Source organism: Enhydra lutris, unplaced genomic scaffold (assembly GCF_002288905.1).
Source record: "Enhydra lutris kenyoni isolate GAN:26980312 unplaced genomic scaffold, ASM228890v2 scaffoldscaffold25, whole genome shotgun sequence".
Lineage (NCBI taxonomy): Eukaryota > Metazoa > Chordata > Mammalia > Carnivora > Mustelidae > Enhydra > Enhydra lutris.
In genome coordinates this window covers 12,829,372-12,956,987 of record NW_019154109.1, presented here as the reverse complement: position 1 = coordinate 12,956,987, position 127,616 = coordinate 12,829,372, and the positions used below count along the sequence as shown (strand labels likewise).

The 127,616-nt window shown below is 38.5% G+C and overlaps 1 protein-coding gene and 2 pseudogenes across 1 annotated transcript; 2 read left to right on the top strand and 1 right to left on the bottom strand.

Annotated features, from left to right (window-relative positions):
• Positions 1-12,601: 12,601 nt before the first annotated feature.
• LOC111150974 lies at positions 12,602-18,602 on the top strand (annotated as a pseudogene).
• A 62,361-nt stretch (positions 18,603-80,963) lies between these two features.
• On the top strand, positions 80,964-84,315 carry LOC111151027 (regulator of G protein signaling 2). The gene is made up of 5 exons (XM_022508733.1): positions 80,964-81,130; positions 82,163-82,264; positions 82,367-82,428; positions 82,997-83,163; positions 83,456-84,315. Exons 1-5 carry the CDS (start codon positions 81,021-81,023, stop codon positions 83,648-83,650), a joined length of 636 nt encoding a protein of 211 aa, XP_022364441.1. The 5' UTR covers positions 80,964-81,020; the 3' UTR covers positions 83,651-84,315.
• A 12,014-nt stretch (positions 84,316-96,329) lies between these two features.
• Positions 96,330-100,453, bottom strand: LOC111150973 (annotated as a pseudogene).
• Positions 100,454-127,616: the final 27,163 nt, after the last annotated feature.

The window sequence follows — 127,616 nt, the reverse complement described above, 5'->3', positions numbered from 1 at the left end:
TAAGTAATTTATTCAAGCCACACAGACATAAGTAGAAAAATCCGAACTCAGTTTTATCCTTTATGCTAAATTTAGGAACCCACATCTTGTACCAAATAGACAAAAATTATTACCTACTTCTTAATGTCATTCTGTTAGGAAAACCATTCCTTATCAGTAACAAATCTCCATTCAAGTATTTGTATCCCCCAAGAAAGCACTCTGAAATAGGCACCTTAAGTAAGAAGTAGATGATGTTGAATTTGCTTCACGGCTTTAATGAAGTAATATAAATTTCCAGGGGGAAAAACTAAATCATGTGAATAGAAAACATAACGAACCAGAACTCCAATAAATAATGATAAATAGTAGACAAGGATTTCTAAATATTTTATAAATAGTTGACAACGATTTCTAAATATCAGAGCTAGTGATAATTCTGAAAAACAACCAGGCAGTTTAAGAGTACAACATGAAGTAAAAGAATCATTGTCGACTAAATCACTGTGAGAGAGAAAAGTGTTTTTTTAAACAACTTCTTAATAGGACGTGGAATTGGTGAAATCATTTGCATGTGAATCATAAGTAAAGAAAATAAAGACAAAGAGATTATAAAGTACTTTGAGCACAGTACTATCTGTTCTTGGTTTACTGCTTCTGACAACTCTTACAAATAAAAAGAGCATGAAATGTTTGAGGAACTGTAAATAGTTTGGGTTCCAATAAGAACTCCCAAACCTAATATATCCAAAAGCAAATTCTTGATCTTCCTCCAAAGTCTATCCCTCCTCAGTTTTCCTCATTTCAGGAAGCATCATTGCCTCTTCCAAGTTCTGCACATTTCCCTGTTACATTTCACGAACCTGAAATTTCTGCCCCCTTCCTTTTGACTTTAAACAAATATTGCCTCTCAATATCCAGTTCAAATCCTACCATGTTTTCCCAAAGTCCTCCATGATCACCCCAGGTTAGAACCTCTCTTTCACTTGAATGTTCATAGCAACCATTGTCAATGCAAGGCATGAATCACAAAAATTTAGGCCAAACCCTGGAATCCTCCTGAACCTGCTTTTTCTGTCACATCCCCCATGTAATGCATCAGTCAATCCCAGCTTCTTTCCTTCGAAATGTATCATGAAGTCTGTCACTACTCATTACCTTCACTACTTTGAGCTACTCCAAGCCACTGCCATATTGTGCCTGGACTATTGCAATAGGCTCCTAATTGGCCTTCCAGCTTCTACCTCGCCGTTCTCACCACTTTCCCCAACACACACACAAACACACGCACAGGCGAGAGTGTTCATTTGAAAATGTGCTGTGTTACATCCCTCATCAAAGTTCTCCAGTGATCTCAGTTGCACTTGAGGAAAAAATTCAAAATCCTTGGCATGGACTACAAGGCCCACCAGCAGCCATCACCACACCTATCTAATCTTCGTCTAGTTTTGTTGTAAGCATAAAAGTGCCCCCCAAATATAGTCTTTAAAAAAAAAAAGGATTATCAGTGGATAAAAGTTACTTCACGGAGTTGTTGTGGTTATATTATTCTCAGTAACACATGTATCCGATAAACTGACAGGCTTACTATAGGCCTTCAATAAATGTTCACAAACATGTTTTTTTCATATTGTTGTAAATTTGTTTTATTTTATGCAAATGGGAAAATATGGCTGCCTAGAGTGTGAGCATTTAATACTGTTATCTGAGAGATATGAAACACAATAATTGTTACTTTACAAATTGAAACAGAGACAACTATAGGTCTATTAGTTTACATTGTTTAAAATAATAATCTACCTCTGGGATTCTGCAAAAAAAGAAAATAACCTCATAAAAACTCAGTTTATTATGATCTTGATCACATGATAGACTAAGTCTTCTCTCCCATATCATACCCACATAATGTCAAAGTGCTTGATGAACCGCTTTTCAGGATAATTTTATCAGTAAGATACATTTATGTAGATGGTATTTATTTTAGTACCTCATATTTCCTGGAACTTAATTATTTAGAAAGAAATGAGTAGATCCTATGTCAATAAGTGCAGACCAGCATTTTTTGCTATTAAATGTATTAAGAATATTTGAGCATTTCCTGACTACAATCCAAATGAAATGCAGTCAAGTAGCACACAGAGACCCCATTATCAAGACTTTCTGGTCACCAACAGGATGACTAGTATAATGAGACACAGTAATTATTTGCTCTCCAGCAGTTGGGATTAATTAGCTTTGATGGGTACATCTTGCTAATATGTTAGAAGACAGTAAATATTGAGGCCTGTTATTTTTCCCAGGGTAAGAAAACCATGGTCTCTAATGACTTACTTCATTGGTAACTTTCTCTACAATCTGCCAAAGAGTTGGTATATCCAGGTTAATCTCTTTACCAAATAAATTTCTGTGAATTTCATGTTACCAGACCCATCATTAAGGTCAGGTGAGTCTGCTAAGTTTTCAGAGCCTTCTGTCTTAGAAAAGCTGACATCTCTTTCTCTCTTTCTCTCTCTCTCTCTCTCTCACACACACACACACACCGAAGTTTATAACTTAACAACGTATATAACCGAACCTATGGAGATACAAAGAAATCCCAGCTATTATATGTACATTCTTTCTTTCTACTTAAGAATATCTTTTTAGGGGTACCCGAATGACTCAGGGGGTTAAAGCCTCTGCCTTCGGCTCAAGTCATGATCCCAGTGTCTGGGATCAAGCCCCACATTGGGCTTTCTGCTTGCTTCCCTCTCTCTCTCTTTGCCTGCCTCTCTGCCTACTTGTGATCTCTGTCTGTCAAATAAATAAATAAAATCTTTTTTAAAAAAAGAATATCTTTTTAAAACATGTTCAGTTTTTTTTAACAACCAAATTCCTTTTTGTGTATCCATGCATAATTGCACCAGACCCAGTATTAGATTTGAAAAATTTGAACTGAATGTGAAGAGTTTTCAATCATGGCCATCTAGAAGAAATCGTCACTCAAGCAGTTATTTCTCAACCTCTTTTCTGTTTTCATCCCCCTAAGCAGACTTTTCAGACATCTTTGTTTTGCCAGTTGCCCCCTCTTCATGAAATGTTGATAAATCACACATATCTGGTTATATCTGGTTATGTACCATTGCTCTTTATAAGACCAGAAACCATGATAATTTCTGAGATTTTTTGATCCTCCAAGAACCAATTTTTACCCCTTGAGGGCAATATCACCCCTGGTGAGAATGCACCCACCAGAGTCTTATTGTATTTCCTCCTCACCATATTCTCATATTCCATATTTCATATTCTCATTTGGACACATGAACTCCTCTTTATCTTATGTTTCCCATAAAAACTGGTGAAATACTAGTAGACTTAACCCCCAAGTCTAGGTTCACTCCCTAAAGGAGGTAGTCAAGATGATGCATATGATACAAACATACTTTATCCCTTTCTCCACCCCCGCCCCATGTAACACATGCTGACTCAGGCTTAAACAACCTCAAGGCAATCTTGAAGGAAGAAAGAAATCTCAAAAGAGCCACGTGCAAATTGTGCTTTGCAAAAAGACAGAGTGGCTTGAATCTAGTCTACTTACTTTAATGAAACTTTGGTGTCCACATAAATTAATTAGAAATCAATTTGTTATCTCCTGCCCACTCATTTGTTTAACAAGTATTTGTTACTTCCAACAAAAACCCCTATGAAGACAATAAAAAGTACCTATTGATCAAAAAAAGAGAAGTTTGCTAAACTTACTTCAGCAAGCAAGAACACCACATTTGCAGTCTTAAGATCTTCAAAGGCAGAAAATTAGGGAAGGATATTTATAGGATTATAGATTATATCTGTTATAAGGTTATAAGATGCATGCTGAATGATTTTAAGGTAGTTCTTGAAAAGCAGAGAACCAGTGGGGATTGGGAAGAGTTAATGACAATTTTGGATTGGTGGTCCCAGTGAAGTTGAGGTCTTAAAATGAATAAGGTAAGCAAGCTATTTTTCAAAACAGTCCTGAGGAGCAACCTATCCATTCTTATATGTCAACTGTTTTAAGTAGTTTGTGGTCCTAGCTTCCTAGAGCAAAGCAAAAAATATACATTTTTGTTTGGTCCCAGTATCACATAACACCGGAACTGAGAATTATTTCATTTCTTACCTCTTGCAGTACGTCAAATGTTAATGTAGGCACTAAAGATATAGCTGTGAACAAGACAAGTTCCCTGCCTTCAAGAAGCTTCTACTCTAGCCAAAAAAAAAAAAAAAGCTTTGAATATGAAATCACATGGAATGAATCTTTTGAAGAAGTGTAAGTTGCTAGGGAAGTAAATATCAGAGCAAATTCATTAATGAGGACATTATAAGAAAATGTCATCTTATAAATTGCCTTGAAGGGTCTCTAAAATATGACAAGAAGGATCTTTGAGAATGTCCACTGGCTTTTCAGTGTCTGCCCTTGACCATGAAAGACAGGAGGGAATAGTTTATCTTTCCACTGTGGCTTTGGAATCTATAGGTCACTATAGATCACTATAATCTGAAGATTAAATTATTTCATTTGGGGATGCCTGGGTGGCTCAGTGGGTTAAAGCCTCTGCCTTCGGCTCAGGTCATGATCCCAGGGTCTTGGGATCGAGTCCCGCATTGGGCTCTCTGCTCAGCAGGGAACCTGCTTCCTCCTCTCTCTCTGCCTGCCTCTCTGCCTACTTGTGATCTCTGTCTGTCAAATAAATAAATAAACTAAAAAAAAATTATTTCATTTGATTTTTGCTCCAGCTACTTTAAAGCTCCAGCAGGGAGCTGCAACAGTCTTCACAAAATTCTAAGGAAGACCCTGCCTCACCTTCTGATTTGGGGAAGGCATGCATAAGACAAGGAATAGAAGCTTGATCAATCCTATAATCTAAAAACTATTAGTTGTAGTTAACCCAAATTGTCTGCGATTAAAATCTATAGAAACTTATAGTTTTTAGACTTCATAAATGTTGCATATTAGCAGGTCCGAATATCAGGAATGCATGTTTAAGAATCATACCCAAGCGGTTTTCTTGATAGAAGTCTTTGGAGTCCAGAGGGCTTAATTCCTATACTGTCCACACAGGAAAGCAAATCTTACTGGCAGTTGCAATCTAGAATCACTGAAGCACTAAAAGTTAAATAAATCTACTCAAGAAACTCAAATCCAGGAAATAAAACAATTTAATTTCATGAAATTATTGCTTTGGCTCTATTTGGCTCTGCTTTGACAGATACTCTGGGCAGGTCATCCATGAGCCAACAACTCCCACCACATTCTACCCTCTTCAATCTGGCAGGCCCACTTGTGCCCTTCTTCCTCCCCCACTAAAATTGGCTTCATCTCCATCATACCCATTTTGGAAATAGCCCTCACACAAGACCCACCAGGCAAGCCTGCATTAATCGGTCTCCAAATGTTCTGGCCCACCATTTACTAATACTGTGACCCTAAGCCACTCAAAATCTTGAGGTTGACTTTCCTCGCCTATAAAATGGGGCTACTAATAATATCTCCCTTGTAGAGCTGTTCTGAGGCTTAAGTAAGATAATGCATGAAAAGGGGTTGTTAGCACAGTAATCAAAAAACGGATAACTATGGGACGCCTGGGTGGCTCAGTTGGTTAAGCAGCTGCCTTCGGCTCAAGTCATGATCCCAGCGTCCTGGGATCGAGTCCCACATTGGGCTCCTTGCTCATCAGGGAGCCTGCTTCTCCCTCTGCCTCTGCCTGCCATTCTGTCTGCCTGTGCTTGCTCTCTCTCCCTCTCTCTCTCTCTGACAAATAAATAAATAAAATCTTTAAAAAAAAAAAACGGATAACTATGAATTTTAGCTGTGACTATTATTCATGCCTTCAACATGGGTCTCCAATTTTGTCTTTCCTTGAATGTTGCTGAATCCAAAAAAATCTTGACCCTCATTACTTCACACCCCACATCTTATTATTTTAATAGCTTTCCTGCCGGTTTTCTTTCCATTGAATTTTTTCTTTTTATTCATCTCAGACATTGGTAATTAATCATCCCCTCTTCTCAACTGCTCATCCCATCAAGCTTCTAGCTTGTACACATTCTTGTGCCTCACTTTCAAGGTTTTCTGTAACTTGACTCTACTAAACCAACCTAGACTGATTCTTAACTCACAGTGAGTGTTTTCTTTTGGTAATTTTTAGTTGTAACCAATGGTTAGAGAAAGACAAAGCCTATAGACCTTCTTTCTCAAGCCTTGACACTCCCAGTACCTCAAAATGAAAGCAAGATTGAGAGTTGGTTCTACTACTTAGGCAAATAGGCATTTGACCCTGAAACAGCCCTATCACCTGCTTTGCAAGCTCATGAAGGCCCATCTCTGTATTCTTTCTGGTGTTCCAATAGTGTCCTGTATGGAAAATTTCCCTGAAGCAGATTCTGTGCTATTCTATTTCTTCCCCAGCCTTACTCAGTTATAAATGACATTAAACATTGTATAAGTTTGTGTATAATGTGTTGATCTAGTACATTTATATATTGCAAAATTATTACCACCATAGCACTAACACCTCCACCACATTCCCTAAATACCATTTTTGTGAGTGTGGTGAGGACGTTTAAGATTGATTCTCTCAGCCACTTTCAAGTATATAATACAGTATGATTAATTATCATCGCCATCCTATACATTAGACTTTCCCAACTTATTCATCTTATAGCTGGAAGTTTTTACCCTTCAACCAACATCTCCCCATCTCCTCACCCTCTACTCTATTTTAATGGCAAGATTCAATTAACCTTCTGGTCTGAGTCAGGCAACAATATCCTCTGCTGAACAACTGATACAGGACAGGTTCAGAATCGTAAGCCTACAGGGACTCTCCAAAGCATGTGCTCTCCTGGACTCACTAGATCCTCATGCCTTCTTTATATACTGGCTGCCATGACTCTACAAAATTTTGAGGCTGATACATCCTCATTTTGTGGACTAAAAGATAATCTCTAATATCCATTATACTAATTAATAAAGCAACTGATATTAATTGAAATAAAGATAGTGAATTTCTCTGCCTGCCTGGGGCTCTAAATTTGGGGCCGCTGCATTGTATCTTTCATATACTGACAAACCACTTCTGGAGTATATATTTCTAAGATACCTCAAACGTTAACTAATGGACCTTAGGGTATAGACTAAATTTACACCTTCTATGCTGAAGTATTTAACAATAAGTTGCAGAACATCTAATATACCTTTCCTTGTTCCCTAACACACACATTCATCTAGAGCAGGGTTTCTCAACCTTGGCACCTTTGACATTTTGGCCCAGATAATTCTCTGTCGTGAGGGATGTGCATTATACAATGTTCAACACATACCCACGAAATGCTAGGAGCACCCTCCTCCAGCTGGGGTAAGCAAAAATGTCTACAAACATTATCAGATATCCTGGAGACAGAAAACCACCCTGACTTGAGCACTTCTGCTCGAATCGGGGCTTACTCCTAAAGGACATCCCCAGACACCAGGCTATTTTTCTTTTTTTACTTTTGCTTACATGAACCCCCAGGCTTAGAAGTTACCTACTCCACTCTCCTACTCACTCCTCTAAGACAACAAACGCCTCAAAAAAACACATGAAGCTCTCAGAAGTTATTTGTTTGGTCTGGTGATACAGTTTCTACATCACTGTAGTCCCCACAGCTGTAGTTATCTTATAGTTCCTGACTCTTTCTGCTAACCTCATTTATGTTACCTGCCTGGCCCTATAAGAATTTGTTATGACACCTATACCTTAATATTAACTATAAATCATTCTTCCATGAAATTTCCCACTCACTATGTCCATAGCTAACCTCTTTCTTCTTTAGAGAAGTTTTACACTCTGAAGAAAAAAAAAAATTCAACACATGCTGGTACCAAAATTTCCTGCAACTTAACTGGCTCCTGTTAACAGAATTAAACTATTAAACCACGATATACAAAAGTCATTTATTCTTTAAAATAGTCACAAAAATCACAAGTTGGTAGGTTGGCTAAAAGGTTGTTTCTAGGTTAAAACGGAGTATAAGCAGTCCTGTAATTTTTAGTGGATCCACAACATCCATAGAAGACAGAGTTCTTATTAAAAATTAATGTGAGGGGTGCCTGGGTGGCTCAGTGGGTTAAAGCCTCTGCGTTCAGCTCAGGTCATGATCTCGGGTCCTGGGATCGAGCCCTGCATTGGGCTCTCTGCTCAGCAGAGAGCCTGCTTCCCCCTCTCTCTACCTGCCTCTCTGCCTACTTGTGATCTCTCTCTCTGTCAAATAAATAAATAAAATAAACTTTAAAAATCTTTTAAAAAATTCATGTGAGAGGGTCCATTTACACAGCAATCTATGAAGCTATTTGTATTAGGTGAAGGGTACATGTAATTTGTGAACTCCTAGGTTAAAAAAAAAAAACTTTCTTGTTTCTAAAAATAACCCTTATCATATTACATCAAGAACATCATAAAAGCAAATGTTGACAAAATACAATGTTAGGGGAACCATGGCTATTCTCAGCAAAGCTTAATAAACACAGCAGGAGTTTCAACAAATTAATGATTTACAAAGCACTGTGAAGATGCAGTGATATATCTGTGATATATATATATATTATAAATATAGGTTAAATCATGAAGTCAGTTTATAATATGTAAGGAAGGTTTTACAGTTTTTCGTAAAATACAAAGGAGATAAAAATTTGGCAACATCATAAGGGAGTATCTTTTTTTAACAGTGCAAAGAAATATTCCCAAACTGAGATAATGTGTTACGATCTTTGTGAATTACCTACTTTTTGTAAATATAAGTGATGTCCATTGATTATCTCACCCCTCTCCTTTTCCAATGGAAGTCATTCTACATCTGCCCTCTTTTATTCCTCTATCAAACATTTTCCAATGTTACAGCACAGCCAGACATCCTACTCCAAGAAAACCTCCTCTTAGATAATATCGCATTTGCTGACCTCACAACCACCCTTGCAAGTAGCTTTGTTTGGCTTATTGATGGGAAAAGAAAAATCTCACAGAATTTAAGAATATCGTTTAACTTTTTAAGTAGGAAATGTAGAACCTAAACTCAGGCATACCTGACTTCAAATGGATGGTCTTTAAGCTACTCATGCTGCTCATTAGTTTTCTCATTCTTAAAGGTATAGAGGTCAGTAGCGTACATCTAGTTCAGTTATCTGTTTATAAGCACCCTAAAGAGTTCTTTGTGTGAAATTTCTTGGCATTTTATGAGATAAACTGAACTTTATTTTTTTATTTATTTGTATTTAAATTCAATTAATATATAATGTATTATTGGTTTCAAAGATAGAGGTCAGTGATTCATCAGTTTTATATAATATCCATTCCATCACGACCCCTCCTTATGTCCATCACCCAGTTGCCCCATCCCTTACACTCCCTCCCCTCCAGCAAACCTGTTTGTTTCCTATGCTTAAGAGCAAGATAACCAGAACTTCGCCAATCAGTGTTAAATATATTACTCTACTGTCTCATATCACATTTATGGAATCTTGCAAGGCAAATCTTTGTACTATCACTGTGCGGTTGAGGACATCGAGGCTTACGGGTACTGTATGAATCCTAACGTCACACAGCTGGGAGGGGGTAGACTGGAATTCAGATGCAGAACTGTCTAATCCTGAACTGTATACTCAACCACCTTGTGGTACAGCTGAAGAGGGAATGTTTCTCTGCAAAGAAACTTTGTAAAATGTCAGCTGCATGCTTCACATGCTAACCAAGACTTGTTCCCTTCCTCTGTTTACGTGGCATTCTTCTGGATGAGGCAATGACTCTTTGTGCCAAAGGAAAGAGCGATTTAGTCAGTTCCCTATAAAGGGAGGAAGGCTAATGTTTTTCTATGGAGAAGAATACAACTTCTAGATTAAGGATCAACATGAAAACAAATTATCAATGAGCGAATATTTCCTATGCATTAAATGTTTTCCAGGTACAGTGTTCAGGGGGTGCTGTTGGTTAATTCTATCTAAATGGGCTTACATTTTAATGAGCTTATCAAATTTGTCAATTTCTACATTATGTACAATTGACATATCTAATTAAGTTCTACGATTTATTTAGTTACCACTTTAAATGAATGTAAACTAATTTTAGCTATATAAAATTAAATTACATGGAACTTAATTTCCCTTAAGTCTAACTTCACATAAATTCAAGGATATTAAAGGTCTTTAAAAATGCTTCAAGTGGAAATTTGAACTTCTAGTGGGAATGTTATAATTCACATACCGAAATGTGCCTTGTCATGGACAGATGAAACCTATGATTTCTTTCCACTATACTATGTTGAGATTGCCAGGAAAGTGAAAGAGAAAGGATTTTGCTAATCTGTCTCCATTTCTTGGAGGTACAATGTCTCCACTACCTTGTTCCCACTGAAGGCAATGACAGGCACTTACAAACATGTAATTCTATAATGTTATGAAGCTAACTGGCCTTTCGGAGCTAAACTCACAATTCAATTTTCTTGGCACCATACTAAAACCAGCTGAATCATCTGGTCTTCAAAGCAAGAAAGGGTTTACTCTGCCGGTCTAAGACCTAGAGGAATCATTTTGTAGTAATTTTTCAGGTTTTCTAATTTATTTTTTAATTTTATTTAAGATTTTATTTATTCACTTCAGAGAGAGCATGAGCAAGGGGAGGAGCAGAGGGAGAGGGCAAGAGGACTCCCCGTTGAGCACAGAGCCCAATGAGGGACTCAATCCCATGACCCTGAGATCATGACCTGAGATGAAATCAAGAGTTGGATGCTTAACCCACTGAGCCTCCCAGGTGTCCCTCAGGGGTATTTTTGTTTTTTTGGTTTATTTAAGCCTAATTAAATGTTGTTTTAAAGTTTACACCAAGAAATTTATTTTGCCATGGAAATTTACCCCCTGGATACTTAGTCAAGTTTTTTTTTTTCCCTAAATATTTATAAAGCAGTATGCTGAAAGTCACATATCAGAGATCTATTACAATATAACTTTTAATAGACAAGCGAGTGCATTTTAGCCAAAATCCACATACTTGGCATGGGATGACTACATCTACTATTTTCAGTTAAATACTTCCTCTACCTGGAGAGATGCCTGTCCTGGAAGGCATTTCAAACCATGAAGTGCTAATATCTTTTTTTTTTAAATAGAGTGAGTGGGTGACAATCCTTTAAAACCCTTGCCAGGAAGAAGAGAAATGCTAAATATAGATTGAGAAAATCCATTTTTTGGGGGAGATTAAAGCAGACTTGTATAAACACCTGAAGTCATAGCAACACTCCACCACAAACCAGTCAATCATTACATTTTCAAAATCCTGTAATTCCTGTTTCATCATATGCTTTTGTAATCACTGTGCCCTTTTCCAACCATTCACCAAGTCCCCAAATTGTTGCTCTTTACATAAATTGATAAAGCTTAGAAAAATTGATTCACTAACTAAAAGGGGGAATCGTGGAATACACACAAAACAGGGTTAAAAAAAAAAATGGGCACCTGGGTGGCTCAGTCAGTTAGGTGTCTGCCTTCATGGTTCCAGGGTCCTGGGATGGAGCCCCACCTGGGTTTCTCTACTCAGTGGGGAGTCTGCTTCTCCCTCCCCCTCTGCCTGCTGCTCCCTCTGCCTGCCACTCCCCCTGCTTGGGCCTGGAGCTCTCTCTCTCTGTCAAATAAAATACATAAAAAATAAATAAAATCTTTTAAAAAATTGGGAGTATTCTTGTGAAAAAGAAAACAGCAGTATGCTCACTTAAGTTTCAAAACACTAACTAAATTCCAGTGTCATATAAGATGAATTAATAGAACACTCAGTGATCCTCTGTAATATTACTTCATCTTTCTCATGCACAAACACATCTGATCTTTATAGTCATTCCTTGAGGAGATGGTTATTATTATAACCTCCATTTTATAAATGGGTAAACAATAACTCAGAAAGCTGAAGTGTCTCCTGGAAATCCAACTCAGGCCTCAGACTAGGTGTGTGTTTTCTAAGACATACAACCCCTTTTACAAAAAATGAAGATTAATCATTACTTAAGAATGAGGATTAAGGTCACATTGCACTTTGGGAAACCCACATGCTATTCTGTGTGTAGTGACTTTTCCACGGTTCTATAAAACTTGACCATTTCCACAGTCCTTCATATGCCGGTATAATAGTAACAAAAAAGTTAGTTTGGTTATAATGAACTTTATTAAAAATGCATTCCTCACAAACTTCTATCTCAACAGTAAAGAAGTTACCTTCATATGTAGAAATTTTTAGTTGCAGAGTAATAGTCATTGTCCAAGGAAGAAATCCAAAGGATTTGACTTCAGTTTCTTAGCAAAAGTGTTTTTTTGCTATATGCAATGTTTTTGCATTTGTAAACAATTCTACTTCCCCCCTCACCAGGTATATTTTAGCAATACTGATAACTTAAATCTGAATCTATCAATAAGCATAAAATGGAATTCTACCTGCATTTTTATTTTATGAATCTGATATAATGGAATTTAGGCCTCACACTGAGATTTCTAGAGCACCTTGGACCTAAAATTTACATTTTAGTTAACACTAACTAGATAGGGTTGCAGTAGAATCCAGTATGGCTGACTACTTGCTTTATATTGAAGATGGATCTGATGGATCTACTGTCTTTCACACCTTCAACTGTGGGTTTGACTAAGCTACAAATTAGTAGCTGAACTGTCCCCTAGTGAAAAATTAAATACTGAAAGTACACATCCATTGCTCCTTCTTAACCTTCTCTGTAGTAATTACCTGCCGTATATTCCCACCCACTCATATGCACGCACACCCATAAACACATGCAGACACACACAGCACAGCTTGATTAATTGCCTAACTTAACTATTTTAAACATTTTAAAAGTCCAGTGATTTTCTCTTTAACTCTCTAAACAAGCTCTTCTCCGCTTATCCACATTCACGGTCACCTTCTAAACCCACATCTCTCCTTCTGTGTATTGTCCTTAACTCCAAGCCCACAGACCCAGTTTTCAGGTGGACCTTGGCAATTTGAATGTTCCCAGAAGCAGATCAAGTGCTTCACATCTTCAAACTCCTCCTCTTCCCAGATTGGCTCTTCCTCCTGCACCTGTCTCCTGATATGGGCCCCGTTCCCTCTGTCTGAAACTTCAGAATTTTAAATTATCTCCCCACCCCCTTCACCATCCAATCAGTTTCTTCCAATCATTGCTTCCATTTCCACGGTACCCCCTACATTCACTTCCTCAGTGTCCCCACCCCCCTTTCCTAGTCTAGCCCTCATCACCTCTCGCCTGGCCTCACCAAATTTCCTACTATCCATCCTGTCAGGAGCACCAGCCTCTTCTCCATCCCCTTATCCCTCACAGAGTCACAGTTAACTTTCCCAAAATTAAGATCTGGCCCTTTCATGCCTCCCCAAATCTGTGCATCTCCCAACATCCAAAAAATAAGAATCAAGTATCTGGTTTGGGTATTCAAGAGCTCTCTCTGTGTGGCCCCAACACAATTTTTCAGTTTTTCCCCCAGGCCTCCTGCTTTTTCTTGGTCTCTCCTGTAAACTAATCATTATTTTGATTCCAATCACACATTTTCTAAGGTCTGAGACTACTTCTTCTATTTTCTCAGTTATCATCATTGATTGCTTCTGTCCTTAACTTCCATTTTGAAATCTTAGCTACTCTAATATCCTCTAACTAGAAACTCTTCTCAGCTGCCTGAGTCAGAATGATTGCCTTCCTCCTCTTGTTTTCATTACACTTTGTTTGCATCTCTGCCACGGTACCTATTACTTATCACTTTAAATTAGATTAGGTTTTATTCAATCCAATAAACATTTATCGAGGGTCTTCCCTGTACCAGCCAGTACTAAGAAAAATAAAATGAGTCAGACAGCATCTCTCCTCAAAAATTCACAATCTAAACCATCAACTAAGCAGGAAATTTTGTGTCACAAGAAAGATACAAACAAGGTACTGTGAAGGCTTCAATGAAGTAAATCTTTGTCTTCCTTTCCCAGAAAAGGCAAGAACCACCTTTCTTTCTCCTCTTCTCTTTCTTCTTTTCTCTCTCTCTCTCCTCTCCCTCTCTCACACAATAACACACAATATACACACATACCATTGTGTGTGTCAGACAGACAATATTTACTGAATGCAATTTTTTAAAGTAATTCAATAGATCGATCAAAATAGAAGGACTGCATGTTATGGGCTGAATTGTGTCTTCTCAAAATTCATGTGTTGAACTCACGACCCCTAAAACCTCAGCATGTAACTGTATTTGGAGATAGGGCCTTTAAAGTGATGACTAAATTAAAATGAGACTATTAGGGTGGGTCGGGAGCCAATCTAACTTGTGTCCCTATGAGAGGAAATCTGGATATACAAAGAGACAACAGGGATGTGTGCTCACAGCAGAAAGATGGGGATATCTGCAAGCCGAGGAGAGAAGCTTCAGAAGAAACCAAGCTTGCTGACACCTAGTTCTTGGACTTCTAGCCATCAGAAGTGTGAGAATCAAATTTCTTTTACATAAGCCAGCCAGTTTCTGGTATTTGGTTATGAAAGTCCAGGAAATTAATATCCTGTGTAGGCAAAGAATAGCGGGGGGAAGGGGGGAAGCCGACACAGAGAAAACTAACTAGAAAATAAGCACATCACTGAAAAAATAAACTACATAATTTGTAGGGTCTGTACATTATAAAAGCAAAAATAATAGTCTAATTGGGTGAGGTTCACATAACCAAAGAGAATTATGACACCCTGTAAACTGAAGCGTGGCCTTAATTAAGGATTCTCAGTTGTTTTGCCACAATTTATTCCTTATTATTTATCTACCTTCTTAGAGGTATTTGTTGCTAATTGTGTTTGCTTGTTTGCTTGGCCCATCAAACAAAATGTGTATTATTTTCCCATGTATTAAAGAAAATGTGTGGGCAGGGAGTGTATACCTAAGTATATTTTTTCATCAAAGTACAATTAGCTTGACATTTCAATTAACCTGTGTGGTCACATTGCAGGTAAGCACATGATTCTAGCAGGTTTTTTAAAACACTGGAAGCAGCTTGAATAACGTTCCTTTTTGCAGCTTTTTTGGGTTGTTAATAGTTTGGATCTCTATATGCAGCTTGATTAATCAAATCACTAAAATCCATACTCTTCAATGTCTGGCATAATGTTTCACTAATGCAGATCTGAATTTGGGCTTTCTTTGAGAGAACAGTCCCAATAAATCTTTCTAAATGACTTTATACCAAAATAATCATGAAAAAAATGTTTAATGTTCTGATTTGTTAAAATATATATGCATAGCATTCTTATTTCTTACCAAAAGTAAATACAGTGGACCCTTGACCAGCACAGGTTTGAACAGCATGGGTCCATTTCTATGCACATCAATTTTAATAAATATGATACAGTACTGTGAATTTATTGTCCTTATGGGTTTCTTAATAATATTTTCTTTTCTTTAACTTAATTTATTGTAAGAATACAGTATATAATGCATATAAGATACAAAATATGTATCGACCATTTCTGTTATCAGTAAGGCTAGGTCGACAGTAGACTACTAGCAATGGCTACTGGGGAGTCAAAAGTTATACATGGATTTTTGACCATGTGGCATCAGGGGAGCAGATATCTCTTACTTCTGTTTTGCTCAAGGGTCAACTGTAAATACAAATCCACTGCTTACTGGCACAGCCTATGCTGTGATGAACACCATAGAAAGAATGTTGAGCCACTTTTATTTATCTGTAGTGAACAAAATACAAACTCTTGTATAACAAATTAGTTGTAAGTGAAACTAAACATAACTTACCAATTAGTGATACAATTATAATATAAGATTTCATTTGACCAACTGACTAGGCCTAAGCACTTATAGTCTAGGATTGTTAAAAATAATGACATACACCCACTCATATGAAGTTTGAAAGAAACCAGACTTCACTGGTACCATGTTCTCACTAGAACACCAGGATGGATGTTTGTAACAACTCTACCATTGTCAAAAATTCTCAGTTGACTTTGTATAATTCATTAGTTGAGGAAAAACATTATTAAAGGAAAATAAATAAAATTTCTAGACCACTAAATGGACATTTTCTGTTCATTCACTCTCTTGATTATAATAGTTATATAAAATCAACTGATGTGATTGATCACATCAATGTGACCAGTTGATTTGGTCACAAATCAATCTATTGTAAACATTAAAATAGTGCAAATAAAATTGTGTGAATGGTTAAAGCAGTCGGTTCAAATGATGATCCTTGTGGTGAAGAGACCAACTAATAGTGAAAACATTTATGAGACACTAATTTCTCCATTTCTAAATGAAGCTGGTCAGGGCTACTCCAAGGATCTATCTATGGGTTGTTCTTTGTACGGAGGGACAAAGCCAATAGGGCGAGTGGGGACTGAGAGCCAGCCTAAGTCATCTGCCGGAGCCATGTACCTATAGGGCTCCGGAAGCCCAGTGGAGGCACCTTGGACTAACTCACACAATGGGGCCCTTTATGCCCTCATAGCCCCGAGCCTGTCACTTTCATCAACTCAATGATGCTAAAGTTTCCACATAGTCTTAAATCCTTTCCAATAAATATTTAAATAGAACATGACTCATGAACCAATTAAACCTTTCAAACATGATTTGAACTTAAAACAATTGTGGAACTTAAACAATTGTAAATAGTCTTAAAATTGTGTGTGAATTTTTTCACAAAAGATACTATATTCTAAATATTTTTGAAACTTTAAAGGGCCGCCATTTAATTCAGTACACTAACAGAAGAAAAAGGCAGTTTGTAACCTCTACCCTATATTTTTTTAACATTTTGCCACAAACGGATCTTCTCAACAATTGAAGCAAGTAAAATGACGGAGTATCAAATCACTGAACCCCACCTTCCTTCCATGTTCTCTCCAAGAAGCTAACCATGAGTGAAACTGTTAGGACCACGGGAATAAACCACACACCCAGCTGAATATTAAGACAATAGAGAAGTAAGTCCTCATGAAAAAATCAAATAGAGATATTTCTTTTTAGTCATTCCTTATTTCAAAATTCTTTTTTAAAATTTCAAACAAGTTAAAAAAAATTTCAAACAAGTTAATAATCTAAAAATGTTTGCAACTGTTTCTTGGATAGTGAGGTATTTTGTGGGAGGTGGGGGGGAAGGTGGAGGTCGCCATTGAAACTGCTCCCTTCCACTTGTTCAAGAGGTATGTATTTTCTTTATTTTTTTCTTTCTTTCTTTTTTTTAATTAAAAAAATTGGGGGGGGGAGGGAGAGAAGAGGCATGTATTTTCTGAGCATTTTTTATATGCTTTGATCAGGTAAAGATTAAGAGCATGTAAGGATTAAGATTAAACATGGAAAGATTAAGTGAGCTTAACCCTTTAGCAACATCCTTATTCTGTTGGAAACTAAAATTCTTGTTATATGTCAAAAATCTCACAAGACTAGCTGAATAACATTTTGTTTCTTTTTATTCATCTGCCCCACTGAGTTTTGCTGACAAGTTGAGTCTTCGAATTATTTTTCCTCAGAGGATGTCTTTTCATAAGTGTTGCCTATTATCCTTTTATTTCTTCAATTTGCTCTTAGGCTTTCTAGTCAAAACACATTCATTTCACTAGCATTATCATTAATTCTTCAAGGAGCTTTAAATACTCTTGTATACTTCAACCAGGGAGATGTGGTCATTGTGGGTACATGTGTATGTATTTTAGTTTGTAAAGACCAGTGCCAGGAATAACGTGCAAATTGCGGACTACATGTCAGTAGCTGAGAACTCAGTCAATCACATTATATTGATTAAGCATGAAATAAATCAAAAATAGAACAAATCCTGCTAGTGGGGAAATATTTTGAGTTTCTCTAAGGCACTCCAGCAATGGGCCACTTTTGCTCAGGTTTGGTATCTCTTAGGTGGGAAAATGCAGCCCCCTGGCAAACTGGCTGATAGGGCATCAGATAAACTTCAAGGATTGGATTAAACCTTTCTACCATCAACTGAGTGACTGTGCGGATCGTGTGGTCATAATGAGCACAAGGCACATTGCATTTCCTGGAAATAAATGGGAACAGAAAGTATAGTCTTCACATACTGGCTATCCAGGTGGATTTAAATGAGTAACAGCTGCTGAACTTCATGAGAAGGATCCAGTAGCAAATGTGAAACTAGCTATTTATGGCATACTGCTAAAAAACCTTCACAGAACTATGATGCAGAGATTGCATCTTTTTCCAGATGAGGACATACCGGGAGATATTCATAAGAATTTAGTGGAAGAGCTTCCTCAACCAAGAAAACGACCCACATGTCTAGATGAGTACACACAGGAAGAAATAGAGGCTTTCCCAAGAGTATGGTCTCAACCTGAGGAGTATTGACTCTAGGAGAATGAAAATTTCAGGAAAGAGCCATGTGGTGACTGAAGCTTCTTCCTAATGAGTCTCTCCCAAGCTATGGGCAGAGAAGACAGCCACTGCATTTTACAAGGAACTTGTCATGGACACTGAAAGCTTGTGGAGAAAGGTCAGGAGGTGATAGTCCTTCAATAGGAAATTGCAATAAAATACATTATTTTATAGGATTATTTTATTATGTAGTCTAATTTGAATGTTGTAAGTGATGATAAGAATAAAATTGCTAACTTGTTTAGAAAAAATGAGTCATCTGAGATAAAATGCTTGCATTCATATACTTTTAGCCAAAAAAAGTCTAATTCCTTTTTAATAAAAGCCACAGTTCTAATAAATTCAAGTACATATTCAAAAGATGATGTTCCTTAAATAGTAATGATGCAACTGACACTTGTTTGATGTTTATTATAACAATTAGCTTAATTGCTGTGCTTTAATTCATTGATAATGTCAGGTCCTTCTGAGATAGGTAAAACTATTTTGCTAATAACTTGGATGGTGTTTTATAATTAAATTAGTGCTTTCAAAGTCTTCTCATTTTTTTAGCTCTAATGTTAAATAATACCTTCCCGAAATTCTTTTTAGGTTTCTATGACTGCTGTAAATCTTAGATAGATGATAGATAGATAGATAGATAGATAGATAGATAGATAGAAGGTAGATAGAGTTCTCCAGAAAAAAACCAATAGGGTGTGTATAAATAAACAGAAAGAGACAGTGATTTATCTTAAGGCTCATGTGATTGTAGACACTGGCAGGTCCAAAGTCACATCAACACATGGAGATTCTGGGAAGAGTTAATATTAAAGCTTGAATCCAAAGATAGTCTACTGACAGAATTTCCTCTTCCTTAGGCAATGTCAGTCTTTTTTTCTTACAGTCTTCAGTTGTTTGGATGAAGCCCACCATTATGGAAGGTAATCTGCTTTACTCACAGTCTACTGATTTAAATATTTATCTTGTCTAAATGATACCTTCACAGGAATATCTACAGTGTTTGATCAAACATCTGAGTACCATGACCTAGTCAAGTTGATACAGAAAATTATCAAAGATCTATAGATAATTGCTAGAGCACGAGAGAGAGAGAGAGAGAGAGAGAGAGAGAGATGTCATCACAGATAGATAAAGATGATGATGATGATGATGATGATTTTCCTGCTTAGCTCTAGGGATTGCTTTTTTACTAAAGGTGTTTTATGTGCCTCTGTCACCTCTCATTCTCCTCTGCTTTGATATCCCATTTCTAACCTTCTGAGGGATGGATTAAAAAGAGAAGGGTAGTTCTGAGTGTAAAATGGAAGGAAAATGCCTTTAAGTGACAGCTGGAGTGTTCATCTATAATTAAGAGTATATGTGCAAAATAAAAGAGTACATGTGGATTTTGTATTACTGTTTTTGGTTATCCAGAAGTCCTTCTTATTTGACTTTACATGTCTCTTTATTTTGGTGATTGAGTTTGCCAGTTATGCGAAAGGTAACAACATCAGTGAGACTTCTGTAAAAAGGTATTATTTACCCATTTTTAACATAGAAAACATATAGAAAATATACTGTAATGATTTGACTTGTAACTATAACCACCATTTGTCTTCAGAAAATATAAAACTGATATCTTACAAATTTCTAGTCACAGATATTATTCATGTTCACTGACCTCATTTGCCTTCTGTTCTTTCTAGAACATGATTTTCCTTTTATTTCCTTCACTTACTAGTCAAGGTAATCTGAGATAAACAGAACGAATCAAACATTAAGACATAAAATCGGTTTTAATGCCTTACAATAGCCAGAAGAAAGAAGTTAAATAGTTTCATATCTTTTAAAAATCTAATAATAGTGCCCTTTTCAGAAAAGCACATTTGATTTCTTGATGAGTCAGATTTATGCTGTTTTAAGAATTTAAAGGAACATTTGACCTAGAGTACATAATATCGTGTAACCACATCACAGCTCAACTTTCTTATACTTTTTGTTAATCTTACATAAAATCTGATAATTCAAAAATAAGAAGAATTTTAATCAGTTAATTGAAGGCACTTATATTGATGAGGGACAGAAGCAGAAAAATGTTCACCTTTAGCCCAGAAGGCTGACCTATAGCCTGCATAGTTCCAATAAGGATCAAACATGTGCTGGTTGCCGTATTCTCACAGGGTCTCCTGACTGCCTGCCCATCTCACCAATAATTAATATAGAACTGAATGTTAAGCACCAGAGAAATCTTGTGAAAGTAGCTTCATGAGTAGAAATTCGAAGAAGACATTTATGATCTGATATTCCCTGCACATCCTCTCCTCCTTGAACATTTAGCATATAACCACCAGCTTTGTATGACAAAAGTTCAGCTCTTTCTGCCTACAGGTTCTGTCCCTGTGCTACTTAAATAAACTAAGTTGCTCCCTACAACTTCTCAAGAATTCTTTCTTGGCCATTGTGCTCAGTGATCCCACATCCATATTAACATTTGTTACAATTTCCAATCAAATATTTAGGAGACAGTTAATATTTTTATTTATTCTCTTTAAAAAACCAACTTCTCGAGTTTCTTTCAATTATCCAATGCAATATATATCATAATCAAGATGGAAACCAGTCATCATCATTTCAGCTTCCTGGAATTCATTTTAATTAATCTTTGAATACATTAAGCCAAAATGTTGAGACAGTTAATAGGTAAAGTAACATAACAATAAAAATGTTTAACTAGGGATGCCTGGGTGGCCCAGTTGGTTAAGTCACTGCTTTTGGCTAAGGTCACGATCCCAGGGTCCTGGGATCGAGTCCCACATCAGGCTCCTTGCTCGGCAGAGAATCTGCTTCTCTCTCCACCTCTGCCTGATGCTCTGCCTGCTTGTGGGCTCACTCACCCTCTCTCTCTATGACAAATAATAAATAAATAAATAAATAATCCTTTTAAAAAAATGTTTAAATACCATCACTAACTCCAAATCAATAACCAAAAAAAAAAAAAAAAATCCAAATTATCTATAAATGGAGTTGCTTGTGATTAATATCTGGAAATATCACTCATAATTAATGTCTGGCTTATCTTCTCAGTTTTTATCACTCCTGTAAGGTCACAGGCAAAAAGCCAATGCAGACCTCCTCAATTCATCAATACCAAAATCTCTTTATTATGGACCAAAAGTCATCTGTCTCATTTTTGGTATTTGTCCACCTTTAAATTGTCTCATTCATTATCCATTATAAATTGATCAAGTCCAATTTCAAAGTCTTCACTTACCTAAATGTTCCATTGATTTTTTTTTCCCTGCTATACATGTGACTTAAAAACACGTTTATTTAATACCAAATCTTTTTCTGTTTCTCGTGTTGGAAAGTACCAAATAAGTAAATGGAAAATCATTAACAGTAGGAGAACGCTTGCCAAAATCAGTGAACATGAATTACAATGGCACTCCAATTTAAAAATAGACTGAATTTTAATTATCCTTGAAGGCAAATGAAATAACCATGACATTTAAAATGATGTCTCAAATAAGGTATCTTTCTTCAGGATATAAGAAGTAACAGAACACTATCTGAAAATATTTCCCAGAGCTTAGTCAGGCAACTTTATAAACACTCAAAATCAGAGTTCCTGCCTTGGACATTACAAGGTCCAGAAGCAGAACCTGTCAGAATAGGATCTAGATCTTGCGTACTGCTCCTGTCACTCTCTCCACGTGGCTGACGGCAGAAATTTGGATCTCACCAATAGGTGTCGCAAAGGTCAGCTCTCAACAAAGCTGGATAAATGCACCTTCTTTATAAGGTAGGTTCAAACAGAAGTGCTCCATGACAAAACAGACCTCGTGCCAAATGTGGTAAGGTCTTTGTTTTAATATCACAGACACTGCTGGGGTGCCTGGGTGACTCAGTCGTTTAAGCCTCCAACTCTTGATTTCATCTAAGGTCATGATTTCAGGGTCATGAGATCGAGCCCCGTGTCAGGCTCTACACCAAGCATGGAGCCTACTTAAGTTTCACTCTCTCCCTCTCCCTGTCACCCTCCCTGTCACCCTCCCCACTCACACACTCTCTCTCAACACACACACTCACACACACACATATGCACGTGCACGCGCTACTCTCAGGTTTGAGTGTTTTGACTAGAATTGTGTACTTCCAGTGTCAGCTACTTTCCAGTCAGCACCAGCACTTCCCTTCAATCTCCAGACCCTCAGGCTGAACCTCATGCACTAGTCACATCCACTCTGGTCAAGATGAATTCACTCTCAGGATCCTCAATGCTCTTTCCTACCAGCAAACTATAATGAAGTTTGCATAAGTCAATTAAAAATGTGTAATACTTCTGAATTGCAGAAGGAAGGCATTGGTGTGGGTCCTTTTCCTCAGAGGAAATGTCTTTACTTCTGTGTAAATTTATGGTGACAGATAAATTCATTATGGAGGGTTTCTCCCAATGACTCCTGGCAGTAACTAAATGCCACAGTTTAACAGAAGTCAGAAAAGTGAAGTAAAATCCACCCCCTATATTCTGGGAAGATATCCTGGCACAGCTAAAATGTCTCTTTTCTTTTCTTTTTTTTTTTTTAAATATTTTATTTATTTGACAGAGAGAGAAAGAGCGCACGCATGAGCCAGAGGAAGAAGGAGAAGCAGACTCCCCGCTGAGCAGGGAGCCCAATCTGGGGCTTGATCTAGGACCCTATCTTCATGACCTGAGCTGAAAGCAGATGCTTTACTGACTGAGCTACCCAGGTGCCCTAAAATGTCTTTTTGCAAAGACAATATATATAAAATGCTTGCACGTAACTATTTACTGTGGAAAGGTAGCTTTCATGTTTAATGAAAGGTAGCTGTTGCTATTAGAAACACAATCACATAGTGTACAGATTCTGCTGGGCAGATTTTTAATCAGGTACAGAAATAACCACATGGGATAGCAACCAGCATGTATTTCCATTTCCCTGGCTGTCCACACACTCATGTAAAAATCAGACCTATCAGTACAACACAAACTTTTGTAATAGTCCAAATCAAGCTTTTTATTTTTCCCCATCTCAAAATTTTCCTTTTGCAAGTAAGTACCCATCATGTGTTGACTAACAATATGAAATGATAACAGTGCATATTTTCACCAGTAACTAGAATTGTCCTGCCTGTATAAATTCTTGGAAAAGGAAAAAAAAAAAAAGACAAAGCTCATAAAGGTAGAATAAATTGAAATCAAAGGCTTATCCCCTGGATAAATACCTCAGTTGTGTATATACCCTAATCCGTTCACTGACAAGTAAAATAGAAAACCATATAGTCGCTTTTATCATAGAATCTAGAGTTGGACCCTAACTCCTTCTCATTCATCCAAAGAGAATAGAAGATAAGAGACGCTCAAAAATGGAATGTACTTCGTCAGTTCAAGTCAGCCTGATCCTAGCATTCCAAGTTCTGGTCCCTCCTGTAGGTATTTAGGAAAGCTGATGACAAGGACACATATTCAAAGTCTTGTTTCCCCAAACATATAATATTAAAAATAATTACATTTCTGCAACCCTTACTGTGTGCCAGAGGCCGCTCTAAGCACAGAGTGAGAGACAGAGAGGGAGAGACTCTATGTGTATGTGTGTTTGTGTGTGAATGAGTATGTGTCATATAATCTTTACAACAATCCTCTGAGAAAGATACTATAATTATCCTTATTTTACAGGATATTTTACAGGGAAGATTAAGACCCAAGGGTATATACTGCTTGGAAGTGGCAGAGCGGGCATTTAAACTCGGGTCATCCGAGCTCTGGGGTCTGTGCTGTTAACGGCTACACTCTACTGACTACCAGAGGGAACATTTCCCCCAGCCAGACACACGTCAGAGGTCCCACGTCAAATCATTTCCCTGAAGTACCACCAAAGGAAGTGTGGCTGTGTCCTATTTCTTCATGCGATTCTATGGCCTCAGGATTTTTCAGCCTTACAGTCTGTAGTTCGTACTGGCAGAGCTCCTGTGTCACTCTGAGAAGCTCAAAGATTGAACTGGTCACTTAATTAGGCAAAAGCACAAGTTTAACTTCCTGTTCCCTTGGAAACACTGCACTGAGCACCAAGAACTTACAAAGGTAGAACAAGAATGGTCATTGTACTCAGATACTGCTGTGGACTGAATTGTATCCTCACAAATTCGTATGTTGAAGCCCTAATCCCTGATGTGATTTTAGGAGATGGGATCTTTGAGAGTGATTAGGTTTAGATGAGGTTGTAACTGTGGGGCCCTCATGATGGCATGAATGCCTTGGGAAAAGAGATACCCAAGAGTCCGTCTCTCTCTCTCTCTCCCTCTTATGTGTGAGAACACAGTGAGAAAGTGGCCATCTGCAACCCAAGGACAGAACACTTACCAGACACCAACAATGCTGGCACCTTGATCTTCAACTTCCAGTTCTCTAGAACTATGAGAAAATAAATATCTGTTTTTAAAGCCACCCAGTCCATGGTATTGCCTTATGGTAGCCCGAGCTAAGACAGACACAGACAATGTTGAATGACAAAGACAGGACAGACCCTTAAATCTGTGTCTTCATAGAAGAGATTCAGACAGGAGCAAGAAACCATACGTAGAGATTTAGAAACATTTAGAAATATTTATGTATTTTAATAGAGAAGGTAAATAGGGAAGGATGGATGTTTGCCATTATGGCAGATAATGACCATCCTTATTACTACTGAGACCCCTTACTGAATATTGAACATAATATTTTCTCATTTTGTCCTCAAAACAACTCCATGCCAAACTGAAATTTAGGCAGACTAGGTAATTTTCCCAGGGCACATAGCAGTAACCTAAAGACAAAGACTAGACGCTAGCTCTGACTACAAAACTCTGGCCCTGCCTTGATCATAGAGAAGGTCATGGATAGGTGTGGGTGTTTCTGGAAAAGCATCCAGAGCAGCTGAAATCTAAGAGAGAAGAAAGCCAGCAAACAATGCCTAGATTCAAGGCTTTCAAAAAGCACAGTAAGATGCCTCTTTTTCAGTCCCAAGACAAAGGAAAATAGCAGCTTCTGCTTTGTAAAGCAATTCTCCCTTTTAAATCAATCTAGGATGATACAGTATAGCATCAACCAAAGTTGCATGTGGAAAGGACTCTCATCCCAAAATGTTCTGAAAGGAACTTCGATCAAAGGTAATCGTGTGCTTGCTACTGGATATTTACCCCAAAGATACAGATGTAGTGAAAAGAAGGGCCATCTGTACCCCAATGTGCATAGCAGCAATGGCCACCGTCCCCAATCTGTGGAAAGAACCAAGATGCCCATCAACAGATGAATGGATAAAGAAGATGTGGTCCATATATACAATGGAGTATTATGTCTCCATCAGAAAGGATGAATACCCAACTTTTATATCGACATGGTTGGGACTGGAAGAGATTATACTGAGTGAAATAAGTCAAGCAGAGAGAGTCAGTTATCATATGATTCCACTTACTTGTGGAGCGTAAGGAATAACACAGAGGACATTGGGAGATGGAGAAGAGAAGTGAGTTAAAGGAAATCATACGGGAGATGAACCATGAGAGACTATGGACTCTGAGAAACAAAGAGTTTTGGAGGCGGTGGGCAGGGGTGGGTGAGCCTGGTGGTGGGTATTATGGAGGGCACGTATTGCATGGAGCACTGGGTATGGTGCATAAACAATGAATTTTGAAACACTGAAAAAAAATTAAATTAAATTAAAAAAATGATAATCATGTGCTTGGTTATTCATTCTCAGGACACATTCCCTTTCAGGTAAGTGTGAAAACTAGTGACCATTTGGTCCTTAAAATTTAGTAACAGTGTATTTTACCAAGATTTGGAGTTTAAAATCTAAAGTACACTATTCTCCTTTCATTCAGAAAACCTGCGTTCTTAGTCGAGGGCTGAAAAGTTTGGAAGCTCCTCTTGAGCCACTATGGTGTATGGCTGTGCTTTTTTCTGAAGCTCCCTGCTCATTTGAGCATTTTGTTCTCAGAAACAGCCCAGTAGTTAAGAAAAATTGTCCCACCAATCAGTAAAGGCATTCTTTTCAACCATCTGGTAGGCTTTTAAAATGGATGATTTTTTTTTTCACTTTTTTCCCCAGCCAAACGATTTCAACACAGTCTTCTACCAGATGTCTTCTGTTTCTGAACAAATGATGATAGAAAGCAATTTCTGTCTCTCCACAAAGGTATAAATAGTGAATAATCTTGGCTCCATTTAAAGTGTAATGCAACAAACTTGGTGCCCTAAGCTCTAAGACACTAGACAATTTTCTCTCAATTTTCTCATGGATATTTTCTACTTCCCAAGATTATTCTAAAGAACAAGGGAAACGATACATTCAGAGATAAACAGATAATAAATGTTGGCTCTATTTGTTTTGTTATAAGAATAGAGTTTACCTTGGGAATTTTAAATAATTCATAAATATGAGTAGAATTCAATCCTATAATCAAATATGCCATAAGACAATGTTCAGCTGATTAGCATTTAAAGATATGCATAATGCTTGTGGCCCTGTATGCTAACTCAGCAAACTCAAATTTATATTAATAAGTGTACTTTTTACATTTATACACAAATTACTTTTATGTGTCAAATGACTTATATCCCTCCTCTTTCCAAAAGAACTTAAAATAGATTATGAGAAAAGATATAACAGAGGAAAGTAGAAAATTTCCAGAGGACTAAAAAAGAAGATGCAACATTTTTACTACAAGAAAACACATTGATGCCACTAAAATTCAAATTTAGTTTTGTATAACCTCATAATAAGGTCCAATAATGATAGATAGAATAGTAAATTACGTGTCTACATTATGTCAATTGCCTAGAAAGAAAAATGTCAACCCTTTAAAGAACTTTTCCCGGCACTAAATTCAAACCAAGAGTTTATAGGTTAAGGGAAGAGAATTGGTGCATTATAAAAACAAACAAACAAACAAAAAATCATATTCTTAGAGGCCCTTTGAATAATCTTAAAAACATAAATCAGAAACTATGTTTTTAAGTTTTTTATATGTAATATTTATACAAGTATTACATAATATGTTACTGCTTGGTTTGTTCAAGTAAAAAACAAAAACTCCTTATCTACAGACACTTGTGCGCATATGTTATTTGGTAACATGAACTCTTGATTAGAAAGTGATCTCTGTCAGATAAGGAAAGAATTATCCATCTTCTAGAATCCTGGTTATAGAAAGAAGTTCATTCCATTTATTATTGTTTCATTTTAGATAAAAGTTTCCAACTATATTCCTCACTGCTCTTTTCCATCTCTGTGTTTGCACTAAATGTCCTGTCCGTAAACTTCTTGTTCTTTTTGCTTCTATGCCTGGTCCCCTATCCTTCTGGCTTCAAGGCCCTTCCCCAGTATCTATTCTAGCAACACATCTTCAAGCCCACTTAGACTTCAAGAGCAGCTCACTAACCCCTTCTCCAAAAGCACTTGGCTTTCTTCATTGTTCCGATTAATAGCTGCGCTCTCCTGGAGAAGTCACTAAAATTTAAATCTATCTCCCTCAGATTTGGAGAATCTCTCACTTCCCCCCAGCCCCAGACTTCATGTGCGGTGGTTCTGAAAAATATCCTTCTTGGGGAACTCCCACTGCATTTCACATGTTCCTCTTTGTGGGGCTGACAAACATCTCTCTTGTTTAATGCATAGCGTGGCTCATTTCCTAGGCCTGATGGTAAAGGGAAGGCCTATTGGTTGCTGGGTCACACTCACTGGTGAGCAGTTTACTCAAAGCATCACTATGATTCAGGTCCTTAACTACTGTTTCTTTTTTAACAGCTTTATTGAGGTAGAATTGGCGTACAATAAACTGCATACATCTGAAGTATAAAATTTACACTTAAGTGTGTTTATAAGTGCATTTTGACCCATTGATGCAACTGAGAAACCATCAAGCCAATCAAGATAATGAACATTTCTACCCACCACCCCTAAAAACTTCCTTGTTCCCCTTTGCAATCCTTCTATTCAAAAATTCTTTCTTCAATTAGGTTGCCATGTAATTGCCATGTAAATGCAGATTTTTTGTATGTAAATGATATTTAAACACCTCAGGCTTTACCTTGGTTATCTTAATCAAATTTCAGCAAGGTCTTTATCTTCCAGCTTTGATTAGGAATCATCTTATTCCCTAAAGTCCTGTTGTTTTTTGTTTTGTTTAGTTTTTTTTTACTTTCTACACAATAAATCCTATCACTGACTCTACTCATTGTAGGGAGTGATTCTAACATAGCCGTACAGTAAAAAACCTTAGTCTTGATGAAGCTTAACTAAGAGAAGGATCTCTACAGATATTTCCTCACAGACAACCTTTAAAAAAAATAAAAAGCAACTCTATAAAATACCTATGCATAAACTTTTAGTATACTATGATCGTGACATTTTAGAACAGAAGGCGCTAATTATTTGACAAATATTCAGTGAAACAGAAGTTCCTAGGCCAGTCAGGCCCCTTTCTCAATAGCTCATAAAATAACTTAAGTATTAACCCCCACCACCGCACCTCCTGGGCACGCATGCATCCTTGAAGATCACTTCTAAAGAAAAATTTTCAGCCATTACACCTTCAATTAAATTGTGAATATCAGAATATTTCCCTGGAGTCCAAACGCTTTGATATTCAAGGAACAGAATTGTTTGAAACAAATTTTTAATGATCATATATTTTTAAAATAAAGACCTTATAAAAATTGAAGAATGAATTCTATAGGGAGCGTCACATGAAACAATGTAATCGATCAGGCAACAAAAGGTCTGGCCACAAGATACAGACAAGATCCTGCAGGTTTTACTTGAAGACGTCAGGGGCATCATCGCCAGTCTCTGGTGATGCATGAATTGTGACAGTTCCCAGTTGTTGAGGGATAGAGGGAGGCGCTAACTGTGTGTATGTACTTGCATGCACGCGTGTGTGTTTGTGCATGCGGGCGCGTGACTATGAGGTTGATGAGCTTTTTGAGAAGTTAAAATAGCTCTAAGCAATTCAGGAAATTTCTTAATCTGGAACCAAGCAGTCCCAGATAGTCAGAGAACATTATCTTCTACTGAAGTTTAGTTCCTAGATGATGAGTTTACCTTTCTGAGAATACGCACTTGGCACTGCTTTCAGAGTGAATTCTTGTGCCCAGTTCATCCTTGTACCTCCCTGACTGAACAGTCTGTATCAGGGCTCTGTGAGGTGAGCAGTGACAGACCTCGTCCACGTGGAGGAAGAAAATAAATGCAGTGGTGGTCACAAACACAGAAATTTATGAAACAGGGCTTTGCCTTCAAACCAGCCCCTTGCATTTCATTGGCTCATTGAAAAATGGTGAGATGGCATCGCAGTCACAGTGGAACGGAAGGATAGGAGGGAAAAAAGGAAGCATACGGATCAAAGGCAGAGAAGCATACTGGTTACAGCATGCAGAGCCAGACCATTCGGTTTTCATGTTGTCACCCATACCTACATACATATAGACTTGGACAAATTACTTCATCGTCCTTCTTGTGCAAAATGGAAATATGCCAACACCTACTTCATAGTATCATTCTGAGGACCAAACAAGTTAATATAGGTGAAGTGTGAAGAATAATGCCTAGCATGTCACAAGCATGATAGGAGTCATGGCTATTATTGTTGGCTAATATTTATGTTAATTAGCATTTAACATCCAAATAATAGGAGAGAACTAGATGAAACTAAAGCAATTTGACAGAAACCCAACTCAAATTGGACCTTTTAAGTGGCAAGTACGCTTAGAAAGCGTGGGGAAGGGCTGTACCTCATGAAATACCAGGATAGGAAGGTAGTTGGGGGAGCCTCAGTGAACAGTAGAACCAAAGACAACTCAAAAACCACCAGATTTTCTCCCTCCTTCTTCAAGACAGCCTCCCTCTCCTCTTTCTCTTTTGCAAAGTGGCTTCTCCTCTCTGAAACCATGCCAGGAAACATGGGGCTGACATATCACAAGCCTTATATCCTAAATTCCAGAAACCCATCCAGAAACGGGTTTACTTTTCTCAGCTCCAATTTTAAAAACCTTCCCAGGGAAGGTTTCCCATTGCCCATTCCTGAGGCAGCTGCACAAAAGTCCAGATGGGTGAGGGGTAGAAGAGCTTCCAGTCCAAAGGGAAGTGCAGAACAGGCCTAAGCACTCTTGAACATCTTGAAAAATGTTTTTATATGAAAACAAGATTATTTAACAGCAAAAATAAACTTCTTCTGAATCAGTCCCTGCCATCTTCTCTGCCAGGATTCCTCGATTGGATTTTCTTCATAAGCTCAGCAAAGGCTCCGAGAGCAGAAGAAAATCTCCCAGCTTCCTGATACTTTCCCACACTTGGAACAGAACTGTGTTTGTATGATGTTCATTTTTGAATGAGCCTTGCTTGCTGTGCATTACTTGTTTGGTCTAGATTCCAAATCTAGTTGCCTAAGTTAGAGGAATCACATTCTTAGTCCTGACCGCAAGATTCTGTTTTTAAGCTGCAAACTTAGAAAATCACATCATTTGACTCTTGTAGTTGAAATGTTGTGGCAATGTATAATAAACTCTGAAAAAGAGTTTTAATAAACAAAAATTATACTCTGAAAGTTTGCTGTGATCTGTTTAGCATGTGGGTATGTGGATGCATGCGTGCATGTATTTTTTATGACATTCTCAGTACTTCTATTTTCATCAGAAAAACAATGTTTCCTTCAAAATAATTCCTGATGTACCATAGGGAAGAACCCGTTAATCTGTTGTATGTCCAGCTTTAAATGCAGTGGGCATGCAAAAGCGGCTCAAAAAGTAATTCTTAAAAAAAAAAAAAAAAAAAAGTTAGAGGGTGCCTAGGAAGCTCAGTGGGTTAAAGCCTCTGCCTTCGGCTCAGGTCATGATCTCGGGGTCCTGGGATAGAGCCCTGCATCAGGCTCTCTGCTCAGCGGGGAGCCTGCTTCCCTTCCTCTCTCTCTGCCTGCTTCTCTGCCTACTTGTGATCTCTGTCTGCCAAATAAATAAAATCTTTAAAATAAAAAATAAATAAATAAATAAAGTTAGAATGGATGAATTACTGAATGGCTAAATGGGAAAAAGATAAAATCTCTCCGATCCTGATGGTCACAATTCAAAAGCTACCATGTAGGTAATAAGAGAAAAAGGAAAGCAATTTGGCAGGGAGGGGAGTATTCTAGATTAAAAGCAACTTCAGAACCAAGTACAGTGAGTAGCTCTTAGTTGGATCTTGTTTTGGGGGAGGAAAAAAAGCAGCTGTATAAAACAATATGGTATAACAGGGGAGATAATTTAAATATGAGCTGGGCATTCAGTAATATGAGAAAATTAGATGAATTTTAAGTGCGATAATGGTACAATGGTTATGTAAGAGGTATCTGGGATAAATAGGACAGTTAGTATTTATTTTAAAGTATCTTAAATAAAAGAGGAAACAAATACAGCAAAAGTTTATGGTGTAGCTTTTGATGAGAAAGAAGCTACTAAAAACAAAGGTGCTTAAGTAGTTCTAAAACTACTTTATTATCCTTGAAGGTTTTTATTATCAGGTATAAAATACTCTTTCCTTTTTTATCTATGAAAAGAAACTATAGGTAATTTCAGTAGGACACCAACCCAATTTTCCAGTATTTTTTAAACTTTTATCCTTCTAATATACCATACTGGATATAAATCATACTTGTGACTCACTCTTTCACAAAAAGATAAAATTTCAGGCTATTCACATCCCATATCCTCTTGGAATACCCTCATCCTCATCTCAACTTCTCCTTCTTCTTCTCCTTCTTAAGGTTTATTTATTCATTTGGCAGGGGAGGGACATAAGGAGAGAGAGAGAAAGAATCCCCAGCAGGTTCATGCTCAGTGCTGGGCCTGACACAGGGCTCGATCTCACGACCCTGAGATTATGACCCTGAGATCATGACCTGAGCCAAAATCAAGAGTCAGAAGCTTAACTGGCTGAGCCACCCAAGTGCCCCTCATCTCAACTTCTTAAAATCCGAACTTCCACTTGCGGTCCAGGTAAAGCACCATCTTGACCACTAAACAGTCCCAGTTGGAAGGAACCTCTCACTGCCCTACCATTCTAGAATCACCAGTGTTGACACTTTGATGAGTGCTGGAATCATTTGGGGGTGTTTTCAAACTTTACAATCTCAAAACTACACCTCAAGAGATTGGCATTCAATAGGTAGAGGTTAGAGCCAAGAAATCTGTTTTTAATAAGTGCCCCTTGTAGTTTTGATGCAGGTGCTCCAAGCACTCCCTGTTTGAAACAAACTCTTGTCTAGACATACTTTTGAACTTTCCTAATTGTTTTGAATACATGTTTTTCCCATAATAAGTTTAACTACCCTAAAAACAAAAATCACAATTTATAGTTTTCAAACCCACCAAGAGTCTGGCACAGTATCCTGTAAAGACAATGCAATATTAAATAGTTATTAGGAAAAGAATTTAGAGCTAGTAAGAAATTCTAAACATGCTAAATATTTATATTTCTCTAAATATTTTCCTGTTGATTTTTAAAAATATTTAAATATTTAAAATGCTTTTTAAATATTTAAATTTTAAATATTTTAAATTTTTTATATGTTTAAATATTGCTGTACTAGTTTCATAGATTGAAAAAAAACCTCACAGTGCATTTATAACTTTAAGTTATATATACAAACAAACTACTATATTATTGTCAGGATTTGTACTTATGTGGCTTTTTTTATACAAAGTCATATAATTACATTCAAATAATAGCTAATCAGCCCTTCACATATTTTAGTATTTACTAATAACATCAAGCTTTCTTTAGAAGAGTTGTATTTTTGGTAACCTTTAGAGACTATGATGACTTCTTAAATTATGGAGGAAATATATATAAATATATGTCATAATTTATATTTATATACCAAAGACACGTAATTTCCCCCACAATTTAAGAAAGCATCACAATTCCTAAAGTCTACCAATAATATACTAACACACCCATACAGAGACACATATATACACACATATATACATTAACGTACAGAGAAAGAGAGGAGTTAAATTTAGCTAATTAATACATGACGTAAATGTGGTGATGAGCTCAAAGCAATTAGCCTTCTGGTGTTCCACACCCTAGGTGTTATTAGTTTGCAAATGTCAGTTAGCTTGGACACCAGGGAAACTAGAAAATAGCATATATGCAAATTGATATCTATCCTCATCTTTCCATTTTTTTCCAGGTACCCTCCATTCTTTTTTATCTAATTAGTGCTTTGTTCTGTCCCATAGTATTTGTGATATTTTGTAGCATCTTTTTTTTTTTTTTTATTTAGTTCACAGTGTTAGGGCTGGGGGTATTTTTATGATCCTATGCTCCTCACTTTTGCTTCTTAACCTTTAGGAAGGACTGTAAAACAGCTGGTAAAGGCCTTCATAAAATTAACATTTTTTCTTTTTTTGTTCTTTGAAGGTCTTTGTATGGTTGACATACAATATTACATTAGTTGACATACCATGTTACACTAGTTTCGGGTTATGTAACCTCCATTCTTAATACTATTGTTTGTCCCTATACTTCATGACTATGAAGTGTCCTGGGGTAACTTTCTCTGTGTTTACTTTGCCTTGGATTTGTTGAGTTGTATGAACTATAAGGATTTTATTTATTTATTTATTTATTTATTTGAGTGAGAGCTAAAGAGAGAAAGAGTGAGCACAAGCATTGGCAGAGGGAGAGGGAGAAGCAGACTCCCTGCTGGCAGGGAGCCCCAAGTGGAGCTCAATCCTGGGACCCCCAAGACCATGTCCTGAACCGAAGGCAGATGCTTAAATGACTGAGCCACCCAGGAGTCCATTTTTTTCTTTTAATCTTTAAAATGTATTTATAAAAGCTACATGGAAGGCTTTATCTAGTAAATCCAACACCTGGGCCAACTCAGGGTCAGCTTCTATTGGCTGCTTTTTTGCCAAGTATGGGTCACAATTTCCTGCCTTTCTGGACATTTTATAAATTTTCAGTTGAAAACTGGCATTGTAGATAATATGGCATAGCTACTCACAGTTCTGGTTTGTTCTTCCAGGAATGATTGGAGTTTAATTTTACTATGCAGTTAACTTGCCTGGATTCAACCAAAACTAGTTACCCACTATGGTACATATAGCCCATAGTTTCTTATGACTTCTTTTTTAGCCTGAACCCTGTAAGACTCCCTGTTGCTACAAAATTCTCTGATAAGACAAAAATCTGGACAGGGAAAAGGCTCACGCTCTATGATTTCTTGTTCTAGGGATTCTTCTCTATTTTCCAGTGGCTCTACTGCCTTAGAGTTCTAGATCATGATACTTCCAATCCATCCAGCTTTAGCTTTCTGTCAACTGTGCTGTGCACAGTTGAAAACTGCACTCAGTTAAGAAAAGCACCCAATTCACAGATCTAGATATATATATTTGTATATTTCAGATTTCGCTCTAGCATCTGCTTAATTTTCATCAAGCCTCTTGTCTATACATATGTGGCTCAGCAGTCAAGCATGGATTTGGACAGTTTATGCTCTGAATTTGTGTCTTATTTGGAAGAGTTTTGTGCTGCCAGAGTTTTCCTTTAAATTTCTAACTGCTTTCAGTCCCAAACTCTGATCTTGATTTCATTTCCTGTAGCATAAGACTGTAGTGTATTCCTACCACCATCTTCCACAGCCATATCAGCTTGAGTTGGATCTCACTCTGGGACCAAAAGCTGCAAATGCAATTCTTAACACATTCCTGTTACAGGTTTTCCAAACTCTGCTAGTCACAGGTTTCTATTTATTTTTCAATGTCTTCCAGTGTCTTCATATAGATTTTTTTAATCCAGTATTTTAGTTATCTGCAACTATTTTACCCTCTGCATTAACTACATTCTTTTTTGATCTACTATTTATCACGCATCTAATATATGCCATAACATGTACTAATAAGTTACATGAGATAAGCTTATCTAGCACAATAATCCCATTAGACCTTTATGATAAGACTGAGATCAAACAGGTTTATTATCTCACCTAAGGTCATTTAATTAATAAGTCTAGAATTAGGAATTTAACCCAGATCTCTCTGAGTCCAGCATTATTTAGTAATACATTCCTTATAATCAAATGATAATGATAATTTTTTAATGTTTTCTTATTATGTACCTGGCAGAGTATCAGGAGCTTAGGGAAATTCATTAACTCATTATTCCTCACAATAAATTCATTTATTCCTCACAATAAGCCAATGAAATGAATACTATTGTCAACCCATTTGCAGATGAGAAAATTTAGCCACAGTTAAACTTGTCTGAAGTCATACTGATATTAAGTGCTAAAGTTCAGATTCATATGTAGGGAATCTCGCTGTATACTCAAGAAAAAATCAGACTTGAAGCCTAAGTGCATCCCACAGTTGAAACAAGATAAACTAGATATGCCTAAAAAGATAACTGGTTATAACTTTTTAAACTATAAATTATTATAAAAATGACATCTGTCCTATAACATTAAGAAATTAACATTAAAATCAAGAATATTATAAAATAACAATGCTATTAATTTTCATCAAGCTATTAATACACTGATATTAATATCAATTGACAGACTTTTCAAAATCTTTATAATTCATTCATTTAAAGAAATATACTTTAAAATGTGGGCTAGGGGTGTCTGGGTGGCTCAGTCGGTTAAGCATCCATCCGACTCATGATTACAGCTTAGGTCATGATCTCAGAGTTGTGAGATCAAGCCCTGAATCAGGCTCAATGCTGTGTGTAAATTCTGCTTAAGATTCTCTCTCTCCCTCTTCCCCTGCCCCTCCCAGCACCCCCTTCTAAAGAAAAGTGGGCTTAAATAAAGACGTTTTGAAATCTATAACAGGTGAAACTTTTTTTAAAAATAGCTTTTATTTTAACTCTAAATGATATGCTTTTATAAAATCTGAAAACTTTTTTCTAAATTAATTGTGTACCAAAAATATCAATTATTTAAATGTTGCTTTTGTATATTGTTTTTCCAAACACAAGTACCACTCCAATCATCATTATTACCACTATAGCATTTGTTTTAAAACCTATTTTTAGCCAGAATTTCCACATTCCTTTTCAGTTGGATACTTAAATTCCAGTATTAGTCATGAGTCACAATGACAATAAATTTACAAATGACAATACAATACAAATACATACAAATGACAATAAAATTAAAAATTATTATTGTCATGTAACTCAACAATTTGATTTAAAAAATAAACTTCAGTCCCTTTTAAGAAAGCTAATTTTTAGGTGGGAAAGCTACATGAAATGAACTTTTCAAGAGGTAGTAGTTTATGTAAATCAGGAACTAGGGAAGTGACAATTTAAGTGACAACTTGAGGTGATTGCTAATTTTAGATCTCCTAGAATAGACTCTTCTATTCAGGTAAGTTTAAAGACTCCCGCAGGTGAGTAATCTGTTTCAGGTAACTATTTTCCTAATGTACACATAAAAACAAATCTCATCTGTGGATTCCCCAAAATGACATAATCACCTTTTCCTTTGTTCTACCTGAGCCCATGAGGCAGACTGTGATCAGATTATTTTCATGGTTACCAAATGCTTTCGATTTCCAACAAGTAAATGACTAAGGAAACTAGCAAGAGAAATACAAAGAATTATAACATACTGAGAAAGTGTTAGTTAAGCTTCTTGGCCCAGTAGGCTCCAGTACAAAATCAAAGCAGACAATCCTCTGAAGAAATCAACTCCAGTCAACACTTACTCTAAGTAAATCCAAATCAGATTGATAAGAGCATTTACTCCAAGCAGAGTAACTCTTACTTCTCATTTTGAAACATGACATTTAAAAGGCAATAAAATAGATGCTCCTGGTTGGTTTAGTCAGTTGAGCATCCTACCCTAGATTTTCAGCTCAGGTCATAATCTCAGGGTCATGAGATGAGTCCTGTGTTGGGCTCCGTGCTCAGCCAAGGGTGTGGTTGTTCCTCTCCCTTCCTCCTCTCCCCCTCCCCGCCACCACTTCACACATGCAGGTGTATGCCCACTCCTGCTCTTTCTCTCTCTCAAATAAATAAATAATTAAAATATTTTTTAAAAAGACAATAAAATGGATAAACCCTTAAACAGTAAGATAGCTGAAATAATTTTGACTCTTTTCATTTCATTTTCTGCCACATATTCTTGAAAAAATATCTAACAATATGTATTAAAAAAAGAAAAAAAGAAAGAAAGCTATACACACTCCAGTTTTTTTTTCTTTTCCCCCATCCATCCAAAAAAGTCTAATTGAAAACTTTCAATTGCAACATTCATAAAGGAATCATAAAAATTTTCCTTCAACCCAATTACCTCCCCTTTCTTACAGTGTCTTAATCTCAAAGATTTCAGCTCATCTCATCAGCCCATGGCTGTTGCTATTGATAAAACAACAAACAAATTACTCCTTCCAGGAGTAACTGCATTTCATTAACAGACTTGAAGGTCCTTCTAGATTCAAAGAAATAAATCTCAGATAGTATAGACACTATGTCACAACAGTGAGTAAAATATCTTTTCTGGGCGGAGAACATCCAAACACACGATGTGGGTGCCACTCTCTTGGTCATTAGCCAAGCCAACACAGGACCTATGGGTAAAATCTGATTTTGCTTTGGGCCTATTTGTGCCTTTACTCTTGATCAAAGGAGAAAAATCCTGAGAGATTTGACTATTTCTGAAACAGAATATAAACAAACGAAGAAGGAAAGGAAGAACAAAGAAACAGTTGATGGTTGAAATGAGACACTGCAACATATTGCCAAAACAAGGTAAACTGCTAAATTGGAATTACAATATTCCACAGACAAAATTTCCAGTAGCACTCTAATAAAGTCACATTAATAAACAAAAGTCACATTAGCTGCTCTGTCATCAGCACATTACCAGATGCTCAATTTTTATCTCATTATATTTCAAGAGATATAAGTGAAAATATTTCACTCACTTAAAAATGGAAGTCAGTAGGGAAATCCTCCTAGTTGGATTTTATAACCAACTCTGCTATAATAAAACTATTCTACAAAATAATTAATATCTTTCACCTATACTATATATACTTTCATTACTATTCATTGATTAGTAATATTACATATTTTTTATAACCAGCTCTGCTATAATAAAACTATTCTACAAAATAATTAATATCTTTCTACCTATACTATATATACTTTCATTACTATTCATTGATTAGTAATTTTATAGCAGTAACCAGCTCTACAAAATAGAATACTATACTATACTTATACTATACTATACCTATACTATACCTATACTATATGTACTCTCATTACTATTCATTGATTAGTAATATTACAAACTCAATCTCAGTTTAACATTTTTCTCAAGGATTATCTCAACTGAAAGAAATGTAGAAATTCAGTCCTTGACATTGATCTAAAATTCTGTTTACATAACTCGTAGGTAAAGAAATAGCAGCATAGTCCAGAATGAAGTATATAAAAGCACCAGACGAAGTCTTATAACGACTCTTTCCTGCCAGCCTACTTGCTGGGTCACCAGACTGTCATCAGCTTTTAAGTGAGTAGGACACCATGTAACCCTACATACAAGGTATCTGAGGACAAATGATGAGTGCTCTCAACTGCTCTGAAACCCTGAAAGAGAGAGCCTCCAATTCAGTAAAAATCAGTTTGGGTGGATTTCCTTTTTCATTTTTTTTTAAACTTTTTATTTGTTTTCTTTATCAAAGGAGGGGGTAACCCAAGGTTCTTTTTATCCTTCCTTACCAAATATGGCAAAGTCATTCACAGCAAAGCTAAAATGTAAAACTTTACCCACCAACACAGCCCTTTGTTTTTTTTTTTTTTAAGATTTTATTTGTTTATTTGATGGAGAGGGAGAGATCACAAGTAGGCAGAGGCAGGTATTGGGGAGTGGGGGGGGGGAGCAGGCTCCCTGCTGCCCCTGATGCAGGCCTTGATCCCAGGACCCTGAGATCATGGCCTGGGCCAAAGGCAGACGCTTAACCATCTGAGCCACCCAGGCACCCCCACCACAGCCCTAAAATAGGCATAACTTCATTGAATTACCCTGAGATGGAATTTCATAGACAGAAGAATTTCAGCCATGACTAATATATTTAGCAAAAAACACTTGGAATGATGGTCTGAAATAAAAGTAGCCACAGAAAATTATTAATTTAATTCTTACATGGGTCACTCAAGTTCAAAGAATTGAAAAATGTATCAGTAATCTAAAAAGTCATTGTTCTACATAAATTTAGAAACAGCTAATCATAATAGCACACGGTTTCTACTCCCAGAGGGCATGGCCAGTGGAAAGAAAAACAGAATTCATTGAACATCTATGGATCCTCCTTTTTAAAAAAGCAGCTTTGAATGGCTATCTAAGGGAATATTATTTTAAAATGTCATTTTAAAAAGGAGAACGTTTGAATAAAAACACATATCAGATTTCATTTTATTTGTGAATTTTGAATTTTTGCTTTATCATAATGTCTTTCAAAGGGAAGTCAGTAGCCATTGTCATCCTCAAGTAAAGATTTCCTCCAGAGTCCTCAATGAGGAAGTTTCTAGACATTCCAGAGGACTAACAATTAAGATTTCCTATCTAGTGGTAAAAATGGAGACGGTTAAGGATAGGAACGAGAGATGAATTTATGAGCTTAAACAATCTCAGCGAATATAACTATAAATTGGTTCTCAGAGTTTACGATTTCCTCCACTACTGCAGATTTATCAATTTAACTCATACCCAGACAGATGATAAGCTACTTTTTACTTATATAATTATTTACAACAATGCATATGACCTAGAAGTAATTCAACAAGAATCTCTGGCATTTGAGTAGAGTTAGTAGTCCGTGTGTGAATTAATGGTGCATCCACAAATAATGTAGTACTACCAAGAAAGTATTTTCAATACAAACTGTTGCATCAGAGTCTTTAAGTCTTTAATGTTTTAACTCAAGAGCTGAAATTAAGAAATTAAGATGTTTGTGTATGTATGAATAATCATGCCACGGTCATTTTTATAAATTGATTCGCTCTCCTTCCCTCCCCCAGCCAGCCCGGCCTAAATAGACTAATGTAGTCATTTAATTTGGAAATGTATTTTGGCAAAAAGTTCTCCCCACCCACCCAACTCATAACAAAGTCCCAAGGTGAATCAGTTTAGAAATCAGACCTATGAGGAAAGATGATTTTATCTGCCAAGGCAATGAATGCTCTGTGCTATTGTATATACCTTTTTGTTGATAGTTACCTTGGAACACAAGAGGCCACACTGGCCTCTGGGGAAATAAGATAAGATTAATCATGCGTGATGAAACGCTGACATAGAATTGTAGAATTATTCAGTGATAACTTAGAGAACATCCATCTTAACTTTCAGATAAATAGACATTTTGCTCCTACAGTAATGAATAGTAATAGCTTTTAAAGAGATGATGAAACACAAGGTATCAAGGTTTTATTTCAATCAACGCTAAAAATAGTTATATAGACATTATCCCCACTTTCAATATCTGGGGAATGTAACCAGCGTTCATGTCCTAGAAGTAGAAAGATCACCCCCCAAGATGAAGGAATCTAGAAAGACCTCAAGGCACTTGATTGCAAGACTGATGAATCATAATTTTAGACAAGAGCTTTTGAGAACAGCTAGGGGGAAGAGATTCCTTACATACAGAGAAATGTCCATCAGAATAACAGCAGACCTGTCCACAGAAACCTGGCAAGCCAGAAAGGGCTGGCAAGACATATTCAGGGCACTAAATGAGAACATGCAACCAAGAATACTTTATCCAGAAAGATTGACATTCAAAATGGATGGAGAGATAAAGAGCTTCCAAGACTGGCAAGGTTTAAAAGAGTATATGACCACCAAGCTGGCACTACAAGAAATACTAAGGGGGGGTTCTATAAAAGAAGAAAGAACACAAGAATGTCATAGAACAGGGCGCCTGGGTGGCTCAGTGGGTTAAAGCCTCTGCCTTCGGCTCAGGTCATGATCCCAGGGTCCTTGGATCGAGCCCTGCGTCGGGCTCTCTGCTCAGCGAGGAGTCTGCTTCCCCCTCTCTCTCTGCCTGCCTCTCTGCCTTCTTGTGATCTCTGTCTGTCAAATAAATAAATAAAATCTTAAAAAAAAAAAAAAGAATGTCATAGAACAGAAATTTACAGAGACAATCTATAGAAACAAGGACTTCATGGGCAACATGATGTCAATAAAAACATCTTTCAATAATCACTCTCAACGTGAATGGCTTAAATGCTCCCATAAAACAGCACAGGGTGCCGATTGGATAAAACGACAGGACCCATCCATATGTTGTCTACAAGAGACCCATTTGGAACCTAAGGATGCATCCAGACTTAAAGTGAAGGGATAGAGAAGCATCTTTCATGCCAATGGACCTCAAAGGAAAGCTGGAGTAATGATTCTCATATCAGATAAATTAGATTTTAAACTGAAGACTGTAGTCAGAGACAAAGAAGGACACTACATCATTCTTAAAGGGTATATCCACCAAGAAGATCTAACAATTGTAAATATTTATGCCCCTAAAACAGGAGCAGCCAACTACAAAAGACAACAGTTAATCAAGATAAAGAGTCATATGATATGAATACACTAATAGTAGGGGATCGTAACACACCTCTCTCAGTAATAGACAGATCATCCAAGCAGAAAATCAATATAAAGAAACAAGAGCATTGAACGACACATTGGACCAGATGGACCCCATAGATATATACAGAACATTCCACCCTAAAACAACAGAATATTCATTCTTCTCGAGCACACATGGAAGTTTCTCCAGAATAGACCACATACTGGGTCACAAATCAGAACTCAACTGATACCAGAAGATTGAGATTATTCCCTGCATATTCTCAGACCACAATGCTTTGAAACTGGAACTCAACCACAGAAAAAGTTTGGAAGGAATTCAAACACTTGGAAGCTAAAGACCACCCTACTTAAGAATGTTTTTGGATTCTCCTCAAGGATTTTGATGGATTCCTTTCTCACATTGAGATCCTTCATCCATTTTGAGTCTATTTTCGTGTGTGGTGTAAGGAAATGATCCAATTTCATTTTTCTGCATGTGGCTGTCCAATTTTCCCAACACCATTTGTTGAAGAGGCTGTCTTTTTTCCATTGGATATTCTTTCCTGCTTTGTCGAAGATTAGTTGACCATAGAGTTGAGGGTCTATTTCTGGGCTCTCTATTCTGTTCCATTGATCTATGTGTCTGTTTTTGTGCCAGTACCATGCTGTCTTGATGATGACAGCTTTGTAATAGAGCTTGAAGGCAGCAACCTCTTCGACCTCAGCCGCAGCAACATCTTCCTAGGAACATCGCCAAAGGCAAGGGAAGCAAGGGCAAAAATGAACTATTGGGATTTCATCAAGATCAAAAGCTTTTGCACAGCAAAGGAAACAGTTAACAAAACCAAAAGACAACTGACAGAAGGGGAGAAGATATTTGCAAATGACATATCGGATAAAGGGCTAGTGTCCAGAATCTATAAAGAACTTAGCAAACTCAACACCCAAAGAACAAATAATCCAATCAAGAAATGGGCAGAAGACATGAACAGACATTTCTGCAAGGAAGACATCCAGATGGCCAACAGACACATGAAAAAGTGCTCCACATCACTCGGCATCAGGGAAATACAAATCAAAACCACAATGAGATACCACCTCACACCAGTCAGAATGGCTAAAATTAACAAGTCAGGAAATGACAGATGCTGGCGAGGATGCGGAGAAAGGGGAACCCTCCTACACTGTTGGTGGGAATGCAAGCTGGTGCAACCACTCTGGAAAACAGCATGGAGGTTCCTCAAAATGTTGAAAATAGAACTACCCTATGACCCAGCAATTGCACTGCTGGGTATTTACCCTAAAGATACAAACGTAGTGATCCAAAGGGGCACGTGCACCCGAATGTTTATAGCAGCAATGTCTACAATAGCCAAACTATGGAAAGAACCTAGATGTCCATCAACAGACGAATGGATAAAGAAGATGTGGTATATATACACAATGGAATACTATGCAGCCATCAAAAGAAATGAAATCTTGCCATTTGCGACGACGTGGATGGAACTAGAGGGTATCATGCTTAGCGAAATAAGTCAATCGGAGAAAGACAACTATCATATGATCTCCCTGATATGAGGGAGAGGAGATGCAACATGGGGGGTTAAGGGGGTAGGAGAAGAGTAAATGAAACAAGATGGGATTGGGAGGGAGACAAACCATAAGTGACTCTTAATCTCACAAAACAAACTGAGGGTTAAGGGGGGGGTGTGGGGGGGTGGGATTATGGACATTGGGGAGGGTATGTGCTATGGTGAGTGCTGTGAAATGTGTAAACCTGGCGATTCACAGACCTGTACCCCTGGGGATAAAAAGATATTATATGTTTATGAAAAATAAAATTAAAAAAAAAAAAGAATGTTTTTGGATTAACCAGGGAATTAAAGAAGAACTTAAACAATTCATGGAAACCAATGAGAATGAAAACACTTAGGTCCAAAACCTATGGGATATGGCAAAGGCAGTCGTAAGGGGGAAATACAGAGCCATCCAAGCCTTCCTCAAAAAAATTGAAAAACCCAGAATACACCAGCTCTCTTTACACCTTAAAGAACTGGAAAATCAACAACAAATTAAGCCAACCCCACACACAAGAAGGGAAATAATCAAGATTAGAGCAGAGATCAATGAGATAGAAACTAGGGATACAATAGAACACATCAACGAAATTAGAAGCTGGTTTTTTGAAAGAATCAATAAGATTGATAAACCATTGGTCAAACTAATCCAAAAGAAAAGAGAGAAGGATCCAACTTAATAAAATTATGAATGAAAAGGGAGAGATTATGACTAATGCCAAGGAAATAGAAACAATCATCAGAAATTATTATCAACATTTTCAATATCTTTGACAAAGATGTGCTGCTATGGTTTTATGTCTTATTAGTTTATTTTTTTTTCCTTTTTTCTTTTTTTTCTTTGGTACTACAGAGCAATTAAGACATTTATTTCCTTTTTATGAAAAAACACAATGAATTTGTAGTATACAAACATCTTTAATATTCATTTCTTCTTTCTTATCACCTTCAATTTCAGACCCCTCTCCTCTGTCCCAACGCTAAAATGATCAAACCATGACCACAGAGCCTGAGAAAAATACTCAAGGAACTGGAGACTCCATGGACATTTTCCTCCTCTTCTGCAGATTCCTAATTCTCCATGGAACCAGTTTAGTCTTTTTTCAACAAAGATTCATTGACCTATGATAATGTAAACATACTTTGCCCTGAATAGAATTTTGCCTAAAATTTTTGTGAACATTCAAAGTCTATCATCTGACTACATCCATAAAGTGCCCCAGAGTTGAGAATATCTCAAATGTTTCTGAAGTAAAACATTTGGTAACATTTAGACACTCATAGACTGAATATCTTGTATTACTAAGGTAACTTAGTAAGTCATTGCCTACTACAAAGAAATATATAAGTTTCAAAAAAAATATGAAGAAACAAGATATAAATCTATGGCAAAAGTACTCCAGTATATGTTTTTCTTCAATGAACAACTATGTATTGAGATTCAACCAAATGCAAAGCTTTATGCTAGAAACCATGTGCAGAAGGGCGATGTCAGAAAGGTTGAAAATATGTATTACAACATTCTAAAATTCCAAAAGAATTTACAACAGTGGGTATTATGGAGGGCACGTATTGCATGGAGCACTGGGTGTGATGCATAAAAAATGAATGTTGGAACACTGAAAAGAAATAAATAAAATAAGATGGGAAAAAAAAGAATTTACAATGGGGGTTAAAGTGAATGAAAGGTTTATTAATGTAAGGCAATATTATTTAGTGAATAAGAATATACTTTTGAATCCAGGTTTCAGCAATTTTAGATGGTGACCATTTAAATTCTCTAGGATATGTCCTCATCTGCAAAATGAGGATAAGAATAGTACCTTTCAGGGTGCCTGGGTGGCTCAGTGGGTTAAAGCCTCTGCCTTCGGCTCAGGTCATGATCCCTGGGTCCTGGGATCGAGCCCTGCATGGGGCTCTCTGCTCAGCAGGGAGCCCGCGTCCTCCTCTCTCTCTCTCTGCCTGCCTCTCTGCCTACTTGTGATCTCTACCTGTAGAATAAATAAATAAAATCTTAAAAAAAAAAAGAATAGTACTTTTCCCATGAGATTTGAGGATTCAATAAGAAAATGCTCAGCAGTTAGTAAGCACTCAGTAAATGTTATCTATTGTTATTAGGTGCCAATGAGTAATACAGATAGGAGCCTAAGAACTTGGAAATGGAGCAGATAAAAGGGAACTTCAAACTGAAAAGATGGTGAGGATATGAATGGGCAGAGAAGACTGGGGGAGTATTAGAGTCTGGTGGAATGGACTAAGGGACGAAGGACAGACGTCGTGCTTGCTGGACCAGTCTAACTAGAGTAGAAGGTATAGGCTGAAGTTTACGAGGATGTAATATGGGAAAAGAAAGTAGAGGTTGAATATGAGTCACTTTGAATAAGAGGCAAAATAATCTGCACTTTATCAATAGTGGAGTAATTAGAGGTTGCTGAGTGCATATTTATCAAAAATATTCACATTAATTTGTGGAATTTAGCTTTTGATGACAAACTTCCAAGAATAAAATCCAAGATGATAACTGCGGTAACTGACTCATTTAGAAGCATATTTCAATTTTCTAAAGTGTGCATCACATGTGTGCCTCTGCCCTGTCGTATTTCATTTTCAGATAGATGTTCAGGGCTCTTCGACTTTCAGTGTAAAATGGGATAGTTCATCTATTTTTACCTAAGATGCTTAACCTGTTTGGCCTCCTGAGGTCTCTAAGAAGAGGATAATACAATGGTAAACAGAAGTTGCTTAAGGAGTCAACTGTGTGTCTGGTCTTGAAAAAGATGTCTGCGGGATTACATCACTCTGACAAGCCTGCTATTCATCAGATCTCATTATGAGATAAGCATGCCAAATTAAGTTTCATAACACTTAACTCAAAGTGATTTTAGGGCATAGCAAAGATTCTTATATATTTTATGTCTTCTCAAACATTAAAAATAAAAATAAATTAACAGGGACACCTGGGTGGCTCAGTTGGTTGAGCGGCTGCCTTCGGCTTAGGTCGTGGTCCCTGAGTCTTGGGATCGAGTCCCGCATCGGGCTCCCTGCTCAGCGGGGAGCCTGCTTCTCCCTCTGCCTCTGCCTGCCTCTCTGTCTGCCTGTGCTCACTCTCTCTGACAAATAAAAAAAAAAAAATGAGAAAAATAAATTAACAAAAGAGTTTGCTTTAAAATTCAGGTACTCTTTTTTTTTTTTTTAAAGATTTTATTTATTTATTTATTTTGACAGAGACAGAAATCACAAGTAGGCAGAGAGACAGGCAGAGAGAGAAGGAAGCAGGCTCCCTGCTGAGCAGAGAGCCCAACGCGGGGCTCAATCCCAGGACCCTGGGATCATGACCTGAGCCAAAAGCAGAGGCTTTAACCCACTGAGCCACACAGGTGCTCCAAAATTCAGGTACTCTTAAAAATTTCAAATCCAAAGCCTAACACAGGCATCCATATATTTCATTTAAGATGAAATATTCTTTTTGCCTGTGATTAACTGAAAAATATTAAAGTACGGCAAAAATGTTCTTCTATAGATATCATACTTAGATAAATGGGTAATTTTTGGTTTTGGTAGAAATTCCTCTATTATCCTAGAATAAAAGTTTAGCAGTACACGTGGAAGATTCTCTGGGATTCTCCCTGACCTGCATTCATTATTTTCTCTTCCTTCAGTATAGATATGGTTCAGGACCACACGGAAAAACTGATATAAAAACATATCTAAATAGAGCTATATGAAGGAATTTATCTTCTTTTACCAATGAAAATAGTTCTCAAATTCAGTGACCACTGTCTTATTACTGGGAATTATAATACCAAAAGTTGGAAATGGTCAGAGATAAACTGTAGAGAAAATGTTTTGGGGTTGGGTTTTCGGTTTTTGGTTTTTGGTTTTAATACATCAAATTTCACGTGTCAACCTCCTGAAAGAATAAGACTGCCTTTTACAGTATCCTAGGTCTTTAATGCAGTGGACTTTGTACTCAGAATTCATATTTCTATACCTTTCTTTCGATCCATTCTAGTTACTCAAGTCTCTATAAATTAACTGAAGTTAATCTGATGAATTATATAATACCCATAAGATTCAAGATTCAAAATGTATGATTCATGAATTAAATAATACCCATAAGATTCAAATGTATGATAGCAACATAAGTTACATCTTGAAAGGGGACTGAGGGATCTATATTTTAACAAGTATGTTTTCAGACATACTGCTTTAACCATTTTTAATTTCTGACTCTAAAAACCAGTAGGGTCCTTGGGAAAACATACTTTCTAGCAGAATCTTTTCAAATCCAGTCATTCATATGACACATTCTATCAGTAAAGTCAGCCCTGGCTGAGGATAAAGGAAGCCTAACCCTACCATCCAATCAAGCCCTATGTAAGGGGTCAACATCACCAATTCCTCTACTCTAGGACCTCTAAACAAAGCGTACTGGTCCATATAGGAAAGACCTCTGGTCTTATTCTGTTTGGTTCCACAACCATTTACACAGCAGTCAAGAACTATAAATAAATCACTGTGTGAGCTAACACTGGGCAGCTGTTCTCAGCCCGCCTGCCTAGCCACACAGTGACCCGCAGCAGCGAATAGTGGGAAAGGGGCAGAGTTGTGATTAGTGCAGAAGCAGTTGCTCATCCCTGGAAACTTACTTTGAGTTCCTCATCTGGATGACCCAAATCTCAGCAAACCCCGGGCACGTCTTTGTGTGAACCGGTGCGGCTGAGCAATGAAGGTTCGGTGCCGCTGACTGCCAAGCTAAGTAGCCCACCCACTGCCCAGTGCACAGCAACTGCCGTTCCCAAGCATCTCCCCACCAGCCCAAGAGCATGCTTGTGAACTTCAGCAGCACAGGAATTTGGGAAGAGGCTTCACAGAATATCTGTAACCTGCAGAGGTCATCCCAATAGCCCCAATCTTAAAGCAATTTAAATCAGTATAAAATAGTGTTAGGTTAAAAACTTCCTGAGGGCCACAATTATGTTTTCTAATCCACTGTGACTTTCAGCACAACTTCTGATGTCTAATGTTGATTGAGCAAGTAAGCGAAAAAATTGAAAAGATGGGAAAGGAGGACTCTTTGAGAGCAGCTGGACTAAGTGGGTCATGAACTATACGTTGGTCTAGCATCAGGAACATTTACACAACTGAGATCGTCCAAGGCAGCTCAATGGACGGAACAGAGAAAGGGCAACTGATTGGAGTTTGGAGAAAAGATGACCCGGAAACTTCAAGCACCTCCCTTCCCATCCCACTCACCTCTACCAGTTGCCCTGAGGCACCCCCTGAAACCTACAGGGTCAGAGCACAGCTGAAACACAGCACACGGAACTTCAAATTCGATAATTGCCAGGAGAAAATTTACCTGCTTTATCATTGCAATTCTAGCACATGCCATAGATTCAAACACATAATAAGTGCTCAGTTTATAGAACGAATGAACTCATGTAGAATTCTAACATTTAAATAAACTGCTCAAGGAATTTGGGTTTAATTTTTAAAAGATTTACTAGTGACCAACACATTCGTCCTAGGATTCATTTAAAATTGCCTTTAAAAATTAAAAAAGTCTGAAAAATGTTAAAAGTCTAAGCAAAAAATTCCTCACATATATATTTGGAGAAGTTTTGTAGTAAATTGAACACAGTCATTGCTTGTAGGACTTCAAGTACAAGAAATACATACACACACATATATATAAATACATAAATAAAATAAACAAACCCCATTTCAGAAGCAGCTATGCCATTGTGTTTGAGTAGAACGAATATTTGGATTCACTTCCAAACTCATTCATGTTCATTGCTACCTTGAGATGAGCTGTGCATTAATTATTTATTAAGAGAATTATCTGCCTCTGGTCACTGACTAGAGCTGCTGAAGTGAGTGATTCACTCCTGATCTAGTTTGGCTCTAATTTCATATTGCCCTTGTACTACTCAAAACTAATCTTCAAGTTACAGGTTACAGGATGTTTTTCCTAACCCAGAGCATTATACTCATGCATCACTTACAAACGTTAGTATATTTTGTTTGAAGGTGGCTCAAATGCAGAGCCCTCCTAGAAGCTCTTCAGTGGCATTTCTTAATTAGAGTGGCACACACTAAAGACAAGGAACTGTATCATGTTGCTTACGTATATTGTATTGAATTTATAAAGCAAATTTATCCAAAGAAAACTCAGTTTTCACTACAGACAAACAAATGTTTTCTATAGCGAGGTACACAATGAAAAACATTTGACATTTTGGATATTTTCATTTATTAGAAATACTGCAAGAGTGGTTCTAAAAGTTTAACTAAATGTACGCATACAAAAGCACGCAGTAATAAGATCAATACTATTCACAGCTTATACTGATCAAGTTTCATAAAAATATTAATAGACTAAACTATTTTTGAAACCAGGGAGCAGATTGGGGATGCAGGAAGAAAGTGGGTTCTATTATGGAATATCTCATTTATCTTTTTCAAAATATTTATTTACCTGAGAGAGAGAGAGAGAACAAGTGAGTGAGCTCATGCTGAGGGAGGGGCAGAGGGAGAGGGAGATAGGCGGACTCCCTACTGAGCTAGGAGCCTCACACTGGGCTCAGTCTCAAGACCCTGAGATCATGACCTGAGCCAAAATCAAGAGTCAGTTGCTTAACCCACTAGCCACTCGGGCATTAAATCTAAATGCTCAAGATTTAAATGTTTACTGTATGCTGATGATACCTCAGTAAGGATATGTTCAAATCCTAGAGCAGCTAGATCTTTGCAAAATTAACCTGGGTCTTTTTTCACATATATACAACAGTGATAAAAAATGCTGCCTCCGTCTCATGGTTATATAATTTGTGTAACCATGTGAAGAACGATTTTCTGTGCAATAAAAATTATGCCAACACCAGGTGCTATTGAATTTAAGAAACAAAGTTTAAGAGCATTTGGATTATTTCCAATTGCTTGGCAATCTCTGCATTGTTGTAATTTCCTCCCTGCCTCCTATCTCCTGGTGTGGTAATACCACTCTAAAACCTATTCAGGCAAGAAGAGTGTGGCCTGGCACCTGTCGTGCCCTTGAGATTGGAGGTTGTTCTACTGCAGCGCCATTGCCGGACTCTGAATACTGGGCAGGGCACCAGGAGCGTTTTTGTTTGCCTTTTCAGAAAGCGAGCATTGACTTCCAGAACCTACTTTTAATTGTAATTTGGACCTGTAATGGGAAACCTCTTTAATTCCAAGTTTTGTATCTGAAATGGGTCTCTGGGTTTTTTTCTTGTGCTCTCATTGCTTTGTCCAAAAAAGAAAGAATGAAACTGAATCTGGAAGGCTCCCCTGGTGACAAAGCTTCTCCCCTTTATTTTGAAAGTGGGCACTACTGTGAAAGCAATTTTGTGCTGAATGCTGAAGATTACACTCTGTGTTTCAAATACAGAGACTTGCAGTCACGTTCTGATGACTAAATGAATGGCTTTTCTTTCTTAAAAAAAGGATTTATTTGAGAGAGAGTTGGGGGGAAAGTGACAGAGGGAAAAATTACCCAAGCAGACTCCCGCTGTGAGGGGAGCCAGAGATGGGGCTCAATTTCAGGAGCCATGAGATCAGGACCTGAGCCAAATCCAAGAGGAGGATGCTTGACCGAATGAGCTATCCAGGTGCCTCATGACTATTTTTCTTAAGAAAACGAGTTCTATTTTCCTCAGCAAAACTTAAACAAAAATTTATATATAGTAGAGCAAAATTTAAGGAGACTCATGTAGTAATTTCTTCATAGAGAGCCAACATTTTAAACCAAATCAGTTAAGACAAGCTACTGTTCAGCATTTTCCTTTGAGCAAGATAAATGTGTTTTCACACTGTAGCAATAGTCTTTATAGAACAACTTCCACACTGTACGCTCTAATAATATTTTCAACATAGTTTTCCTAATCATCAGTTTAAATTTATGAAGTGACCATTTTTCACACACTGCCAGACACCATTACGATTATTGGTAAATTACATTAAACTGCTCTTGAAACTGAGACCAATGAGCCAATAATTTTTTTGCAGAAATATATTGGTCTCATTAAAGAGGAAGTTTTAAGATCACTTAAATCAGCTTATTTCTTAACATATGGCATATTCAAAATATCTCTGACACCTATTTAAATCATTTTTATCTTTCCTCAGGTAACGATTCTATGGCTAGGAAATGGCATGAGTTATGCATGAATTAAAAATTACTATTAGGGGGGCGCCTGGGTGGCTCAGTGGGTTAAGCCTCTGCCTTCGGCTCAGGTCATGATCCCAGGGTCCTGGGATCGAGCCCCACATCGGGCTCTCTGCTCAGCAGGGAGCCTGCTTCCTCCTCTCTCTGCCTGCCTCTCTGCCTACTTGTAATCTCTGTCTGTCAAATAAATAAATAAAATCTTTAAAAAAAAAAAAAAAAATTACTATTAGGTAGTACTTACTGAGCCCTTACTATGCCAGACACTATGCTACATAAACTCGTGGTATAGTAACAATAGTACCTGAGTCAGACACACGCAGCGCCTACAGCCAGCTCTTCACCTAACTTCTTCATCGAGAGTACTTCGGTGATGAGAGATGTTCTAATAATGTTGAACGCCAAAATAAAAAGCAGATGGGGTCTTAAATTCTGCAAATTTGAACGAACCTTCCTCCAGTCGATTTTGAGTCCCACGTTCTAAGGGATATGGTGACTAAGTCCCACATTTTAAGGGATATGGTGACTAAGTCCCACATTTTAAGGGATATGGTGACTAAGTCCCACATTCTAGGATATGGCATTGAGATGACTTTGATCAAGTTTTTAACTTTATATGTTATCTCGTGATATTAATTTAGACTCTCTATTCTATTAATCCTATTTTCTAAATTTCTTTCCTTTAGGGATTCTCTTTATATTGCTATATTTTATAAAATGGAATCTCCATTGTTATTAGACCATAGATTAAACAAAACCTTCTTCCATTTTGTTCATAATCCTGAGACGTTATACTTATCAAGCCAGTTCAAAACACAAGAAGCAAAATATGCTAGTATATAATGGACTGAAGTTCAAAGATAAACTAAAGAGGAGTTCTCAAGAAATATCTCAGAAATGTGACATAAGGAAAAATAGCAAAGGAGTTGTGGGAAAGAGAGGCTGCCTTCTCTCTAATAGAATTGTCAAGTGTTTAAAGACACAGAACAAGGAAGATGAGAGGTAGCTAATAGCCTCTCTATGGCCTATTAACTTCTAACAGGTTCACACAACAATGGCAGCTGACAGGCTTCAGAGGAATTTCTCTGTCTGACTCCATTCTTCTGTATGAGCAGCATGTGAAAGCAAAACTAGGGAGAGGAATGAATGACAAAGATGATTCTGATAAGGACCTCAATGAGGATGGAAGCAAGGACAATGGAAAACTTATGAGACTTAAAACATGAAGCAACACTCCACAATTCTAAATGTGGTCTGATGGAGGGATAAAGACATTTGTTGAGGTGTTGGCCGGACAGTCACAGACTATTTAACAGTTCTGATTGCCTACATATTTAATGTTTGGTAAATGTATCCTAAAATATTTGTGCTAGTTCTTCTTCATCCAAGCTGTTGGTAAGAGTTTATCCCGTGTTTTTGATATCATAAATAACTGAGTATGAGCATGGCACTAGGCACTATTCAGTGTAACTAGTGATGGGAGAATTTAAGAAGAGAGTATACAGGTAGAGGTTCTTAAGATGGATTTTCATTTTGCAGTAGCTCTAAGGAATTGCTGGATTTGATTCTTTCACATAGGAAAGTAAGGAGTAGCAAAGACACACTGTTGCCTTAACGGAGTATTGTTCCCAGAACAAGGAGTAAATGAACAAATTCAAAACATGGTAAGGAAGGAGCAGAGATGACAGCTTTTTTAGTGGGGAAATGGAGAAATTGTTAGATTATTTAAAAATCATAACATGAACATTGCCAATATTTGCAATACATCATATAAAAAGAATTCTGGGTCATGAAAATGACTGTTCTTTTAGTTTATTATCCCAATATCTCATTGCCATTGCTATCCACTATCTACCAAAAAAGCTTAAAGGATCATGAAGCTAAATATTGGGATTTAAAACCAGAATGCTGCAAAAACTTTGGAGAGACCATTAAATACTCTGGAAGTAGTCTCCATTAAAGGAACTGAACCATTATAATGCTTGTGGATAATGTTTATGTTCAGTGAAGTAAGTGGCTTCTCCAAGCCCTTTTCTGAAAATGATAGGTCCTGACATCATGTAGAGTATGTGTAATAAAAACATTGAGGGCAAAGAACCAAAACAATTTAGACAGATAACATCTTTGAGACAATCTGATAATGCTTGTGTTCAAGAATTCCAGAGGGAAGAAAGAATGGAATGGGGTCACTGGCATCTTCCTGCAGTTTCATAAATCTGTTGACAAATGCCGAATGTGGAAAACCACATGAAAAACGATAAGGTCAGAGTAGAGAAGATCACAGGATGTCATTGGTTGTTACTTCTGGTAAGAGCATCAGAAAATCCACTCATCTGAACTCTAGACAATGTGGAAAGGATAGTTTTGTGCCTGGTGACTTTATGTAAAGACAGAGAGGGAAGGAGTCCCTAGTAAATCTTTGATAAGTTGTCCTTATGTCAGTGTGCTCACAAAACTGTAGAACAGATTTCTTTTACCAGCTGCAAAGTGTGATGTCTTACGGACAATATAATAATTTAGAGTTACAACTCAGCCACCTCAGAAAATATTTGGAGTATTTGCATATGTATCTACAGATCTATATCTATATTCCAGTGGTTTCATATGTGTTGTGTGTGTGTGTGTGTGTGTGTGTGTGTGTATTTTCATAATAAATACATATGTGTGTATAATTTATTCTAGCGGTTGTCTGGATGGCTCATTTTCAAACTAATATTCAAGCTAAACTGAAGGTGAGTTGTTCAATATTTGGCACAAAATTTAGCGCTGGAGAGAACTGGATTTGAGTCTCAGCAGTCACCTGCTAGCTGAGGAATCATGGGCATCCCACTGGGCTTCTCTAAGCTTCAGGCCTTCAGTCACCAGACAAAGATAACAAAAGGATGGATGTGGAGTATAAGAGAGAAACAGGCATCAAGAACGAGCCATCTTTTTGGCTTGAGTAATTGCAAGGATAGAGTTGCCATCAATAGAAATAAGGGTTTGCCTGGGAGGAGCTAAGGCTTTGGAGGTGGTGCTTAGTGTTGACCATATTAGATATAAGATGCCTTTTAGATACCTCAATAAAGATGTTGGGTAAGAAGTTGGACATGAAAGTCTAAAAAGAGGTTTGGGAGGGAGATAAATATTTGGGAGTTGATAGCATGTGTTCAAAGGTATTGCTAAGGGAGTGAGTATAAATCAAAGACATATTCTGAGGCTAAGAGGTTGGAAAGAAGAGGAGTGACACCTAAATAGACCTGAGAAAGTATGATATATGAAGAGAAGGGAGTTCATGTCTTGGAAGCCAAGGGAAATGAAATATTTCTAGGAAAAGAGACTAATTATTTGTACGCTGCAGTAAGGGAAAGTAACATGAAGACTGAAGAATGACAAGTAGATTCAACCACTGCATTATAGGTAATCTTGAGAAGAGCAGTTCTGGAGGACCTCTGGGGATAAAAGTTGTAGTGGATTTAAGACAAAATAAAGATAAGAGAAGAAAAATTGGAGATGATGACCACAGATGAAATTTTTTTTGAGTTTGCTGTTAAGAGGAGCAAAGAAATAGTACCATCACTAGCAGAAAAAAGGGATCAAAATACTTTCAGTCTCAATAATCTCCCTCTTACTTCTTGTGACTGGAAAAGTTAAAGATGCTTTTTTCTTTTTTAGGATGAAGTTATCTGAAAATGTTAATTCGTATTCTGCTATGTTTTAGACACAGTATCACAAATACAGTGTCACAGTATAGATGTACGTATCGTTTTTAAAAATATCAATGACCTAGGGGAACCTCGGTGGCTCAGTTGGTTAAAAATATCGATGATCTAGATGCAACACAACCAGAAGTCAAAAAGATGTAAAGATTCCAGTAGGTGTGAGAACTCAGCAACATTAAAGGTCATAAAACAACCAGCACCTTTACCCAGGGACAGTCACTGTTCTGTGACCACACGTAGGACCACACCATACTTTTTTTTTTTAAATCACAAAGACAAAAGCAAAACCATCAAAATAAAACTAAGCTTTTAACTCCACAAATAGTTCATTACTTTATACTGTTATCTTAGCCATAATAATATAACAAATGTGGCACAGACCTGTAGTTCCTTATGATTCCAGTCCCACAAGAGAGAGGTGTGCTGTACTACTAACTCTGACCAAAAAAACTGTGAGCAGAAGTGATGTGTGTCACTTCCAGGCTGAGGCCGTGAAAAGCCTCAAAGGAGTACTGCACAGATTTTCATGCCCTGCTTCAGTGAATGTGGAAAACTGGTGTTGAGATGACAGAGTCAAGATGGAAACTTGAGTCATTGCTTAAGGTAAGCTGCCCTGGCGACCCACCAGGCATACTGAAGGCTTTGCTGTATTAACACATTGAGATTTCCGGGCTGGTTTGTTACGGAGGCGTAGCCTAGCCTCCCTGACTATAGCACCTTAAAACTTTCACTCTTCTCTGCATTCCACAGTATTTTATTTTAAGATTTTATTTATTTATTTATTTATTTATTTATTTATTTGTCAGAGAGAGAGAGCATGTGCACAAGCAGGCAGAGGGTGAGAGAGAGCAAGCGGGAGCCTGATGTGGGACTTGATCCCAGGATTCTAGGATCACGACCTGAGCCCAGGGCAGAGTCTTAACCTGATTGAGCCACCCAGATGTCCCCATTCCACGGTATTTTAATCCATTTACCACAAAGGTACTTATCTCTATGTAAGCTTTGGACATTGTATTTAAACAGTCTTTGCTGAGTTAGACAAGTGTATTCTTAAGACCCCCCCCCCCCCCCCACGGGCCCCGGGGGGGTCAGTGGGTTAAAGCCTCTGCCTTCAGCTCAGGTCATGATCTCAGGGTCCTGGGATCGAGCCCCACATCAGGCTCTCTGCTCAGTGGGGAGACTGCTTCTCCCTCTCTCTCTCTGCCTACTTGTGATCTCTGTCAAATAAGTAAATAAATAAAATCTTCAAAAAAAAAAAAAAGACCCCTCATTCACTGCATTGTAAAAATCATGGTATAAACTATTTGGATCTTAAAAATAACGCATCACAAACTAGTATTTAAATTCATGCATGTAAAAGAGACGTTGGCAATGAGTATCTATAGGAAACAAAGCAAAACAAAACAGAGACGAGAAAATTGATTAATTGTACCTACCTTTCTCCTATCAGTCATATTGAAGAGACCTAAATGTCATGTGCTCATTTAAGAACAACACACACAAAAAGTACCACAAATCAGTTTCTTACTATTAAAATATACATGTGCATGTGTTATTAAAGTATCTTTGATTTGCATATTAAAAGTAACAGAACTCAGTTTCAAGAAGAAATGTGGATAAAGCAGAATCTTATCAACTTAAACGAAAAGAACCCCCCCCAAAAAATGTTAGCATAACTCCAGCTGGCATCTAAAACTACTGGGCTCTCTATAAATGCAAACATATAAGTTAATTACTAATACGTCTCACTTAGCTGAAGGAGTCAGTTTGTTCAGAATCCAAGCCATTCAGCTCTGCGCTGCCTCAATGAAGCTGAAATGGCTGTAGTGGAAGCACACTTGGGTTTCCCAGGACAACCAAAAATATATGTGCTTGCCTATCATCTTAATATATTCCTAAAGAAATATAAAGCCTATTTAATATAGCGCTAAAGCCCAGGGACAATCTGTGGCACTTATATTCAGACGTACATAAAACTACATTTTTCCAGTTAGCTTCTCAGGACATAAATTCCTAAAGATTTTAACTGCATACCTTTTTCAGCACAGGAAAGTTGTGCTTAACTGTTTGCATTATAGAACAGTGATTTTCAGGATGGAACGCACAGTGGGATAGTAGAAGGTGAGAGAAGACATGTTAAAATCATCAAGGGAGAGGGTGCCTGGGTGGCTCAGCCAGTGAAGCATGAGACTCTTGATTTAGGCTCAGGTCACAATCTCGGGGTTGTAAGATCAAGCCCTTACACTCCATGCTGAGTGCAGAGCCTGCTTAAGAATCCCTCTCTCCTTCTCCCTCTATTCCTCTGCGTGCCTCCTCCAACTCGTAAAACAAAAAAATCTATCACCAAGAAAGAACTTTCAAACCAGCTCATATCCCCACCCCACGACCCGCCAGAGTTGATGTGCCCCTGGGACCTAGTGGGGCGTGGGGAAGAGGGGGGCAGCATGTAGGGACCTTGGTGATCTTTCTCCATCCCCACACCATCCCCCATTTGCAACTCCTGAATGAAGAGAAACACATTTCTTTTTGTAAGATGTTTTAAACATAGACTCCTGAGAGAACAAATATAAACAAAATAATCAGCAGAACAGTCTCAATGTTCCTGACAGATATTGAACCGAATGTTTCCTGAGCATTCTCCTTCACACTTGTGTTATCGAAGAGCAGAACAACTTGTTCCAACTTTCTCACTTGACTCTCACATTCTGGGTAACAGAATGTCTCCCAGGACTGAATAGCACTAGAGGGATTATGCTGAAAATCTCTTGTTGATGGCTTCCTTGAGTTTTAATGCAAAGGTAGAATTTAATAGTATTGTCTAAATGTAATATTCTGTGTCTTCCCCAAATTTTCTTTCTTCACAAAATTTCATCTTTCCTTGAAGTAAATTAATCCATGCTTATCGCATGCTATATAGTATCAATATTTGTCAGAAATACATATCCAACTTTATTTGATTCAATTGTGTAATTTGACTCTTGGGCTTCAAACCGTATTAATTCAACTCCAAAAACATCTTAAATTATACCTATCCTCTATCTCTACTATGGGAGATAGTAGTATGGGAAATCCAACTCATAACCTCTCATGAGAGCACCATTTTCAGACTACCTAACCATCCACTTACATTTTTAAGATTTATTGCTCTCCAACCCAAATCTCACTGGGTCATATTGGATTAAAACCTATTGTTCCTTCTGTACAACCTTAAAGACAAAACCTAAACTTCTTTTGCTTTGCAGAAGACCTTTCACAAGCTTTAATCTCAATTCATGCAGCTCCCCACTGTGTATAGTATACTCTGGTCTCATTGAACCCATTAGAGTTTTGAAAATTATTCCTGAATTTATCAGGACTTTTCTGTGACTTCATATATGCCATCCATTATTCTTAGAATGCCTTTCCCCCAAAATCTTTGTGGAAAAAAAATAAATAAAAATAAAATTTCCTATTGGTTCTTCAAGAAACAGTTCAAATTATACATCTTCTGTAAGTGTCTGAGTATCTGTTACCATGTGGTTAGTTGCTCTAAAACATAGCAACTTTTAAAACAACCAACATTTATCATCTCACAGTTTCTGTGGTCAGGAACTTAGATGGAACTTAACTGATGGTTCCAACAGAGAAGTCTCATACAGTTAAGATGTTAGCTGGGGCTGTAGTGATCTGAAGTCTTGACTGGGCTGGAGAATCCACTCCCAAGATGGCTCCCTCACATGGCTGTTGGCTTAGGTTCCTTACTGACTATTGACAGAATGCCTCAGTTCCTCATAATGCAGATCTCTCCATAGGCTGCTTAAGTGTCCTAATGATATGGCAGCTAGTCTAGAGCGAGAAACTTGAAAGACAGGGAGAGCAAGGAGACTATGGGGTCTTTTCTGAGAGACACTGTCTATTCTGCCACATTCTATTCATAGAAAGTATTTCACCAAGTTTTGACAACCCTTCAGGAAAGCCTCCATGTTTTGCATGGAGGACTGTGAAAGAATTTATAGACATATTTTTAAACCATCATAAAAGGTTTCCAGGATTTCCTCAGGAAGTCAGTTATTCTTTTTTCTGTATTCCCAGTGTTTATCATACCAGTATTGCAAAGCTTAATATATTATATAATGAATGAATTTTAAAGGACATTTTAGGCTTTAACATGTAAACAGTAAATTTCTACTTTGATACTTCCATATGTTTGAGTCACAAAACCCCTAAAGTGTGTTTTTCCACTAACCCAAATTACTATTTCACACCTTTTTATTTCCTTTAAAGCTAAGATACTCCTGCCCACTCCTCTCATTATCACAAGATAACCTGACTCATACTTCGTTGAGCAAGTAGAAGGACTGAGATGGAAATTTCCTCATCTTTCTACCCTCAGAAGTACACTTCTACCTGTCAAGTCTACCTTGGTGCCTCCTCTTCCAGGACATGAGATGTTCCTGCTCCTATGTGCCTCTCCACCTCTGCTTTGGATCACATCCCCTATCATCTTTCCAAAGACTTGAGGCATACAATAATCTCTTCTCCCTCAAATGATAATTATAAATAATAGATGAATGGTGGGTGGGTGGGTGGATGGATGGATGAATTGGAAGGATGGGTAAGAAGAGAGAGGAGGGGAGAGAGAATTACATCCCCATGATCACACCTGCTTGCGGCTTCAACTTCACCCACCATTTTTATTTTTTATTTTATTATTATTTTTTTGGTTTTTTTGCTTCTTCTCCCAGTAAGACTTCTCTGGATTAATGCCTAAAGTCATTCTCTTCATTTCCTCACTTCCTAGCTTCTCATCAATCTGATCTAACTGGGCTTTGTCACCACAATTCTACAGGAACTGTGTTAAGCAAGGTCACAAAAACCCTATCACGTCCAAACCGATGTCACTTCTCTTCCCTTATCTTAAGAACTCAGCTATTTTACTGCCCCCTTCTTGAAATATTTTCTCCTCTGTGGCATGGCACTGTCTGGTGTTCCTCCTGGCTAAGTGGCTGCTCATTCTCGGCTCATTCACATCTTCAGATATCACCTTATACACTTCTTACTCACAAATCTGTATTTCCGTCTCCGACCTCTCCCCTCAGCTCTCTATCTAAAATGCATTTATTTCCATCTTAACGTGTCCAAAACTGAACTCCTGATTTTCTCCCATACAGGCTCTTCTACCATGTTCCCCTTATTAGTAAATGGTACTACAGCCTACCCAGTTGCTGAAGTCAGAAACCTATTAGTTACTTTTTTTTCCTCACATCCCAAATTAAAGCTATCAGAAGTCTTTAACTTTAAAAATATATCCTAGCTCTAACCATTTCTTTCCATTCTTTATCACAGTGGGCCAAGCCATCATCGTCTTTCACTCATAGTACTAAAATATCCTCCTGCTTGCCTACCCATCATTCTTACAGCAAAAGTTCTGTATTTCATACAAAAGCAAGAATGGATTTTTAAAAATGCAGGCCAGATCATGGTGAAAACACTGCAATGAATTTTCTTTACAACTAAAATAAAATAAGTAACCTTGGATTAAATAAAATAAAATAAGTAACCAGCGTGGCCTTGAAGCCCCTGTGACATCTCATTTCTACCTACGTGATCTCATCCCACGCATCACTCCCCCATTGCTCAATACATTTCAACAATATTGACCTTTTTCTTTCCTGGTTGTGATCAAGACCTTTCTCAGAATACGTTCAGATTCCAGTTTCCCTGGCTGTTTTTTGTTTCTGTTGTCCTGATATCCTGTCCACTTCAGTATTTGCCCCAGACTTATTACTTTGCTTTAAAACCAAGGCTTATTAACAGTTACATTAAAATAAGCCAGGATGGGCTTGGTAGAGCTTTACTTTGTACTTCCCTGGTCTTATTGAATAGTATGTGAGACATACATGCAGTGAACTAAACTCTTACCCTAACAAACTACTTCAGTTTGAAAGGGGATGACTGGAGAGCATGTTTTATTTTTCAGACCCTTTGCAAAGGAAAAGTAAAAAACAAGCTGAGTTTTTCCTTTAAAAAAAAAAAAAAAAAACAAAGCCTAGGGAGAGCCAACTTTTCCAGGTCTTGGTTGATGATAGGAGATATACCTCTGCCTCTAACATAGGAACACCAGAGAAAGGCAAACAAATCCCACCCCAAAAGGCGATTTCCAGTGTCATAGCCAGCGGGACAAGAACTTGAGTAATACCCTGTGGACTGCTGGTCTGGGTATTGGAGTCTCACAGCAGTGGTTATAAGGAAAGATTGTCTTCCTTTTTGTGGGAAACTAGTAAGAGAGCACAGATGCTGAGCACAGATTATGGCTGATGACCTTAACCCCTGATTCAGTCCCTGAGGAGCAGCTATGTGGGTTGGCAACAATGTCAGTGGAAAGGATCTGCTCTGTCTGCCCAGACTGCCACGGTTTCAGAAGGGACACCCAGAGCAGCAACATCCACAACAGCGCTCAGAAGGAGGCCGTTCACCATACTCCCAATGTTTTAGGATATAGAAACTTAGGGTAACCTCATTAGACGGAATACGTAACCCTAGGGCCCATGAGGATATCTGGAGATGAAAAAGAAAAAAATGGGCTGCCACAGATTGCAAAATGGAGATTTAGAGTCATGTTCATTTCATAGTAAATAATATGAGCATTTTTTGAACTCTTCCCTGGGTCATTTCACTTGATGGTCTCCAAAACACATAACAAGTCTGAACACACACTACTTACAAGAGAACTGCTACAAAGCTCTTGATGCCTAGCACAGGCTGGGCAAACAGTAGCCAATGTCACTGGCTAGTAGTACCAGGAGTACCCAGACTATGCAAACTGCCTCCAAGTTTCCGAGAAGTTACAGGTTCTTGTTTACATCTTCAGAGTATACATTCTACTTGGGTTCTAACTTGAATACAAATGAATTTAAATGGTAGTAAAAGCCAAAATGAGAGTAAGCTCAAAAGTAAGTACCCCAACAATAAATGCTGCAGGAATTCAATCAAAGGGAGTCATTTGGAGTTGGATAGTACTCTTTCTATAAAAAGTATTGAGTTCATGAGTACTGTGGTCTACACAAATTTCAATCAGCAAAGTAAATAATGTTAACTACACCTCAGTAAAGTTGTAAACACCAAGAATAAGTTTAATGTTTAAATCTGTTTTTTTTCCCTTAAAAATAAATAATTTACTGTTAGACGTTCAATTAAAGTACATATTGAGAAAGAGTAAGAACCTAGGAAAAATAAGATGGCCACCCTTCAAGGTCACAATGTCACAGTATCTCAGTAAATTATTCTGACACTCAACTGCATGGGACCTGGAAACTATCTCATCAGTGTCCCAGAAGGATAAACCTCAGAGATACTGATTAATGCAAACCAAGCCTTCAAGTGACTAATGTCAATGGACAACTTTACATAGAGGAACGTAATTGTCAGTTGTTCTAAACAGTACACTTCCTTTGGACACATGCTTCACAGAAACAAAATTTTCAGATGAGCTTGGTGAGGATAGGCTCAGAATGGGGGGCAGGACAGTTAATTTTACGATTTGAATGTTTGATAACCTTAGATCTAATGGCCTTATGGGTCCATCTCCTTAATAAGGAAAGAATCACCAAATGGCTTCATAATTCATGTTGAACACCTAGAACATAGTCTGGCTTGCTGTAGGTATTTCATAGTATTTGTTGAAAGAATGAGTGAAAGTGCTTGGATAATCATTGCCGAAGTTTGTCTTGATATTTTTCCACATTTTTTTTTCTCCAGAAATGTTCTAAATTGCATTGTTCTAATCAATGCATTTTTTGAATGATATTTGAACACATTGAATCTTTGATAGTCAAGATTCACTAGCTGGAAAGCCAGTTGTCCTTTTAAAACAAGAGTTTCTCAACAGCAGCTCTGTTTAAAACCAGGTAATTGTTTGTTGTTGAAGCTTTCATTGTCCTGTGCCCTGCAGCATGTTTAGCAGCAGCACTGGCCTCTCTACCCACTACTGCCAGCAGAGCACACACACAAGTAGTGTGTAAGTAGTGTAAGTAGTGTGTAAGTAGTGTGTGTCCTGTGTTTCCCGTTAATATTTACCTTTGCAATGCATGATAATATTGTGTTTCATGGTTTTGACATAGTTCACTGCAATAAGACTAAATGAAAAGAGGTTTGGTTGGGGAGAGGGTGGGATAGGGTACGAGCAAGGGTTTGGGAAGGAAGGACAGTTAAGAACAGTTAAGCCAATCAAAAACGTGCTCAGGCATTGCCAAATATCCCCCAGGCACAAAATTTACCTCCGAGGAGAACCAGTTCTTTAAAGTGATATAGTTGCTCTTATCTGTTAAGTCCCCGTTTCAGAATTTATCAAAAACAATGTCACGGTGAGTTCTTGGCGTCTTCCAGGGTCTCTCCTAAGCCCCACCCTATTCACCAGGTATTGCCAACCCCACTGGACCATAACAGTGAAACAATATTAGTAGTTTCAAGGAGAGGGAAAAGAAAATAATTTGGAAGGAAATCAAGCCCCTACTTCCCATTGGGTGGCATGGAATTTTTTACTGCATGTGCTGCTCTTAACAAAATGGGCACTTCAGTCCCAAGGAAACTCAGGAACTGATAGTCTACTCTCCTTGCCTGCTGATAAGGTCTCAGAAAGTCAGAGATATTTTTCTGTTTTAAAGTTGGACATAATATTTCGACACCTTTTTACTATACCTTAGATTAGATACAACTGCCTTCAGAGATTTTTTTTTTCTTTCATCCTGAATCTTTTGTTCATTTGTCAAGTCAGGAAAATCAGAAAAGTTTAATGTACCAGGAGTCACGAAAATGCCATTCTGATAAGCACTCAAAGCAAGGACATGTGTCTAAAAAAAGCTCTAGTTTATTTCAAGAACTTACTAAAAGAGGTTTATAAGCTAATTTTCAGTCAATAAATTTAGTTTAAATGTGAACTGGGTAATGGGATAACATCAGTCCAAACTTCAGGACTTTTCCACTTCAGATACTTGCCTACGACAGAACCAAAGGTTACTTACAGTCATTGCCAGTAACAAACTTTGCTGCAGAAACCACTCTTTGTAATTGGTTAAATGTAAAGAATAATAACAACAGGCTATGTCAGAAATGTAAGGACTCGCAAAAGTTTTGATCATTGTTCCTTCCTACACACAAAAAAAATCCCTGACCCTAAACTAGGATTACAAGTAAAATATATCACTGATTTTGAACATAAGAAGCAAAGAGCTATCAATTACCAAAGATGAACTCTCCTGGCTGGTGTTATCCTCTTTTGTTTTTAACTTGTTTGTTTGTTTGTTTTTTTAAAGTAAATGTTTAGGATTATGTATTATTTTTCCCAAAGAGAAAAGTATAAAAACTGCGCTGACCTATGTGATTTTATCATAGCTAAGAAACCAATTTTCAGAAAGAAAAAAGATTACAATAAGACAGATTGCTGCAAAAGATGTGAAAATCAGAAAAAAAAAAAAATTAAAAGCTTCCCTGGGTAAAAAGGGTAATTAGTCTAGGTAATTCCACTTTTGTTAATGATTCTAGTAATTGCCTGATTATGTACACACGACTATTCTATTTAATTTGCCACCTGATTTTCCCAGTGTATCTACATTGTTTGATTTTCTATAATTTCTTCGTTTATAAAATAGAGATGATACTGATCTTCCTCATATGGAGATTCAGGGAGTGGTAAGATGAATTTAAAGCATCTATTCTGAAAATATATTATGCATAATTGAAAATCCACTTTCTTAAATAGTATAGTAAGCGTGTGGTTGGTACTTAGTGGTTGTTAGATATCCTTCTTCCTTCTTTCCTTCATCCCTTCCTTAGTCTCACTTCTTGCTTTGGGGAGTAGGAAAAGCATGGAGCCAAGACTCAGGAAAATTATTCTAGTACTAAACTGACATCGGACTAATTTCAACACCCTCACCTTTAAAAGAGAGCAATGCCATTTCCTTTTCCTACTTCATATAGTTTTACGACCATGAAATGAGATAATGCATGTGAAAAACACTCTACAATTATAATATCCTATGTAACACTAAGATGCTATTAGCAGTACTTTAAAGTGAAAATTAAAGACACTATTTGGGCCTATTAAGAATTCTTCACAGAGGTACCTGGGTGGCTCAGTTGGTTGAGGATCCTACCCTTGATTTCGGCTCCCATAACCATCTCAGCATTGCGGGATTGAGCCCTGATTCGTGCTCTGTGCTCAGCAGGGAATCGACTTATGTTTTTCTCCCCATCTCTTCCCCTTCCTCCGCTGGTGAGTGCTCTCTCTCTCTCTCTCAAATAATAAATAAATAAATCTTTAAAAAAAAATTCATCACAGCCTCTATCATTTATAAATCTTACATGACTTTCAGTTTTTAAGGACTCCAAGTAGCTGTTTATGTTTTCCTAACCCCATGCGCATATATCGGTCAAAAATCACTAGCATTATGTTCTAGGAGCCTAATTCCTATTCCACAAAAGCCTGGGGGACCTGAAAAGGATAAAAATCTGGCCTATGTTAGTGCCTACACTCAATTATGTAATAGTGCACATACCAAAGATTTTCAAAATGCATCTCAGAAGAGCTGAATAGTAAACACCAGTTCTCAAGTAGCAAAATTAATATCGGCCTAGTCAATTTCTCTTCCCTGTTAACTGGCCGTAGTCTCAGACCCTGCTTTTCCAGTCCTTTCCAAATGACATCCACTTCATAAAATTCTGCATCTTCTGCAAATTTGGCTGGTAAGCTTTGCATTAGACTCGCACCCTATGTTAGTGACAGTTGATTACCAGGACTGATGTTAAACAGGGAGGGGGGTTGTGAGTAGAAAATATATCCATTCTCAATTCATTAATGGAAGCTTCCCTATTCTGATGCCTTTTGCATTCCTGTGCACTTAGTGTGGAAACCAGGCTAAGGAATGATCAGGTAAGGAGGACACCCTATTCCTATCTCAAAAGCTTGCTGTGAGGACAAAAATATGAAATTCTTCTTGGTACACAGTAAGCCCCAGTAAATGCTGCTTATTTGTATTTTTAAAGATAGAAGGCAGTAAGCAGAAGCCATTAGGCAGAAACAAGGAGAGACAGAAGTGCACGATGGTGGGATAGGAAGAAATCTCTAGAGGGAAGCAAAGAAAAAGGTGCGGAGTCACAGGCAGGACAGGCGAGGAGAATGACTCGGCCCCCTCGCTGGTCTTGAGCACGGCAGCCTTGCTGGGTTTCCAGGCTCTCCTTTCAGACTACAAGGACATCCTGACAAACACTGCTATCACCTGAGGTAACTGAAGGCTGTCTCAACCCTGAAATAACAAAACAATCTATTTGTTAAATTGTAATCAACAGAACTTGCTCTGAGAAGATACTGACAAAAGAAACACTCCCTTCACCTAATGAAAGGGCTCTTTTCTCTTCTGATTTAACTGAGTCTGAACTGTTCTGTTCTGAGATTCAATAGATCTCAAAGCATACTTTCTCCACCCTTCATGTAAAAAAAAAAAAAAAATCCTTAGTAAAACATTAAGTATATTTAACACTCCATAATTTATGAAGCATTTTAAGTCACATTCTTAAGAGGAGAGTATAACAAACCCTGGGAACATAATCTCTGAATTTTCATTTTTAATAAGATTCCTAGATGACTAGCCAGTTTCATAATTTTTCACCTATTAAATGAGAACCAAATTCCAGTTCTACCTTCCTAAGAGTATTTGCATGTCATCTGAACTGAAGTTGTGGTTGTTTAAAAACTCTTCAATCATACATAGTCTTTTTGTTTATTACATAAATTACTAGTACCATCCATGGGCTTCTCATTAATTAACTAATTCATTATTCTATTCAACAGTTATATCGAGCATGCAATTAACATGTGTCAAACAATATATCATATATGGGAGGCTAGGTTTCCCCAGCTCACCTTTCAAGGTCAATCTTTGAGAGATCAGAATTACATAGCCAAGGGTATCCATGATAAGACCTGTCCAGGACAACCTAAACTGACCTTCCTATGGAAACATCAGTCCTATAATAGAAAGATTTGGAATTCTAAGTAGACAGACTTGGATTTCAAGCCCCAGGTCTGCAGGTCTTGGTTGCTATTGGTTTGGAGCAAGTCCTTCACATCTCCAAACATCTATACAATGGGAATCATAGCACCTATCTCTTAGGGGTGTAAAGATAGAAGATCATGCTATCATATGTTAAGTACCTAGTCAGTGTTTGGCATATATAACTGATGCTCAATAAACAAGACATATTGTATTATTATTAAAGGAGGACCAGACTTTTTTTTTTAAAGAAGAGTCTTGGAAATCTCAGTATTATCAATATTTCCATTTTCCAAATTAAAAAAAAAAAATGTCGGGGCACCTGGGTGGCCCAATCAGTTGAGTGTCTGCCTTTGGCTGAGGTCATGATCCCAGGGTCCAGGGATCAAGTCCTGCGTCAGTCTCCCTGCTCAGAGGGGAGTCTGCTTCTCCCTCTGCCTGCCTCTCCCCCTGCTTGTGCTCTCTCTTTCTATCTCTCTGGCAAATAAATAAATATAATCTTTTTTAAAAAAATGCTTAGAGAAGTTAAATCATTCATCCATGTAACAAACTTGTTTAGCTTTTCCTGTGTGCTAGACCAGAGCTAGTGTCTGGAGATACAAGGATAAAGAAGACAGTGACTCTGAACTCAAGCGTTCACTATCTCACAGAGGATGCTAGATGCCCGAAAAGAAGGTAGCACAGAGTTGTGGGAGCACATGAGCCAGCACTGTCAGAATGCAAGCTAGAGTGGGCGTCAAGGAGGCTCCCCAGAGGGGATGTCCTAGCTGAGTCATGAAGGAAGGGACCCACAAAAGTAGTTAATCATTGGCAGCCTGACCTCGAAACCAAATCCTTGTCCTCAAGACCAGTGAACTTGTCACTTATACCACAGCTTCTTTGATTAGATACAATTAAACAGCATTTCTTTAGCACTGGCTTTATGGAAAAGCCTGTACTAGGTGGCAACAAAGGTGATTCTAGTTCTTATCTCATGATAGCAAGTGGAAATAAGTCGGACATACAGATAACCAACTCAAAACAAAAGTCACAAGAGTTTAATATCCAAAATCAAGTGCTGGACATTTTACTTCAGCTTTCAGCTAGTTCGCAGGCTTTCAAGGTGGAGGCTAGTGATTCCTCACACTCCATGTGGTGACAGGCCAGTAACACTGCCACAAATGAGAATTCCACAAATGTGAATAAAAAAAAAGCCAAGTGGATATTATTCACTACTTTGTCTATAAGTTGTAATACAGTTTCTTTAATTTCTGCTTAACCCAAATTAAAAGGAACATCTTTTCTGACTTGTAGGTGCCAAGAATTCTCTATTTCACTGAACATAGTATTTCTGCTCACTTTAAATTTACAGGTAGAACCTATTTAAAAATATTTTATTTTATTTAAGGCAACTACATCTTTGTAGTTGAAATTTTCCTTCAGTTTTCTTTTGAGTGTTTTCTTCATCAGGTTGAGGGATCCAAATTATGCTTGCCTCAAGAAATCATTGAGAAAACTTCCCATCACTGTGCTTTGGAGCTGAATAAGATTATCTGGTCCTAATAGTTTTATTCAGTTCATCTACTAACAACAGTGCTCTCTGCTTCACGCTCCTTAATACAGCATTCCACATAACCATTAAGTGACAAACATAGATCAATTCATTTCCTTTCCTTTTTTTAAAAATACTTTATTTATTTATTTGACAGAGAGAGAGTGAGGGAGAACAAGTCGGGGGCGGGGAGCAGAAGAGGGAGCAGGAGAAGCAGGCTCCCCACTGTGCGTGAAGCCTGAGGCAGGGAGCCAGATCCCAGAACCCCAGGATTATGACCTGAGCCGAAGGCAGATGCTCAACCAGCTGAGCCACTCAGGTGCCCTGGTTAATTTATTTTCAATCTTTCTTCTATACAGTTGGTCCTTAAACAATATGAGTTTGAACTACACAGGCCCACTTATACATGGATTGTTTTTTCAATAAATACAATACAGTACTGTAAAAGTATTTTCTCTTCTTATGATTTTCTTAACATTTTCTTTTCTATAGCTTACTCCATGGTAAGAATGCAGTATACATATAACATACAAAATACGAGTTAATTAACTGTTTATGAGTGGTAAGTCTTCAACTCAACAGTAGATTACTAGAAGTTTTGGGGGACTCAGAAGTTATATGTAGATTTTCAACTGTACCAGGTCAGAGCCCTAACTCCACATTGTTCAAAGGTCAACTGTATTAATTTTCCTCCTAATTTTGATCTCTGTTAAGTAATTTTTAAAAAGATTTTATTTATTTATTTGACAGAGAGACAAGAGATCACAAGTAGGCAGAGAGGCAGGCAGAGGGAGATGGGGAAGCAGGCTCCCTGCTGAATAGAGAGCCAGAGGCAGGGCTCCAACCCAGGACCCTGAGACCATGGCCTGAGCCCAAGGCAGAGGCTTAACCCACTGAGCCACCCAGGTGCCCCACAGTTAAGTAATTTACAAAAAAGTATTCTATTTACAACAGATAAAAGGCAGATTTTTTAAAAAACTACAAACTGATTATCTTATAAATAGCAAACAGAAGAAATACCAACAGAAAGAATAGAAAATTAATTTATAAATATGGCAAAACTCAATGTTATATGGAAGCTATTTTATAAGGTTACAATCAGAATTTAATTACAGGTACCAAGAACATACGAATTTCCAACAGAAGTCACACACTGGAAAAATAATCATTCATTCATTTATTCATTTATGCGTCCATCCATCCATTTCCTCAACAAATATTTATTGAGTCTCCCCTATGTTCCAAGATACAATAATTTAAAGAAGAAGGAGGAGAAGATCAAGAGCAGGAACAGGAACTAGAAACAGAACCAGAACAAGAAGAAGAAGAACAAAAACAAGAAGGAAAACAAGAAGTCATCTAGTGGGAAATACTGACAAGAAACGAGACAACTATGATAAACTGGGGTAAGGAAATGAATAGGTGCTGTGGGAGTACTTGGGAGGAACACCTCACCCAGACTTGTTAGTGGGGGGGAGGAAAAGCATATAGCTGGTATCCAGGAGCTAAAGTTCATTTAAGTGGTACCTGTAGAAATATGAATAATATTGGGGCACCTGGGTGGCTCAGTGGGTTAAAGCCTCTGCCTTCGGCTCAGGTCATGATCCCGGGGTCCTGGGATCGAGCCCCACATCGGGCTCTCTGCTCAGTAGGGAGCCTGATTCCCTTCCTCTCTCTCTGCCTGCCTCTCTGTCTACTTGTAATCTCTGTCTGTCCAATAAATAAATAAAATAAAAAAAAAAGAAATATGAATAATATAGAAAACAGTCAGATGAAGAGTGGGAAGAATGAAAAAAAGATTCAACTAGAGGGGAACAGCATGAGCAAATGGACAGAAGAAAGAAAAAGCGTGGCAGATAGAAGGAACTTTTAAAAAAATGCAGTAGAGTAACAGCGCAAAGAAAGACAATGGTAACAAAAGGCTGGAAGGGCATTCGGGGGTCAAGAAAAAGTATCTTATAAGTCAATTTAAGTTATTTGGAACTCATCTTAAGAGTAACAGAAAGCCATTAGTGGTTTTAATAACGGTCAGACAAGTGTTTTAGTAAAATCATGCTGACTGAAAAGCAGATAAGTTTTTGAAAAGGATCCATTTACAGGATGAGAATCATTTAGAAGGCTTGCTTAGATCCCTAAGAGAGATAGATATTAAGGAAAGCAGAAGTGGGAGTGAAAAGAATTTTATAGTTCCAGAGACATTTAAGTTGTAAAATTAATGGGCCAGATAGACTCAATCCAAGATTGAGAGAGGGTGGGACTCAGTGATGACCACTGCCTACCCCCCACCCCCATGTTCAGTGTTAAACACCTGAGGGGATTATGGTGCAATTCCCTGAGATAGAAAACAGAGGCAAAGGTGAACGCTGGGTGCTATACTTAACTAATGAATTGTTGAACACTACATCAAGAACTAATTATGTGCTATACAGTGGCTAACTAAACATAATAAAAAATAATAATAGAAGTAAAATTTTAAAAACTTCAAGGCAGGGGCACCTGGGTGGCTCAGTGGGTTAAAGCCTCTGCCTTGGGCTCAGGTCGTGATCCCAGGATCCTGGGATCAAGCCTGAGTGGGGCTCTCTGCTCAGCGGGAAGCCTGCTTCCTCCTCTCTCTCTCTGCCTGCCTCTCTGCCTACTTGTGATCTCTGTCTGTCAAATAAATAAATAAAATCTTAAGGGAAAAAATTAAAAACTTCAAGGCAAAAAATAAAGAAAGAAAAATGAAAAAGAAAACAAAGGCAAGGAAATAGGCTTAGGTGCAAAGATGGGAAACACTCTTTTGAACAAATTTATTTGAGTCATCTAAGTGAATCAAGCTAATGAACAATTAACTATAAGGCTCTGAGATGAGGAGAGAGAACAGTACGGGGATTAATCAGCACAGAGGTCACATTTGAATGTATGGGAATGGGTACCCCCAGTGAATGTGCAGAGCAAAGAGAAACTAATTGAGGAACTTCAAGATTTAAGGGAGAAATGAGCAGATGCTTCAAAGGAGCAAGAAAAACAACTTCTTCCCACACAGAAAGTAAATCTGATATCCCCAGAAAGATTCCTGGCTTAGATCTGGGAGACCTACAGGTAATGTTCTCCTGACCACCTTAAACTCACATCCTTGTGGAGCTTTCTCACTTTTCGTAGCTTTCATCACCCATCCCTGCCCCTCCCCCAACACACACATGCTCACAAACATACTTTCTCCTTTCCTGAAGTTCTTAAGCACTTTTCTGTCAAATCAAAAAGCAGTCTGTTAAGCAGGTCTGTTTATACGTTATACGACAGAAAGAAACCTTGAGTACTTCATGTGTAAAGGCAAAGGGCATACTCCACCCTGGTAACAATTTGCCAAAACAGAGACAACTTCCTCCAGTTGCTCCTTAAATTTCGTTTCAGTCGTCCACAACCCCAGTGAATCATGGTGTCCCTCCAACAAACAGGCTAGCCAGGGTCTCCAGAAGGTGAAAAAGAGAAGATAAAAAACCAAAATGTCAACTTGACTGAAATTCTGGAGCTCTTAGTTTCTGCTGGGTATTTCAGGACAAGAATCAAAGGCTCATCGCCTTTTGGCAAGGTAACAGGAGGAATGACTCACTGCATCATTCCTTGCACCCTGACATTGATGTTGATTTATCCTTTTAAGGAAACTGTGACTGGCTACAAAAAAAAAAAGTTCTCTCAGAAAAAAATTATCTCCATCCTGTGAAAGATTAAAGTTTTTATACCGGCTTGAGCCCCACCAGGTTCAGGATATGAATTGTAGTCACACATTTCCTGCTCTTCAGAGAAGGAAATGAAAGCCTATAAATATGAACAGACTTTCCTGGAATATTGCAGTAACACAGCATTTGGTTCTGCTGAATCAGCATCTTGGACGTTCAAGCTATTGTTATTCCATTGGACAGCAAGTGCTGTGAAGTGTCAGTAGAGCACAGTAAGTTGGGAATACTCTTCTAGCCATCTAGGAATTGATGTTCACTGTGGTAGGAGTTCATCTCTGTCAACTCACGTTTACCAAGGCAGTGGCTGGTGAACCAAGCCATAGAAACAGAAGAAATGGGTAAACTATATTGATGTCCACTCTACATCCCAATTCCAGAAAATCTAGAGTGTCCCTCAGGATCATGACATCATGAAGAGAAAAGACCACAAAATGAGATGCTGACATTTCATAGTCACAGTGAATTTTTTTTTTTTTTTTAGCTTTTATTTGCCAGAGAGAGAGAGAGAGAGAGAGCGCACGCACACGCAGGCCGAGTGGCAGCAGAGGCAGAGGGAGAAGCAGGCTCCCCGCCGAGCAAGGAGCCCGATGTGGGACTCGATCCCAGGACGCTGCGATCATGACCTGAGCCGAAGGCAGCTGCTTAACCAACTGAGCCACCCAGGCGTCCCCACAGTGAATTTTTAAAAGCGCAAATTGGATAACTGCCTTTTAACTGCTGTCTTGTGCTCTGCCGTTACCATTGTGGGGGAAGACTGGGGTTTACCACAAGTTTATAAGGTAAGGATGAGAGATATGAGGTGCACAACCAAACACTGAGCTCTACCAGCCTATATCGGCTGACCCCCAGCTGACCTCAGGACACATGAGGGAGCCTGGCCAAGATCTACAGAGCCATGCAGCCTAGCCCAACCCAGATTTGCTAATCTCTAGGCTACTCCAAGATGCATGACTAAGCTTAGCCAAGTCAGTGGAGATATCCAGCCCAGATAAAATCACTGGACACCCACCCAATCTGCAGTCTTACTGTAAATAAGATTGAGCTGTTAATTGAACCAGACAAGATCTGGATACCCCATGCCCTGTGCATGTGACCCTATGAGGAGCTGCATCCAGTTTCTAATACCTCCACAGATGATTATCCTGAACAGAAGCACCCTGGAGGGTCTCTGCATCATCAGATGTTTTTCCACGTGCAAGAACAGTTTGAAGAAAAAAAAAAAAAAAAGATTTTATTCACTTATAGTTGGATTGTACATTCTTAAAATACGAAAACTTAAATTCCACTCTTTCTTCCTAATTTTTTAAAGGTAATATTGGCAAAGTAACTTGACACCTTTGTAGTGGCCCCCATAATCTCTCCCCACCCCTTCCCATAAACATTCAAAGCCAGCCAGACGTGGAGGGGCTTTAGAGTAGGAAGCTTCCTGTGGCCTGTATGAGTAAACAAGGCTTCTAGCGGCCCCAGAATGAAAAGTTTAGTCAAGAGAAGAAGAAACATTAGCCAGTAATTTACTGTATTTGTCCCTGCTCCTTCACCTCCACTGAGGTCTGCCCAGTTATCAGACACCGAGTGGTTCAAGGCAGAAGGGTCACTGATGTTCTCTCCGGCTTATGTGGCCATCAGAGTTTTGCCAACCTGAAGTGGCTCAGAATCCCCTAGATCTTGAAGAGTCTGCTCATGGTTGTGATGCTGTGTTGCACTGGTTCTAGAGACACTGTGGCAGCCCTAGCAGAGAACCTTAAATTGAACACAGATTCCTACCAATTACTATGAAAGATGGTGTTATTTGCAGTCATAGTCAGATTTTTAACAATTAAAAGCCTACCCTATGGAAGTAAAGACAGAGAACTAACCACTAAAGTATCTTCTAGAGGAAAGATATCAAAATTTTTACAAGTTTAACCTAATTCAAGAAGAATTTTAAGACCTCCAATCCTCTTTAATGGAAACTGGAGTCAAGAACAAACTATCAGAAACAGAAAAACTGGAGGTCATTAAAAAAAGAGCTGGAAATCTCCAACCCTTTGCTTGGGTTTAGAATACAGACTTCTAATAAAGCACATAACAATGAAAAATCCAAACATTTAGAACAAGTTGACATTATGAGAAATACTCAGTGCTTAAAAGATGCATCAAAAGATATCCAATTTCAAGTAACTGTACCCTTCAAAGTACAGCAGAAAAGTGAAGAATAATTTCAGACAGCACCCAAAAACATGCTTTAGATGAAAATCCCCATCTTCAAGTTTGGGACAAAACGGCTTTCACAAGAAGCTAAAGGATAGATAGAAAGAGTAAGCAAACTTATTAGTCGGGGCGGGGGCGTGGGATTCTAAAAACAACACTCTACTACAAACAGGACAATTTTTAAATGATTAAGAAAGCCAGATCATTGCTAAAGAGTAGAGATCCTATTGTTCATAAAGAAGACAATGTGGATGGTGGAACCTTGAAACTGGATATAACAAACCCATCAGAAAATGGAAATATCCAAGGAGATGAATCTTAAGGAGTTTTGAAGAAACTGGTGATCCTGAGATAGATACAGCTGATCAAGGCTGGGCCAGACCAGTTGATTTTGCTGATCTTAGCTGGGTTTATTTTAAGACTTACTTAGAAACTCTTGAGAACATGAAATCAAATGTATACTGAATTAACCGAAGGTGATAAAATAATTGATACCTGGGGGACTATAAGTCTTTGAATGAGATAGCTTCACTACAACCAGAGAGGGGCAAATGCAGTTAGAAAGGAACAGACAAAGCATCAGAGGCACCTTTCCTCCCTCCTAAACTGTACTGAGAAAAAGAAATGAATTTTTGTCAAATATCCGAGATAGAATTCACCCAATAAAGATAGTGGAGAATTCTTCCAAAATAGATGAAACACTTAGCCTGTGAAGAGCTAAAACATTTTTGAGCAGGAACTTTAAACATTTCAAAAAGTAACCTTATATCCCTGTTGTTCCCAGGGGAGCATTTGGAAGAGCCCAAGGGGACCACCAGGGAACCTAATGGATGATCCCCAAGAAAGGAGGAGTATCAGGCAATGATAGTACCAGATCCAGGATGCAGTTCTCCCAGGGTAAAGACCACAGAGGCAGGATTCCCCATTAGGCCACCCCCATTCTTAGCTCAGTTGATCCTCCCTAGAAGCAAGATGGGACTTGTCCTCGTATTCCTTGAACTGGTAGATGCTCAGGGCTTTCTTTTGATTCAACCCTTTCCACCTTAACAGGGGCATGCTACCATAGGAGCAGCACCAAATAGTGGGTGCTAATAAAGCAGCAACAAGACGGGAAAGAGTCACCTAGGAAAAACTAGTCCTGCTACAAAGTGATGCTGAAGGCCAGCCCTTTGCACCACATCACTCAGGGCATTCCCCACAATGTCTGAACTTCCTTGCAAAGGAAGGTTGCTAGAATCACTTCCACCTAAAGATAGGAAGCCTAGGCACAAGAAAGCTAAGCAATTTGCCTGAGGTCATAACTAAGACAGTACCAAGACAGGCAGCTCAATGCAAATATCCCAGGTATGGACAAACCCTCCAACCATCCTGTTCTCCTAAGGATAATTTATGACAAGAAAAGCAAAATTATTTTGTCTTTTGACGTTGAGACTGTTATGAGGTCTGGGTCATTGGTTCACCATCTAAGACTTCGATATTTATGACAATTGTGTCAAGTTCAAACTGGTATCTCCTTGAAAGCATTATCCTTCCAATGAATTTTATTAAGATCTGAGAATTTTTGTTCCAAAAATGTGTTTGGTAGAGAAAATCCACAAGATCTTAGTTCATGATGAAGTAGTCCATGGTTCAAAAATTGCTGAAAACCAAAGTCTAAAATGGGTAAATACTTCCTACGTAGGGACAATCCATAAACTGGAAATACCAATGCAAAGAGATCATTTATTAGATGAATTAGATTATTTATTAGCCCTTCTCCTCTCTCTCTCTCTCTCTCTCTCTCTCTCTGACTCTGTGATTGGTATCATGTCCCCTTTGAACTCATGTATATTATGAACCCAATATCCCAAAATTAAAAAAAAAAAAAGGAAAAATTGGAAGGACACTTGACACTCTAATGATTTGACAAAATTCTATGCACAGAAATTACAATCCCAGGCAGAAGAAATGCCAGGAAATAAATTCTCAGCTCTACCTCTGTAATTTATAGACAGTATGCTACCTGTGTAACTTATTTTATAACAAGGGATTTATAATCACTGCTCCCCCTTGAGATTCTGTGTAGTCCACAGTCCCAGAAGACAGCAGCAGCAATGGGCATACACTAGAAATAATTCCCTAATGTAGACTTCATACAATTGCTCCTTTAAACTACAGGCCTAATAACTACAGAAACCTATTAGAGGCATTTCAATAAATGTTAGAATTTTTTATATGGGGTGAGGGAAGAAAATAACATCGTGATGCTCCTGATGCTGGTTTTCAAAGAGAATCTAGTTGCTTTAGTGAGGAAGGGGGTTATCAAATTTATTAGGCCCTGCCTGCATTTGAAGTAGGACATACTTTATACCACGGATGAATTTAAGACAGAACCATGGAAATACTCTAACTGGAATTATCAACACAAAGATTGGTAAAATGACTAAAATTCTATAAACCATGACAAGTACTAGGTTGGAACTCTGATTCATTCCTGACAAAAAAACTAACTTTCTCTCTTATCGGCTTCTGGGTATACAAATTACAAGAAAGACATTATAAGAAAGACATTAATCATGATTTTAAAAACTCAGATCATATTAGAGGTGAAGAAAAGTATGGAATCTTGTGGGGTCATGTGCTCATTCTGTTAAAAAAATTGTTTCACCAACTAAAGTTAAATGAGACTCCCCTCCCCCAAAAGAAAGAAAGAAAAGGAAAAAAGGAGGGAAAGGAGGGAGGTAGGGAAGGAGGAAGGGAGGGAGAGAAGGAGGGACAGGTGTCATACATCTTCAAAATTATCAACAATGACAGTATGAATATTTTCATTTTTTTCCAATTATTCATCACACCCTTTGCCACATAGCGTTTAACTTCTTAGGGTTCCCCCCTTTCTTTTAAACTCACCACCAACTTAAGATTTTTGGGAGGTAAGCAACAGGTTTACAGCTTTTGTAAATTTAAGAACTAAGATATCTATTGACTGAAAAAAAACAAAGCATGGAGTAATACACAGAATGATCCTTTTGTGTTTTTTAAGCATTTCTCTAGTTTCTTAAATTTCTAAAGCCTAAGTATGAAACTTATTCTGTATAAACATGTTTAGCTAATAATAATTCATAACTCTTACTAATAATAGCATACAGTGGTAAGAGCATCTGAGGGAAGAATTGTGGCAGGGGAGACTTTTGCCTTCCATATTCTACTTTTGCTATTGCTAAAAACTTGTATTTTTTGTTTGCTTTCTTCTGTAATTTATTTTTTTTTTTAATTCAAAAAGTTGAAGAACCACACGGAGAACCTCTACCACGAATGTGTTCAGAGAACCTCTCCAGTAGAGGGCATGGTAGATTCAACATTGAAAATGTATATTCTCAAGCAAACCAAACTGTGGTTTTGCTGTGCAATATTTACAACTATTGCATTGTCTCTCCCTCCACCACAGAATGGAAAATATGTGTCATCTTAATATTGAGCAATCCCATTTACCTAAAAGCCACTTGCAACGGAAAGACAAAGGGAAGTCATTAAACACTGTAGCTTTTGCTTTAAATCTATGTCTGCGGACTTTATAAAAGAGATTAACATGGCAACTGTTTGACTGAAAGTTTTCTCAGAAGCCTGAAATAGGTCTTGCCTTAAAATCTTAAAATAACTCCTACAGAAATAATAAATTGTTACACATTCAGATTTAACAATTGACCTCATAATTTTCAGGAAAAAAAACTAATTTGTTGCCACTTGACATTAGCTGTCAATCCAAAACCGTTTATGAAAAAAATAAACAGAAACATCTAGAATAGTCTGTATTTAAACCAGTTGCTTACACAGATACATATATTTTCGATTTAACTTCCCTGGCTCGGTGATCCCTGAAAAGGTTTAAATGGCAAATTATTTGTTTTCCTTATTTGTTTATTATCCAGAGAGTACATATTAAAAATCTATTATGAGCTTCAAACTTTACAAATCTCTGGGACATTATTTTGATATTTTAATAGCATTTACACTTCTATAACCTAATTAACTCTGAGTTAATTCTTTAATGGTTTTTCTACCTTGGATAGCTATCATTCCTTTTTCACACATATGCAAATTAATAATGCCAAATTTCTGTGTGCCCCTCACATGAGTCACATAACATCTCATGAGATTGGCAATAAAGGTACATTACTCTTACTACAAATGAGAAACTGGGGCTCCAGGAGGTGTGATGAGACAGTCTCAACAGTTACTTAGCACTTACTGGTTAAGCTGAGACTCTAATTAGGTCTCCAGACAGAGGTCCAGCTCTCTCTCCTTGCTGTCTCTTTGTCAGAACTCCTGGACCTCCCACTATGAGTGAATTCTACCATCCGAGGTTCTAAGAGAACATATTAAGGTTTACACTGGCAAAAAAAAAAAAAAAAGCAAGTGCCTATTTATCACACATATTTAATAAATAATTATTGAATAATCAGGAATTGAAAATAGATGGAAATATGCGATATTCTTGTACAGATAAAAGAGTATATGCATGAGAAAAATAGCATTCTTACATTTCACAAACATGTTTTGAAGTACTTACTACTGAGATCTAAATGGCTTTCCTTTCCATAATAAAGTATGGCTATTCTCTTTAGTAATAATTGCCCATTTTACCCTACAAGTCAAACTTGGAGCTCCCAATTACTGGCAGCTCACTTTAAGACGCTAAACTAGTTCTGATTTTCTTTAAGCAGTTCTAATGCAAATCAGGGAGAATTTTGCAGCCTAATCACTACCTTGCTGTTAATCTTATTTTCTACTTAAATGCTCAATGGGGAAACCATTTGAATATTCCACTGTACAGTTCTGTTACCTGAAATCAAGTAATTGTGTTGAGGTTATCTATTGTGGAGGTTCTCTGTCCTTCCAATCAAAGTATTTAAAGCTGGCTACAGTAGAGATGACTTTTGAAGAAATAACAAATTAAACTTACTCAAGTAAACCACTAACCTCTCCTCCTCCTCTCTACCCTCCCCACCTCTCCCCTCTTTTCAAGTTAAGTGTTCTGGTAAATTCTAAGACAACCAGGAATGACTCAGGAGGAAATCCTGCATCCTTGCATTCTTAAACAAGAATGGCTCTGGCGTATTACAGTTGCGAGGTCTTGGTGTTTCCCTCTGTCTCAGTACAGGGCGATCTGTGATCTCTGTTCTGGAAGGAAAAGCAGCCAAGGACTCCGGAGAAACAGTTTGCAACCCCAAGGTCAGACCCAATCTCGCATCCTTTGGTGATCAAAAAGGCACACACAGTTAAAAACACTATGGTCTGATGAAGTCACTTTCTCCTGTTCCTTCCCTATTTATCATTCATTCCCAAACGTGTTCAAGAGGCCCCGGCAAGCTGCAGTGTAGGTCACACCACCTGCCCCTGAATTGTCAGGATTCCTGCTTTTCATCTTTTCCTTCCCCGCAAACTAAATGGAGTCGCAGAGCGGAATAGGCGAGGGTCTCCCAACCGCCTTAGTTTGCAAAGCGAGAAATGAGGGGTGGGAAGAGAGCGAGCTCTCAAAATGGGTGGGAAGGAGGGACATCTTATTTCAACACAAGGCAACTCTTCTCTGGTTCAAGCAAGTTTGGCCCGGCGGGGAAGCAGCACTCCACTCCGCGGTTAGGGGCACGTAAGCGTGGGGGAAGGGAGCGGAGAGCGAGCGTGGGGGACCCCTCTCCCCCCTCTCTTCCCTCCCGCCTCCGGCCCGCGGCCAACTTTGGCTCCCTCCCTTCGCCGGAGGCCGCCACTCCTTGAGAAAGGTCGCTGGCCGCGGCTCGCTGCTGAGCTTCTCTGTCTGGTCCCACACCAAACCCCACAAGCCGCCGGGTCTGGCACGAGTGCGCACGAAGCAGAAGCCGCAGACGTCAGCGGGCCTCCCTTCGAGACCCTTCCGCAGCGCCCGTGACTGCCGCAGGCTGGGGGCTGACTCCGCCCCGTGCCCGTCTACAACCGACCAATCGGCGCCCTCTGGGGGGCAGGACCGGAGGCCTGAGGCCCCGCCCCACCCCCTCTAATAAATGTGACCGCTCACATTGTCTCGCAAACATCTGCGGCCCTAGCAGGAGGAAGATAATGCAAAGTGCCATGTTCCTGGCTGTCCAGCACGACTGCGGATCCATGGACAAGAGCTCCGGCAACAGCCCCAAGAGCGAGGAGAAGCGGGAAAAAATGAAGCGGACCCTGTGAGTATGGCTTCTCTCCCGCCCCTCGCTGCGGACCTGGCTCTCCGGGTTGCTGCAAAGGCGATACATTCCGGCTCGGTTTTGATTGACATTAGGAAACTGTAACCTGCGCTTCTGCAGGGGGAAAAAATGTGGAAAAGGTCAGTTCGCTAAGTAAGGTTAAATCCGTGTGGTATGTACTGATTTCGTTACGTGAGCAAAGGAGTTTCGGTAGTTTAGGAATTGAGAAAATTTTTGGACTGGAGGCGGTGGTAGATGGGCCTGAGAAATTGCGGGTTGGCTTTTTGTCCCCTGCATTTACGATAACATCCGAGAATCCTGCGGCCAAAGAGCATTCCCAGAAATGGTACCTTGCATTATAAGTTTTGATCAGCTTACACAGCTTCTGGAAGGAGTATTTTGGTTGGTTCTGATTATATTCGTTTTAAAAAATGGAACTGCATATCTGACCCACCAAAGACTGAAACGAATCCTTATGTACATCATCTGCTTAAAATGAGTGTTGTAGTTGGGGGTGGGGGTGGGGGTCACACACACACACACACACACACACACACACACACCTCCCTCCCTCATGGCTTCTAGTGTGGTCCAGAGCCTCCTGCTCTACGGGAGATGAATGCTGACTGGCTCCAGGCAGTTCCACTGGAGGTTTCAAGTGTGAAATGTCTCAGAATTATAATTAAGGCTGCAGAAAAACTGCTGCCTTTTGTGGGCCAGAAATAGCATCTGCCTTTTGAAGTATGTCAAGTAAATTCATTTAACTACCCTAGTCATTTTAAGTAGTCTTACTCTTGGTTATAAAAGTAGTACTTCTGTTCAGATGAATGGATGAAGCTAATTGTGTTCGGCACGTAGGTGCTAGGTTTAAATGTAAAATGCGTGAGACTGACTTGAAGAGTTCTTGTTTTGTCTTATTTGGTTTGTAGCTACTGGGTGACTTTATTTGGTAAAAATGCCTACAACTGCAGTAGCAATGTAAAATGTTCCCACTTAATGAGTATCTCTCTCTCTCTCTTTTTTTTTTTTTAGATTAAAAGATTGGAAGACCCGTTTGAGCTACTTCTTGCAAAATTCATCCTCTCCTGGGAAGCCCAAAAATGGCAAGAAAAGCAAACAGCAAACGTTCATCAAGTAAGTTGAAAATCTTGTACTTAGAAATGTGAATCGCTTGCTGCTGTGCTGGAAAGAGGAACTGTGATGTGCACAAGCTAACGTGCAGACTTTCTGTTGCAGGCCTTCTCCTGAGGAAGCACAACTGTGGTCAGAAGCATTTGATGAGCTGCTAGCCAGTAAATGTAAGTTAACCTGTTGAATTTGATCCATTTCAAGTATCACACGTCTAGAAAAAGCTGTTCACACAGCAGAAGAGCAGATTGCCCAAGGGGAGTTCAGCTTTATAATCGCTAAAAATATAATGCCTATTTTTCTCCTTTATTTCCTAGTATTTAACCATGGAAATGCATGGTTTATTCACTGTAGACAGGGAAGAAAAACTAGCCAAAATTATAGTGGCAGTTCCTCTTCCTTAGGGTTGAGTCAGCTTTTCCATTGCATACAATGTTTCCAGGAGGTTTAGTTCCCAGAGAATTTAGGTTCCCATATAAATATTTGCATTAATAGCAAAGTTAACTCTTTATATTTTTGTAGCAGCGCACCAACTTAAGCATTTGCTTATTAGCATCTTAGCCTTTAAAGAGCTAAATTGAGAGGATTACAAGTTTGAGTGAAATCAAGAAAATTGCTATCATCTAGAAATAATAAAATATAGGAGTGGGGAAATGGTAGTTCTGGAAAAAATTGAAGGGATTAATTGGTCGCCCAGTTCACATTCTGTGCGCTTGCTTTTTCCTCCTCTTTGCCCAGATGGTCTTGCTGCATTCAGGGCTTTTTTAAAATCTGAGTTTTGTGAAGAAAATATTGAATTCTGGCTGGCCTGTGAAGACTTCAAAAAAACCAAGTCACCCCAAAAACTGTCCTCCAAAGCAAGGAAAATATATACTGATTTCATAGAAAAAGAAGCTCCAAAAGAGGTAAGGGGGAAACAACGTTCTTCATGACCGCATATTTTGAACACTCTTAGCACCAACACGAAACAAAAGACATCAAATTAAATTAAAAGTCAGGGGACTGGGGGGGTGGGGAGTAAATGGTTTTTAGAAACGAATTCTGGTTTTTAATTAGATTGATTTCATTTCTTAAATGACCTGGCTAATGAAGCTTATCACACACTATAGGTTTTGCTTCTTGTTTTCAAATATCATACAGGTATCAATCTCTAGTTCTGAATATGGAATAAACCACTTTTTTTTTTTTTAATTTCAGATAAACATAGATTTTCAAACCAAAACTCTGATTGCTCAAAATATACAAGAAGCAACAAGTGGCTGCTTTACTACTGCCCAGAAGAGGGTCTACAGCTTGATGGAGAACAACTCTTATCCCCGTTTCTTGGAGTCAGAATTTTACCAGGACTTGTGTAAAAAGCCTCAGATCACCACTGAGCCCCATGCCACATGAGATGAGAAAGGGAGCCCAAAAGTGGAGGACATTTCATTTTTTTCCTAAGGGGAAAGGCTGTGACCTGCCAAAAAGACTGACCTTGACTTTAGCCTGGGTGTTCAGGAAACATCACTCAGAACTATTGATTCAGAGTTAGTGCATCAGGAAGGTGGTAACTGTCTAGGAGAAGCTTGTATTGGGACAGCTTCCGTGCTGTGTCCAGGACACAGGGAGAAAGTGGTCTACATGTGGTGTGTCTCATACTGGGAAGGCAGAAATAGGAATGTGAGACCCCAAGGTATGATGTGATACTGTTGGTCCAAAAGCATTTAAAAATCAATAGGTCTGGGATTATGTGGCCTTAGCTAGCTGGCTGTATATCTTTCCCTAAATCAGTCCATGTTACCACATAGTGGTTTTAGTTTTAGTTATTTAGGAGTAAGTAATGTTAAAATGTTTACTGTGTGCAAGGGTGTTGAAGTTCTTATGACTATAGATCATCAGTACTGTTGTCTCATGTAACACTAAAACTGAAACGGTCTGTATTTGAATTGTTACGTGGTGTAATAGAATGAGTGCTGTCATGTAGGAAACTACATTGTCCATGATGAGTGCCAAAACTGTCCTGAAGGCAGCTAAACTTTGACGTGGTCTTTGAATACATTTAATAAATTTATTTTGATAAATAATGTTGAATATTTGGTTCAGATATTGGGGGCTTTTGTGGGTTGTTGGAGAGGGTACTGTTAAACTGGAAATATGGCAGATACAAGGGAAACCTCTTTCCAGTAATCAAGAGTATCCTAGGTGATGTGCCCATTCCATAAAAACGGACAGTGCTCAGAAATGAGAAGTTATAGGAATATGCCTTCTCTGCAGTTACCTCTTTTTTAAACCTAATAAACATTATGAAGGCCAAGAGAAGTCAGACCACCTCCTTAAAACCACTCTGGGGTCAAACTTTCTAATATAACAAAAAAAAAAAAAAAAAAAGAAAAGAAAAGAAAATCAAGCTTATTGTTAATAAAAACAAACAAAAAATGACCTTAAAGCCCTTCCTGGATATCTACTAAAGACTAGCTAAGTATAGGAAGTAAAATAATAGGGGCGCCTGGGTGGCTCAATGGGTTAAGCTTCTGCCTTCGGCTCAGGTCATGGTCTCAGGGTCCTGGGATTAAGCCTCCCATCGGACTTTCTGCTCCCTTTCTGCAGGGAGCCTGCTTCCCCCTCTCACTCTGACTGCCTCTCTGCCTACTTGTGATCTCTCTCTGTCAAATAAATGAATAAAATCTTAAAAAAGTAAAATAATATAATGTAGGCAAAGCACCAGAGTAATTCATATAGCTCTGCTTTGCAAATGAAAAAGGAAGCCAAATAAGGTGAATGTAGGACTGCCTTTTATATTTCCCTTGGTTCCTACTTCCCCCACAGGGTACAGAAATGAACTTCCAAGATGCATACCTGAAATTGGTCATCTCCATGATCAATACAAAAATCAGAATTTTCCTGATTTCTCCTGCCTTCATTTGGCCAATAAAGAATCTGGTTATGTTACTTTAGCTAATGATGAAGGCAAAAGAAGCACACTTTTGTTTCTTAAACTTAATTTAGGAATGTGCTTTTTCTCCTAGTTGAGAGTGAGAGGCCTCGAATCTGTTATTTTTCAAACTGGTTATTTAGAAAAGGAATACTCTTCTCCAGGACGCTTCTTTCCCACCCTCCTTGATTACAGTCTCAAAAAGGAATGAGAGCCCTCGTCTCAGATTTGCAAGACCTGAGCTGAGGTAATAATTTCTCATAGCTTTCTGACCTCGGAAGTCCATCTTCCCTAGTTCCTCAATGTACACCTTCCCATCTATCCCACTGCCTATGAGGTAGTAAGGGGCTTTAGAAATTGTAAATGACTTAAAAAAAAAAAAAAAAAAAAAGAAGAAGAAGCATCCTGATTTGCCAAAAGAAATTGACAGGTGCCTGGGTGGCTCCGTGGGTCAAGCATCTGTGTTTGGCTCAGGTCATGATCCTGAGGTCCTGGGATTAAGTCCCATATGGGGCTCCCTGCAAAGCAGGGAGTCTGCCTCTCCCTCTACCTCTCCTCCTGCTTGCTCGCTCTCTCTCTCTTAAGTAAATAAAATCTTAAAAAAAAAAAATTGATACCACTACCCCCATAGTTTAAATACTGTTTTCATTGTTTTTCCACTAATTTTCATTTTAGCCAAAGTGCCTGGTACCGACAGGCAAAACCTCCATGAAAGACTGCCTCCTGCACTCCTGCATTGCCAGCAGCAAGGATATCCCCAACAGGGGCTCTGTAAATAGTGGTTGAATCAATGAATTCTGAAGGGTTACTGACAGCGACATTTCTTAAGAGAATAAATAGGTCGGGTCTCCCTATGCCTTAATTTGGAAAGGTTTTGGCCAACAGAGAAACTCAAAGAGTCATGCCATACATTTCAAATCATTACCAAGTCCTATTTATTTTAACTCAAATATATTTCCAGCCCGCTTTCCATGGCCACCCTCATCAAAGATGCCAATATCTGATGCATGTCAAGACTCCCCTCATTCTTACCCCTACACTCCATGTGTTCCCTGCTTTTTAATTCCGGGAATCCTTTTCAAACATAAGCTTGATCTTGTCTCTTGTTGCTTATAAACCCTTGACAGGTCTTCCAAACAATTAGGATAAAGGCATTATCCCTACTATGGCCTAGCACCTGCACAGTTTGAACCCTCCTTCCACTCCAACCTCGTCTTCGCCACATTTCCCCAGCTCTGCTGGCTGCACTGACCCACTTCCGTTCCCACTGCAGGTAGCATGCCCACCGGTCCACAGAGCCTTTGCACGTAATAGTCCCTCTGCAGGGAATGCAATTTTAGCTCTCACTCATTCATAGATCAGTGCAATTGTCACTTCCCTAGGGGAGCTTTCCCTGACCTCCTTATCTAGGTCAGATCCCTTTTTAGACATTCTCATAACACCAGATTCTCTAATTTAGAGCGCTAATAGAATTCTCATTAATTGGTACGATTATTTGATAATCCTATGACTCCTCCCCCAGACTGGATAGCACAATTTGAGGGCAGTATCTTTTGCTATTCATTGCTGAATCCCAACACCTAGCACCTTGCCTGACACACAGCGGAAGCAACATAAATCATTGCTGAATAAATGAACGAGTATTAAAAGGTCTTATAAATACATTTTGATGAAACAAGTATCTACCGATGCACAAGGAAATACTACAAAGTTTTAAAAGGCACATTGGCTCAAATGTCTGAAAATATCTGCAGAGTTTTTCCTTTGGCAAAAAAATAACTACCTCTTACTCAGCATGTTCTCTATAACTTTTGGCCTTTAATTGAAGAAGAGGCTAGATTATAGTAACAAAAAACAAGAGTTTTGACTTTTTCAGGGCCGCTAAAAGCACAGGCTTTATTCAGGTGGTATTTTCCAAAGTTCTCTAGTGTGGAACAAAGAGAAATAGATTGAAGATTAGAAGCCACATACCTCCACAAATAAATATCACTTAAGGCTCCAGATTCTCCGAGTTCATACATTTAAGATCCACAGTCTATTCGTTTTGATAGTATTTCATTTTTTCAAAGATTTTAAGCTCAGGAGCATTTCAAAATACAGCAATCTCATGCAGTCCCACTGAGGAAATAGAAGAATTGTGTATTCTCTGCCATGTGAACATAGGGAGGCAACAGATGAGTTTCAATGACGTGGCTTAGAGCGATCACTCAAAATTTCAGAGGAAATGGGTCTCTGGTAGAGGGTTTGTTGGTGCGTTTGTCTGTTTTACCACAATGTTTGGTCAGGGCCGGCAGGGAGTCTCTTACAGCTGAGGTGCATTGTGCATTTGGACTTTAAGAAAGCCCCACCCTATACCGGGCACTAGCCTGTTTCTAACTTTGTTTTCCTGTGTTAGTCCCATCACAGATTAAAAAAAGGAGTTAGTCTGACTTAAGGGACTTCACCACTATTAAACAGTGAGCTTTGACCTTCACGGAGATTTCTGTGTACTGGCTTAGATGCCTTTTGACAACTCTGGAAAACAAGTTTTCCTGTTGTTGTCAATAGCAAGGAGATGAGGTTTATTTTTGGCATTCTAGCTAAAGAGTAGCACGGAGTTGCCTGAGGTGACAATAACAGCCCAAAAGAGTGTCTCCTATGACCTGAAGGGCAAAAAAAAACTAAATAAATAAAAGGAATCACTTGTAGGGTAAGAGGTCCCTTCTAGCTCAAGGTGACAGGATTCAACAAAGTACTGATATTAGCCATTTTGGGCCCATGGTCCAGCATGACCAGACCGCACTCTGTGTGGAGAATAGGGCCCAGGATGGGTGTAGAAGTGAAGCCCAGGACCAGGTGATAGAAGGTTTTTGAATATTAAAGGTTAGGATTTTATTCTGAGGCAACAGACATGAATCTCAACTAAAATGTATAAAAATAACTTGGGCAGCAAATTTGGAGGAAAAATTGGAGGCAGGGAGATGAGCCAGGAGACAGCACTAATAGCCCAGACAAGAAATGCCACGCACCTAAACCAGGACAATGCCACCCAATAAATAATCCAATGTGACGATAGTGGATTAGACATCGCCTACGCTATGCAGAACACAAGTCTATGCCATGGAGGAAAAAAATATAAAGACATGTAAGATACACAGTTTGTCCTCCAAGAGGTGCTCATTAAGTATCTCACAAAATAAGGGGCACCTGGTGGCTCTGTTCGGTGTCTGACCCTTGATCTCCGCTCAGGGCTTGATCTCAGGGTGGGGAGTTCAAGCCTCACATTCGGCTCTGTCCTGGGAAGGGAACCAACTTAAAAAATATATATGGCTTACAGAATAATGTACAAAAGTTAAAACATCAGGGGGGCTATGATTGGTGATTAATTACCAAAAGAAAAATGCAAATACTTTTAGTTAGAATCTGTCGAGGAACAAAGTAAAGTGGCGTTTTTTGATGAGATTTAAAGAATGAGTTGATTTAATAAGGATGGAGGGGAAAGTACTCAGGGTGGAGAAATGGGTTAACCTAAGGGGAAAGTAAGATTAGGTCTTGTATAGTACTATGACATTTTTGTAGGCAGATAGATTCTGTGAGGATGTATATTTGAAAGCTGTTTTGTTGATTCAGTTTTTTGGCAAACCTTTACCAAGGTTTCTCTGGGCAAGAAAGATGTGAAGGAGCATAAGAAATGGTCAACTACCGAGAAGGACAGAAAAAGAAAGGCTGGGAGCGCAAGCTCAAACCTAAAAGCTACACTTTATTTTTCTTAAAAATGGATTTCAGTAAGATGATCAACCAGCCTAGACATCAGGCTCTACGGAATCTTCCTTCAGTTTATCCCAGGCATCTTTCCCTTCTCCTACAGCCAAGCTTACACACCATGGTTGTCATTCCCTCCCCTGGACCTGGGTAGACCTCAGGTTCGGTGTCCTGCTTCTAATTCATTCACTAGATGGCCATTTGAACATCGATGTCTTCACATCACTCTTCCGACCAGAAAATATGCAAACTCTCTGGTATCTCCCAAATCAGAGGAAACTCCAATACCTACAGATAAAAATTCTTTGTTTTTTCTGCCTATCCAGTCTTAGTTTCACCATCCAGAAGCAATCAATGCTGGATTCTCTTATTGTTCCTGAGATACACTATTTTTCTCCCATTATTAGATCAAATTATCCCCCATGTTTAGAACTGCTCTGCCTTCCTTTAAATTTAACTCTTTTCTCAAGGCTCAGATCAAGTTTCGCCTCTATGAAAGGTTGTCAAGGGTGTGTCGGTCTTATCTTCCAACTAAATGGTCAATCACGGTACCATTTTGGCTTATTTTACTTAACTTTCAGAGTAATAGTAAGGTTCCAAACATGAAGGATACTCAGTATCCATTGATCATTGATTCACTGATCAGCTCATTGATTGATTCTCAAACTCTTCCATAAAAATGCATGCGGTGAAAAAAAAATTACAAGCAGTGATATAAATGATTCCATTTGAATTTGCTAAGCTCATTCGTAAAAAAACTTTTTTAAGGAGTCTGCAAAGCTTTTTATTTTGTCTCTACATTTTGCCTTGCAAATTTAGAGGGGGGAAAAAAACTATGTGGATCTTGGATAAGATCCTAACATTAGATTTTCTGGAATCCCAAGTTAATCTGATATTTATATGGTTTAAAAACTGCACTGACCTATATGGAAACTTCCCTTAGGAGTGAGACTTGTGTGTTTATTTAGCTGGTGTGTAACTTAGACATGTACAGACGTTATATCAAAGTCAAAATAATGAAAAAGAGAGAAGACCCAAATAGGAAAGTGAGAAGAAACTATTTGCTGCCGTCTGCTATGGGGTAAAAAGTAACTTGGTTTTCTTGGTTGTTGTTTTGCCTTTTTTTCTTTTTTAATGCATTTGCAACTTACAATATCAGAGGCCCATTCCACGTCCGTTGCAAATGATTCTCTCAGTCTTTAGCCTCAGAACACAACCACAAATTTTCTATAAGTGCATTTTGAAACTGCAATACTGAAACACCAAGAAAATGTGCAGTTTACATGACCTGTGCTAGAGTCTGAGAAAAACCAGATATAAAGCTTTGCTTTCACAAGCAGGTGGTGCTTGGTTGAACTTTGCCCTCTAGCACTGAAGTTTATGACGTTAAATCTCCATTTGGCACAAACCAGTGCATTCTCATACAGAGTGATTTCACAGAAGTGGCCATTGAGCATGGTAACCTCAGTGTCAGGACTTAAAGTTCTACCCCTTTGTGAGTTCTTCTACTTCTGTTTCAGATTCCAGAACTTTGTAAACCCTGTAACATTCCACAAAAGTGCGAGTAAGACAATTAACGTTGTAGGACAGCTAGTAACAATAATTTCAAAAATAATTTTGGTCTTCATACAACTATTTTCAGAAAAAAAGTCAATAATCCATCTACTACTGAAAATGTTAATGTTGATGAAGTATCTCTGAACTTTGAGTCATTTTTTTTAAATCCAGAGAATGTAGAAAGAGCCCAGAAACAACATCAAAAATAAAATCAGGAAAGTAGTGTTATCCAGTAAAAAAATAATATGCCACATATATAATTTTTAGTTTATATTTCATAGCCTCATTGAAAGATGCAAAATTTTTAGTTTTAAAGCCGCATTAAAAGATGCAAAAAGATGGGACACCTGGGTGGCTCGGTGGATTAAAGCCTCTGCCTTCAGCTCAGGTCATGATCCCAGGGTCCTAGGATCAAGCCCCACCTCAGGCTCTCTGCTCAGCGGGGAGCCTGCTTCCTCCTCTCTCTCTCTGCCTGCCTCTCTGCCTACTTGTGATCTCCGTCTGTCAAATCTCTGTCTGTCAAATAAATAAGTCAAATCTTTAAAAGATGCAAACAGAAACAAATGAAGTTAATTTTAACAGTGTATTTTATGTAACCCAGTATACTCAGAATAGTACTATCATTGTGGCATGTGATCCATATAGTAAATTATTAAAGAGGTATGTTATATATCTTTCTCTTATTAAGTCCTCAAAATTAAGTCTTCAAATTAAGTCTTATTACATCTGATGTGTGTTTATACTTACAGCATATTCAAATGCCCACTAGTCACAGTTCAAGGGTTCAGTAGACACACGTGTCCACCTTATTGGACCTCATAGCAATAAAGGTTGAATCTAGATGATAGATCACAAACCAAAATGAATTTTTACTTTCTTATTTTTTTCCAATGCCCAAATACATTTCATAGCCAGCGGTTCTCAAAATTCTTCACCACCATGTTGCCTTTAATTGGGAAAAGTATCTTCTATTTCCCGTATGAAGGCAATGAAGCTAGATTGCCACAATTCAAATACCACCTCTCTTACTTGCTGTGTCACCAAACATGGACATATTATGGAACTTTCTTTTGTGAAGTTTTACCTATTTAAGTAATCTCTACCCCCAACATGGGGCTTGAACTCATAACCCTGAGATCAAAAGTCACATGCTTTTCCTACTCAGCCAGCCAGGCACGAACTTCACTGTCTCTCAAGTCGAAAGCAGAGGAATATCAGACTGCCTTACAGGTTTTTTTGTTCTTTTAATTTTTTTTTAAATAAATGGATTGATACATGCAAAATACTTACAGAAGTGCTAGCAAACAATGTTTAGTAATAATATTATTTATTTAAGAGTTATCTAATAACACTGCTTTGCATTATTTTCTAGACAAAAATATTGTCTAGATCAAAAGCTATTGTTGACTGGAAGACCACTAACTCAGTTAATATGAAAACCCTGACTTGAGTGAGTCAGTATCTCAAAATAACCGGCTCCTGTGCTCATTATAACTTTTTAAAATTTTATTTATGTTTTGTTTTGTTATAAAGAGAGCACAAGTGGAGGGAGGGGTAGAGGGAGAGAGAATCTCAAGCAAACTCTGTGCTGAGCTCCAAGTCCAATGTGGGGCTCGACCCCACAAACCTGAGATCATGAGCCAAAATCAGGAGTCAGATGCTCAACAGACTGAGCCATTCAGGTTCCCCTAGAATCATTAGAATTAGAATAGTGTTTTCATGCATTCAACAATATGCATCCAGGTACCCAACAGAGCAATGGACAAGATCTATGGTCCCTGCCATCAGGGGAACTTTAGCTTCGATGGATTATTCTCAACCCTGTATCTTTCATTTCATGAGTCTTCAGTTATTATTGATATGATTTAATATAGGCCTTATGTTAACATATGTTATCCTTGCTTACATCTAGCACTGGGATGATGTTGTCTGCAGGTATTAGAAAACCCCAATCAAACCTGCATGAAAATACACAAATTCAAAGCTAGGGTAGATACCAATCCTGGTGCACCCTGAGCTCCTGCTGTTATTCGGCACTCCCTTTCACTCAGTCCTCCTCTATACTTCAGTTGTGTCAACACAGTGGCTTCCATCATGGTCACAAAATGGTTGCCATTAACCAGGGTAGCAATGGACACCAAAAGATTGCTCCTCCAACGATAGAGAAAAATGTTTATTTCTTAAATCTAATTAGATCAACTTGTCACAGTCCATAGAAGAAATCATAAACGGATTGGCTTAACACTCGGTTTTTGAATGATTATGGGTCAAGGCTATGGAATCACCAGGTTCCAATACAACTCTTTAGTCTAGCAGTGAGATCATGCCTAAGGAAGCAACAGGTAGCTGAAACAACTTGGGGTTTTGTTAGAAAGGAGGAGCTGAAACTGTGTGGTCAATTGGCAATGTCCATTACACAATGCTGAGAGGAACTTGTTTTGGTATATTGTTCCGAAGTGACAGAAGAGACAGTCTATGATTCAGTAAGCACTTGGGGATGTCACAAAATAGGTCACCGCTAAATAAAACCCAGAACACACATGATTTTTATCCTGACTGCATGAATTGTCTTTATCAGTTTAAATATGGCTGGAAAGTATTAAAAGAGAAAATAAGTCTAATACAAGGAATAGCTATAGAAATTTGATTTGTAGTTCCACTTCCTAAAGTTTTGTGTGTGGAAATGTCACTTCTATGAGTCACAGTTTTCTCATTTAGCTCATCTCTTAGCCTCAAGTTCTGGTGGGGGGGGGGATCAAAAGATATAATTCATGTGGAAGACATTTGTAAGCTTTTAATGCAAAATAGAAATCATTTATTATCATTAACAGGAAAATCAAAGCTTTCAAGTTTGGGGAAAACAGTTCTCAATGCTGTATCTTTCATTTCATGAGTCTTTAGTTATTGCTGATATGATTTAATATAGGCCTTATGTTAACATATGATTTTTGTGTTCCAACTACTTAGACAACAACATGCATTTCTTCTGAATTTGTACAACCTGTTACAAAAATAAATACTTCCTCGCTCAACATGCATTCTACAAAACTTAAAAGCAAAACATGTAAATATTCTAGGTGGGACTGAACAAAAATATTCTTTTTTTTTTTTAAGATTTTATTTTTAAGCAATCTACACCCAGCATCGGGCTCAAATTCACTATCCCGAGATCAAGAGTCACATGCTCTACGGACTGAGCCAGCCAGGTATCCCTGAACAAAAATATTCTAAGTATTAAATATTTTATCACAAAAGGCCTTTTAGAGTAACAAAATTTAATCTGCTGTTTTAGTTCTGTCTGTTTGTCCTTCAGTGATTATTGCCCTTCTCCTTCTACTCCTCTACCATCACTATCTAGGCCTTCTTTGTGTCAGGCCAATATTACTTCTTGGGCTGTTGCCTGTTCTCTTAAAATCAGAATTTCCTGGGGTGCCTGGGTGGCTCAGTGGGTTAAAGCCTCTGCCTTTGGCTCAGGTCATGATCCCAGGGTCCTGGGATTGAGCCCCGCATTGGGCTCTCTGCTCAGCGGGGAGCCTTCTTCCTCCTCTCTCTCTGCCTGCCTCTCTGCCTACTTGTGATCTCTGTCTGTCAGATAAATAAATGAAATCTTTAAAAAAAAGAAATTGGAATTTCCTTTTTCCAACTCATCCTACATATGGAAGCAGATTATTCCTCATAAATACCAATTTAACTATATATCGTGCTTCATTCAGAAAGTTTCATCGCCTCCGTATTTCCCGAGTAGCATAGAAAGAGCACTAGATTAGAAGTCAACAGAATGAGAATCTGGTCATAACAGCATTAACTGCCTGGTTAACCTGGGCATTGTCCCCTCTCAACTCTTTCATCTGTAAACACTTGACTGGGTCTCTAAAATCTCTTCTGACTCTAAAATCCTGCTTGGCTTTGGATATTCCTGAAATCTATCCCTATCCTTATCATTTTAATTTTTTTCCCAAACAATCTAACATAAAAATCACTGTTTTCATCCATCTGCTCTCCTCCCTATCCCCAAAAGCAAAGCCAACATCATTTCACTCATATTGGCCTTCTGTCTGGACAGGCCTCCTACTCCATTTATTCTACCTATATCCTATATATTTTTTCAAGACCCAACTCACATTCCCCAGGCACACCAGTTTATCAATCTTTGCCTCCAATCCTTCATTCAACAAAAACTTGCTGCACACCTACTGTGTGCAAGGCAATGGGGACACCATGCTGAATAAAAGAGAGAGGTTTCCGGCCCCTGTGGAATGGACATTCCACTGCGGTCAATAGTTACTGAACAAGTGAATAAACGAGATAATTCCAGATTATGACAAATGCCTAAGAAAGAAATAAACTAAATGGTCAGATAGGGAAGGGACAGGATGGTCTGGGAAGGCGTATTTTAGCTGTGTAGTGTTGTTATATGCTCCCTGAACTTGTGTTGACTGACCGATTAAACCAAAGCCCAGCTCTGCTTTACAACAACAACTCCTCTTTAAATAAGAGCCTTAAAACTTGTGTTAGCTAAGCCTAACTTCTTATTAACTCCAAAATAATTTTTAGCCATAGAAAGGATCATTTCTGAACCAATAACATATTGCATTCAGTATTTTTTAAGTTCTAAAAATTAAGAATCCCTTGAGGCATTTCTCAAATCACTAAGGATACTAGGGTACCCACATTTTTTTTTTTGCTAATGTCATTTTCATACTCTAGGCTACTGTCCTTCTGATTATTTCTTAATGGTTTATTTCCTCAGGTGGCATCTTGCTTCTCTCCCTAGTGCCCTATCATGTCGCTGACATTATCACCACCAACTCCATCCCCTGGGTTGAAAACCTGCCACTATATACCTTTTTATGAGGGTTAGAAACCTCACCCACTCACATTACTGAGTCACTAAACCTCAGAGATAATCCCCTCGAAGCTCTACTCCTTAAATTTCCACAAAGAACCCAGTAACAATAGCATTTAAGTAATTCCAGGGTAATACCATTTTTCTTAAAAAACAAACAATTCCCTGAAGACAGTCTGCCTTTGGGCAGGCTCTCACCACCTCGCAGCTGGATTCCTGACTGCATTCTACTGAAAGTTCTCACCTTCAGACCAGCCTCACTCCCATTCATCCTACTTGAGGAAAGGGGTGGAAAGAACATGGCGTTGAAAGATGGATCAGACTCCAGTTGTCATCTTGATTCACCATTTTAATTAGTTGTTCAGCCTCTGGGATGATACTGAAGCTCTATCAGATTGTTTACTTGTAAGTTATGTCAATGTTAGAAACCGTGCTAAGAAATCTAAGAAGCATTGTATGCATTGTGCTTAACACTGGGCTGGCACACGGAGGCATCCAAATTTAACTCCCCTTCCCTTTTTCAAATTAAATCTGATCTCCACCTTCATTTCTCCATCGAGGAAAGCCTGTTCAGCAACCCTGTATCATTTATACAATCAGCTTCAGATCTATTAGCAGGCTCTTTTCATTCTGCTTCAATTACCTTTCCAGTTTTCTTTGATAGTTTCTTAAATTATCCCCTTTAGTCTCTACTAAGGCACCCTGGCCTGTGTCAAAGCAGACATCTCAATACTCCTTGACAGCGTGAGCTTCTCAGGTGGCTCCACACCCTAGGTCTTGGCACACATTGTTTTCTTGTCTGAAATGCCCTTCTTTCCTCTGAGATTTCCTTATTCCCTCTTCAAATTCTTGTCAAAACTTTGATCTCTTTAAAACTTCACAGACAAACCTGAGGCAGAGCAAATACTTCTGATCTCCCAAGTTATTTGTTCACACCTCCATAATAGCTTTGTTGTTGTTGTTCCATAAATTAACCCATTTATTATAAGCTAGTAATGTTTCAAATGGTGGAGCTTTCACTGGTCTTTCGATGTTTTCAGTCTTCTCGTAGTAGACTTTACTATGAGGGCAGAGGTGGTGTTGTAGGTCCAGGGACCATCAGCAACTGTTTTATGGAGGAACCACACTGCTGGATGCCCATGGCTTTTCTTCCCGTCTTGGTTTTGCCACAGAAGAAGCAAGTGTACTTGGCATGATGGCTTATTTCAATTTTCTCCACCATTTTCCTGAGGGAGGCACCATAAGGTGTTCCATATTTACCAATGATTCTGACCTTTTGGGTCCATCTTAGCCATATCCCCACCAACTAGGTCCAAGCTCAGAGAATATAGCCTTCTCACTGAGAAATCTATCCCCAAACATTAATCTTATTTCTCTTGTCAATCAGAAACATTCTCATTGAGCTGATGTTCAAAACCTGTTTTTAGACCTTTTGGGGGTCTGTATCCTTGGATAGGAAAGAATTACATCTTTATTTTCACTAACTTCCAAGTAAATTTAGCATTTCCTTCCATTATGAATCTAAGCAACAAACAACAAGTAGCAAGACATGTGACTGTCACAAAGTACAGATATTTTTATGTCACGTTAGAGTTGTTGAAGGTATTTTGAAACATTGTTTGCATTCATCATTACTTCCAAGTTCCAATAGTAATTAGACTTACTGCTAGAAACTTTAAAAAAGTTTAAAGTGTGAATAAAGAAGCACATATATTATTCTATTACAGTTTTTTAAGTAAACGTTTTGAGAAATTGTTGACTCACCTACAATTGCAAGAAACAATACAGAGAGATCCTGTGTATTCTCAGTTTCCCAGTTTCCTCAATGGTGACATCCTGCAAAACTATAGTAAAATATCATAACGGGGATACTGACATTGATACAGTCAAGATACAGAACATTTCTATCTTCACAAGGATCCCTTGTGCTGCCCTTTTATAGTCATGCAAACTTCCCTGCCACCCTACTCCATCCTTAAACCCTAGCAATCACTAATCTCTCCATTTCTATAACTTTGTTATTTCTAGAATGTCATATAAATGGAATCCTACAGTATATAACCTTTGGGGACTGGATTTTCTACTCAACATAATACTATGGAGATTCTTCAAGATACTGCATGTATCAGTGGCTTTTCCTTTTATTACTGAGTAGTATTCCATAGTGTGAGTCTAACATCTCTTTTGCTAATGTTTTGAATTGGTTATCAGTATGCCTGTCTTCCCCTTCCTTTCATGAGATAAGAACTGTGAGCAGTTCTAATGCTGACAAATGGTCTTAGTTTTCATTTATCAGAGAATGTCTTGATTTCTCCTTCATTCCTAAAGGACATTTGCCCTAGATATAGAATTTGGGATTGACCGTTCTTTTCTTCCAGCACATAAAAATGACATGCCACTTTCTCCAGCTTCCATGATTTCTGATAAATCTCATGTCATTCAAATTGCTTTCTCCCTATGAGTAAGGTCATTCTCTCTCACTCCTTACAAGATTTTGCTTTTTAGTTTTAGAAGTTTGTGTATGATACATTTTGATGTGGATTTCTATGGGTTTTTCCTTTTTGTGATCCACTCGCCTTCTTGATTATATAGGTTTAGTGTTCTTGTTGAATTAGGAAGTTCTCAGCCTTCATTTTTTTGTTGTTGTTGTTGTAATCCCACAAGTACATGAGGCACTGTTCATTTTTTTTCCCTCCATTTTCTCTACTCTTTTAAACTGGGGAAATTCTATTTTATCTTTAAGGTCATTGATTATTGCCTCTGTCTCATCCATTCTAATTTTGGGCCCATCCATTGAATGTTTTTATTTAGGTTCTTGTATTTTTCATTTCTAATTTTTCCATTCAGTTCTTCTTGATATCTTCTATTTCTCTGCTGAAACTTTCTACTTTTCTTATGTTGTAAGTATGTTCATAATTGCTTACTGAAATATTTTTATAAAGGTTGCTTTGATATCTTTGCCAGATAACTTTAACATTTCTGTCATCTCTTTGTTGGCATCTACTGATTGTCTCCCTCTCTCTCTTTTTTTTTTTTTCATTTGAGCTGAGATTAGCCTATTTCTTGGTGTGACAATTGATTTTGTATAATAATCTGGACATTCTGAATATTATGTTATGAGACTCTGGGTTCTATTGAAACTTTCTGTTTTAGCTGGTTTCATCTGTCACTGTTCCAGCAGGAGAAGGGAGATGCTGCCTTATTATTTCAGGTGGACTACAAGTCCAAATTTCCCACTTGGCCTCTGTTGCTACTTGAGGGGAAGAAAAGTTTATCATTACACTGGGCAGGGGTAGGAGTCACAACTCTCCACTAGAACTCCACTACAGTCCCCACTCAGCCTTTGCCGGCATAGGTGTGGGTGGGGCCACAGATTTTTTTTTTCTCCCCTATGGTGTTTGGCTGGGGTGGAATGCTTACTGTTTAAAGTTTTCTGTCTTGCTAGACTTTCCCTTTCCATACCCTTTGGCTATAAAGAAAGAAAGCTTCTGTTGGGACTTTTTTGCCTGTATGTGTTGACATTTCTGAGTTACCAGCTTTTTAGCTTTAGGTCTAGAATACATAAGGCAAAAAGACAATCTAGGGAAATCACAACCATATCATTCCTTGGTCTCTAAAGTCTCTAGCTGTTCTTTTATTTCTCTCCACCTTTCAGAGTCTTTGTTTGTTAGTTTCATATGTAATGTCCAGGGCTTTTAGTTATTTTTAGTGGGAGGAATAAGGAAAAGAAAATGTATTCCAACTTTCCGAAAGTGTAAGTCTCCTCTGTCACTGGTTTTTTCTTTTTTAAAATATTTTGATTACGATATTTCAACCTAATTGTGGTTTTTTGCAATCCTATATATTTTATTTATGCATTTATTTATCTGAGAAACATCAGACAGCCATAGAGTTTCCACAGAACCACCACTTTAAAGAAAAATTCAAAATGGAGACCCAAAAGAAGTAGCACAGAATTATATTCCAAGATGACACAATTGGCCCAACTGCCTTCTTTAGAGTATGCATTCATTGGCTTTCTAACTTCCATGCATCCTCTCCAGCCCCACCCAGGGTTAGGACAATTATATGGAGAGTTCTAGGGAGCCATCCATTACCAGGCAAGGCTGTGGCTTACAAAGTGACCCAAGTCTTCAGAACTTCCTCAAAACTCCAGAGAACAACACCTCTCACCCTAACTGAGAAGTAGTTAGTATTCTTCCCATCACTTTGGGTGTGGCTTTTCCACTCCCCAGGGTAGCCCCCTCTTAACTGTGCTACATTGGAAATTACCTTTCTCAATGGCCCAGAATACTCATATGTGTGCCTCGTACCCTGAAAGGAATGAAAGTCTTTCGTCACCCTGATGGCAGATGAAGTAGAAGGGAAAGACCACACACCAAGACTAAAGAAGGACTGTTCAACCACTATCACATCACATTTAAATGTATATCTGCCCTTTCATGAGACTATGAACTCCTCAGAGGAAATAAACTGTTTTACATTCCCTTTTATTCTCGAGTTTAACACAGGTTGAGACACATGAAAGATGCCTAATAAATGTTGTTAAATGAATAAACAAGCAAATCTATCCCAGAGAAAAATGGTATATATTAGACTTTACCAAAAGACTGCACACTTGTTTATTTCTAATTCAGCTTAAAAAACATTCTTAGGTCATTTAAGACAAATATTTCTCATTCCTTGGCCTTCCATTCCTAATTCCTTCTTTTTTTTTAAAGATTTTATTTATTGATTTATGTATTTATTTACTTATTTCTAGAAAGAGCATGTGAGTAGGGGGAGGGGCAGAGGAAGAGGGAGAGAGAATATCAAGCAGATTCCACAACCAGCACGGAGCCCAATGCAGGGCTCAATTTCATGATCCTGATATCATGACCTGGGCCAAAATCAAGAATCAGACACTTAACTGACTGAACCAGGCACCCCTCATTCCTAATTTCTTCTTATCCATCCATTATTACTCACCCAAACTTGGATGAAAAAATGTATGCATAATTTCTCCATTTCAAAGACCATCTTGCACGGATGTCATGCATACTGCTACCTCACAAATATGCTAAAGATGGCACAAGGTTTCCAGGTCTAGTCATAACAACACCATTCCCCTCCTCTGTTTCTTTACCTGGATCCTGAACATGTCCTAGGACAAGAGTCTGGGACTATCACCCTAAACAAAATTTAGGTAAGTCCCAGTGATCTACCAATGACTGATGGTAATATCTTTTGTTAGCTAGAGTCTGGAACACAAAAAGATAATGATCTTGAAAGCAGTCTCATAAATCTTTAACCCAGGTACCCCTTCTCAACAGCAAACTCTGATTGAAAGCAAATCACAATGTAAAGAAACCATTTGCACATCTCAGTGTTACCTAGCTACCCATACAAGCCCAAGAAATGCAATGAACATTACCCAGGAGTTGAAAGGAAGTGACTAAGTAAGAGTTGAGAAATGGTTCACGGCATCAGGAATGACAACGTGTAAAGAAGGGTGGCATTCCACGCCTCCTCGCTAGGCAGGGCATCCAAGACAGCCTATGAGCTGTCATGAAAGATAAACAAAGGTTTGTCTTACTAAAGCCAGTAACAAAGGAAGCTTGGCAGTGAATCTGACAGCTAATACTGTGAGTGAGGTTACTGACGACAACAATTAATGAATAACCTGCCTGGAATTCTTCATCAGTGAGATAGGAATTATTGAGGAATTCATAGACTCAGGTCTCAGAGGGAACACCTTCTGCATAGCCCAGATAGATAAGGAAATTAAAAGAGTGTATTTTTTTAAGGCAGATAATTTCATTCCTATGATAAAACAGAAAAGATGTGCAATTTGAATTGAAAACAAAACAAACATCTGAAGTAAATAAAAAGTTTTGATGAGACGAAAAACAGATTTTAGGGGGCACCTGGGTGGCTCAGTGGGTTAAAGCCTCTGCCTTCGGCTCAGGTCATGATCCCAGGGTCCTGGGATCGAGCCCCGCATCAGACTCTCTGCTCAGCGGGGAGCCTGCTTCCTCCTCTCTCTCTGCCTGCCTCTCTGCCTACTTCTGATTTCTGTCTGTCAAATAAATAAAAAAAAAATCTAAAAAAAAAAAAAAAGAAAAACAGATTTTAGGTATATTGTAAATATCATGCATACAAAATACATATTTTTATAAGGATGTTTTAAAATTGTCTTGCTTTATTATAAAATTAGCATTATAGATAATGTAAGTGCCAAATTGCATAAAATCATGACAGATGTAGTGTCAAATAAGTTTCCTAAAGTGGTTAAACTTCCAAAGGGACTAGTTTCATTTCCAAGTAGGTTGAGCATGTGTGCATGTGTACAGCTCTGTTCATTCCAGGCCAGACTAGAAATTGGGGGGAGGAAGGGTGATTAGTCAAATCTTTTCTACAACCATTATCTAGAAAAAAGACAAAAACTTTTGTTGACCATTCCACTGGTGTCTAAATAGAACAGGAAATATGAACAGGAAAGTAACATAAATCCAGAAGGGTTAGAATCTGTTTTCCCCTATAAAACCTTTGAGAATTCTGTGTCATATAGTAACTGAACTTTTTATGGTATTGTAAGGTATCTAAAGGATATAGTTCCCTTTATCTCTTACTAGATTTTTATACTTTCCTATTTTTGTGCTCAATTTGTAGTATATAATCTCATTTCCTTAAAACAAAAAAGCTTACTGACATCTATTAAAAGTCAACCTACTAGAAGAGAAACAATAAAAAAATGGCATCTATATTCTTAGTAGGTGTAGTATATAATACAATATGCAGTATTAGAAGTCTACTGTTAATAATTATGCAACCAATATTAAATTATTATAAACAACAAATATTGGTAATTATACTGATGGTAAATAGTAATTCAGTGATTCTAAGTTAAAACTTGCTCATGAACACAAATGATTCCATCATTATAGATGCTAATAGGACCCAGAAGCTTATCAGTTCTTAATGATTTAGCCCCTCATCTTCAGTGTTAACTTGATTGTTTAGGCTTTTTTTTTTCAAGGTTTATTTATTTGAGAGAGAGCTGGAGGGGTGGGGGGGGGCAGAGGGAGAGGGAGAGAGAACTCAAGCAAACTCCAGACTGAGCAAGGAGCCCAACAGGGGCCTCAATCTCATGATCCTGAAATCAGAGCTGAGCAAAACCAAAGGTCGATCGCTTAACCAACTGTGCTACCCCGGTGCACCGAATGTTTGTACTCTTAGTGATACCTTAGAACCATATAATGCCTAACAGTGTGCAAGGTGTTTTCACAATCATACGTAACTTATACTAGGATAGCAGTACATAGAACAGGTCTTTTAATAACTAATCCAGTCTTCTTATTTCATAAGAAACAAAGAACTAGAAAGGAAAATGACTCACTAATATCACTTTGCTCACTTGGGACAGAACCAAGACAAGACTTCAGACCCAGCCCATTTCCCACCACGTGAGTTGCCTCAACTAGATTAGTCCTTTTTTTTTTTTTTTTTTTTTGATTAGTCCATTTTTTTAAGACATCAAACTGAGGACCCATGAATTTAAGTGACATTTTTAAGGTTGTATGGTAAATAAGTACCAAAATCAAAAGGAAAGCCCACTTGCCACTATTTCTCTTCCTTCTTCATCCATTATGGAAATTTAATTTATAATTATAGGTTATTCATATACAAGAATGGACTTTCCCCCAAGATTTAATAATGAAACTACCTTCAGCCATTGAAAGAATCATTTTAATGGAGGACATAAGCATATGATTTTTTCACCAGACATTTGAAAACACATGTTTGGAACCAGGTAGATAAGTCAGGCCTGAAGACTAAGACTCTGGAGTCCTCACTGTGTACATGCAAGTTAGTGCTGGAGAATAAGTTAGCTTCCCCAGGAAGAGCCTGTCACGTGGAAAGATAACAGAAGAGACCAAGCATCTATTAGAGTATATCAAGATTTGAGAGACATGTTGAGGTTCAGCAAAAGACACTGAGGAGTAATTAACAGAGATACCACTGGAGTCAAGAGAAAATGCTGTTCTAGAAGCTAAGGGAGAAGAAAGTTTTGGAAAAGTAGTTCAGGCCATACAGTTCAAAATGCTAGAAAAATATCAAATAAGAGTTAGGAGGCCATAGAACCTAGCATATCCAAAAGGATGTTGCTAAAGATTAACTTTAGCTTTATTGTTAAAGAAATATAGGGAATTTTTTTAAACCATTTTTGCCCAAGAGACTAGCAAGACAAGAATTATTCCCCAAAAGTCTGATCTAGCTACTTCATGTAGTGTAAATTGAGATGAGAAGAAATTACAGGAAAGACAATCACAATTGTACAGATAAGAAGAAATAAAAACTGAAACTAAAGTGATATCAGTAGGGACAGAAATGTGACAGAAGATGCAACCAATATTTTGGAAGGAGTAAAAGCAAATATATATATATTATATATAACATATGTATTAAATACGTGTATGTTATATACATATATACACATGTTTTACATGTCATATACATTTATATATGTATAATACATATATGTGTGTTATATATATTACAATTCTAGGCTTTGAGGAATCTTTGTTTGAGGGGAAGATGAATTCTTACACATTTAAAATATGAGTCGATGATACAAGGCCTTCTGGTACAGTAAGTGCTGATACCATGGAAGCTTTGTTAAAGAGGTATGGTTAGAGGCAAGTCACTTGAGATATTTTTAATTTATATAGAAGCCAGGCATCAGTTTTTTTAGTGCTGAAGAGAAAGTGTTGGTTTAAAAATTGCGTATTAACTTCAAATAGGGAGATCAGTAATTAAGCTGAGGTGGCATTAGTCATTTAAGTAGGCATCTAGTCAAACCAGTAATGAGACTTCTTTTCATTTCTAAACAGAAAAAAAATTGTATGGCTTTACAGATGCACTTATCAAAATACTATGGCAAAGACCAGTTTTAATTGAACTTCGGTGAGCATTCTCAGAAGCAATGTCTCACAATGTCCCCTAGGGTGTTTGTGAAGACAGTAAAAGGAAAAATGCATGACACCAAGACCTATGATTGACAGGCAATCCATTGCCAGATTCTAAGTGGAAATTCATCTGCCCAAGCATGCCATGAAGCTAATTTAGGAATCACAGGCTTTTGATGACACGTGGTTTACAACCTGAGAAAGAACAAAACTGTCTGTCTGAGAGGAATGAGATTTTAATTCTCTCCCCAGTACCTGCCTTTGGGCACAAAACCAGAGGGCCGTTTGTTGGGGCTACCAGAGCACTATTCTCCCAGTCCTCCCGCCAGCGACCTCCCTTTATAGACACAGGTAGAGACTGCAACCTCTTCTACCCCCATCCTCCCTCTTTTGCCAAAAAAGGAAGACAAGAAAGAATTTGTGGGGGCTGGTGAGGAGCACTGCATCTTGGGAGGAGAGATTAAGTGAAGCTGGGTGGAGGAGGCAGAGGGAGCGCTTGGAGCAGTGCGTGGGGAAAGTGACACCATCCCATGCATTCCGCTGTTTCAGAGAGAGACGCACCAGATGGTAGGGGTCAACAGCCCCCCTCCACACAGCAAAGTCATATTTGGAGAACACCTTCGAGATGCCGGCAACTGGGCCCTTAGGTGAACTCTGTCAGCATACCCTCAATGTGAGAGGAAGGAGATTAGATAGGGCTGGGACAAGCCACACACCATTAGCAAACTTCGATTCTCTCGGCCACTCTCCTGACGCTGCGGTTTCATCTTCTTGGTCTCTGTTTCTCACTTACAGGCTCTTTTTCCAAGTCTCTTTGTCTGATAAGGATGTATCTGAGAAAGGGTTCAGAGGAGAAAGACCTAGGATTCAGGTGGATGGGAGTGGACCATTTATTGTGGCACGCAGCAAGAGGGTGGTGTTCACCGAGGGGCAGTATTTAGGATGGTTCGGGTGACAGAGCTGCTCTGCTGTGGACCTGTCATAGCAGGGGAAGCACTATAGTTCTGGACTCCAGTCAGCAGAAGGAAAAAAAATATCTTCCTTGTGGTTTTGAGCAAGGACCTCTCCTTTGCTCAGACTACCACTCCCCTGGACCATTTTATCTCTGTTGCCACATCTGATGGGGAGGGGATGTCCTATACAGAAGCACCTGGTCCAGGAGGAGGGAGATTTAGTTAGAGGTGACGTCCTTAGGCAGGAGCAGCATTGGCCTTCGGGGATGCCATGCAGATTTCTAATTATTTGGCCCAGAGGGAGTTTCTTTTCTGAAGCTTACATGATTTGTTTGCCAGCAGGCAACCCTGCACCTCATCCACTCCCATGGCCTCAGTTATCATTTATATGTAGACATTTCCCTTCAGACTACATCTAGAACCAATTGCTATTGATGACAGGCGAATGTTAGCAGGAAGCTTATAAGAAAGTTCTATCTCGATTTTAAAGGAAAAACAAGGAAATGCCTTCTCTCTTTCTGCCGCATGTGAATAAGAAAACAGATAATCCTGATTGCTATAAGCAGCCTTCTTGTTACCACAGAAAGCACCAAATTCTGAATGAAGCTGATGCTGTGAACCACAGAGCAGAGGGGGGAAAGAGCCTGTGTTCTTGTTACCTTCACTTATCTCCTTCATCGACTAACCCTGAAGACTGCTCTATGTCTGGTTCTCCTTTTATGTAAGCTAACAAATTTCTTAATTGTTCAAATCAGTTTGAATTAAGTATTCAGTAAGAAAGACCAATACATCCTAACCAAACATCTTGTGGTCTCTACTAGGTATCTGCTGTAATGAGACCTTTGCAATGACCTACCCGCCTGTGCTGAGGACCACTGAAGGGTCAGGCCTCTCATGTAGTCTTATTAGAAAGAGACCCTAACTAGAGACATAAGACCAGTGGAGGTCCTTTTGTCCCATTAATCTAATGGTTAATGGTGAATACATTCTCATGTCTAAGAGGGGGTATTAGAATCCCAGCTTTACCCTCCAATAGTTGGGTGACCATGAGAAAGTTACTAAGGTTCTCTGGGCCTTGATTTCTTCACTTACAAATAGAGATAATCATAGTACCTACCTCAGAGAGTTATTGTCAGGATAAAATGAAATTATATATGTAAATTAGTTGGGATTTATTTCAGCTATGAATAGCATTTCAAAAATAACTGTGGTTTAAACAAGGAAAGTTTCCTTCACTCCTCTCACATGCAAGTGTCCAAAGAGATTCATTCCAGAACACAGGTGGCCCTTTTTAATATCAGAAAGTCAGGCTACTTCTACCTTATTGCCTAATCCCCAAGCTTCCCTCATGATATGTGATGGTTCCTGGAGCTCCAGTCATTCAGGTCCCATCCCAGGCAGGAGGACAGAAGCAAAAAAGAAGAGCATGCTTCTAGTCTTTAAGGACATTTTCTGGAAGTTGCACACACCACTTCTGCAGGTGTGCCCAGCTAAAAGCCAGAGGGTTTGTTATAAATGAAGGGGGGAAAGCATCCAACCTCTACCACAACCTGTGAAGTACGAGCACCAGCATCAGTGGAAGGCAGTTACTCTTATTAAAAAATCTGTACTTCTTGAAATCTTGCTATATGCAACATGGATGAAGCTAGAGGACGCTATGCTAAGTGGAATAAACCAATCTCACAAAGACAAATACTGCATGATTCAACTTATAGGAGATACCTAAGATAGTTAAACTCATAAAAGCGGAGGATAGAATGTTAGATGCCAGTGGCTGGGGGAATGTGGAAATGGAAAATTGCTTTTCAATGAGTATAAAGTTTCAGTCATGCAAGATGAATAAGTTCTAGAGATCCTCTGTACAACAGAGTGCCTGTAGTTAACCATATTGTATTGTACACTTAAAATGTTGTAAAGAAGGGTAGACCTCATGTTAAATGTTCTCACCACAATTAAAAAAAGAAATCTCCACTTCACTTCATCACAAGAGCTTGTCCTCTCCCCAAGCACTTATCCTTGGCCTTCTTTCCATCAAAATCCAGTCTGTCATCTAGACCCATCAGGGGCGGCTACTTAAACTAATAGTTATGAAGATAGCACATTGTATGGGCACAAAACATACAGAAGTAAGTAAATAAGTAAAGTAAGAGAAGTTACTGTTAAGTTACTGCATGTGAAGCCTTGCCTGGCTCAAGGAAGTGCCCAAGAATTGAGAATTATTATTCTGTGGCTAAGGGCCTAGACATTAGGGTCAGCCATTTACTGTCTGTGTAACTTTAGACAAGTCACTAATCTGTCTAGTAGCCCTGTTTTCACGTCTTCAACAGCTGCCTTCTGCATTTCATGTTACAAGAAAGAACACTGCTTCTTTTATTTCATTTTTAAGATTTTATTTCTTTATTTGAGAGATAGAGAGAGCATGAGTGGCGGAGGGGAAAGGCAGAAGGAGAGGGAGAAGTAGACTCCCTGCTGAGCACGGAGACTGACACAGGGCTTAGGACCCCGAGATCATGACTTGCCTTCCTCTTTCTCTTCCTCTTTCTCTTTCTTCTTTTCTTTCTCATTTTAACAAACCCAGAGAATATTTTTTACTGGAAATACCCTTCTATCTTTAAACTTCCCATAACAAAACCAATAAATAGACTATAGACCTATCCAATTAAATCTTTATTTATGCTTAATTTGAATCATCAAATTAAATTAAAACAATAATAAAACAGTAAGCCTAAGTGATCTGTTTACCAGCTTCTCTATTTCAAGTTTTGGAGATCTGGCCTTCTATGAAAAAGCTATTTTAGATTTCTGAGCTACATGATCACAAGTGTTAGCTAACTCATCTTTCCTTGGAAAATGAGTAAATTTGGACAAAGATGTTTTGTGTATTGTTTTGACTGTTCCTTTGTCACAGGATCCTTCTGGTATTCTGGTAACTCAAATACCTGACAAGACATGTTGGTAGTGTTACTAGATAAAAGAATAGATTTAAGAAACAGTTCTTGTTCAGACGCCATCAGTGTTTTGAAAGAAATCACTTTCTTTTTTCATATAGTGACATTGAGAAGTCTTAATCGACATAGTAATTTTTTAAGATGTTGTGGTTTATAAGACTTGTGACTGAAATCTCAAATTTGGAAAAGAATATAAGATGCAATGCTCTTGGGCCACCTGGTTGGCTCAGTTGGTTGAGCATCCACCTTGACTTCAGCTCAGGTCACGATCTCAGGGTTGTGAGATCAAGCCCTGCATGCTCTGTGCTCAGTGAGAAGTCTACTGGAGAGTCTCTGCTTCTTTTTCTCCCTCCCTCCTGCTCCTCTCTCTCTCTCTCAAACAAATAAAGTCTTAAAAAAAAAATAAAGTTACCAAAAACATCTACCACCCCTTTCTATGACAAATGGCTAAGTTAAAAACATAATTTAACATTTTGTGGAGCAGGTTATCCTGCCTCAGGAGGTACAATTTTATCTAGAACATGCCTTGTCAGAAATCTTTTCAATTTTTAAGCCTAAAAACCTAAAACTATTACTTGAAAATATTCACACACAGACCCCAAAAAAATGGTGTCCTGGAAACTAAAGCTTCTGAGGTTACTCAATTTCTAAATACATACTATTTATTAAGTATTGTTTTAAGATATTCCTGATCAAAAGAGTACATCTCATTCTCTTGTCTAATCTCTAACATTCTGTTCCTCATTTGGTACTGTGGACTGTCCCAATGTAGTCTCATTGTAACATGTAAGTAACAGCAATACTATCAGACCAACATTTCAAAAGGACAACAGAAGTGACTGATTTTTTAAACCCACAGTCTATAAATCAGAAGGTTTTTCAGGCCAAGATGGTAGGCGAAAAAAAAAAAAAAAATCAAGGACCTGGGGAAAAAATATCCTGAATGCTTTACTGTTGGTTATGAGGCTTTTGTTTCACAGTAGGAAATCTGACTCAAATGACTCAAATCAAAATAAATAAATAAAATAAAGAGGAAAAATAAATGTACAGACTCAGTGTTGACTTCAGTCATGACTTGATCCGTGAAGCCACCATGTATCTGTTTCTCAGTGTTCTCAGCAACTCCTTTGGGTCAGCTTTGTCCTCTATCTGGCTTCCTCCACGACAGGAAGATCTACAGCCCCTCTAGACTTCACATTCTCCTGCCACATTGTTTGGGAAGATGTTCCCAAAAAAGTAGGAACATCTCTAGTCAAATAACATCAGGGGTATTTCTCCCAGATTATCTCATTTAGCATCTCTTCAGGCCATCCACTTAAGTGGGAGGTCACAGACCTACTCTGAAATGAATCATTGTAAGCAAGAGTATGAGCTTTGCAGAAGGTCCTTCCCTGGGCCTGAAGGTGAAGTCAATTCCATTCACTTCACCCCCAACAGTAGCTAAAAACCTTAAAAAAAAAAAAAAGTTCTCCCAAGGTAGTACCTAGATGCTGATAGAAAAGAAGGCAGGTAGGCAGGGATCAATGAAGAATTCTGAGGAAGTGAATAAAGATGCCTGCTACAATTATTTAGGATTTTTTTTAAGTTGCAGAAACCCATTCTAACTAGCTTAGATGGAAAATGGAACTTTAGACAGAAAATGGAAAATCCCTTATGCTTAAAGGCATGAATGCTATTAGACTTCTGGAAGGGTCTAGAACCAAGAGTACAAAGCCATTGGAATTTTCTCTTTAAGGTTTCTTCTCTGTGTTTAGGCTGGTTTCCTTTGTTCTTAAACCCACGTGAGAAGTAAGACTTCCAGTATCTCTGGACTAGGCATAAAGTCCAGTTCATAGAGAAAATGAATCTCATCCTCTGAGTCTCAGTTCTGGAATTCTAGGAAAGAAAGTCCAATACAATTTGGATCAAGTGACTCTCCCTAGTCATAAAGCAGAGTTACATTTTATGATGGGACTCCCAAAGGTCCACTTTTGTGACTTCCCAAAGAAGGGAAAGCTGAGGAGACCATTGTGCAGGTTCCTGGTGTATACCCACTACAGCACATTTGCATGATATTGGCCACATGAAACATTTAGAGTATAAATTTTGTTCTCAAGATTTTTATTTATTTATTTGACAGAGAGAGAGGCTGAGAGGCAGGTGGTGGTGGTAGGGGAAGCAGGCTCCCCACTGAGCAGAGATCCTGATGCAGGGCTCAATCCCATGACCCTGAGATCATGACCTGAGCCAAAGGCAGAGGCTTAACCCACTGAGCCACCCAGGTGCTCCTAAATTTCATTCTAAAGTTGCAAATGTATATACAAAGAAGCAAACTATCAAACCTGGGATTTAAAAGGAGGGGCAAGAGAAAGCTCCTTTTCTTCCCCATTGCTTGGCTGAAATCCTTCTGAGCATCTGTGTTTCAGAAACACTTTGTACCAGTGCCTATTAGCACACCTGACTGCATTTTCAAAATTAACTCCATGTGTGTTCCTTGAGAAGCCAGCAGCATTCTCTTAGAATTGGAGAGGTGCTTTTTTTTTTTAAAGAGTTTATTTATTTATTTGACAGACAGAGATCACAGGTAGGCAGAGAGGCAGCCAGAGAAAGAGGAAGGGAAGCAGGCTCCCTGCTGAGCGGAGAGCCTGATTCGGGGCTCGATCCCAGGACCCTGGGATCATGACCCAAGCCGAAGGCAGAGGCCCCAACCCACTGAGCCACCGAGGCACCCGGGGAGGTGCTTTTTTTTTAAAAAGATTTGTCTATCTTAGAAAGAGAGAGAGAGAGTGCATGAGTGGGAGAAGGGCAGAGGGAGATAGAGAATCCTCAAGCAGACTCCTCGATGAGTGTGGAGCCCGATGTGGAGTTGATCCCAGGACATGGAGATCATGACCTGAGCCAAAATCAGAAGCCAGCTGCGTAACCGAATGAGCCACGCAGGTGCACTGGAGATGTGCTTTTTTTTAAATCACTGCACCCAAAAAAGATGTTAGTACCTATCTCAGAGTTAAAGCTCATTAGTATTTATTTAATGGGTGGATTAATGATGAATGATTCTGGGGTTCTCATAATTTCATTCACTAAACATTTGAATCAATGCTTTGCTTACGGAACTATTTGAGAAACTACAGAAAAAGTTGAACATTGAATATCTTGTTCCCCCCTCCATGATTTGTCTTTAAATGAAAGGATGATCGAAATCCACCTAACCGAAAAAACAAAATGTTATCCCTTAATAAGTGTTTCTTTATTCACTCTCAAAGTCTTTAGCTGACTATTGTTAGTTTAAGGTTTTCCTTTGCTATTAAACTCGATAGAAAGGAGCCCAATACCATGTACTTGGAATATAGTAGTACTTTAATAAATAGGTGTTAGTGAATGAATGTTGACTTTAAGGATACCTTACAAAAATGCATCCCAATATTTTTCACACCATGATCAGGATCACTGGGTGTGTCCCATGAGATCGCTCCAGGTCTGGGATGACGAGGAATGCATTGTCCTGACAATCCCAGTCAAGAGCTGTAGGGACTGATATCTCAACACAAATTTTTCTGACAGATAAGAGGAAGAATAAATAACATGTGGCCCAAATTTTTCATCCTGGATGACTCAACTCCCTTTAGACTATGAGATTTTCTTTTTTAAAATTATTGTTTAGGGAAATCATTTTTAGCACCACTGCCTCTTTACATGAGGGATCATGACTCTAAGCAGAATGATGGGGAAATTTTATTTGAACCAGTGCTTCCAAGTTACCTCAGCTTTCAAAGTATTGGTTACTAGAGATATGGATTCTTAGAAAATGACATAATATGTGCATTTCTTCATTCCATCTCTTTTTCTCCTATTTTTAGGGGTTACCCCAGCTGTACACTCTGGGAATGTTCAATTCCATTTCCTGCTGGGCAGGGAGACTATACAAAACCATTTAATAACACTTTGAGACACCAGAGCCATTATCCTTTTGCCCACAGTCACCCACACCAGAGTCTTACAGTCTCTCCCTCCTCTCCCATCTCCTTCAGTAAAGTAGTCACTAAGTCCCTCCATTTTACCATATAAACTGTCTCAAACTTGTCCTTTTCCCTCCACCAGTATGGGCCAACCTCATTTTACCTTGCTGCAGACCATTTCAAAATCCCCTTGCCCTCATCCCCACCTCCTTTAATCAATCCCCACTACCCTAGCCAAAATGGTCTCTTTAAATCTATAAATTCAACCATGTCACAATTCTACTCAAAAGTCTTCAGTGGTTTCCTATTTCCCATAAGAGAAAAACTGAACATGGTATGAAATGCAGAGCCCCTGTTGGTGCTATCCCCTAGATTTGAGGAGCATTAGACAATGTTTAGTTTCTCGAATACTCCATGTTCTCTCCTGCCTCTCTGTCTTTGCACATGCCCTTTTCTCTTCCTAGAAAAAAAAAAAAATCTTTTGCCATCAAGAGTAGATCCAAGAATCACTTTCTCAGTGGAACTTTCCCTGAGTCCTCAGACAGGCCAAAGCAGAGGCTGTGGATGTCTAGTCCACATCCCTTAGCCCTAACCACTCAGTGCACTCGAGCCTGCTTTCCAGCTACCTATGTCTGTATTTCTCTGCCAAAGGACATGTCGTCTGCCTAAGCAGCAGCCCCGCATTGACCTGGATGAATGTCCACAGGGGCAGCTTCAACCAAAGACGGGGTATAAATATTCCAACTCCCTGCCCCTTGAATGAAAAACAACTCAGGGCCATGGTTGGTATACTAGCCCCCAGAGTTCTAAAGTCTAATCATCCTCAGGGAGAGCTGGCCTCATTGTCCATTTTCTCTTTCCTATCATCCTTGATCACTCCTCTATCAGCATTGTTTTTGCTTATCAAAAACACTACTTGCCATTTGAATTTTTGTCTTGGGTCTGCTTTGGGGGCACCTCAAACTAAGACATGCTTTCTGCTTATGTTCCCTCTGCACTTAGTAAATAATTCCATTACAACAGTCATTTAAACTTGTAATGATCTGTCTTCAATGCCACTAAATGTCTTGAGGTCAAGAATTGGGTCTAATTTGTCTTTGTCTTCTCACACCTAAAAAAAGAAAAATGCTTAACAAATATTAGTCACTCTTCACATGCTCATGGAATAAATGAGTAAGTTTTTTAAAGAATGAATAAAAAGAAGAGATGGAGGCGAGAGTAGAAAAATAAGGTTGGATCATGATAAACAGTCAAATATAAAAGTGATTGATGAGAAGTCAGTATTTTTATTTATTATTAAAAAGTATAACTCAGGGTACCTGAGTGGCTCAGTTGATTTAGCGACTGCCTTCGGCTCAAGTCATGATCCCAGAATCTGGGGATCAAGTCCTGCATGGGGCTGCCTGCTCAGCAGAGAATCTGCTTCTCCCTCTGCCCCTCTCCCCTCTCTTGCTCTCTTCCACTCTCCCTCTCTCTTTCTAACAAATAAATAAAATCTTTTTTAAGAAAAGAATAATTCAGGGGCACCTGGGTGGCTCAGTCGTTAAGCATCTAACTTCCACTCAGGTCATGATCCCAGAGTCATGGGATTGAGCCCCGCATAGGGCTCCCCGCTCAGCAGGAAGTCTGCTTCTCCCTCTCCTACTCCCCCTGCTTGTGTTCCCTCTCTCACTGCATCTCTCTCTGTCAAATAAATAAATAGAATCTTTTCTTAAAAAGTATAATTCATACAAGTAAAATCCTATCCACATTTCACATAATCCATAGGCACCTTAAGCATGTGGCAATATTTATTTCATAATAATTAAGTGCTTCCCATTCATTTCTATAACAATTAAGACGACCTAATGTGGTATTTGAGAGTCTGGGCACAGAGTCTAACTGCATGGGATTGAATCCTAGCTTCCTCTGTACCAGCTGTGTGATTTAAGAGACATGTGTCTCTGACCTTAATGTGAGTGTGAATACCTGAGTCTTACTGAATGCACATTCTAATTCTGTAGGTTTCTAAGGTGAGGCTTGAAGTTCTGCATTTCTAACAAGCTCCCAGAGGAACCAGATGCAGTTGCTTGAGTAACAAAGGTCTAAGACAAGGGACTTCTCTGTGTCTCTATTTTCCTCAACTTTTAAAAAAAAGGGGGGGGGGGGATAATAGTAATAACCCTACTTCAATGGGTATTGAGAAGATAAATGAAATAATACATGAACTTTGAACTAGAAAGTATTAGCCATGTTAGCTATTATTGTTATAAAATTTACAATTAATACTGATGCTTTTATGTATATTAAATCTAGGGATAAAAATAACTGCTGAGATATATATATAGATATATAGATATATAGATATATATATATATATATATATGGCTTTTTAATCTGTTAGTTGCGAGTTTATATTCTTTTTTTTATTTGTTTTTTATAAACATATAATGCATTATTAGCCCCAGGGGTACAGGTCTGTGAATCACCAGGTTTACACACTTCACAGCACTCACCATAGCACACTCCCCAATGTCCATAACCCCACCACCCTCTCCTGACACCCCACCCCCAGCAACCCTCAGTTTGTTTTGTGAGATTCAGAGTCTCTTATGGGGGCCACCTGGGTGGCTCAGTTGGTTAAGCAACTGCCTTCGGCTCAGGTCATGATCCTGCAGTCCCAGGATCAAGTCCCACATCAGGCTCCCAGCTCCAAGGGGAGTTTGCTTCTCCCTCTGACCTTCTTCCCTCTCATGTTCTCTCTCACTGTCTCTCTCTCAAATAAATAAATAAAATCTTAAAAAAAAAAAAAGAAAAAAAACTTAAAAAAAAAAAGAGTCTCTTATGGTTTGTCTCCCTCCCTATCCCATCTTGTTTCATTTATTTTTTCCTACTCCCCAAGCCCCCCATGTTGCATCTCTACTTCCTTATAACAGAGAAATCATATGATAGTTGTCTTTCTCCGATTGACTTATTTTGCTTAGCATAATACCCTCTAGTTCCATCACATCATCGCAAATGGCAAGATTTCATTTCTTTTGGTGGCTGCATAGTATACTATGCATAGTATAGTATACTATAGTATAGTATCCATTGTATATATATGCCACCTCTTCTTTATCCATTCTTCTGTTGATGGACATCTAGGTTCTTTCCATAGTTTGGCTATTGTAGACATTGCTGGTATAAACATTCGGGTGCACATGCCCCTTCAGATCACTACATTTGTATGTTTAGGGTAAATACCCAGTAGTGCAATTGCTGGGTCATAGGGTAGTTCTATTTTCAATTTTTTGAGGAACCTCCATGCTGTTTTCCAGAGTGGTTGCACCAGCTTGCATTCCCACCAACAGTATAGGAGGGTTCCCCTTTCTCCGCATCCTCGCCAGCATCTGTCATTTCCTGACTTGTTAATTTTAGCCATTCTGACTGGTGTGAGGTGGTATCTCATTGTGGTTTTGATTTGTATTTCCCTGATGCCGAGTGATGTGGGGCACTTTTTCATGTGTCTGTTGGCCATCTGGATGTCTTCTTTGCAGAAATGTCTGTTCATGTCCTCTGTCCATTTCTTGATTAGATTATTTGTTCTTTGGGTGTTGAGTTTGCTAAGCTCTTTATAGATTTTGGATACTAACTGCTGATATATTTCATGGTTGTTGGATACTTTGCATATTGTTAGGATAACTTATTGCAATGAGAAGAAACACAAAAGCACAAAAACATTTCACATACACATGCATATATTAATTGAATGTGAATAACTGATTTTCAATAATGTAAGAAGAAATGGCAGCTCTCTTTTAGCTGCTATAACCCAGCAATAACTGGGTTCTGATTAAGACCATAGGTCAGGGTAGCACACAGGCTTAGAATCAAGTCCTTTCTCTCTTTAAGCAAATTATAAACCTCATTTTTCTCATTGTTAAATGGGAATACTTTCAACACTTTGAGGAAGAAAAAATAAATACCTATAAGGCTATTAGCCCAGCACCTGACACAGAGCAAGCACTAATAAATGTCAATTTTAAGCATTATTATCAACAAGTCAAAAAGCCGAAGTATACATTATATCTATTAAGCACAGATCTAAGAACTAGAAGCTAGTTGACAAAAGTTAAGGTGGTAAACACCCTAAAACCAAAACTGAACTGAATTCTGCATCTGGCTACCTAATGGCAAGAGATTAATAGAAGACCAGAAGCAAAAATAATTTGGAAAATGTCTAACTCAGCAGAACCAACCTAAGACAGCAAGCAAGGTAGAGGAGAGTGCCCAGGAATTCCAAGCATGAACAAAGCATTGCTTCAATATCATCAGACTCTTCACATAATTTTGATCAGAGAAGAACATGTGATACTAAAGGTTATATTTCAGAAGTTAGAGAAATACTGAGGAGTTGATGCTGTAGACTTATTCTGACCAGCAAGAACCATCTAATTGGTGAGGTAGGAATAATAAAAAATCTTAGGGGAGGAAAAAATTAAAGGATCACTTTAACATTCTTAATAGCAAAATTAACCAACATGGGCACAGTGAGATATGCACTCCAAGTGACATGAAAGTATATTTCAAAATCCCAGAGCAATGACAAATATAATTTCATATAAAGGACACTAAAGTGACAAATGAATTTGATTGAGACAAAGGGATTCATGTTAATTCACAAACACAAGAATCCTCAAGACAGACGTACAGAAGTCTGGATGCCATACAACACTGTAGAAAGAGCCCCAAGATTGGAAATCAGGCAGACCAGGATCTTCCTGCCACTTTGAAAGATAGCATGAGCTGAGTAAATGCCTTGACCTCTCTGCCTTGATTGAGGCACCTCTAAAAATGGGAATAATGGTAATAAAGCCCAGTTCTCAGTACTGTAGGAATGTAAAGCCATGTGGTCCCTGCTCCTCATGTTCGGCAAACAGATAGGAATAAGACTACCAACACTATAGGACAAGATAGGACAATGAAATACTCTTTCTACAGGAATCTTGTGAAGGAAGAAATCAATTCTGATTAGGAAAATCAGAGCCTTAAGGAAAGAGATAGCAGGGGTGCCTGGGTGGCTCAGTCCATTAAATGTCAGACTCTTGATTTGGGTTCAGGTCATGATCTTGGGGTCATGAGATCGAACCCCTCATCATTGGGCTCCACGCTGAGTGTGGAGCCTGCTTAATATTCTCTTTCTCTAAGACAACTATCATATGATCTCCCTGATATGAGGAAGTAGAGATGCAACGTGGGGGGCTTGGGGGGTAGGAAAAGAATAAATGAAACAAGATGGGATCAGGAGGGAGACAAACCATAAGAGACTCTTAATCTCGCAGAACAAACAGGGTTGCTGGGGGGAGGGGGGTCTGGAGAGGGTGGTGGGGTGATGAACATTGGTGGGGGGGGTGTGCTGTGAAGTGTGTAAACCTGGCGATTCACAGACCTGTACCCCTGGGGCTAAAAATACATTATATGTTTATTAAAATTTTTTAAAAAAATATTCTCTCTCTCTCTCTCCTCTCTCTCTCTCTCTCTCTCTCCCTGCCCCTCCCTCCTTGTCTCTCTAAAGAAGGAAGGAAGGAAGGAAGGAAGGAAGGAAGGAAGGAAGGAAGAGAGAGGGGGAAAGAAGGAAGGAAGGAAGGGAAAGGAAAGGAAATGACACTTGTGTTTGGTCTTGAGTTTGAGGTAGGAAGTGAGGGGGAGAGAAAAAGAGATTGAGTGAGCTGAGGGTGGGAGAGAATATTCCAGGCAGTTTTAGCAAAGACAAAAGATGAATATCTGAACATTTAGGGACTAATGAGAAATAAAATATGTTTAGATGGTCAGGAAAGAAGTCAGTGGCCAGTAGCAGAAAACAAGATTGGAAGGCAGGTCAGGGTCAGATATTAAAGGACTTCCAACAGCAAAACAAAGTGGCTTGATAATTCTCTGTATTATCAAGAACTTACATTTTTATAAGCCTTCATTTCCACATCCATCATCTTTTTAAATTAAAGTCCTCCCCAAATCTTTAGGGTGCTAGGGTGGCTCAGTCGGTTGAACACCCAACTCTTGATCTCAGCTCAGGTCTTGATCTCAGGGTTGTGAGTTCAAGCCCCACATTGGGCATGGCACCTACTTAAATAAATAAATTTTAAAAATTTTATAAAAGAATAAAAATGAGGTCCCCCAAACCTTTAAAGAAGGTAGATGGCCTAATTTGTCCCCACTTTAATACCGACGAAGGAACTAATTCTGAGCGACTCCTACATTACCAACCAACAAATACCAGAGTCAGACTAGAAAGTAGACTTGTTGACTGGCCAATATTCCTTCCACAAGACCATGCTCTTTCCGTAGGCACTTGGGAGACACAGGACTTTGAATGTCAGGTTGCAATGTCTGCAAGATTGGTTTTTCAGGCAGAAGCTTTAAATAAACACAACAGGAGTTTGCACTCTGGTAGCAGTACCTAAGGATGCACTGGAGAGAAGAGTTGCTGAGGCTAGATCTAGAATATGAAGGAAAAAATCAACAAGATGAAATCTAAGCAAACATGGTGATAAAGCCATATATATTTAAGTTTCAGAATATACACTTTGTAAGTTCAGGTTGCATAAGAATTGAATTAATAGGGGCACCTGGGTGGCTCAGTGGGTTAAAGCCTCTGCCTTCGGCTCAGGTCATGGTCCCAGTGTCCTGGGATCGAGCCCCGCAGCAGGCTCCTTGCTCAGCAGGGAGCCTGCTTCCCTTCCTCTCTCTCTCTGCCTGCTGCTCTGCCTACTTGTGATCTCTCTCTCTCTGTCAAATGAATAAATAAAATCTTTACTTTAAAAAAAAGAACTGAATTGATAGTTCATAAGAAATAAATCTATGACTGCTAATTAATTTTGATATTCATGTAAGCTTAGTGTTTTGGAGCTGCTAAAAGTAAATATCCTGCTTGGTGGTGTTATCAGAAAATTAATGTTCAGAAGAAGAAATATATGAGACTGTGTGTTGCTTATACCACCCAGGAGTGTATCCCCTTGAGCCGTAAGAAGGATATTCTTGATAAGCTGAACAGATATAAAACAACTAGGATGATGAAAAACCTGAAAAACACATGTGAGGTTTTTTTTTTTAGAAAAAAAAGTAAATTTAACAAGAGAAAGGAGAGTGGGGAGGGAGATAGATTTCCAAGGGCAACCTACAAGGCAGAATGAAGACCAGTTGTGGGATTGCACATAGTTTGCCCAAACATAGGATTTTTTTCCCCAAAATTAAGAATCATCTGTAAATGTAAAAATCATCTGTAAAATACCAAGCTTGCTGCTCCAAATGTACAAGAAACTGCTGAGGGGTTATGTGAAGCAGGTTAGGGTTAATTGCTTTTGTGGGAAAGAGGTTTGCCAAGAGGGTTCTGAGGTCTCTAAAACATTTTTCAGTTTATAGGTTTATACACACACACACACACACACACACACACACACACACACTATTCTTATTATAAACTTTTGGCAAATTCAGAATGAAGGGGGGATATGAAATAAGGCATATGGCTTTTAAGAAAAGAGAAATTTAAGTATGTCTCATTCAGTTCCTTACATTTTTTCCTTCTAATTCATCAGTGGAGAGTCATATGACACATTTCAATACTACAAGTACAGTGAATGATGGCTGTATGTATTGATAGTAGTTGATAAGTCACCATCTTCATTATTTGTCAATTGATAAAGTAATTTATACTGGTGGGGATTTTCAGTTAATTTTTATTCCTTCTATGGGTCTTAGAAATATAGTTGTTGCTTTCTAAATAGTTTATCAGTGTTAAATTATTAAGTGTGCGGCAACAGATTATCACACTCATCATTCAAAGCTTCTTGTTTCCCATAATTTAAATGTGCTCTAAGATAGAAACAGCCATGGAATTGGACTCTTTCCTTAGTTTTTTGAAAATAGGATATTTTCTTTAACCTCTTCTTACTACAATGCTGTCTTTTTTTTTTTTTTTTTTTTTTGACAGAGATCACAAGCAGGCAGAGAGGAAGGCAGAGAGAGAGGAGGAAGCAGGCTCCCCACTGAACAGAGAGCCCGATGCAGGGCTCCATCCGAGAACCCTGGGATCATGACCTGAGCTGAAGGCAGAGGCTTTAACCCACTGAGCCACCCAGGCGTCCCTACAATGATGTCTTTTCAAAAACTTGTAGAATAGAAAAATTCATAAAAATCATTAAATCGTAACTAAAATCACCTCGTTTTTACAAAAAACTTTATAGATGACTTTATTGATATACTTTTTTCTAACTTGTTTACTACATGCTCGCCTAATTTAATGTTTATGTGATTATCACATCTTGAACTGTGAAGAATGTGACTATATAACAAATTCCTATGTATTAGTCATCAATTTATGTACATGATAACATGAATCCTATTATTTGCCACACTGTTAATTAGAGCCTTTTGCTAGCCAGTACTTCTGCATTTAGAAAATAAAGTGATAGCACTCTGTACCATCCTAGATTAGGCACTAGGTATCCACTGGACCATGTTCAAATTGATTTAAAGTGAACCTAATTATGTTCTTATTCTCTATAAATTGCTAATGCAAGTAGTATAGAAGTCATATTTTTAACCACACATCTTCTTTCTCAATCAAAAATCCAAAACCTATCTATTAAGCACAGAACTCATACAAATTGCTTGTCTATACATAAGAGAAATACAAAGAAGTAAAATTTTAGAAAGCTTTCAATGAGATTATGAGCTATTTAATGAAATAAGATATTCGTGAAGATAAAATTAAAAGTTCGGTAAGATGTTTTACAGTGACAGCTGAGTAATGACAACTAATATCAAAATTATTTTGGCATCATCATCTCATATTTTTTTCAGATCTCTTCATATGAATGATTTCTTCTTTTGGTCAAATAATCTCAAGGAGGCACCATTTGTTAATTGTAGTTCTATATGTTTGACCAGTTAATACCAGTACAACATTTATAGGAAGGGCCTCTTGATTTATTACCAGTACCTATTTCCACAAGATTTCATTACTTATACTCTTTTTTTTTAAGATTTTATTTATTTATTTGACAAACAGAGATCACAAGTAAGCAGAGAGACAGGCAGAGAGAGAGAGAGAGGGAAGCAGGCTCCCTGCTAAGCAGAGTTCCCAATGTGGGGCTCGATCCCAGGATCCTGGAATCATGACCTGAGCCGAAGGCAGAGGGTTTAACCCACTGAGCCACCCAGGCACCCCTACTTATACTCTTAAATACCTTATACATACAAAAGAATATAAATCCTGCAGCAACATGAAATGAAATACTCCAGTTAGCTTTGAACAATTGTGGCCAGTTATTTATTTTTATTTAATGTGCACATTCTGTCTTATTTATTTATATTTAGAGGAAATTTTCTTTTACTTCAACTCCTCAAAGATTAATTTTATTTATTTTGTTTCATTTGCCAATCACCCATATTTAGAAGGAGGTTCAGACTCAGCTATTCTAAAACTGGCTGATATCTTTTAACACAATATCCAACTGAAACAAAGCAATCAATAATTTTTCCTCCTGCATTAAAGAGCAGAGTTTTCTTCTGATGTGATAAATACTGTTGCTAGAGAAAGAAACTGATCAACTATTGAACCTTACTAGAACGACCAACTAGTTTTAACACCGATGAGAGTTGCTCTCATCCCTCAACTTTGCAACTATTTTCATTGATTGTTAGAGTCACATGTTTGAACTTATTATTACCCATCTTTAGAGATTATAAGTCTTGGCTCGTGTTTTTTTGTTTGTTTGTTTGTTTTTTACAAAGCATGGTATTTAATCCCAATAACTATTAAGAAGCAAGGATGCAAACCAAGTTATTAGCTTTTTTTTTTTTTTGAGGATTTTATTTATTTGTTTGACAGAGATCACAAGTAGGCAGAGAGGCAGGCAGGGAGAGAGGAGGAAGCAGGCTCCCTGCAGGCAGAGAGCCCAATGCGGTACTCTCATTGCCAGGACCCTGGGATCATGACCTGAGCCGAAGGCAGAGGCTTTAACCCACTGAGCCACCCAGGCGCCCCCAAGTTATTAGCTTTTTTAAAGACTTAAGTTCACTTCTTGTAAAAGATGGTGTTTCTTACCAATAAATATGCACAAATCATTTTTAGGATAATGTTCTCTCTAGTCAATAGCTTGGAATAAAAGTAGAATATATTTCTGAAATTAGAGGAGGGTAAGGATAATAAAACTTTTCAACCAGTAGAGTGGATTAGCTGTCTTCTGAAGACAAGTGCAAAAAGAATCCACTCTACAGTGTGATTGTTTATTTATTTTTGTACTTCCCTGCTAGCCTAGCCTGCCACCTCTTATAGAGTAGATACTGTGTGTGTGTGTGTGTGTGTGTGTGTGTGTGTGTGTCCGTGTACAACTGAGTTGGCTTCCATTGGAAATATAAGCAAAGTCTTATAATAGTGACAAGACATGAGAAAAAAATTTTATTTTATTTTACTTATTTATTTATTTGAGAGAGACAGCATGAGCAGAGAGGTAGGGCAGAGGGAAAGGGGGAAGCAGACTCCCCACTGAGCTAGGAGCCTCACACTGGGCTCAGTCCCAGGACCCCGATATCATGACCTGAGCCTAAGTCAGATGCATAAGCAACTGAGCCACCCATATGCCCTGACATGAGAAAACAATTTCTTAAAAACATTTACATAGCTAAGCTAGATGGTCCAGATAAAGGAAAGGCTGATCATATGGAGACCACTTATGAATTAGGAACGTTATACCTACTTTAAATTTGTTTTTGGTAGAAGTTAAGCACATCTTACAGGTTTATTTTTGAAGGTAAGATGGTAGTTAAAGATGGCACTCACAAATATGTTCACATATTAATTAACTTACCACATGACTATGTGAACACAAGTTGTACTAAACAAAACTTGTAATTATGATGCTTGTTTTTATTATCTGAAGAAGCATCTAAGTTGCAGCCAAACATTCCTACTCAATTTAGAAAGTGTGAGGGAATATACTCACTGGCTCCCAATGATAAGATTCTCCTGGAAGAAGAGAAGAAAAACTACTTTCAAGCTTTCTGTGGAAGGAACTTTTAAATTTTAAATGATTACAGTTGATTCATCATAAAATGCTGAAACTGTTTTAAAAGTGTTCCAATGAGAATTTAGGCTGAATCTAACATGCAAGGAGACATGGAAAACATTGCAAACATGACAATTTGGTGCCAGATATCTGGTTCATGAGGAGAAAGTAGACAAAAAAGAAGAAATATTTGAGATTAAAGTGGGTTTTTATTGCTGTTGTTCATCATCAATTGTATGAATAAGTTTCATCTATAGGTTTGGCTTCAAACTAAAAGCTACCTGGAAGGTCTGGTGTTTTATAGTAATTCTATTCCTAGGGAGGATGCCGTGGTTCTTCAGGAGATACCCTAATCACCGCATCATAAGCACAACTGAGCTCCAGATGGAAAATAGACTGTACTTACTCACCAACCAACTAGGAGATTAAACAAGCTACCCGGTGTCTCCAGGAGGACAAGGAGCCAAAAGGCACATTTATCACCTCTGAATCACAGAGAAGTCCTGCTTTGAAACAAGATTTTCTTCTTCGTGACCATTTTAAATAGTCAATTAGTAAGTGACTGGGAGGAGCTGGGAGTGCTGGGAGCTGCATAATGACTCACCCCATGGTGACTTGGGTCCCTTGCAATGTGCAGAATGATTGAAAGTTGAGCACAAATTTCTCAGAAATAACGTTTGGTTTTTGGCCCTAGATAGAGCTAGCTGTGTGTAGAGAAGAAGGGAACAGTCATCTACTTAATCCCCTTGAGAAACACCAAAAAATTCCACTAACTCCTCTCTACAATACAGATCACACCTGCAAATGGAGCTTTCATATTTTCACCAGCTTATTACTAATAAGCAGAAGCTTCAGTTAAATAGAAAAACATAGAAGTCTTTAGACTCCTAAAACATTTATTGAATTGCCAAATATTTTTAATGCCCACCATTCTAGGTTCAGGGAGTAAAGAGGAGAATAAAGTCCCTGCTCTCATGGAACTTCTATACTACTGAGGCAAGAGACAACAATCAAATATATCAAATGTCAGTGGTTGATATGCATAAATGAAAAAAAAAAACAAGTAGAATAAGTGTGATCATGGTGGCTATGAGGGAGAACCCCATTTTATATTGCCTGGTTAAGGAGGGCCTCTCAGAAAAGAGGACCTTGGAGATCTGAAGGAGGTGAGGGAGTGAGGCATACAAACACATCTGGGGAGAGAGCTATCCAGACAAGGGGACGACAAAGGCCAAGCCCGCAAGGCAGGACAATGCTTGGCATGTTCTATATACAGTAAGTTGCTTGGTGTGGAGGCACTGGGCATGGGGAGTAGAGGGGGAAAGATGGATCACAAAGGTGTTGGGAGGTCTAGAGGGAGATCAGAAAGATGATATAGAACTTTTAAGGCCTTGGGGCACCTGGGTGGCTCAGTGGGTTAAAGCCTCTGCCTTTGGCTCAGGTCATGATCCCAGGGTCCTGGGATCAAGCCCCGCATCTGGCTCTCTGCTCAGCAGGGAGCCTGCTTCCTCCTTTCTCTCCCTGCCTGCCTCTCTGCCTACTTGTGATCTCTGTCTGTCAAATAAATAAATAAATAAATCTTTAAGGGGGGAAAAAAACAAGAACTTTTAAGGCCACGAAAAGTATTTTAGCATTTACCTGCAATGGAAAGCCATTCAATGGTTTGAGCAGAGGAATGCAATGCCTTTTTAAAATTGTCACTATGGCAGCTGTGTGGCAAAGAGATGGAGTGGGTGGAAGCAGGTGACTGAAGGGACATAACAATAGTCAAAGGGAGGCATGATCCTGGCTTTGGAGTAAAGAGAGAGCAGTTGAGGTGATAAGCAGTTGTATTTAGGATATATTTTCCAAATAGTCACATAGATTTGTTTAGGGAGTGTGGAAAAATCAAGGATGAATGCAGTGTTTTTGGTCTGAGCAACTGAAACGAGCTGCCAGTCCCGTGGGAAAACTTGGGAGCAGATAGTGTTGGGATCATGAGAGAAGGGTGGAATTAAGAGCAGTTTTGAACGAGTCACATTTGAGATGCCTGTTAAACACCAGAATGGAAAAATCAAGGAGCCAGTTGCATGTATGGGGTTCCAGAGGGAGGTCAAAGATGAACATATAAACTTGGAAATCATCAGTTACCTGGTGATATGTAAAGCTACAGGATTGGATAAGGTTAACTTGGAAAATGTATACAGAGGTGAGGTTCTCATCCTGAGACAAGATCAAGAGTTTGGGACAGAAGGAGGAACCGACAAAGGAAAACTAAGAAACGGTGGGCTAGTCAAGCAGAAGGATAAACAAGATTGCATGGTATCCTGGAAGCCAAATAAAGTATTTCAAAGAAGGAAGGAGCAGCTGTCAATCCTGCTGACTGGTCAGGAAGTTGAGAACCAAGAATGTAAGGTTTGATTTGGCCAGTAAATTATTAATAAACTTGAAAAAGGAAGTTTCTGCAGAGAGGTGGAGAAAATATGATTAGAATAGGTCAAGGAGAATTGGAGGAGAAGAATCAGAGACAGAGATTGTGAACAACTCCTGTTAGAGTTTGATTGACAAAAGCTGAGGAGAGATGAGATGATTTAATTGGAGGATGATATGGGGATTCAACAAAGGGTTTACTAAACTGAAAATTGTTCCAGCAATTTTTTTTTTCTTGGTAGGGATCCAATGCGGGGGGAGGGGGGGGGAGTGAGACAATTGTAGGAGCTGTGTCCTTTAGATTATGGGAGGGGTGAGACACAGTGGGCAATTAAAGATGGTAATTGCTTTAGATAAGAAGCCTGGGTGTAGTTCTTAATTGTATTAATTGATCAAATTAGCCAGCTCTTTGAGTACTGATGATAAAGTTTTATTGAGTATTTACAATGTACCAGCACTGTTTTAATCACTTGACATATGCTGTGTCTCATCCTCAAAACAGCTATATGAAATTGATCCCACAATTTATTCATTTATTTAATCATTGAACCAATATTTAATAAGAGTCTGCTTCCAAGCATTACACTAGCTGTTGGAGAATAAAAAGTGAACAATAAAATCATCAGGTAACAGTTGTGACCTATTCATGATATACCAAGCTTTTTGCTAATAACTCCATATATCATCTCATTTACTTCTCTCACCAACAGTCGGAGGTTGGTACTATTGTCCACATTGAATAGACTGAAGTTTAGACGTTAAATAACCTCTAAGAGAATACATCCGCAATGTGTACTCAGACTGTGTGACTGCGCGATGCCACCGGCATGTTCCCTGCCCCATGCTATACTCGATGCTCCTTTACATGTGCATTACTAAACTAGACAAAAATTATGGGAAGAATGAAAAAATAATACAAAAAGAATTGCAATGTGCCTGCTACAAGAAAATGGGGTACCGGATCAGAGAATAATGGAGTAATGGGGTTGAAAAATCTATAAAAAGGAGTTGCCAGGAAAAGCTGCTCACCAATGAAGTCACATTTCAGCTGAAACTGCAGGGATAAGAAATAGTGGATGAGGGTGCAGAGAAACTTCTAGTTTGAGGGACGAGTCACAAGGGCAAAGGCCCTGAGGCAGGGAAGTTTTTACACACTCAAGGAACCAAAATAAAATCAATGTGACTGGAGCAAAATGGAAGAAAGTAAGAGTAACTTGAGATGAATGGACAGACCAGAGCGGGCTCTGATTCTCTGATTATGCAGGGTCTTGAAGGCCCAAAATAGGAGTTTAAATTGCATTCTAAGTTTGAGAGGTCACTGAAACTTTTTAAGCAGGAGAGGACATACCAGATCTATATTTAAGTGTAACTCTTGTGCCATGTAGCAGATGAATGAGAAATACTGGTGAGGAGGGACGAGGTGCAGTTGTGGAAGCAGGGAGACTGGTTGGCAGACTGGGTAGTAGTGACCCAGAAGCGAGAGAATGGTGAAGAATGGACATGGAGGAAAGTAGCAGGATCTGAGAAACAGCTCGGTGATGGCATTTATAGAACTCAGTGATGAGATGGATGCGATGAGGAGGAGGAATGACTCCTGGGTCTTTGGCTTAAGCAGCTGGGTAGATGGTGAGACTTACTGGGTTTCCATTGGTTGAGATGGGGAAACTTAAGGGCTAGGGCAGGGGACATGTTTGGGAAGAATCAAGAAATGTCTTTCGGGTAAATTCTGCTAGAAATATTAGACTACCGAATGTTGGGGTTGAGTGGAGAACTCTGGGCTATACACAAACTGGGGAGACAACAGTGTGAAGATGATATTTAAAGTTACGGGTATGGGGGCGTCTGGGTGGCTCAGTGGGATAAAGCCTCTGTCTTCATCTCAGGTCATGATCCCAGAGTCCTGGGATCAAGCCCCACTTGGGGCTCTCTGCTCAACAGGGAGCCTGCTTCCCTTCCTCTCTCTGCCTTCCTCTCTACCTACTTGTGATCTCTGTCTGTCAAATAAATAAATAAATAAAATCTTTAAAATAAAATAAAATAAAGTTATGGGTATGGAAGAAATTACCTAGGGGGAGTATAG

Coding starts and splice junctions, on each gene's coding strand:
- LOC111151027 (XM_022508733.1), top strand. CDS start 81,021: ATGCAAAGTGCCATGTTCCTGGCTGTCCAGCACGACTGCGGATCCATG. Junction 82,265..82,366: donor AAACAGCAAACGTTCATCAA/GTAAGTTGAAAA, acceptor TTTCTGTTGCAG/GCCTTCTCCTGAGGAAGCAC. Junction 82,429..82,996: donor TGAGCTGCTAGCCAGTAAAT/GTAAGTTAACCT, acceptor CTCTTTGCCCAG/ATGGTCTTGCTGCATTCAGG.